We start from the raw sequence: 144,179 nt of genomic DNA, 5'->3' as shown, positions 1-144,179 counted from the left end.
GGGACGAGCATGGTGACGGCGACGACGACGGCGACGACGTCGGCGTCGAAGTGATCTGCGCGCTCCATTCGCGTCGCCCACTTTCAAGCGGAATAATAATGTAACGCCGTCCCCCGTAAAGTCGCTTTATGGTCCTTAGAATAGCCGCCAAGCCGGTATCATTGTCTAAACGAGTCTTCGCGTGAGAAAAAGATCGCCCACATTCGCGAAAGGATTCTCTGCTCCGTGATACGGAACGCTTCGCCTCTGGTGAACGCTCATCGGTCTTTTAATTCAAAATCAAGAATGTCCGAACATTTTATCTCTCGCATCCTATCGCTATTTTATTTTCTTTTTTTTAAATAAAAGTAAGTAAATAAGAAAAAAATTTTAATGAGCAATATTTTTGTAGTTGGACTTTATCATAATTAAAGAGATGTTACATCTTTTTCATATTAAAGTTCCCATTCTTTTTTGTTTTTATATCCTCGAAGTAGCTCGAGGAATTTGCGATGCACACATTGCCAGAAGAAGTCGCGGTCTTGTCACTGCAATCGCAACTTTGACATGTACCGCGCGATACGGATGGACGGAATTATGGCCGCGGCGTTGGAACGGCGCCGGCGACGGGCGCGTATTTATCACGAAGAGTAAAACTGACAGCAGTCCATTTCCCGTTCGTCCTGCCTGTCTGGCTGAACATAATATCTCCTGACGAAACAACGTGGACGCCGTTTGTTTGGGAAACAATGGACCGAAACAATGCCCGATCCCTCTCTCTCTCTTTCTCTCTCTCTCTCTCTCTTTGGACGCGCGGATGCACGAACGACTCCGCTTTCTGCTTTCCACACCCCGTTGCTCTTTGGTCTTTCTGCCTCGTCGAGATCCTTTTCAGAGATCTCTGTTTTCTACGAAGAAAAATTTCTTCGACGATTGTGCGATTGCGAATTTATTCGTCGCGATCAAAGTCGTCGTCAATGATGTAGATTGTAAAATTGAAAAGCTACATGCTAATGAAACAACACGTATTGCATGTGTACGAGAATGCAACGACAAAATAATAATTTTTTTAATAGATATTTATAGTGCAAATATTCGAATCTTGCGGAATGATTTCTCGGATAAGCTAATATCTATTCAAGGATATCTGCGTCAACGGATCCTTTGTCGTGAGAAATTCTCGACGAGAATTCTTCGCGAGAATTCTCGCACTCGGGTAAGACCGAACGTGTACTTGACAGAAATTAGTATTCCTTAATGGATGACGCGATACCTATCCCAGGCCGGTTCCCGTCCCACTGTTAGACACCGCTCTTCCTTGGTCTTAGACTTAAGGCCGGGAGCCATTCAATTAATTTCAGAAGACAATAGTAGCTCACATCCACATCGGCGAATTGTGCTTGTAGGTTCTTCGTACACAGTCATTACATCATCAAGCTCGTGCTATTCCATTGTTCGCAAAATATTCTCGATCACTTACGTAAGAAGAGCAAGATGTACACGGATCTCTATTCGCACATTTTAATCTCCTCTTTTAAAAATGAAGAAAATAAAAGGTCGTCTATTTAATCTTTAATCTTTAAGATATGACCAATATTTCAAAGTAAAAAAATTCTTTTGTTACACACACATAAAAGATTTTTTTTCTAAATATTCTAATTTAATCTTCTAATGTAATTTTCTATCTAATATTTCGCACTTAGAAAATTAATGTAATTTTAAAGCTATTTTTATGATATATGTGATTATTTTACTACATCGTTTATCGAAAAAAGTAAATAAAATAACGAAGAAAATTCTTTATCGAGGAATTAATATATTATTATTTATCATGGCAAAATTAAAGATTGTTCTCGTAAGATAAATTAAACTCTTCGTTTGAGAAGCAAATTTCTAATTTTTCCTTCTACCAGAATAGAATGCGTGCCATGTAATTGATTGTTTCATAAACGAATTAACATAATTGTGGCCTTACGTTTTTATATCTATTCGCATTTAAAAAATAAGTCAATATGAATCAATTTATAAACTCAAAAAAGTGTTTAACATAAGCGCCACAGAAAGTTTTTTTCTAAATTTTACTAATTCATTAGTTTAAATATAAATCATTTAGATTGATTAAGTGCAAAACATATGCATCATACTATTTGCTAATTATTTTTTCATTTCAGTCAATTTTTCGTATCAGAAAATTATTATAGATGCAAGATCATTTTTCTTTTAATGTAAGCACTGAGACAATTTTATATTAGTAAATTTTATTATTTAATCTAAACATCCAAAGGCAATCTTGCATTATATAAAACTTTCGACGATTTTATTCTGTCTTTTTTCGTTGATTTTAGCCGCTAAAATGACGACGACCACGGGCGACCCGTCGACTTTGAAGACTCCGGCCTCTTTATCGGGCGGAGATCTCGTTTCTCGCCTGCTGGCGGCCACTCCTCCGTATCTGTACAACGTTCCACTGACACCTCATAGCTTCTTCTTCAGCGAGATGCTGCGGTCTTTCGTGCAGGCCAAGACGGAGACAACGTCAACCAACGGCAACAGTAGCGGCGGCAGCGGATTGTCGAATGTGTCGCGACGTCGCAAACGATCCTGGCGAGACACCCGCGACCGACCACTGGAACTCACGACGAAGGAACGATCCCATCATCATCATCACCATCATTATCACCAGCATTCGGACACCAATAAGTACTATCACTCTGCGGCGCAGCAGCAGTCTACTCAGGTACCGTCGGAGACTCGTTTGGAGAACGAGACCAGTAAGCGAGCGGACGTCTATCCTGACGCGGCATCGGAGAACAAAGCTGGTTCATTCGATCAGAAGCCCAACTTTAGCGGTGATATCTTGAAGCCCATCGATGAGAACAAGACGGAGTTCTTGCCGCGGCAACACGGCAAAAGTTTCTTTGACCATGAGCGACCGCGGCAGCATTTCGATCAGCCACCGGAAAATATCTTCTCCGGTGGCGGAGAGTCGCGGAAGATCAAGCCGGAGGACTCGCAGCAGCTGGAACGCAGCAGCAGGAACTGCAATTTTGACAATGGTAGGAATTACGAGGATCGCACCAAGAGCATCACATCCAGCCAGGAGATCGTACCACCCGGTTTGCAGTTACCGGATCAGAAAAAGCTCGACTTCCCACGTGGTCCGTTTCTTCCCGGTTTACCTGGCAGAGGATGCGAGGGCGTTCTCCAGGGCGTGAAGGGCTTCGCCGCTCTACCCGGCGGCATGTCCGGCCCAGCTGAGTTTCTACCCGGACCGTTATGGTATCCACCGTATCCGATGCCGCAGTCTTATCCTGGCATCGATCCGCTGCACTTCTTCATAGATCTACGCGTCTCCGGTCATATCTGGGATCGCAAACATGCCAATGAGCGGCAATTACCCTTCAAGACCAAGCATTGCTCGGCCTTCAGCGTGCCGCAGTCCAAAGAGTACAGTAATCGGCCGTTGAATCTCACCCGTGACGAAGCTACGACGTCCAAGAATCTGGACGCGGAGAACATGCGGGGTACCAATTATATCTTGAAGCATCTCACAAAGACGTATCAGGACATACAGCAGACGAGGATCTCCAGGACAGATACGTCGATGGAGAACGAAGAGGACTCGAAAGAAGTCCACCAAGGTAAGAAACATTATGCCTTTCTTTTCCTTTCAAACTGATTTCTTAATCTTTTCATCTAATTTTGCTACGAGTCAGAATTAAACAATTTTGCTTTTTATCAGCGATTCACTATTTGAACAATGAATACTCCATTAAATTCATCGTTTTTAATTTTGAAAATTTTATAACTAAAATTTGATAAATTCTTATTCATCCTTGAAAGCTATAAGATACACCGTAATTTCATTTTTTTACGTGGTTCCAATTTTTGATCTGTCATTTAAAATTTTGAAAATTTGATAACAAATCCTTATTTAATATCATCGAAAACTATAATATGTATCATAATTTTTCAAATTTGTAACATAATTTGCACATTTTTGACCTATTTTGATGAATAAGCTCTCACACTGAAAGGATTAACAAAAAAAGCAGGCGTGCACGTTTGCGTATAATAAAATATTCGTATTGCTTTTCAAGTCGGCGAGGATATCGCGAAGGTAGAAGACGCCAGTAGTACGACGACGAATTCCGAAGAGGAGAGGAAGGATCTGCGAGCTTTAATCGGTCTCGAATTAGTAGTGGATTACGTGAAAGAGCCTAAGAGCGATCCGTCGACCGAGCAAACGTCGCAAGTAACGGAATAACTTAACTATGACAAACACGACTTGCAAAGAGAACGCGCGCGTCGGACGGTCTTGCCATTTTAATCGCTAAGATAGAATCGTAGCATCAGTTATTCGCATTTCTTCTCTTGTTACATCTTCAAAAGTGCACTTGCGATCGTCTATCCTTCGTCTAATATAGCACCTCTGTCAACGTAAGAGTCAAATTATGTACAAGACCGAATTGCACCTTTTACAATGCATGTATTTCCATACAATTATGAGAGAAAGAAAAAAGAGTTATTCGCTGCTCTTTAGATATTATTTTTGCGGAAATTTCTTTTTCGTAAGAATTTCTCACGCGCGTGTACTTTCAACCAAGATTTATTTATCAAATTTCTCATTTGTTCTTTATTTTTTTCATAAATACTTCAAATGTCATATCGACCGCACTTTAAGACAGAATTATTCGATTTGATTCTGATCTGTGCGTGCTTTTTTGATCTGAGCGATCAAAAAAGAAGTTACAGATCATTTCTCAGCGAAAACTGAAGGATCGTAAAGTATCGGAATGGAATGGCCCCGATCCGAATTCGACAATGTGATATGTAATGTAAATATTATAATAGTATATCCCGGTGTATCTATATGTATTGATAGAAAGTACTCATTGTTGTAAATTGAACGTAATAAAAGCAATGCAAGATTCAACATAACAATCTTGTTCGATCCTTATTGGCTTGCTTCTCCTAGTGAATCGGCAAAAATTTGATTTTAACGTGCGAATCATATCGTGATTAGCAATAACGCGAAGCTCCAAGATCACTTCGCCCTTGTTGCCGTTTAGTTTCATTAATTTCCGACCTCCTTGTGAAACAAAAATTACATCGTCGAAATTGTCTCTTCTGGTCGGAGCAGGTTCGGTTAATCTGTAGTACGCGATTGGTCGATTTACGTCTCTGTTTAACTCGATGTACGGCTTTTCCGGTTCGATGAAAGTGTACACCTAACGAAATACATACAGCACACTATTATTTATTTATAAATAGCAAAAAATGAAAATATATAAATTGATTTGATTTTAAATAGAATTTATTCAGTTTATAATTATCATTGACCTTTCTGTCCGGAGATACGATGTTCTCGGTCTCGAGGAGAAGGTCTAAATCACGGGAGGCTTCCTGCTCCACGATCGGATAGATCGCATCATTGTTTCGCACATCCTCTAAATTCTTCAGATAATAAATTCTGGCATCGGTATAGAGACGACGATGAAGAGAATAGAGGTCTTCATATCCGGCAGCAGTTTGTTCTCGACTCGAAGATGCAACGCGCGGACAGTTCGCGATGATAATGGAATGAAAGTTTCATTTGCCGTGGCGAATGCCGGATTTGTTAATCTGCGGTAAGACGATTATTGTGCTGTCGAAGCAATTAGTTAAACACATGTAACAAATAAAAGAGAATGACGTTCTTGCATGGATGGGATTAAAATATTCCCATTCGCACCACTTACGATCGATCTCTTTTGCAAATAATTTTAAACAAGCTTTTAAAAAAATGGTCTCGCAACTGCAACAATTATTTAGGTGTGAAAAAATAACTAAGTGCTAAATGATTAACAAATACTGATAGCTCGTGTATGTTTTGCATTTAATCAATCTAAATAAGAGACGAAATTTATATCTGAATTTATTAAATTTAGAAAGAAAATGGTCGCCTACTCATGTCAAGACTAATCGTATTTGTATATATATTGTCTATAAAGTTTGACTATGGTAAAAATATAATTTTTCACAAAATTCGTTATAATTATAGAAACTCATATTTATCTAATACGATAATTAATATTTGGCAATTGGATCTAAATTTATCAGAAGATATTATTAGAATTTGCTGCTATATATTCTACATGTATCTACATGTATATAAATAATATTCTAGCAGATATAAAAAAATAGCGGCAAATTTTTGTTGTAACATCTAGAAATCTTATCTTAAATTAGCAAAACAATTTTTCGAGTGAAGAATGTCACATGTTTTTCCGCAAACACTAATTATAAGCATCGTGCGTTCGTTACGGAGTGTATTAGAAAGAGATAGCGCTCGATCATTATGAGTAAGAGGCTTCTGATGAATTAATGTAATTAGGATTTTAAGGCTTATTGTAAGTCTCGTGAAAAATATTGTATTCGGAAATACTTTGCGTTATCATCGAATTGTAGAATTGGTGGACTGTTCTCCATAGGATTGCATAAGACTTGAGATAATATTCGTAAAAATATTGTGTATAACTATTGAAAATTTTCGGAAATTTGTGCATCTTGTCTTGATCTTGAATGAATTTTTGTAACAAAAATCTTGTCTTGCATTGTCTTGTCTCGATTGTACTAATAATTTTTATCTAGCAAATATTTAAAATAATATTTAACATAATCTCTATAATATAATTTAAATATTTGCTGTCCTTGCGAAAAGATAATTGCATGCAATGGTAATAGAATGCAGATGCAACTCACATGCAATAAAATTCAAACACATAATTAGAGAACCGCGTGTGCCGTATGCAAAGTTTTCTGTAGTTAAATAATTATATAAAATTTTATATTGTTTATTCTATTTATTATTTTATTAATTGTTTCTAAATTTGTTAATATAAATATTTTTATTTATTAAGTAATATTTTTTAAGTTCATATATAACATAGTATGTGTGATCTTTTTCTCATTTAATTTACAAGTATACATATTTTAACTTTTTTTAAATCAACAATTTTGACAATCTTAGTATTGTTTTGATAACTAATTAAAAATCTCGAATTTCGAGACAAGGCAAGACAATATCGAGACTAGGTCTTGGTATCCCGTGCAATCCTCCGTTTCTTAAAGGGTCGGAGGAGTATACATACGCGTTATTGAGGCGCGACGAGAGATTAAAAACGACTTTTTCCAAAAGGATCGCTTCCATTGCGACTGGGATAGTTGCATCGCCGGCCCGGCCATCCTGAATAATGCATGAAATTTGTTCCCCGGAATCGAATCGCGCCTCGTCAACGGCACGACGACAAGAGAGCGGGCATAAATCTAAATAATTTCAACCCTCGAATTTTTATTATTCCTATGACTACGATGGCTCACACATAAACACATACATACATACATGTACATCCCTCCCCCTTTCTCCGCGATCCTTGAATATGCATGCGTCGCGCTTTCCACACTTCACCAGGAGTGTTGGACCTTTGTGCAACTACCCCGCCGTGGCCTATGCACATATCGCGCAGCCTCCTACATGCTCGTTAGCATCATACTACATCATCGTTACATCGTACAGACATTTTACAAGAGCGTAATTCGACGGGGGTTTATCAATTTTACTATTGGTATTCTCTCCTGCGAGTTTAAAATAATGACGTTTATATAAAATGAGATACGTTTCGAATAAACAAAATATTTCTTATTAAGATACATTGAGATACGCACTGAAATGTGTGTTATTATGTGTAATATTTTACTCGGAATTTATTATAGCGAACATAAGATATATTTTGTAGATTAAGAGGATACACATCCTAATATTTTCCCCACGATTTATCAACGTGTGTGATTATCGTAACATTTTTTTTTTCAATCTTTAATACTAATACGATCGAGAAATGGCGCAACGTTATCCTATAGAAAATCTAATATCGAAATTTTTCGAGACGTTTAGTCATTACTCACCCGGCGGATCGCGATAAATCACAGAAGGAATTAACGAGCGGCGAAGATGACACTCGGTCCCCTTCCTCATCTCGTCCTTTTCCTTCGCCATTCCCAGCCCCGCCGGTGAAATATAGCCGGCAACTTTTCTCATACTTGAGAGTTTTCTTCTGCGCAGTATGTACCGTACCCGGAGAACGACGCCAGAGAGTAGGGGGAAGTTATGAAGTGCTCGCGGGATGAGTATTATAACGTAACACCGCGAGGAAGAGGGGAAAGAAGGGACGATACATTCTGTAATGTATTGGTATCAAGAGTGATCAAGAGGACTTTTCGCAAACATTATCACCTTTCTTCGCGTGATTCTCCCCCTCTATAAAATTATTATTCGTCGCTTTAGGATCTACAAGATTTTATAGTGTTTTATAAACTATGATAATAGGATAAAAATCAAAGAAAAATATATGTTGTGTGAAACTATTCTTCTAGAGATAAAAATATACTTTTTATATGATAAGAATTTTTTAAAAACAATTTGTGAATTTTTTCAATTGTATAATGGAAGAGGAAGAGGAGACGACATAGTCAATTAGTTAAGAAATAAGAACCTAGATGATTTTGCCATACAAAAAGTATATAGATATAGATTTAAATAAGTATATAGTTATAGATTTTTTTATTAGTTTGTAATACTGCGCGATTTTCGACATTTTTAACTATTTTGCTATAGAATATACGTCTCGCGTAACAATTTTATTTAAAATTATGATACAGCATTTTTACTATTTAATTTACATGGCTAATCTTTACAATCTTTACTAGGACTCTTTATCTAGGACAAATTAAATAATACACGATACACGTATACAAGAATGTTCAGTCGATGTAAACAATGATGGTGTACACGCATCTCATGAATAGAACGAAATTAAATGTCGTTCCATATTTAACAGATCATCAAGAATCAAGAAGAGATGTAACACGCCTATAACGAATTAACAGAAAACATAAGAAATCCAAGAAATAATTTTTTACATGTACATATCTACATGTACATATGTTACATGGATGCAAAAATGGGAGAATACTCAACAGTATCCGATCTATATCCGAGTCAGATTGTAGATTTACACTGAAAACGCACATACAAGACTGTGCATACAGATTAACAGATGGTAGAAAATAGCAGCCCTTTCTCGTCGCGGGCGCATGAATTCTACGAGTATTTGGCAGTTTAAATTTCGATTACGAAGTATCTGCCTTTTATTTGGTTTGAGCGATAATTTTCTTACAAATTTCATTGGTATACTCGCTGCATTTTGCGGTACCGCCTAAATCACCGGTCAGATATTTCGCTTCCTTGATGGTCTCAAAAGCAGAGTTCTCAATAATCTTTGCATGGTTATTGAGACCCATATATTTGAGCATCATTACCGCAGAGAGTAATAACGCTGTGGGATTTGCCTTATCTTGGCCGGCAATATCGGGTGCCGTTCCATGTACCTAAATAAAGAATATAATTGAAAATACAATTTCATCGTACAAGATAAAAAGTTAATGTCAAATTTATTCGCGATTTCATAATAATGGTCATACCGATTCGAATAAGGCTCCATTCAAACCGATATTCCCGCTCGGTGTGAGACCAAGACCTCCGACGAGTCCAGCGCACATATCGGACAAGATATCTCCGTACAGATTTGGCATAACGAGCACATCATATTGGCTTGGATCTTGCACCATATTTAAACAAACTGTATCCAAGTATTTCTCTTCGAATTTGATAGCCGGAAATTTCTGCGCGGCTTCCCGACAACACCTCAAGAACAAACCATCGGACATCCTCATGATATTCGCTTTATGTACAGCAGTGACCTATAAAAAGATTTTAATTAATCTGGCTAGTTTAATTTTAGTCTTTCGTACATTTTCATATAAATATATATACCTTTTTCCTATTATTGTCTGTGGCATATTTAAAAGCAAATTCCGCTACCCTTAGAGAAGCCTCTTCCGTAATTAACTTAATAGACTGTACAACGCCTTCTACGATTTCGTGCTCTATACCCGAATATTCACCTTCTGTATTCTCTCTGATAGTGACGACGTCGACATTATCATATAATGTCTTATATCCTTCTAATGATAGACATGGTCGCACATTAGCATATAAATTAAATTCCCTGCAAATATTTGCAAACAGATAAGAAGACAGATAAATAAGCTGTAAAATATTTAAAGCACATGTAATTATCAAAATATTATAATTATGTAATATGTATTATTTGCAAGGCACAGCTGTGCTAGATTCAGATAAGAATCAGATAAGATTCAGATAATATTCTTGCAGAGTTAATTTTACCCATATTTGATTGCACGAGAATCATGATGACTTACTTTCTGAGTGCAAGATTGAGAGATCTATGACCTTTTCCTACCGGAGTCATCAAGGGTCCCTTCAGACCAATTTTATTCCTATTGACAGAGTCGATGGCTGCTTGTGGTATACCAAACTTGCCATCAGGACCCTTCACTGGTGTCACATCAACTGATTCCCATTCTATCGGTACCTATTATTTTAGATACAAATTAAAAAAAAATAAGGAAATCTATTATTGAGCCTAAATGTTAATATTAATATATTAATATTAATATTTTTGATATTATGGTCCTAGATAGAAAATCAAGAGTGCATACATATATTTAAAGATATTATGAATTGAATAATTATGTTATGCAATTCAAGCTATCTGACTAATTGTTTTGTAAGTTGAATAAAATGTTGCAAAGATGTCTTTATTTATCACAAAAAATAGTTTTTCTCAATTTTTAGATTACAAGATATAAATTATTATTAATATTATGCTAATATTATTCTTCAATTTCAATAGTAAAAATTGATTCTGTTACGCTATATAAAATATACAATGCAAAAAATTCACAGACAATTTGCTAAAGGTTATAGCGAGAAGTATATTAAATTACATCTTACAATTGGATCCACTTAGAGAACTTAAATGAATACTTTAATGCAATAAATTGGATCATTTTACAGAGTGGAAGCTGCAATTTTCCCACAAGCAAACATAAAGAAGAGTTGTGGAAAACGGAATATACCTTGCCAGCATCAAAAATCTTCTGCACCGCAGCAGAGATCTCGGGTCCGATGCCGTCTCCGGGGATGAGAGTGCATTTGTGTACCTGGCTGCTGTAGAACCGCGCACCGGTGAGTTTCGAAGAGATCTATTAGCATCGACATACCGTGTGACTAAAAGCGATTAAAATACATGCGATACAAATAAAATTTCGACGAGTCCAACTTTGAGGGTCATGGAAGGAAAATAAATTTCAGGTTGATTTGAACAATCGTGAAGATCCCCTTTAAAATAAATAAACTCGAGATTACACCGATTAGAATCTCCGGTTTCGCGACGGAGGTGGAGAGGACGGTCGTGACGGAAAACGGAGGCCGTTACCGAATTAGAACTGTTGAACTATATATCGTTAAGAGGATGTTATAGAAACGAAGATAGATGTAATAGAGAGAAAAGAGAGAGAGAGAGAGAGAAATAGAGGAAATGGTGCTAAAGCAAAAGCGAGACGGAAGATCTACGAGGTACGATTCGCGAGGGGTTCTAACCTTGCTCGGAGCTGGAAGGACGTGCAGAGGCGGGCGGAATGATTATGCACGACGACAGTTCCTTGGATAATTTCGCGGGCGACTCGCCTACTTACTGCTGTGCGAATCCACTGGGCTGCCATCGCCGGCGAGTGATAGATGCGAAAAAAATATGTACGGCTCGCGATTCGCTCTCTTCGGGATCGGGATCTTTGAGGGACGAACGACTTCGGACGTGATTCTCGCGCGCATGCGTGACTTACGTCATTGACCACGTGGTCGCTCCAACAAATTCGAAATCCCATGAAGCTGAAATTACATTTGTCATATATTTGGCAAGTTTTTTAAGCGTGTTAATTAGTTAAAAAGTAGAAAATTTCGAAGCACTCGAGAAATTTTCCATCTTGTCGCCAATTAATTTGCTTAAAAAATTTGTATGAGCGTTTACATTATAGACTTAAATTGTTACTAAACGTCTTTGACCAATCACAGTCATTCTTTTGAAGACTGGTTACATTCTTCAGAGGAATGGCTGTGATTGGTCAATGACGTTTAGTAACTTACCTCAGAACAAACCTGTACTATTCGAAAACGCCAGAGATTGGATTTTTGAACGCATCTTCGGAGTCTCGGAAAAAGTGATGCTCGGCACGTGGATGATAAAAATGTATACTTCTTTCAGCTGTTTGAAAACAGAAAAATTATGAATGTCAAATTGTGAAAGAAAAAGAGTTTTTCTTTGGATGAAGAAACACGAATAACAGGGTTAAAAATTTGCTATAAAAATAAAACCATAATTCACGAAAAAAATTCCAGATTGAGTGTGAAAAATATGAGAAACAGTTTATATATAATAGCAATACGTATATTTAATATGCACATTTAATATATTAATAATTATAATAAAATAATTTTGAAATAATTTTATAATGTATATTTAAAAAATTTTTAATTATAATTTTTACATAATTTTTAAATTTTTGTTCATACATAATAATAATGTGCATATTTGTGTGAATAATTATAATATAATAATATATTAATATAATAATTTTCACCTTTGAAGGAACTGTATGGAGGGACGTTTCGCAATTGTTCAAACATGCAAATTTCGTAGTAAGTATTTATCGTCAAGTGTGGTGACATCCGGTGCGCGACCGCGACTAGCAATTTCCTGCGACGGCCATTTTATACGACGCTCGGTATACTCGATGTGCTCTTTTAACAACTAGTTTGTAAGATTGTGTTTAGAGTGTTCGCGAAAGCCGGTTTTTGACAATGATAAAGACGGAAGAGTAAGTATGATATTCCGGATTAATCGCGTAGTAAGATTTCTCGTTAATCCGCGAAATTGTGCGTGTATGTATGTGTGTGTACGTGTGCAAACGCAAGATGCAATGTATCCGCGATATAAATTTTCATGCAAGTGCTGTTACGATGAAAGTACTTTTATATTCTTAATATTTTTCACTGAAATTTATACTGCCATTGACATAAATAAATCCTAAAATTCTATTCTGGCCTTAATCTTTTATTTATGTACTTATTTTTTCTCGTGTTTCTCTCATATATGTGTCTTTTTTTCTTACATGTGTTTAGCCTCGTTTACATTTACGTATGTGCATGTATGTATGAGTTTGAATGTTAAAAAAAGATTTATTTGATTATGATAAGTTAATTTACTATATATATATATATATATATATATATATATATATATATATATTATATATATACACATGTATTACTTGTGTACACATACAATTACCTTGCCATATTTGATTGTAGCGGTCAACCACAGAATAACGATGACAGAGACAGAAGTAGAGAACGTGATCGCAATCGAAGATCAGATAGACCAAACCGTATAAATTCGGCTAGCCGCGATCGTAGCAGAGAGAGAAATGATCGCAGTGGCAGGAAAGCTTCTGACAGACGGATATATGTGTCAAACATTCCTTATGATTTTCGCTGGCAAGATCTGAAAGATTTGTTTAGAAATGAAGTTGGCAAGGTAGCACATGTAGAACTGTTCACTGATGAAAATGATAAACCTAGAGGATGTGGGATAGTAGAATTTGAAGATTCAGACTCAGTAAAAATAGCAGTAGATAAAATGCATCGATATGACATTAAAGGAAGGAAACTTGTTGTTAAGGAAGTAAGTAGATACGTTGGCTCATCTGTTAAATAAAAAGGATAGAATTTAAAATAAATTTTATGTTAATTTACCTGTTTTATCCGTAATGTTTAGCTTAATTATAATTATTGTATTGATTATATATTTTGTATATTTTGCAGGATTTTGATGTAGAACGCGATAAGTATGGTCGTTTAGCCACAGGTCGTAACAATGATAGAAATCGAGATGACAGATTCCGAGATCCTCCTAGGCCGCAAGGGGGTGGAAGGCAAAATATGTCTGCACCCAGTGGCGGTGGTGGTGGTGGTAGTAGCGGTGGAGGCGGTGGTGGCGGCGGTGGCGGAGGTGGCGGCGGTGACAATAAATTCGGAAATACCTATGGTCTTAGTACACAATTTTTAGAGTCATTAGGTATCAATGGTCCTTTGGTTACAAGAGTTTTTGTCGCTAATGTGAGTATACAAGTATATATATATATTAACAGATATAATAATAATTGTGCATTGAGGATATATGTGTTTTATGTATTTAGTTGGATTATAAAGTTGACGAGAAAAAACTACTTGAAGTTTTTAAATTGGCGGGAAAAGTATTGCATGTTGAATTAGGGAAAGACAAAGACGGTAAATCTAGAGGTTTTGGAGTCGTGGAATATGATCACCCAGTGGAATCCGTTCAAGCCATCTCTATGCTTCACAATCAACAATTATATGACCGACGTATGACCGTTAGACTTGACAGAGCTAATGAACCTGACATGCCACCCAAATTGCCAGAAGGTACTTACATTCATCAGTTTTTTAAGTAATATATGTTCAATGTTCTTATATAAATTAATTTACTTTGTAATTTAGGTTTGAAAGGAATTGGCATGGGACTCGGAGCTGGTGGTAATAGATTGTTGGATGTAGCTAGAAACATTCCCAACGTTCAAGCAAACAGTCCACCAGTAGTAAATCCGATTTCGGCGCCTGTTTTAGCGGCAGGCGCTTTTGGCGCCGGTTTAAACAATGTCGTACCTGCGCAATTAGGTGAGTTATATATCTATTTTCATAGATAAATTAAAATCTCGTTTTTGAATGCGAACAGAAGATCGGGTCTGTTCACAGCATCAGCATTGTCAAATACGAATGCCGCTGCTCTTCAGGCTAGTCTTGCCGGCGCCGGTTTGGGTGCCAATCTCACTACTAGTTCGTTATTGAATTCATCACTGACGAGTGAATTGGCGTCGAATTTAAATAATTTCGGCGGTGGTGTAGGTAGTTTGAGCGGTCTGCAGGCATCTTTGGCCGGTGGACAAGGAAACAATTCGTTTACCCCTCGTGGATTATCAAAGTTGGACAATGACATAGGCTTCGGTGGTAACAATGCCTTTGGCGGTTCCAATTTTGGTGGCAGTAGTAGAGACTTCGATGGCGGATTTAGTAGAGGAGATGGCGATCGAGTTTCCGGCGGCGGTGGCGGTGGTTTTTCCGGGAATCAAGGCCAAAGTGGTGGCGGTAATCGACAAAATTCCAATGGTTCACGTCCAATGTCAGATACCATTCTTATAGGCAATGTATGTACTTTACATATCATCATATCATTTTTCAGTTTTTTTCACGATTTAATATTTAATAATTTTTCTTGTTACATAGCTACCTCCAAATACCACATGGCAAATGCTACGTGATAAATTTCAAGATGCTGGAGAAGTAAAATTTGCAGAAATGAGAGGTGCAGACATGGGCATGGTACGATTCGCATCTGAATGGGATGCTGAGCGTGCTGTAAGTATCCTTTTTTAAAATGATGGAGATTTAGACATTTTCTTTAGGAAAGATACTTGATTGATCATTGGTTATTTCTATATTTTTTTAATTATTAACTGCGAGATCTAAAATAGAATAAGGAGAGACGGTCAATTAATACTTGTCAATATGCTAATCATATATAATTATTGAGAAAAAAAAATGTTTATACGAACGTGTTTATATGAACGAGTTTTCCTTAATAATGGTATTTAGCTATGATGAATCGATCACGCATTGATGGCAGGACGATTGATGTGCGTCTATATTAAAACGCCAAGAGATAGTCTCAGACGGATTTAAGGTAATGTTGATAAAAAAGATTATATCGCCGAACTTTCGATGCTTAACCATAACTTATTGACGCAGCGTAAGGAAGATGGGTGTTTGTGTGTCGTCTGTGAAGGATTGTTCCGCTCCTGGTGACAATACTAGAAATTCATTCTAGTTATCTGGCAGAGAACTTAGGACAGTGAATGCGAAGTATCTGTCTTCAGAAGATCAGCAAGTCGTGTTTATGTGATGGCTACTCAACGTTGAAACAGTCGTGTCGACTACTGACGATCACCCTTGCATCCCCTCTCTTTACCGTCTCAACTTTTCGATTCTACATTGTTTATCACCAAATTATCGTTCCTTTTTACAGTGGAAGTCTTTACTCTAATTGTTCACTTCTTAAATCAGTTTTTTCTAGCGATCGTGACTATAGTTGCTTAGGCTTAGGTTTCATGATGATCTTACTGTAAATCAGTAGGTTTCTTTTCAGTGTGTAGGTTATTTACAGTTACTATTTACAGGTTATTTACAGTAATTAGCGAATCTATAGTCTGTAAGTCTTTACTTCTTAGTTATCATGACGAGAGACTGATCGGTTCTCCATCGTTCCGGTCTAAAGTGACGCTTTGCTCGCTTCACAGCTGGGTCCACAAACAAGGGGTAGAAATCGAAAGGATAATCTTTCGATCGTAAAAATGCACTTTTAACGCTATAAAATCGTTATTCGCTCAAACAGTTAAGATTCCCGGCTTGCGAGATATAGGCACGCTCGTTTGCAATCTTATATTATGCAGATCGTGAATTATGTGTTGGATTTTCATCGCATTGTTCGTATTTTCTTATGCGTAATAAAAGGCATATCGTGATGATTGACAGGGAACAGCAGCGCTTCGTCGCCACGATTTCTGCGAAATCACACAATTTATTATTATTATTCTTATTATTATTATTATTATTATTATTATTATTATTTGTTTTTTTTTTGCTGTATCACATTCGTACTATTGTCGCTGTAAACAATTTAACGACCTAAGTGCAGCATACGAGAAATTTTCTATAGTCCATTTTTTTAGGAAGATCCTCTCTCGGTTCACACTCGCTTCGAGACTTCGGCGAACAAACATTGGATACCTTTATAACATTGGATGATTAAATTCGGCTAAATTGCTCAGCGTTTTATGCACCGTAGTATGTTTACCAAAAAATAAATTAAGCTTCCTGACTTGAAATATCAATTGTCGACTGTTTAATCTTCTTGTCTATTCAGTATGTATATGAAAGAGATTTAAATTGTTTCAACAATAGACAAGATTATATATTGAAATATTTCCATTATTTTTTTGGTAAACATTACTCCTTTCTCTCTCGCCATGTAGATCTCGAGGAACATTCTGTGCATTGTATAACCACTCTTGTATAACCGCAATCTCAGTGATTGAATAAAATCCAAATTCGTTTTGACTACAAAAAAAAACATACTGGTCGTTGTGTTTTATTTCTGTGCTGTTGTATGAATTTTTATTATAATTTTTTAAGTGGCGCCACACTCTCTTATGTCGATTTGTACGGATCTTGTGAAAGTGAGCCTAGCACATGTTTAAATGTAATGCGTTTAAAAAAAAAATCGACGAGTGTCCTACAAACGCATTGCATTTAAACAAACATGAGTCCATTTGTTTATTAACGCATCTTTAAATACAGATCGCTCTCCTGATTATCTTCCGCATATTGGGACGTCAATAATCTGCGCAATGGGAAAAAATGCTCGTTCAAACATCGCAGGTGAGATACTTTTTCAGAGGTACTTTTTCTCCCCCGATTTTCGAAGAGGTTCTAAGAAGAAAGAGAGAGACGGTGTGTCCCTGATTAGCAACAATTATCTGTTCTGTCAAAGTTCATTAGACAATTTAAAAACAAAGCTTGCCGGGGAAATTCATCCGTATATGTCATAAGTAATGTTCTTCGTCTCCAATAGCTTTTAAATAGTATTTTTATTGTACGGACGAAAAAATGAGCTGAATCGATGAATTTTAATAGAAAGGTGACCGAGAAAGGGATGATTAACACGGAATATAATTCTCATCGTTCTCCTAACGTGGTGCGGGTGATTCTGTGTGTAGAACTGTAGAATTATGGAGGTCGATGGCAAGATCTTCTATGTGTATCGATTTGTATCTATTCCAATGCATTAGTTTTTTATTACAATCTCTGTCGATCTGTATCACACATGCGGGACTTCGCATCTTTCCAGAGAGTTTTAAACACAATAATTCTATGGTAAGTGTGTTCCTAAACTTCTCCGACGTTTTATCTACAACTGACGGTAGAAATTGGGAAAATTTTTTTATGACTGAATCATCCTCTCCATTGGCGTTTAAATTAAATTCCCACGAGTTCGAAGAGATGTGGTATCGTCCCTTTTTTTGTTATCATTAATGTTAGTCAGGGGCTCCGATATATAATACAAGAGTTGTCCTGTATTTTCGCACTAATAGGTCCATCGATTTCAAAGGGAATATTTGTTATCTTGCCACACATTGTGTAATATATTTACGAGAAAAGCATTTTTTTTCCTCATAGAGTGACATAATATATGTACAAATTACTGTATCGTAAGGAATACTTTTATTATAGTGGGACATATAAATACAACGTGGATGTCACTAATTATTTCCACAGGTCAGATCGAGAGATATTTATTCCAACGTGACAAATCAGGTAAGTTTTAACAGCCGACAAACAGTCACCTCACGCAAATATGTTGTTCTTCCAGGAAAACTATCGCGAGCCACGTCGAATTTTGCGGGACGGTAAGTTGCATAGAATAAAAAAAAAGCGAGCAACGGAATACTTTTACATCTGTATTGTTTTACTCCGTCTATCTTTACATTATAAAATAGCTTTCGATACAGGGATTAAGTGCAAAGATACCGTCTTTGTAGAGAATTATAATGCACGTCTTAGTGTAGCATGATAATGATAGAGTTAATGATTGGTAATAATATGTCAATAATAAGATAAACAATTTGAATGCAACATGTAAAACTTATATAAAATCGCGTAACACGTATATACGGATCATTTCATGCAAATTCGTCTTTATGGTGTAAACAGTCGCGTTTGATAAAAGAGTGTAATATCGTTCACCTCGAAAGCAAAAGGCACCTTGAACATCACATACTCATTTATATGTATTGTATGCAATTTTGTAGTGACGTGTCTCTATATAGTTGATATATATGTATGAATTATGGCATCTTTTTGAAATAAAGGTGAAAAAATTCATGGCTTATTTAAATAAATTATCAATTCCGATTGCTATCATTTGCCCTGGGAATATTAATGAACGAATAAAATCTAAAATAATTTGCGCGATGTGCTTCGAGGCGTGCTGGAACGAAAGATATAAACGCAATTTTATGTCCCTTTTTTACACACAGAGTAGCATACGTAAATGTAGAATTGTATTATTATCATATTCATTGTTTATCAGAAAACTTTTATTACAAATCCATGTTTTTCTTTTTATTTATTTATACAGCAAGGTAAAAAGTCATTTCTCTAAGATTACACACTCTTGAATTCAACATATATTTATCGTTATCACTAAGCAATCATCAACGTGGTATGTATATATAATATGGCTTGCGCGGGGTTTATGTATAAGGGAGAGGCCTTTAATTAACCGACTTCGTAATAATAAAATCACAATATTCAATATCCCCACATTCAATATCACCGCGTTAAAATGTCGATGAATACTTATTCATAAAGATTTAGTCTTTCGTATCATTGCACACTCGATACCAAAGAGATCTATCCAAAGAGAAATATATCATCGACACTCATCTAATTCACTAATCTCAACAAGAATGATGGCAAACAAGAAATTGTTAAAAAAAGCCATATAGACGATCGTTCCGTTTCAATGAAAATATCGCCGTACTCTAACACACTTTTAATAACAAATCCAATAAGATATTTAGTTAATATAACTATAAAGTGCATATTGAGAAAAAGTTATGAATCAATAAATAGAAACGAGGATCAAATTATGTTTTGCATTAAGTATTTTAATTTTTTCATCCTTTTTATGAAAGTATTTCAACGTCAAATATTATAGTCGTATTAAAATGATGTATACAATATTTTTAAAAACGAAACACACATAAATACGACTTTTATTGTCTAGAAACTTTTGTACTTCGTTTTTTTTATAAAATAATTATATAAATCTTGAATAAATTAACTATAAAGTAAAATAAAAAAACATGCCAATTGTAAAATGTAAACAAAAATGCTTTAATTTCTATGAAAAAATCTTATTGCAAAACATGTTTTATACCGGAGAAAATAATTAAGAGATCTTTTTGGGATCATGTGTGCTTCATATACATATATATAGTATTCTGTTGGTTAAAAGAATTGTATTTTACGAAACAATCTTTTACCTTTATTTCGATATAAAAAGACGAGTCTCAGTGTCAGAAATAAATCGGATTCAGCAATATCCGAATTATCACTTCTCCATGAAACTCTCGTTAAATTTTCTCATAATCAGTCAATTAGGATGAGATGACTGTCGCGTAGTCACTCAGGAACGGCGGTCTCATGTCCTGCGCGCGTGCGTATTCATTTGCATCTTCTTAAAATTGCTAATGTATTTCGACAAAAGCGCGAAGGTGTTGGGGTACTCTACTAATGTTTTGCGTCTTTCTAACCACTCGCGCAGCAAGACAAGCTAATGTGGTATATCTCAGAGGATAAATCGAATCGTAAAGCTCCTTATCGCATAACAACATCTCGAATGTTTTGCCATCGTTGTTGACAGCATCGAGATGCGCGCCGGCGTCGAGCAGATCGATCGATAAGACCGGCCGCCAAGGACGCAACAGTGCAGTCAAATGAAGTGCCGTGTTCCCGTCATTATCCTTGGCAGTTACGTCCGCGCCTACTCTTAGCAGAGCTTTGGTTAAATCAGGAGATGGAAATTTGCATGTGGGATATCTACCAACTAGAGCACCGTCTTCGCTGTGACTTAATTGCAGCGCGTCACGACCCTGAAAAAAAACGTAAATCAGAGGTGTAAATATCAAAAGTTGCCTTTCTCTCGATTCTTATTCATTAATCAGTGATAGTCGCTCACCTGTTTGCCTTTGGCATTTATTCGAACTAACTTGTACAACTCCTTATGTAAGGCGATGTACTCTTCGCTACCCTTCTCTCCAGTCTCACGTGTTAACAGACACGCCAAATGCAGGGTAATTACGAGGACTCTGTTTAAGAATGTTAAATCGCGGTCGCACGCCAAATCGCTCATTTTGTCCAACATTTGCTTTCCTTTTGCCACTTCGTTAACCTGTAAATTATTTTTACAAGGTAACGATAAATGTCGATGCGTATCATCAGGCCACATTTGCAGATGACAACATCGTGTTTTCATACTTACAGCTTTCTCGAAGACTTTCAAAAGATCTTCTCTTTTTACCGGCGGTACTCTGCGACCCCTAGTTGTCTGTCTGCCTTCCTCACCCACCATAAAGCTAAAGAGTTCGGTGAAACTGAATAGAGAGCTCTGCGTCATAGGGTTTAGCGGCTCCAGCATGCTCTGCTGCATATCGAGAGCATAATTCCACAGCTCGATACAGCGACGAAATTTACCCGCGTCCGCATAAACCGCTCCGCGATATCTGATGTAGTAACTCGTATCCGGATGAGCCGGTCCTAATATTCGTTCTCTGATCACCAGTGCCTGCATGCGCATTTCGTCTGGATCCGCCAACAAATCGTCCAAAGCCTCGGGTTCGACTACCTCTCGGGCGAAATCGTAAGCAGCTACAAGATGCGGGAATTCAGGTTTTGATATCATCGGGCCGTCTCCTCGATATCTAAGGAAAGATATTGCAAAAGATATAACGTTAATTTAATTTTTCTTAAGTGAGAGAAAGAGAAATATCAAACTTATATTCGTGTTAAAGAATTTAGATAAAACAAAATTTATTCTGTACTTATAAAAATTCCTGTTATATATTTGAAAAGTATACTTAAAATTACATATAAAAATTTCTTGCAATACAAAAAATGCGATTGCTGAGATAGAATACGGAGATGTGTATAGATGTGATAGATTTGTACCTCTCGTCCATAGCTCGCTTCCAGAACTGCAGAGCGCCTATCATATCTCTTTTCTTATCCACGTATGTCGCCCCGAGCAACTCCAGCGCATCGATGCGTTCTTTCCTGCTGAAAAGTTGCGGAATGCCTATGAGGTACTCGACGATATGTGTGTGACCTGAAGAAAGGAAAGCGAAAAAATGTTTTCGATTAGCGCTCGCCATTCTCTCTCAGTTGTCTAATTATCGCGGAACAGATCGCTTCAGATGAGCAAAATAAACTATCTTAAGGGAACCTTCGAGTGGTGCGTGGAACTTTCTGCTTTAACCTGTTACTGCTGCCGCGAGAAGTGGCGTCATCCCATAAGAGTCCACGTCCATCTGAGCGCCGTGCTCGACAAGTATCTTCAGTATCTCCAGGGATCCGCTTTCGGCGCAGTCGTGTAGCGCCGTGTTGCCCTTCACGGACTTGCGATTTGCATCCGCTTTCAGAGCGAGTAGGAACTTTGTGATTTTCACGTGACCCCGGTAGCATGCAATCATCAGACATGTGTGCCCGTGTCGATTTGCCATCTCGATATCTGTAAAGTAAAAAAGGGTATTTTAAACATTTGGTGATATAAATTGTAATTTTCTCTTTGTATGTGTAGAAAAAATTATATGTGATAAAAAAATTTTTTAGGGAATATATCCCACAAATATAATTTTGTCGAAATTATATTAATTTTTACAAACATTTTATATTTTTTCAAATGAAATCTTTGCATTTTTTCTTCATTTACTCTTACTCTAAATGTAACTTTAAATATTGCTTAATATTCTGTTTAATATTCTGAATTCCTTGTTAGAATTATATTAGAAACTAAATTGACAAAAAGATACTTGAATATACTGAATCTTATGTTAGCAACTCATATTTTGTCTTTATATATATATATATATATCACGATGAAAAATTAAATAGAAATTAGTCAATTAGTAGCCGCATAGTAACAAGCGAGGAAATAGGTATATAATGTATATGTATATATCTACCGGGTGTTTCAGACCACCCGTACACCCCATTTTAAAGCAAAGGAAGTGGTTATTTTGAAAAATGTTTCAGACAAAAGTTGTTGAAGATAAAGTAATGCATTACATGGGTAAATTTGATTGATCTTGGGTGGCGTCGTGAAGGTCATGTCAAGGTCGACTTGAATTTTTTAAATGGGAACCCCTATTTTTCATTGCATATTCTTGTAGCTTATCTCGAGAGCTTTCCAAAACACTATAATTAAGTACCTTTTTATTAAGTACTTTTTGAGTTATAAGGCTTGAAATAATTTCTTAATTTTACATAAACCATAAAATATGATTAGTAAAAATCAATTGTTAAAGAAAACACATAGTGTTTCTAAGAAAAAATATGGAATTGTTAATTGCAAATTACATATTTTTTCTTAGAAACAACTATGTGTTTTCTTTACACCAATTGATTCCTCTCATTATTTTGTACATAAAAGTATGAAGGTAAGATAATCGAAAAATGAATGGTTTACTAGATATTTTATGGTTTATGTAAAATTAAGAAATTATTTCAAGCCTTATAACTCAAAAAGTACTTAATAAAAAGGTACTTAATTATAGTGTTTTGGAAAGCTCTCGAGATAAGCTACAAGAATATGCAATGAAAAATAGGGGTTCCCATTTAAAAAATTCAAGTCGACCTTGACATGACCTTCACGACGCCACCCAAGATCAATCAAATTTACCCATGTAATGCATTACTTTATCTTCAACAACTTTTGTCTGAAACATTTTTCAAAATAACCACTTCCTTTGCTTTAAAATGGGGTATACGGGTGGTCTGAAACACCCGGTATATGTATATATAAATATGTATATAACGATATAATATTACAATAATATATTTGATGTTACTATTTTTTAATATTGCAAAATAACCATATTATAGTTTTTATGTCATGTAAATTATATTATTTGTTACTATTTTGTTGTTATTTTATTCCTCGTTATATTATAACAATAATATTTATTTAAGAAAACTGCATTTCGGAATTCATTGGCAATACTCTTGTTGTTTACCGAATATTAGATAAGAATCATGACATGCTGACAGTAATTCTACAGCTGAATATTTTTAGCAGGAAAATGCATAATTTATAATATGTAAATTAATAATATGAGTTAGTAAAAGTCAATCGCATGACAATAGGCAGAAATAAAAAATCATTTGAAGAATTCAAAAGTTTTCTTATTTTAATGTTTATTTTCGTCTATTCTCGTGCGATTGATTTTTATTAGCATATATTATTAATTCATATCATATTATTTTAAGAGCCCGTGATATATTTATTGTTACATAATTTACGAATTTTATATTCCTTACCTGCGCCATGTTGTACTAGAAACTTGACGATATCATAATGTCCATCGAAACATGCAGCGCGAAGAGGCGTGGAATTTGTTTTCGTGATGGAGTTCACTTTGGCACCTCGTCTCACTAGCAGTTTAACAAGGGCCAAATGACCAGCGGCAGCCGCGCACCATAGGGGTGGTGCGCCCTCGATTGTCTCGCCTTCGAAAACCACTATTTTCGGAAAGAAATGTTGAAAAATATATATCAATTAGTAACAATTAGTAACAAAGCGGAAAATCAAATAGTGTCTTACGAAAAAAAAAATAATGACGAAAACATAACAATATCGTATAAATAAAATAATCGTATAAATAAAATTAATTGTGTAATAGTGCAATATGTGCAATGCACAAATTGTTGCAATGGATTATACCAGCGTATAGTAAATTAGAAAACACTTAATTGATGAACATCAATAAAAAGATTTTTTATTTTAAAATTTTTAATAGAAAAGATCAATTTTTACTGGTTTTTTTCCTAAATTACTAATTTTTACCACTGATATAGATTTTACCCAAAGAAAGATGGAATTTTGTCAACTCTGATTGTGTAATCGTTACGATAAATATTCTGTATTACATAATTTCTGTATTAGTATACAGAATGTCAGTAAAAATCAGTAATTTAGGAAAAATTGGTCTTTTTTATTAAAAATTTTTAAATAAAAAATCTTTTTATTGATGTTCGTCAATAAGATGTTTTCTAATATAAGCTTTATCTAAAATGAATCTGTAATTAGATTAGGAATCGACGTAGTAAATAAATTAGTATTTTGCTAGAATATGTTGAAAGATAAACGTTGAAAGATACCATTTATATTTCTAAAGTTTTTTTGTTTTAAAAATTTGACATATTAATTTAGATTAAAAAAGATTTTATTATTAAATTGATTTCATTTGTTAAATTATAGTGAGTATGAATTCATTAAAGTAGAAATATCATTTTGCATAAAGTTATATAAATATATTTTACATATTTTAATTATTTTTATAGTTTTTGCCAATTTATTTTATGAGATAAAATCTGAGATAATAAAAAACGCAATTTAGCATAGTTTTATCTCACTGGACTTTTCTGACCAATCACAATCACAATTTTTTTTATTAACATATTTGAAAAAGAATTTTAATCGTAAATTTTTATAGAAAAAAATAAAAATGAAAATTTTTAAACAAAACCATTATCCGCGCAGTTAGGCTTGAAGATTATCCCGGATAGAACGAAGCTGTTAATGAAAGGATGACTGCGGTCTTACCTGACCCGGGCTGCTCCACGTCCGCCCCGCATTTTTCAATGAGGTATTCTGCTACATCGTAATGTCCGTTCCGACATGCCATAACTAACGGTGTTGCGCCGTGGGTTTTGGCACCAACTAATTGTCCTACCTCATCTTTGCCCCGATGCTCTAGAAACACCTTCCGAGAGAAAAGAAAAAAACCACATGATACACATGTCACAAGCTTTTACGATATGATATGACACAAATTATTAATAATTGTAAAATATTTGCGTAGAAAATGATACGAAATAAAAATTGATTAAACTTGGAAATATGCATACGACATCGAGATTAAAAGATTATTTAATATTCCATTCTTGGTTTAAGTTAATTCGAGATTTATTTAATTCAGCGAGTGCAATTCTGTTGAGGAAACCTATTGAATCGAATCGAAGTTGTCGTATCAACTTACGTTAGATAGTACGGAACCCGTGTTGGACTGTTTAACGAGCTAACACGTTCGCGAACAAACGGATATGCCGTACGAGGTGTGTGCCGGCAGAGATTTCGAAGTCGACTGGTTTAAGATTTACGCGGATTATCGTTACAACGCACACATACACACACACTAAAAACCTCGAAGGTTTGTCGAATAATAAATATTTAAATTTCAAGACCTCCTTTTTTTTCTTGCTCGTATGTATCGTCCTACACTTTTGAAACTTTTCTCTTCGACTACAATAATTTCTTTCGCAACACTCTGTCATTCAGGCTCCTCGCGAACTTTATTATTCGATACTCTGTTCTTGTCTGTTTATTTTTCAATTATTCGACGAATCTAGATTTGAATGACTACGATCGTTTGTATCGAACTCAAGTTGAAGAGGATTGTACTGATGAAACAAAAGAAATTATGGAAACAAGTCCTTGTCAGATGTCGTCTGGAGATAATATTCGCGCAGTTACTCGCCTCGACGTTCACTGTCGGTCTAAACACCACGTGGCTGTGGTGCACGTTTCATTTAAATGTTGTGAGAGACAGGATTCTTGCGTCACTGACACCTAAGAGACCCCTTTATAGACTTACGAGAAGATCATGCAACGAACCGCGAAGTGACAAAAGTTTTAGCCCGTCCTTCACAGTTACACGTGAAAATGTATTTCGTCACGAGATGTTAAATAGCGCAAACGAAATGTTGAATAATTTTATAGTAATATTTGCGCATACATTCGACAATCGAATAATTATATCATTGTCGTATTATGCATAATATATTAAACACATTGGGAATGAGATTGCGCATCAGATTATTAATCAAATCAAATCGAATTACATCGAAGAGACGATCAGTCTATGTTTCTCCGATATCGTAAAAGAACCGCGATTCGAAAAAATAATCATAATTTGTTTTCCCGCAGGCTCGAATTTTTCCACGAGGCTCATTGGATGATATTCACGCTTCACCGAAACTATCAAAGAAACTCGACGACTATTGTTCTGTCGACGCAGAGAATCGGAGCGGTCCACGCGCGCACCCGCATAGAAGAAGACTGAGCAAAGTCGAACTTCAAACTCGCCGTCTTCTGGAGAAATCATCATTCTCCGGCCGTCGTGGACGTGCGAGTCCCGTTAAATGAATAATCGGAGACATTGGGACCCATGACAAGTGAACTGCTGCTTATGATGGTTCGCTACTGGAGGGGAGAAGTGGAAGCGATTCTTTTTCGCTTTGTTTTTTCTTGTTCTTTTTTGATCCTCTCCCTCTTTAATGCTCCTCCTTTTCGAAGAGAAGACCTACATACTTTTCGTGAAAGCCTTACTTTACTGTATTAAAAAAAAAATTAATTGTTTTATATGTGTGAGTCAGTTCTCTGTTTTTTCTTCACTTAGATTTTTAAAAATTATTAAATAAATAATCGTTTTAATACAAATTCACTTACGAAATGTTGATTATAAAAATTCGATACTTTAATATAAAAATATATGATATTTTTCTCCTTATAATGCAATTTACATTATAATAAAGTTTACAAATGACCTTTGATAAAACGAGAATATATATCACTATAAAAAAATTGTTATATGGTATATATTTTTTTGTTGAAAAAACGTTTCTATAGAATTTATTGCTATTCAGAAAAATAATCAGAAAAAATATGAATATAAATGTACTAATTAGTTTGAAAAAAGTTTTAAAAAAAGAAGATAGAATAAAAGAGATTTTACAGATTTTTTATTAATAAATTTTTATATACTAATAAAAATATAATCTAGCCCTCCTTTTTGTCGACTTTTTTTATTTCCTTTATGCAGAATTACATGTTTAATCAATTCTCTAACTTGTTTAATTTTCATTTCAATATAAGCGAGAAATTCGATCTTTATTAGAGACCAATAAATCTCTGTCATTTTTTAAATTCGATCTTTATTAGAGACCAATAAATCTCTCTCTCCTTCTCTTATTTCGGTCAAATACATAAAGAACCAATGCCGTTATTTGTGTGACCGATATACTTTTTTCGTGGGCTTCATTTCATTCTGTTTCGAGACTCCCCGCTCTTTCCCTTACTGTGTTCTCATTTGGTTCCTCGATAAAATGTAGGTAATGAGGTCAACCGATGCCGAAACGAGCTCTTAAAACGCTTTTATTTTTGCACTAAAGAAAATGCGCACTTTACGAGTGTCTTTCTATCAATAATTTTCCACTTTAAGAAATACGTGACAGTTGTGACAAACGCTTAACGCTAATCGTAGTAATAAATGTCGGACAATCAATAACAATGACGAAGATGAACCAGAAAGAATACGAGGAAATAGGGTTGTTCGAATTACGTGAAAATAAAACGCAACAGAGATAACAAAAATTGCAATTCCGAAGAATAATTGCGAGATGCAATTGCATGAAATTATGGTATCAAATTTTCACAATGTCAGCAATAAGATTTTCGCAATTGTTCCGAAGAAATATTACATGCGATTTCAACACGCGATAAGATGAAATAATTGTTTCAATTAATATAAAGAGAGAGAGAGAGAGAGAGAGAGAGAGAGAATCGCAAACAAATTATTCAGATTCAAATAACATATTATTCGTCATGTAATAGTACTCTTGCTATTAGGATTGCACACGATATCAATACTAATTTATCATTTTATTTCAAAATTCGAAACAATATACAGGATTCGAAACAACACTGAGACTTTTAATTAATTAATCGAGATAATATCAAGACTAAAATTGTTCCAGATTATAGATTTTTGAAAGCTAAAATATGTATATATAGTTGTAAAAATTTTAGATGAAAAAAATATCACTGTATTATATACGCTATATTATAAACTTAACAAATTTCATTTAATAAATAAAAATATTTGTATTAAATATTTATATATATGTATATATATATATATATATATATATATATATATATTATAATTTATTTAAAAATAAAAAAATTGTATACAACTATTTATACAATTATTTATTTAAATTATATTATATAAAGATTATTTTAAATATATATTATTTTAAATAATCAGTATTAGAAAAGAATTGTTAATAAGCTCGAGATAATATGAGGTTTTTGCTACAAAAATTCACTCAAGACCAAGACAAGAATATCAATACAATATTTTAAAAAATATTACCTTGAGTTTTGTGCAAACCTAATTATTATATAACATTTGCCTCTTGAAAAATGGAACCGGCTTCTCGTCGGCTTTTTTCAACGAACTATCGATCATGCCACTTCTTGATTAGAGAAGAGGATATTTTAGTACACCTTTGGAGCTCTCTTTCTTGGGCTTTCTCATGCTAACCCGCATAACAAAATCATGAAGGAAAAATGACAATGGGTGCCGTTCGTTGGTATATATTAACATTTTTGATATAGCATCATTTACGGTCTAGTCATACATTTAATGTTAAAGTCAATTAACGCTAGGTGCAACTGCGGTCAAACACCGTACGCAACGGACACGGTATACATTTGTCTCACAGTTGAATAATGCATGTGCAGTAGTTGTTGTTGCAAGCATGTAAGACATGTCCCACTTAAATTTTACATTCGCCATTTCGAAAGGTTTAGTTTGCTTACGTCGCATTACGAAAAGTAGCACAAGTCGTAAATACTTTCCCCCTTCACCCCTTTTCCAATTTACTTACATTGTATCGATTTAATAATCTGTTAAATTCCTCAATATCAAAGAGCACTTTATCAATCTCCGATGCAGAACGGGAGAAACGTTTGATCTTAGGATCTTTAAGTAGTGAGATTCGAATCAATGGAAGGAAGTTTACGAGCCGATTGATTCTATTGTTGATAAGAGGGAGAAACAATAAAATATGAATGAACAGATCAAGGATAGCACTCAACATATTCGTATAAATCATTAATGACTATTAGCAAATTAATCTCCCCCGTCAAGAATGATATATGATGAAGTAATATTTATGATATTATTAACATACTTGTTATTGCTGTAATTCTTTATATCGTATTGTATGTATAAAACTTATTAATAAGACTTGTCATAAATATTGCTCATGTATATCATCATATATCATACTTAATAAGATTAATTTAAATCATAAATTTATTTTTATCATTGATTCTATGCTTTCACATTTTATCATATATGTATATACATGTGTGTATAAAAACGTGTATCATTATCAAAATACATTAAAATACATTATATTGTAATTACATTTTTGTTTTAAGCAAAAAAATAATCTAAATATCACGGGTCGAATAAGAAAAAAATAAAGTCGCGGTCAATGAAGTTACATTTGAATTAACGACAAATGCAATTTATGTGGGAATGCTGTGAAAATCTCATCATGCTCGACCTCGACCAACTTGCTTCACATGAAGTAATTACAGTATTACAGTTGTGCGCGGATTTTCAGAGCGACGAGCAAAAAGTTACCGCGAGATAATTATTATAACAATTACGGTATTCGCATTAGAAAATTACACTCGCTCGGGTAATTTCACGGCGAAGACTTCGTTCGGACATTGTGTATGCGATTTATTACTGTAATCGTATCTTAAGACAAGGTAAGGTAAGTGTACGGCTTATATGATCGATAACGATTACAATCGACGCGCGACAACAATTACAACGATTTGGAAAATGATCGATGCCGAAATGATTATTCGCCGTTATCCTGCTGGATAATTGGATAATGTCTTTCGCGGTGCGATTTAATAATTATATTTTTTGCTTCGTTTATCGTTGCTCAAAATAATCGTTCGATAAATTGTTAATTTCCGTTACGTCGCCATGATAATTGGGACACATTGCGCTCTTAAATAAGCTTGCACGAGACTTATCTTATCTTGTTTTGAAATTCGAGACAAAATCAAAGCAAGATTTTTTATTAGTTATCAAAACAATATCAAGATTAAGATTGTCAAAATTATTGATCTTGTTAAAATTGATTAAAAAAAAAGTTAAAATATATATGTTTGTAAATTAGATGAGAAAAATCGTACTATATGATATATAAACTTTAAAAAATTTTTTACTTAATAATTACAAACATTTATATTAAAAAGTTTAGAAATAATTAATATAGAGAACAAAATAAATAATGTAAAATTTTATACAATTATTTAGCTTACACAAAATTTTACATGCAACATATGTATATACGTGATTCTCTAATTGTGTATGTGAACTGTTGTATTTAATATATAGATAACTGCCATTTTGTAAAGACAATGAATATATATATATATATATATATATATATATATACATATATGAATTTAGTAAAACTTGATTAATCAAAAATAAAAGAATCAAATAACTACTAATTTAGATGCTTTTATATGTCACTAAAAACTTTTCTTTCTTGCACTTTTTGATTTGAAGCCCAATTCGTTTTTTGAAAAATTGTTTTGCCTTGCAATATATTGAAAAATAAATTTTATATAATGCAATTAAATTAGATAGATTAAATATATAAAAACTTTGCAGTCTCGAAAGTCAGAAAATAATTGCATAAGTGAAAACAAGTAGCGTTATTATCCATTAACATTAATATATTATTACATTCTGTTGATTTTCTACTTTCTCTTTCTCTCTCTCTCTCTCTCTCTCTCTCTCTCTCTCTCTCTCTACTTCTATATAATTATAATAAATATATATATTCTATTTTATTTTTGACAGATATACATAAAAAAGGATATTTACCATCAATATATGTGCTACTTTTTATTAAATTAAATTTTTCAAGTTTATATATAATATATTTTAGCTAATATATAGTTTATTTATAATTATTTTGAAAAAGGGAAAGAGAAAGAATATAAAAATTATATTAAGATAAATTGCTCGAACAACTTTGTAGAATAATTCACGATTCAGAAGAAAAAATAGATAAGATGAAAGATAATTACAATTAGCTTTTGTAGCAATATCTTTTTTTTTGTTGCTGGAAATTATAAGCGGCAAAGATATATCGGATTACAAATTAGAGAGGAGGGGAGAAAAATTAATATCTCAAAGCAATTTATATCTTAAAGGCAACTATTTCAGGCGGTTGACCCTCAAAGAGAGATCTGAAAGAATTATAATTTTAAAACAGATTTCTGTTATTTAAAATTGATTGGATTGTTCTTGAGTTAGTCACTCGAAAAAGAGCGTTGCTGCATTAGAATCGAGCGTTTCATGTAAGAACAATGAACTATCAGTCGGACGAAAATAGACTTTGGAGACTCTTTCTCCTCTCTCTGCGAAGAGGAAATTATTCCGCATCATCACTATAGCTGCAGTTGTCGGGATTTCCAACTGTTGTCGGGGTTGTTGTACCGATATATCATCAAGGACAAAGAAATCATCGCTCACGCATGAAGGTAAATCCAAACTAAACGGCTGCAGAAAAATCCTTGACATTCTCTCGTGAAGATATTCTCTTTCATGATAATTCTGAATTATTTACATGATAATTTTGACTTATTTAACTGAGAATATTAAAGAACCACAGAAAGTCGTTTAGCAATGAAAAAGAATTTCCAACTTATGAATAAAGACACAATATGATGAAACAGATGTTCATAATTCTTATAATTTTGTCTTCAATTACGAAATTATTGCCTTCCTATTTTATCAATATAAAATATAAATTATAAACCTGCAAAAGGGCTAAGATTTGCAAAAAATGTTAATATTTGTAATAACTTCTAATTTTTTAATTTATTTATAAAATAATTACGCACATTGATATATTAATATACTCTATAAATAAATAAAAAAATGAAAAATAATTACGAATATTAATATTACAAATCTTGATATTTGTAAAAGTTTATATAATTTATATTTCACCTTAATAAAGAGAGCTAAATGTTTTACGATACACATATATGCATTTAGGATAAAGCTACAATTACATATTTTATTATATGTATTTATAAAAGTGCAGAAATATAAAAATATAAACATAAAGATCCAATTTTATAAAAAATATGTTTGCTAGCTATTTTTACAATTATTGTAAGAATATAATAGTGCTTGGTATTACAAATACAAGCAAATTTGCGCAAATTATTTATTTATAATAATCAAGAATCTGTCAAATCTTTATTTTATTCTTTTTTAAATACTTTTTGAGTCTAAACAATTGTCTATAAATTATGCATTTAAACTTACCCGCGTGAATGTTTCATCATCATTAGATACGTGCTCCATTAGTCCTAATTAAATATATAGACCGGTTCAGACGTTAGCGAATAATTGAAATAACGTAATAAGAATTCGAGTTATAAACAGTGCAAGCAAGAAAATTGTATTTAATTGTAATTTAATTTTAACGAATTGGTTATTACTATAATTAACAATGTTGGAAGAAATATTCGCTTATTATTACTTTGATGATCGGAACATAAACTTGAAATCTTATCGCATAAATTAACGAGCATTTATGAGATGCAAATGCTTGAATTAATTTACGATATGCACATACATCTGAGATATGCACATATCTACCTAAGAATTAGAAAATACTTATTCAATATGAAAACAAACCAATTCGAATCTTAAAAATCAAGTTTATAGGATTTATTTAAAAAAGAAAAAATTTATTTTTATGTTTATATATTATTATCGAAAAAGAAAGCAAGCATTTCCCGTTTAAACAATCTTTTCTAATACCGATTACATTTGCTTGAAAAAAAAATCACTTTACAAGTCAATTCAATAGATAACTGATAAACTGAATCAGCTGCTCGCAATCACACGAGGAAATAAAAAAGATTAAAGATTGTGATTTAATCACCGAGCGAAGAAAAAAACGTGCGTTTAATTAAAAAAATGAAACAAGGACGACGAACAGGCTAAACCTAAGCTCAAATTATCACTGAAGTAACTTCCTCAAAGTGAGTAAGGATTTAGCGCGATTTCATAAGGAAGAAGGTAGGAGGTGAGCGAAGTTCAATCACTAGCATAACGTTGGAGGTGGTTGTCGAAGTCAGGGATGTATTGAGATTGAGAAAGTCGCCGGTCCAGACAGATTCGATATTCAAGGTGGTACTGATATTTTCGTAAGAGATATCGCGTACCAGAAATAAGATAACATTATTGATAATTTATAATATAATTTCTATATATTCTATTTTTGAACAAGTTGAGATAATTTCCATATTTTTTCTCTTAATAATTTCGTTTATTGATAATTGGAAATCGATGGTCACTGTCCTGTCGCAAAAAATATCACGCATAGTATTAATAAAACCGAATTTTGCACATTAGTGTCATCATTTTGTAATAATAATATGATGCTTTACAATTATTATTTTATAATTTTATAATAAAGTAATATTATTCGTCGTAAAATTTAAAATTTTATAAGAATTATTTTTGCAATAAAAAAATATATAACGGTAATAATCGAGTTTAAACGAGAAAATTTTTCAATTTATTTATTTTTCGGAAAATTGCAAAGTCTAAGAGCCATCACCAGCAAGTGGGCGATTAACCGAATCGTACAAACGGTCATGCGGCCAAACACCTCCGTGTAGCTTTCTAATTGTTCTTCCTGATCGGCTCTTACTAGCGCGCGATTATATAACAAATTATGCCGGAGAAAAGTCAGATAATATTATTCGAACGATTACGTGGCACGCGCGTCTGTTACACGAGATGATTGAGATGAGAAAATCATACACGAATCTCGCATAGTCCCATGGAAAAACTATGGTCCTTTCAAAGAATCTCACATATTTCGAACATAATTTACTTGACGTCCATCGTTTATAAAAAAACAATTTTTTAAAACGTCGCAAAGCTATAGATTTTCTTATTTTTCTATATATTTTCCTATGAAAAATATTCTTCAAAAATCTCAAGAGAATCTAGCAAAAAAATACAGAAAATTTCCGGCATAATTAAGATGAGAATTTTGAACAAGTAACAAAGCAAAACTAATATCGTCAAAATAAAAATAAAACTAATATCGTCAAAATAATATTTACAAGTGTGTAAATATCAACACGAGTTTTTTCAATGCTGTATGATGTCAGCGCTATCGCATGCAAAATGATATTAAATAATGTTGATATACATAATGTATTTACATATTGCATAATACAAAGCACATCGAGGAGATGCAATTGCAATATGCTAACATGCATTTTTAATATTAATTCATATGAACTATGTATTTACATAGTTCAAAAAATGTGTAATCATTATGGTAGAAAAATATCATTCGTATGATATTTTATCAAACTTTAACATCAAACTTCTTATTTTAATTGTTACATATGTTATTTAATTAGCAAAATTAGCATCAAAAGTTATAAAAGTAAAATTACGCCTCTTAAATTAAGTAAATTATTACGAAATTAAATAAAATTGCATCACTTCAAATTAAATTAAAAATAAGCTTTCTCTCTCTTTCTCTCTCTCTTTATATAATAGAAATTGAATTACCTAAATTAAATTAAAATACAAGATGTTCTTAAAAAATGACCATCTATTTTGTGAAATAATAGCAATTATAAAAAATACTTTAAAAATATACTTTTAAGATACGAATGAAATATGTATATATACATATAATATACTTTATGAACCTAATTTAATTATTAGTTTCTAACTCTAGTGGAGAAACTAACTCTCTATCAATAACTCTCTATTAATATCTCTATAGATTTCAACTGTTTCGTAAACATAAGCACAATTACATTTTTACATAAATACATAAATATAACAATAAATATACTATTAAATCAGTATCACAATTTTTTTAAATGTCTCTAATTTCACCATCAAAAAAGATGGTCACTTGAGAGAAATATTCTTGTATTATAACGAAAAAAATTTAATTTACTTTATAACTTAAACAAATTAAAGCAAGATGTTATCATAATAATCATAATCAAAATCATCGTGAATATATCAGATGTCACAATTAAAAATAATTATTAAAAATTTTAAACGATGTTTCATCGAGAAGATGAGAAACGATGCAAAACGATGCATCGAGCATATGCAAATGAAGTGTAAAGAAGAGATCGACTGGCGGAAGAAGTGAAATAAGACGCGAAATTGATGGCGTCAGGCACACATAAGGCCGAGTTATGTCAAGTTACACAGCGCGTTTACTTTCTAACCAGTATCGTTACGTGGACTTTCGATGAAAGTATTATGATTACAGTTATAATAAGTAGTGTCATTATCGATTACAAGAATATCGCGCAGCTGACATCTGTTAAGAATTGATTTGATACTTGTGTGCCAACATGATTGGCACATAAATCAACGTATTTTATTAACTAGATTAATATATTCTAATGCACACATATTTTTTAATTGTTTACTTTATAAATAAAATCATAATAATCATAATTCTTTATAAATTTTCTGAAACTACGAAAAAAAAAGAGAAAATCTAAAATGTGACAAGCAATTTTCGGTCATGTTCAGAATCGCATAAAAAGCCAATAACAATCTTTATTAAGAATGTCTTTTTTTATACACCCTTTTACTTTTTAATTGTCATTTTTAAAAGCAGAAAGCAAAGAAAGTTTGGCACGTTTATATTTACAAACAGGATTTACGTATATTTTAATTCAAATAAGTAATATAAGAATGATTATGAAGCCACATAATCTACTTAAAATTACATTTAAATTCAAACATAAATGATCATTGGGATTTTAAAAACATTTGCATTATTGTACAACATAAAATTCAACATAAAATTTATCTTTGTCATTGTTATTTCCATATTTTCAAATATTATTATAATCTTGAATCATGATTTTATGCCGTATCATATAGCAATGCGAATGAGTGATGGTGCAAAGTTCATTCGATTCATTAAACTTATTGATTGGGCCTCGTCAGCGTGCCACGTAGTTGCTAATTATCTGCTCAATCACTGTTCTAATTGGAGACACCGTATTTCGTATTCGGAATATGTTTATATGCCACGAATTCGCGATATCAAAAATTAATGACTTTATAAAATAGGTGTTTTTATATGTGCGAATACATTTTTTCCAATGATATGTCTCGGTAAGATATTTAAGGTCGCTTAATAATCTTTAAAAAAAGCGAATTTTAAAGTAATATTTTATAATTAACATATTATACAATATATTACATTTACATATTGTATAATTTAATTGATTTTAATAAATTACTAAATTTCAGAAAAATTTGTCTTGGCGGTTTATTGCGAAGGTTAAATAATTTAAATTGTTGTAAGCAATATATGATTCTCATGTGTTCCTTCTCATGCGATATATCACAATTGCAAATGAAGAAATACAAAATGTACTCAAATACATTTCTGAGTGATTGACATGAAAAGTTGATGTTCTACGTATGAATCCGGTTCTATGAATCATCGATGATTACTTGTGCCGAGATTTTCCGTATTTTATGATTAAACAAAAATCTAATGGATGGAATTTTTCGTGTCATGCGAGGAAGAAAATGTTAAGAGATGTGTAATCAGTTTTCTTCATAACATGTTTACATCTCAAAAAGTAATCAATGCACGTTCTCCGTATTATTTATGAATAAAACATACTTCCGAATGATTGACATGACGTTGATATTCTACATATGTATCTGATTCTATGAATTATTGATAATTATCTCATGACGAGATTTTCCGCGTTTCGCGATTCAACAACAATCCAGTGAATGTTTCGCGTCGTGTGAAGAGAAAAATGTTAAAAAGGGTGTAGTCAGTTTTTTTCATAACTTGTTTACATCTAAAAAAGCAATTAAAGTACGTTCTCTGCACTTATGAATATGAAGTACTTATAAAACATGTTAAACATCAATAAGAATACTAAAGACAAGAATACAAAATGAGTAATGCGCTTGATGACGATCAACATTCGATTTTATGTCACAACGAAAGATCACGAAACATCACGTATTATTGCATTAAACGGCATAGCATGCAAATTTTTTACATCAATAAGATGAGACAAAGATTCTCTCATAACTTCTTTCTTTTTAAAATAATTCTTTTGAAATTTAAGTATAAATATTTTAGGCATAAATATGTATAAAATTCTTCTACGATCTTATTGAAAAGAATACGATTAATTTAATAAACAGATTTATAATTTCCGACGCGTAATTAAAAATAAAAAAATTGTGCGAATGCATTTTAAGAAATGTTTGTTCAAAGTTTGCGTGTGAAGAAATTAATTAATTAAATATTGCAAACGCAATCGTGTTTGCAACTCTTCTCATACTCACGTTATATGTTGAATTCATTCTTGCGACTGACCTGCTTTTCGTGAACTTCCGGTCTAGCTACAACTATTGCAAGTCTATATGCGATATATAACGAATACAATCGCACGATTTCGCAAACGGCAGGAAGCATTGCAAACTATACTATTGATGCATTATTGTTAATTATACTTTAGCTATCGGTTAATCGAATTGTAGCAATTGCGCTGTCATCATATTATCTTGGAATAGTTTCTTTCTTTTGTTTTTTACTCATAAGAATTCTATATATTTGATACATTGTTTAAAATCTTCACATTCTAGTTTAACCTGCCGCAATTTATTAATAATTATTGACAATTAATTTTTTATTAGATTATAAAACTTTATATTATTTAACGTTATGAATGTTAACATTATGAAAAAACTTGAAGTCAAAAATTTAAAAAATTAAAAAATTTGCTGATTATTAATCAGATTTAATATCTTATATATGCTTACATAATATCTTATATATGTTTGTAAAAATGATAATGATGTATAATACCCCTATTCTGTAACTTCTAACTCTTGCGTTATGTATGTTGCATAATTATTATATGATATAAAAATCCTACACAGTATATATAACGCAAGCGTTGGATGTTACAGAATAAGGGTGCTGATTTTGTATAAATAAATCGGTATAATGAAAGATAAGTATAATAATATGTAGTATGATTATATAATTATATAATTATAATTATAATTATGATTATATAATTATAATCTTAACCAATATTTTTGGAAAAGGTTTTTGATAAAAGTTATTCCATTTATACATACAATAAGAAGCGCAAATATATATATATGTTTAAAGTGTGCTGTCGACGACTTTTCGATCCTGCTCTGGGTCCTATTCAAAGTCAAATAAGAAAAACATAATATTATTTGATTTTGAAAAAGATCCAGAGTAGGATCGAAACGTCGTCTACAGCACACTTTAAACATATATATTTCCGCTTTTTATTGTATGTATAAATGTAATAACTTTATAAAGTGTCTATCATAACATTACATATTATTATTACTCTCTATCACGCATCATTACCTGTGTTTTTGGTTTCCCTAGTCTTCTTTTAATTCAATTACAATTCTCTAAAAATTTCATACATCAAACAATAGCTTTTTATATATTATTATGGTCTTGTCTATATAATTCGTAAGAGAAACGAAACAAAATATTGTCAGAATGAAAACACAGGAAAAATGAGTATGTTAATAAATATGTGTTATGTAATGATTACTGAGCACTGTGCTAAATTTGCATAATTTATAGAATATTAATCTTTAATTTGAATCTTTTAATGTGGAAAATGTGATATTTATCTCATCATTTGTCTCATATTTTTTTACGCATCTGTTTCATGCAAAATTATATCTCAGTCTCTGACTCATCACATATTTTACCAGTATACGAGTAATATTAGAACGCAGTATAGAGAACTCAGTACAATTTGCTTCTAGAATGTTAACGCGCAAGATCGTGAAGCAATATTTGAATTTGGCGAAATGTCATTTTATATTTTCACTTATTTATTTTTTAAAAATATATTTAAAAAATGCCAAGAATGATACACACACATACACCAGAGATGACAATTTTAACATATTTATATTTTAGTAATAAATATAACATTATGAAAATATATTATAATTTAATCTCATATATTATTTTAATGTTAATCAATTAAGCAATAAAGTATCAATATTAAATTTTTTAATAATCGTAATTAATATTATGATTTTTACTTCTAAGCTATTTGATTCTGATTAATATTTCATCCAGTTGGAATATATATCAATTTTATTAAACAAATTTCTCTTAAAATACAGTACTGAATTATTCATTATTTTTATACTTTGTGTACGGCTCTTCCGGTTTTTCCTTATCCCAATACAAGCGTATTTATACATTTCTTTAAAAAGGCTGCCAAAAGTCCGACCGCTGTTTTTCCAAGACAAAAGTATATATCGAAAGACAATAACTTTCTCGACTTGTAGAGAGAGAAATAATAAAGTACGAGATGGTCGAATTTCGGGAATTGCGCCTCTCCGAAGTTAAATAATAAATATTCAGTTCAGAAATCCTGAACTCTTGACGCACGCTGAATGTTTTTGAACCCGATCCGAATACAGAGCTGCGTCGCGTCTGCTGCATGGATTTTATTCAGGAACAAAGGCATCATAAACTTTGATGATTCAAAGCTAAGTCCGAGGAAGTAGTGAATTTTCGGACAAAACTCTGATTCAAAAGGATTAATTGAATTATTTGGAAGCCATTTATAAGTCCAAATGTGAAAAATTCGAAAAAATCATAAATTTGACGAATACAAATGTAATATTGTAGATAATGCGATGAATGTATATCAATCTAATTTTAAGTCAATGAGCGGATAATCGACATGATCGAAAAATATATTTTTATTATTATCGCTATTTTGCTCGTCTATTTTTTCTCGATTTATGTTTGTAAGGTGAAATTATGGGAGCTAAATGTCAATTGCTAATGAAATGATTATGATAAAGTCACGTCACGCGAAACGAAACGTGAAAGTATGTGATTACATGCTAATAGAGCAAATGACGAGAGGTAGCGCACGTGAAAGATGCAAGTCGAATGAAAAAACGCATAATGCGGAAAAGCATGGTCGTCAGCGCAAAACGTGAGCGATGGCTTATCAGCTGCAATGCCAAGGTGAAATATTGTTGCCAATATAGCCATAGTCAATATTGGCGATCTAGATTACGCGTTAATTGAGAATTGTTGCGAGAAAAGAGTCCTCAAGGATAGAAAGATAACGAAAATCCTTATCGATTTTTCCACGCCTTAGAAGCTTCAATATAGCTTCAACTTTTCTGGTCTCATCGTCAGAAACTCTCGAAATCATATAAACGCAGAATCTAAATTTTCTGCGAAATCGGATCTGCATCTGCATGATTCAGGGATGATTATAATAATTGCCATTGTTCCCGTGCAACAATCAAAGTTTCGAATTGATTATGCATGTATCTAAAAGATTCTATCTTAACATGTTTTTTTATAAAGAAAAAACATAGAGCCTCTTAAGTTTCAAGTGCAAGATTTCTAAATGTACTGAAAAAAACTGAATAAATTTCATAAGATAAGCATCTTTCATTTACATATCATTTTAATTTTTTTTCACTAAAAACTTCTTATCACTAAAAACTACAATAAAGAATATATGCTGCATTTAATATTTTGTTAAAATTAAATTGAATATATACTGAATATAAACTGAATTGAATAGATATATATTTATAATATATTTTAAACATATACACATAATTCACTTGGCTTGTTGCTTGTTTACAATATAAGAGCCAAATTATCAAAGAGAGGATTATTCTTTAAATTCTCTGAGTTTTAATAAAATTCCTTAAAAATTTCCTGATTTTTTCACGTACAAAAATTCTGGAGAATATCAGATTTTCCAGACAATATCAGATTTTCCAGGCACCCTGATCAAGTATGTTTTCGAATTGATTCGAGAAACGAGAAACGTTCTACTAATCACGAAACGAGAGCAAAACGAGATATCTCCTTTCGATGATTCACCTTGCGTGAAATCAGTAGTGCGTTATCGGTATTTATTTTCGTCATTAAAGTTTAATTTTTTTGTTTCATTTTTTTATAATTTTTCAGTCTAAAAAATATATATGTATATTTATTGTCTTATGTACAAAATAAAATGTATAAAAATGTATATAAAATAAAACAAAATAATTAAAAAAAAATTGATAACAATTTCTCAGCTATATCTTACAAATTTTAATTTTAATTTTGAAAGATTTCGTGGAAACGCATAGTCGAGATCTCTGACATCGGAAACGGAGTCAAGTTGTAAATTGGTGCCAACCTTGGAGCTGTCATCAGTGCATTACGTAATTGTACATATATGTATACGTACGTTAAACGCACTGTTGGTAGTTCGACAACTGTATTATCTTGCGTAATAACACTATGTCACGCCGGATTGATTTAAAAAAATATGCTTTACGATGTGACCAATTTCAACGTCGATCAGTTTTGATTGCGTTAATTATACTAATCATACAATATTAAACGTGATCACATTCGAGCAATGGAATAATCGAATAATTGCGAGCGCGCATGTTTCTCTTCTCGACAAGAGAATCATATGAATCATACGGTGACCAGAATTGAAATGTTATTGTGAATTATAAAATATCATAATCTTTCTGACTTAATGTGAACCTAACAGAATAAACTAACGTAACTAACGACCGAAGTAACAGAATCGATTTCTTTCGGCGTATCGAATGATCAGCTCATGTCGATTCTAATCTGCGTGACGCTGATGACGCTCCTTCATCGACGCTCCTCAATCCCGTTAAAAGGTCAGGGGTCTACGGGATCGTTTCTTTGCCGATTGAGCGGTTCATTTCAGGTTACACCTATGTGAAGCTATTTTAATCATTCTGCATGTACACCGTGCTCGTGATCGCCTGTTGACTAACTTTATAAATAGACTTTGGTAGGTGGATCGATTCTAGCGTCTCGTTTATGTAAAGTCTTTAACAAATATTACGCTTTTTACATCGTGGACCAAGTATAATATTCATTTGGAATGTTTGCGAGATATGTCACGATTCATTTTTTAATTATATTAATTATATTGTTGGATATTTATAATATATATTAATGTTGGATAATATATATTAAACTGTCAGTGCGACAAGTAATTACCAATTAATCGAAAATAATGATATATTTTTAACAAAAAAATATATTCTTATCAGATCAAATTCATGAATTAAATTACATATACATGAGGGAATTATTTTATAATTAAAGACCTTTGTTTGACTCGATCTGGCTCGATATTCGATAACCCTTGTGCGATTAAATAGATTGCCTGCCTACCGTGAAAACTAGTAAACATTTCTGCTCAACATTGTGTTTGAGTGAAATGATAATTGCAAAGACATAATATGCACTTTCTATTCGTCGAAAGACACTCTATGTAGGTCTACATTATTGTGCATCTGAAATTAGTACTCATTACCTCGATATTTAGTTTATTTTGTGTGGGTCACGAATAATCATAATTTCATCTCTAATTCTTCGTTTCACCTACATTTGTAATTTTTAAAAAGATTCATAATTCTCAAATAATTTTCGATTCACACGAGACATTCGCCGATTACAAATTCACGAGTGATAGATTCGATGTTGTTTATTTGCCTAAAGCATGTAAATGAAAGTGCAAATAAAAATTTTCTTCATAAAACATAAAAATTTTTGTAGAAAAAGCCTCAGTTGTTGCAAATTTTTTATCAGATGTTCAACATCTTTGTAGTTTGATTATTGTAAAGTTGATTTTTCATTATTTTCGATTTTTTCAGATATTTTTTAGATAATAATTTGAACTACGATTTTAAATGTGGATCGCAATTGGCTATATAGTCATGCAATTACTATTTTTAATTCGATAAATTCTCAAAAGACCAAACTTCAAAATTGAAATTGAATGAATTGTCCTTATTATAAATATGTATAAAAACATGACTTGTAATTTTTAAAAATGTATTTTTTAATCATTATTTTAATATAATAAGAATAGGAGAAAATCAAAAAATTGTTACGTTTCTAATTTTCTCTTAAAAATAATGGATTAATGAGATTTTTACGATTATAATAATACTAAACATAATATAATTTGAGTAATTTTTAATTAAATGCATAATAAAAATTTGTGTTATGCGTCGAACTGAAAATCATATCGTGATGTAATTTGTCGCAAAAATCTCATTAAAATTTTTGAAACAAAAATAAATTAAAAATATAAGGATTTTAATTTTGTTTCACATTATATTAACAAAAAAATAATAATATAATTTTAAGAATAATGAAAAAAAAAGTTTTTCAACAAAAAACATTTTTTAAATATTTGCTTTTTATCTATAAAAAAAAATTTTTTTACCTCTCAAAACTTGTGTAAACTTTCGTTCGCGAACAATCGATCAAGTTCAATAATAAAATATCACCCGATAGATACTTTTACTTTTTTCTTTTTCGCTTTCTTCTCTCTTTAAAGCATGCATGTATATACGGTCACGTACAATGATCTCAAGTGCAATAGCATCAAATGCGCGATACCAGTTAAATAAACTTACGGATGAGTAAATATATCCTATCATCCGCGAAGTCGACTCTCGAATTAGATTTCTCGAACGCGAGCGATCGCCGCGTCGTGCCCCCCCCCCCCCCGCGCAGCGGTTCGACGATCGATTCCGCAATTTATATGATGGGAGTTACCTCGCAAATTCTCGTTAAGTATCACGCGCGCGCGCGCGCGCGGCAACGTCTCGCCAATTTATTAACGGATATTAATAGTCACCCCAGAGCTGGCACTCTCTTAAAGCTACAAATACGTACGGCACAAGAAAAACGTTAAATTTCATTAATTTATCCGCCGTTGTTTTGTGATTGCGATAAATATTTACAAACCAATTATATACGCAGGAGCGTATCTCTAAAGTATTCATTGCCACGAATAAATACATTTTTATTGCGTCATAAGTACGCAATAAAACGCGAACAATTCGAAAACAACCTAGAGGTTAATGAGATAATTAATTATTCTTATTTCTTATTACGCCTTATCAATTTTATTTAAGTTGGCAAAAAGTTTAAATAAAAGCTGATATATTAACTAAATTTACAACATTACGCGAATAATATAAAGATAAGATTATTCTGATCAGACGAAAAAAAAATCCAATAAGCAATAATTTTTCCAAAAGTTAATTTTTGAAAATATATTCCAATTAAAAAAAAATAGATATGCAAGTATGATTTTCCTTTATATAAGAGACTTTTATACTTTTGGAATGCTGTTAATGGAAAATATTTATTTGCGATGATAAATTGGAAAAGATCTGTAAGTATAATTGATGTATAAAGTCTAGACTTTAAAACACATTTTAATTGCAAAAAAAGAGAGAAAATTATAAATTTAAATAATATAAAGCAGAGTCTCGTCTCTATACATCGCCAAGTATTTAAAATGTGAAAAAAATTTTCAAAGTGCGAAAATTAAAAGTATGAAAACATCGTTACATCGACAGTTCTAATAAAATTTACGTTCGCTGTATAATTTTACGTTGCCATAATTTTAAAATATCGGTATCATCATTTTTGACGTCAATAAGACGTCATTTGCATATCTCATCGAAAACATTTTCGCATGTGAATGTATTAACAAAAAGTATCAAAACAAAATGCCTCGATGTCTCTGAGTAATTAGAAAATACATTGTGAGCGACCAAGTAAGCAAATGATGTAAGAAAAAGATAAGTGATTGATTATAATTTAGGTTTATTTCAATCACTATGTCTGTATAATAAATCGACACGATTATCAATTGCAATGAAGAATTTATACGATTATCGATCGCTTCTTTTTCTTTGTCCGTTTCATACCAATCGATTAACTGAATGTAACATTGACAAGAATACATCGTGGTCATTGCTACTCTGTTAACGGTTTATTTTCGTCACAAGATTGTAATGTGAGTTCAGAAAACGCGTAAAACTGCAATCAAAGATTAATTATTATCTTTTTGCGTATGCATCCTACGTAAGCATAATTGATTACATGACTGTTGACTCATGTGGAATATTCTGCATTTCTTTCATTTGTGATTTTATGAATTTGCAATTAATTTTTTTTATCATGGAAACAAAGACGCAATCTTTTTCGATAATCGTCACAACTATAATATGGACGTCGTTTGTAAATTGCCGACTAGATACTAGGCCAACCATGTGGAAGATATCTCTTTGAAACACAGTGTTTATTCAAATGTTGCAGAAAAGTTTTCTAATCTGCTAGGTATTTTGTTTAAAATTTCAGATAAAGAAAATATCTCTAACTATCTAAAATATGTTTTTCTTTATTTTATAAGCTCTTTAATGCCTTGCATTTATATAAAGAAAAAGACAGAGCTCACCTCTTTAAATTCAAATATTAGATTTACAAATGTACTAAAAAAAATTGAATTAAATTTTGTAGATAAATTCATTCTTTTCACTTTCATAAAATTTTCATTTTTTTCTCACTAAAAAAATTACAATAAAGAACATGTATTGCAATATTTTAATTAATAATTTTATTAAAACATAAATATACATTCATAATATATTTTAAACAAATAATCTACTCGACTTATCGACAATGTAAGAACAAAATTATCAAAGAGATTTCCTGAATCCCAGTAAAATTTCACGAAAATTGCTCGATTTTTCTAGATATAAAAAATCTCTGAGAATTCCATGTTTTCATGTTTTTCCAGGGAGGATAGGCACCCGACACACAAATCGCTCGTGTTTACGCAGCGTTTAACGTGTCGCAGTATCGAACGTGTCTGCCACATCGAGAGATGCAATCGATTTCATCGATAAGCCACGCAACACCGCGATTTCATGTTGGTCAATCAATGTGCCAGGGCGATCGCCACATTGCGTTTTCAACTCGCTCCATGTTATTTCTAAAGCTTTTCGTGCTTTACACGTGCGCATGATGCGTGCCAAGCCGAGAAGCGAACGTATACACATATACGAAGAGTCGCGCGACCAGGCAGATTCAACACACGAGCACGTCTATGAACGTCCCGCTACTAAATATAACTGCTGTTTGCTGCGGCTATTTCCTACTCGAGAGATAAACGCGAGTCAAGAGGAAAGAGAAGCACGCGTGTCCCTTGCTTTCGTCGCACACCTTCGCCGAAGGAACTGGATCTCTCTTTGGGATTTTTATTACGACGTCGTTATCAGAGCTTATCGAGACGATAAACCATATCTCAAACGATAAATCATATCTCACGTGAATAAATTCTCGCAAGTCTGCAGGTGATTAAGCGTGGTCTTGATAAAGGATAAACAGATGATTATTATTTAGTTCAAACAAAATCGAAATTGCGACTTGATGTCGAATAAAATCGGAATTAAATTTTCACGTAATTTCACAAATGTCGAAATATTTATAGCTTCCACTGGGAAAATCTACGTCATGAATAGTAACGAATAATAACTGCTACACCGGCTGGTTGATGAGTTTCAACTTCAAAAACTGATATAAAAAGTCATTGTAAATAGAAAGTTGAAAATAATGAATTTGTACGATACGAATCTCTTGTAATTAATTGTGGAATTATGTCCGATGATTCTCAGAAATGCAATTATTTCTAGATAATTTATATAGATAATTTTCTGAGTTCATAAAAATCACTATCTTCTATTTATATCTACCTTTATCAATATCGTAGATATTATCTTCGCTGAAAAATTGACTCTTGAATTAATAATAGATTTTGTCATTAAAAATAAATAAGAAAAATAAGTAGAAATAAATATTAATAAAATATACGGATATATATGTTAAATATATTTATTTAATTCCGAAAAATTCTATGCAATATTTCTCTATTGGAATTTATCATATTGCGTGCTCGCCGATATTTCGAGTTCGTCATAGATTGTTACAGGATTAACCGTGCCAAACATTTCGAAATCACGCACACAAACGGAATACCGTTAAAGATAATTTTTTAACACGGTCTGTTAATGCGCGCGCGAGAAAACGAACGAAATATCGGTAAGAAAATGCTCAGACAGCGAGAGAACTTTCGATACTTCTTCTCGCCAAGTTATTTTACAAAGGAGAGTTGGCAGTATTTAAATATGTGGATAAAATCATCGGAGAAAACCGGAAAGTAACAACCTTGCGAATATTCAAGGTCTTGGGTATTACCAAGCTTGGAAATTACACAAGATACTCGATAAGTATGCAGCAGTAGAATCTCGTACACATTGTGTAAAGAAAAGTCTCGGCAGAAAATTGATTTTTGTGTTTGCATTAGTGTCGCATTGCCACGATATATGATAAAGGATCAAGAATGAATGAGCTTGGAAATAAATAACAAACGCTTTACTTTCGTATGTATTTTGCGAATAAATTTTTTAGCTTAATAAAATATGAATTTGTGATTAAAGGTGAAACGGATAAAAATTTGAAAAAAAATTGATAAATATTCGACAAGTCAAAGAAATTAAAATTCCGATTTATCCATGTGCCGAGATGGTGTATCTGCGATCACTTTTTTAATTAATAAACAATCTTAGTAAATGCCGAATTTAAGTAGATCGATTGAATTTTGGCCCGAGTACCGAAAACTTTCTCGGGCTATTTCCATTCATTCCCATGGCAACGAGCTAACGATCAGGCGGCGAAATTTCGAAATTACGCTCGACAAGCCTGCGCATTCGCCATTTCTGTTTCATAAGCTGCGCGACGCGTTTACAACGTTGCTGTGAGCTGCAAATATTTACCCTAAATTCGTGCGCCACGCAGAAGTGTAGTCACACACTATTCCAATAGTAATTTTAGTCTGTCTTTGCTTATTCAACATAGTACCCTAATTATATTACTTTGTTTGCGCGGTTAAACGCACAGATCATGACAAAATCTACACTTTTTATCGTTTTTGTTTACTTTATATTATTTTCAATTTTTTAACTGTTTTTAATATACTTCATATCATTAATATTGCTCTCGTAACGATTAATACGGTGCAAATAAATAATTTATATATCTTATGCAGTAAAATCACAAGTACAAATTTTCAGTTTTTTCTATTAATACCATTCTCTCTTATCCACACAATTTTAGATAATAGATAATATAGATAATATAACATAAAATGTAAATATTATGCATAGTGTTTGAATAAAATTGCAAGAAGACGAGAATTTAATTTTTTCAAGTAGATTAAATTTTTAAATTGCAATAACTTAGAATTAAATAAAAATTGCACATTCTCAATTTTAGCATAAAAGCGATGATATAAATTTCTCACTTTCGTTAATTTATCTATACTGAAATTATTATAAAAAATATTGGCTCAGACACTTTGGAATTACATTTTTAAATTTATGTTATATTTAGATAAATAGTGCAACATATTTAACAAAAGAATATTAATAAAAATCCTGAAATAATTCAGAGACGTAAGTGCAGTTGCACTCGATCAAAAGTTCGATCTTCAATCCGTGCCAATAAATTTTTCTCGATTGCATGCTGCAAGTAGAAAAATACCGCCAATACGAATACACGATTATCTGTGAAATAAGCTTCAAGTGGGCTGAAAGCGTTCTATGCGAGCACTGTTATGTGTTGCAACCTTTAAAAGGTCAGAGCTCGTCTACCGTTCCGGTAAAGCAAAACAGAATAGAGTTTGAAATATACAATAAAGTAGTTTCGTCATAAACACGTATCATATAAGCGAGATAAAACTTAATAATCGAGAGACAAAGCACCCCACGCAATGCTTCTTCTTGAAAATATTCACGCAATTGTCAATGGAAATATGAATATATACATGCATAAATAATATGTATATATTCGTTTAATAAAAATATTCAAGTGATATGAACGATATTTTATGCACAATAATTGTGTGATTCGACCTTTGGCGAAACAACCAGGCAAAATATGTACTTTCAATTCCATCTCGGTCGAACAAAAAAAAAATCACGCTCCGTACAAAGGAAATTTGCAGCTCACATGGTAGTTCCCGATGTAGAAAATCGAATTATGAGTCATTTAATTTACGTAGCGGTCTCATGGAAACATCGAAAATCGATTTGCTCGGCGCGTTCAAAAAACGACATCCCGAAGCGACTTCGCGAACAAAGCGTCGAAAAGCACATTGGCAACAATATTAGAGAAGCTTCTAGTTCTTTTCCTTCTATAATTCTTATCGAGCGCGAAACTTCCAGTAGTGGTGAAAGTTCCTCGGGCAACTCCAATTCCGCTTCTCGGCCGGGCATCGGGAAAACCGGGAGCGAGTCGCATTTTTCGCATCGAAGATAAAAGCAATTGTGCAAATGTCAATGGAAAGCTTTTCGCGGATCAAAAATAACGAAGTTATCTCTTTACGCGTTTGTGACATCGGCTTATCTAGATTGTACCGGTTTTGTAGATTTGTTTGGCAAAACTCCACATTTTTTTGGATAAAATCCATGTCAGTGATAAAAACCGGGAAAAAACTGGCAAGAACTGGTCTTTTCTATTTTAAAAATGCTAAAATGAATAAAAAAATCTTTTTATCGATATTCATTAATTGAGAGAATATTTTCTAATTTAAATTTTATCCAAAATAAAATTTATAATAAATTAAGAATCGATGTGACGCGAATTGTTTTTGTTAAATGTGTGTATAGTTTATTGAAAAAATAATATTTAGATCCCCAAAGTTTCCATCTTAATAATTTCACATATTAATTTGAATTAAAAAAAGGCTTTATTATTATATTGACTTTTTAAATTATAGAATTGGTATAACTACTAATCAAAGCAAAAATATATTTCGTTTAACATTATAAATATATTTTTTAACGTTACGTATAAATTATTTTTATAGCTTTTGCCAGTTTATTCCATCGGATAAGCAAAAATCGGAAGTAACGTAATTTTCTCCGTTCACCGAATTTCGGTCAACTCTGGTCTAATAGACGCGCCGAAATATCAGTATCGCAACGAAGTAGATCCAGAACCATTACGTGCCAACAAAGTGCAGAATACTCACCTTGAGACGTTTAAGCTTGCCGTCCCTCGCAGCGCTGTACACCACGCTCTTAAAATCCATTTTCACATACTCCGACCCACGTCACGTCGATTGGGCTGTCTCCCCTTCGTCGCACGTAGATCGTACCACGTATTCTCGTCGTCCAAGTTGACGTCGTTGATGTCGTCGACACCCCGGAGAACTGAAGCGGCGCTTCCTCCGTCTCCCCCTCCTCCACTTACTGTAAGGCGATACGTTGAAAAACGAAAAAAAACCGCGTTAGCGGGATCGCGTCACCCTTCGCTCGTGAAGAGGCTCGTTTCGTACGCGAGAGATCGGAAAATTGAGAGAACGATCGTCCGCGTGCACAAAAAGTCGGTCTAAACAAGCGAGAGGACGAAACAGTCGCGCTCGATCCGTGTTTCCGTTCACTCGTCAGGTGGCGGTAGCAACAGTCCGCTTGACGGCTCGTAAACGACTGAGCTCGCGCTGCCAATCGCCTGTCGATACCAACTGCGCGTTCTTGACCGTTCCCGACGCATGCGCCGCGACGCTGCCGACGCATGCGCCGCGACGACGAGCGCACTCGATCCCCGGCGTCGCGTTCGTGCGCATTTCGTTTCTTCCCTCCGAAAAGAGGAATCTCGTCCTTTCGAACGATTCTTTTCGCGCTTGCGGCGTTGCACCGAAAGGAACCTGCAACGACCCCAGACTGTTTGCGTCTCGTTACCGACAGAGTGCGCAGGCTCGACGTATCGCGTTCTGACGCCAATAGAATGCGCCATCCGACGATTTCGAAGCGATGGCAGAAAGTTTCGAGAAAGCAGGTAAGATTCAATATTTCTTCTTGATTTTAATTTTTTAATCATTTAATGATCATATTAATCAGTCTATTATAACATATTTGTTTCGAGACGTCTCGAAAGAAGATGTTAAATATGCCGAGAATATTATTGACGCCAATCTTTTCATATACAGTACCGATTAAAAGTGTTGCAACACTTCCAAAAAAGTGTAAAAGTAAATGAATACATTTTTATTTCTTTTTTCCCCTAACTCGTTTTGCTAATATACATAAAATTGTTGAGGCATAAAATGACAATAATATAATATAATGTGGTAATATTTACATGTTTTAGTTCAAGTAACGACTTCTTATTTTTATAAGTGAGCAATACTTTTGACCGGTACTATATCATTTAACCTTCTCTCTCTCTCTCCGAATATATTTAGTCTGGTCTTATATACAAAGTATTTATTTTTAGAAAAACGTTATAACCGAGAAACGTTTAAACTTTCCCTCACCATCGATAAAGTAAGACTTCGAAATAAAATATAAATTCTGTCAAAAATGAAACGTAATAATTTCTAATAAAAATTCCAATAAAATGAAACGTAATCTAAGTTCCTAATAATAATAATTCTAATTTTTGAAAATTTCAATCTACGAGAATATCGTAAAGAAAACTTAATCTTCTCTTTTCGATAATTTTTAATCGAAATACGTATTCGTCACGCGAGATGACGAATTGTTATAAAATTTGTCAAAAAATCAATCGATTATTTGTAGCAACAGATCGGTAGTTCTTTTTATCTTTTCCTACTTTTCCTACTTTGATACAATCTGTGTGCTTCCTGTAAAAAGTGAGTTATCGCTTCGAACTATCGCGAAACAGTTGGACGATAATTCGCGATATCGCGTAAAACGTATTCCAAGCCGGACGAGAGGTGGTTAACGGGCTGAATATTCCGCGTACTTTCGAGATAAGACGGACCTATTAGCCCCTCTTTATCTTTCACGTAGCTCGACAGCCAACTTTTCCGTCAGAGCGACGATTATCCGAGGACGGTTCGCGTGTTTCACCGGTTTACCGAGTTTCATAGGGATAGTTGCAATCTTTTTACGATGGATTATTTTCTTCTCGGATATGTCTCGGCCTAGGCGAACACGTGACGAGAAAGTTCGTGTTAACAAATGCTTGTAAACGAATCACTTCCGGTTCACTCGAAAAAAAAATGCTTTGCTGATATAAGTAAATTTTTATCGTAACAAAAATTTACCGCTATTTTTGTATCAGTTAGAACATTGTAATAAACCGTGAAAAATATAGATCGAAAATACGTCTATTATAGATGCCTATTAGACGTCTATAGACGTCTAATAATAGTCATTTTCCATTTTTTAGCCTATCATTTCTCATTGACTAGAATTTATAGCAGCAAATTCTAGTAATACCTTTTTTATACACAAAAATTTATGTACTAATGCGAAATATTAATTACTGCATTGGATAAATATGATAAATATTTCGATACTACAGCTGTAGAGTGATTTTTGGGAGAAATGAGTTTTTTTGTAAAAAACTTATTACAAGTATGATTAACTTTAACATAGAACAAATGCTACAGAAAATAATTTTTATATAATTTTTTTATTTTTCTAAATTTCTCATTAATAGTTTGAACAAAATTTTGTCATTTAAATTGATTAAGTGCAAAACATTAAATGCAATGTCACAGTATTTGCTAATTATTTATTTACCTCAGCTACTTTTTCGCACTTTGAAAATTGTTGCTGCAATTGCAAGACTATTTTTTTAATACACGCGATTATTTCATCGTGTCATTTATCGAAGGCACAATAACGAAAAAAAAAAAATTCTTTGTCGAGGAGTTAATATAGTCAAATTGGAGGCTTTTGTAAGACAAATTAAATTTTGTTTGTGAGAAGTAAAGTTTTAAATTGTTCTTCCTCCAAAATAAAACGCTGATATGTAAATGATAATTTTAACTTATAGACGAATTAACATAATGATGTTTTTACATCTGTTTGCATAAAAAAAAAGTTAATGTTAATCAATCCATACATTCAAACAAATGTTTTGCTGATTTTGTAAATAGATTTTTAGGTATCACAACTTTTAAAAATTTATCGTTATTTTTTTGTATCTAGGGTATTGATTTTAACATGTAAAATTTGTAGTAGCAAATTTTAATAATATCTTCTGGCAAATATAGATACCATTGCCAAAATTATTATTAATCATTGTATTGGATAAAATATGAGTTTCGATATAACTATTAGAATGATCTTTGTAAGAAATGTTTTTTCTGTGTATCACAATCAGACTTTATAACTAGTATGATTAGCTTTAACATTAATAGGCAGAAAAGCTTTCTTTCTAAATTTTATTAATAGTTTAGATATAAATTCATTTACATTGATCAAGTGCAAAATATATGCGATGTCACATATTTGCTAATTATTTATCCATCTCATTAATTTTTCGCATCTAGAAAATTGCACTTACAGGACTATTTTTTGAAATGTTTACGTACAAACACACCTCCCATAAAATAAATAAATAAAGTTTCTTCATCATCTCGTTTATTGGCTTTATTAAAGATGACGCGTGCAACTTCATAAGTATAGTTGATTGTATTTGCATGTATGTAAATCAATAAGATATGTCCGTATGATTTCTCAATGACCTCGCATGTACTCTGTATAAATATCGATTTTCTTGACAATGCACAGTCTGCGAAAGAGCCGTGTAATACGTATCGCTCGCTATAATTACCGACCAAATTGTTACGGACGAACTCGAAGAGCGGCTTGTTATTAGTCACGCGACAAGAAAATGCGGAAACGACGTTGTACGGCTTTTGCTTTCGTGCGAAAATCATGCAAATTGCGAGCGAATCGTCATGCGCGTCACCGCGGAAGGAAATGTCACTCCGATGAGTCAATTAATTCCCGAGCTTTTCTCGATCAAATTCGCAAATAATTAGCTGATTTTTTTTCAGTTTAAAATCACAAGTTTCAGACTTTGAAAATCTCGAAATAATATTGTGATGTATTATAAGTAGATTATTTTTTACGCAATTATATATAATACATAATTCACGAACCTTGCTGCGAGAGTGTACAAAAATGAATTAAATATAATTGCATAAAAATAATTTATTTATAATGCATCACACATACATATATGTTATTTATTTAGATGAAAAGGGAATCTTTGAATCTTTTTTTTATTTTTCTCGTCATTGCTGCGATACAATTGTTACCGTTCGTGACCTGCATACAATACGAAAAGTCAGCATATTTTTTAACACTCACATGTTTCTCGGGGGATAAAAATTCCCACGACAAAACAAATTATCTCCCGCTTATACCCTCGCTCCCGTAACTCTTTTCCGTATATATATATCTCTTAGCGAACATCGACCGCAGGAGTGTATTTATGAAAGATTTCCAATTGTGTATACGGCTGTTTTCCCTCCAAGTAACTCCCCCACATTCGCAAGGTTCTCTTTCACACGCGCGCGTACACGCACACACGTATACCCGCGCGTATTCACGGGTCGAGTGGTCAATGCGTGATGTTGGATCGACACAGTGTGCGTGTAATAAACGTGCGTGTGATCAAAAGTGCTGTGGCTTGCGGCTGTCCCGCGACGGGGGGGGGGACGGGAGGTGAAAGAGACGAACGGACGTCGATCCAATCCACGCTACGCTATCGGGCGACCACATTCTCGCAAATTGCGACACCGAACTGAGGCCGAATGACAATAAGTCGACGGGGCAAGCAGACGTGTTCGCATCGCGATCACGTACGCGTAGATTAGCAATCGTTTGTCCGGTCCACGACGCGTGATGACAGACTGCAAACTCCGTCGCGATCGTCGGCTGCTTGCTTATTGCGAATTAGCTCTCGCTGCGTCTCCAACAATAAACTTGCGTTAGACAATAATAAATAAGCGATAATGTAATCGATGTTTTTTTTCTCTCAATTCTCACCGTCTTTGGTTCATTCATATTCCGTTCTTATATTTAAGATCGTCTTAAGTAAAGTCTGAAAATGTTATACGGTCATTTCATTGGTGAATGAAATCTTAAGATCTCTGAATGTAAGACTGTACTTACAGGGTGATCTTAAATATAAGAACGCGCTATGAATACGTCGGTAAGAGTGTTTAAACGCGTTGCAAATTTTACACATTTTTCTGCGTTTTCAGTAAAAATGTATCTAAAATTTTTAAAAAGAGGATATACAATTGTCGTGTTAATGGATATGTCAAATGTGTACGAACTTGATGTTGCGTGTAATATGCATGTATGTTGTAATGAGACTAATTTTCCATACTCGTGTATGTATATAAACAGTCAATTGCGGTTGAAATACAATGAGTAGTTCTCTCACACGGTAGAAATTCTGTGCAAATCGTAATGATAAATCGCGATGCGTGGGTAGCTTGAAAACGGCGCATCCGATACATTGGAATACTTGCCAATAAACACACACGCACACATTTATTTTCTAATGACGCGTTTTTTGGCACCATTAATATCTAATTTGCCATCTCATGAACCGCGTTTAGTTGTATCTCATTGCGTAATTTTTTTACGAGTTACGTTTTTGCACGATATCAAATTTTTCGTCCGCAATTTACAGTCTCTGACATTTTAATGTTAAAAGTTAAAACGCATAAAAAAAAGAGCAGAAATGACGCGGCGCTTACGTGTATATTTTTTCAAACTTTGATTCTTATACGAATTTCAATATCTCCGATTCCATTATCTTGTCTCGGTACGAAACACGATGCGGCAACGTATCCCGTCCCGATTTCTATTCATGATCGATCACGCCAGCGAGGAAGACATACATCTCGCGACGAGATGCCGCAGGAAAACGCATCGGTGCAATAGTCGCCGTCGCTCTCTCGTCCCGTCCCAACATTCTCTCTCTCTCTCTCTCTCTCTTTCTCTCTCGCTCGTTCGGCGAGTAGTATTGGAATTTCGAAAAGCCGGGCTGCTCAGGTAGACAGCCCTGATTTAGAGCATCCCCTTCCCCCTGCCCCGGGTTGGCGGGCGTTTAACCGAATCGAGGATTCATCTCTCCTCTCGCGCGCGCCCTCAAAGCAACGCGCGGACGCGATGCATGAGCGGTGTGTAATATGATGAGCATCACACATACACTTATCCCGGCAACTTTACACGCGCGCGTGTATACGCGCGCTCGCGTTCCCTCGTACTTCCATCCCGTCCCCATCCCCCTCCCTCCTCATCCACAAGCTCGCGGCGGTTACACCCACGCCGAGCTCTCTACTTACGTTGCCGGTTGACTCGTGTTGTCCGGCGCTCTCCGCCACTTTGACTCGCTCCGTCTCTGTCGCAGTCGTAGCAAACACACATACGTACGTACGTGCCGTACGTATATACATATGTACAGGGTGTTTCGGTAAAGATGGGCGGCAATTGTAAAATAATCCCACATTTTCTACAATGCATCTTGAGATCGAGATATTTATCTTTAAAGTTTGAGAAACATTTTTCTCAAATAATCTCCTTACATCATAGTAATTATTTTTAATTAAAAGTCTCTCAAATATATATATCTCTCGATAGATCGCGTCGGAAAGCAAGGGCAAACCGTTATAAGAGCCTTCTAACTTGTACAATTTTGCAATTAATAAATTTCAATTACATACATGTATTATACAATATATGTATTTTTAATATATGTATTTTTAAATATGTTTGTAGATATATCCTCCACATTTTTTTCCAAAAAAAGGGGCACTCTTGTTTCACTTCGTCAAAGCTAACTGTTTTCGAGAAAAATACATTTGATCGATAGAAAGTAAATGATGATGAAAGATGCGTTGTAGAGGGAAATTTTATAGGAATTTATGGGGTTAATTTTCCGTGGCCTCGAGAGGTCGTCCATCTTTAGCGAAACACCCTGTATATCTACATACAGCCCGACACATTCGGCATTCCCCGTTGCACCTCCGCGTCTGTGGATTGCGGGGGCGCGAGCGGGCGAGAGAGGGGGAAGATTAAGAAACGCGGCGGCGCGACAGAGAGCGACGATAACGACGACGACGACGACGACGGCGACGGCGACGGCGACGGGTGGCGGCAACGAGCGCCCCGCGGAGCACGAGGTATATATCCGTTGCACGAGAATGGCGAGGAGAGAGGAAGATGCTGTTGGCGGCGCGAGCGAACGCGCCGCGTAAAGCAGGGGTGTCGATAAAGAGTTTTTGAAACTTTTCGCACGCGGCCGCGCGAATGGTGAATATATTTAATGCGCCGCTGATTGCGAGAGTCGCGTTGATTCCTCGTGTGATTCAAGTTGCCGACAAGCGGTCGCGATTTTCAAACGAGTGATTTGTTTATATCGACAGTTATATAACGCAAATGAAAACTATATTGACAATTAATGCGATGCAAATTTAAAAAATATATAGACATTTAAATCCCACTTTCAATGATATTAACGTTATATTTTTAGTATGTCTTGTCATCTTGAAATTTAAGGAGGAACTGCACAGATCAGATAAAGTTAATTAATACATTTTCTAATACGTTACGAGATTTACGAATTCGATATTGCGCAAAGTACTTTAGGCTTTTAAATAATATGTGAAATTAATAATTAACCTGCGAGTAAAGATTTATCCTATAGAATTGAAATTTTCATTTTATGAATTTTTGTGCACAGTTACTATAAAATGTTCGTGATTACGAACTGCTATGAAAAAGTTAATTCAATGTGGGGTAATATTTATAATCTTGCCAAATTTAACTCGAATCTTGATCACATATTTATTATTACTTTGACGTAGCTGATCCGTCTAGCTCCTCCTTAAAGTTTTAATGCCCGTTGAATTTATAAATCGAAATAGAAACGATTTGATCGGCGCCGATTACAAATGATAGAGACTCGAGTGGGAAATTTGACAGAGAGATATAATATATCGATATCTCGCAAACTGCGATCAAAATTCGTCGCGACGAACGACACGAGAAAGAAAGAAGGAAAGAAAGAAAAAAGGAGAACGTTTGACGTAAAGATAGCTACGACTAGTATGTAGATTGAATTTTTTAACGGCCTTTGCGGGAAGAGCAAAGTCACAGAGGGAAAGAAGGATACGGGAGTCTCTTATTCGTAACCCACAAACTCCGAAAAGACGACGGAGAGCTCTCTCGCCCCCGTCGGTCGACGCCCTTGACTCGCGCGGCGCGAGAGTGGGGGGAGCGCCACGGGTGGGGATAGGACAGCTTGCGGTGGAAACGAGACGGAGCGTGGCTGCCAGTGCTGCTTCTCCGTCTGTGTGGTGTGCGCGCGCGCTCGCTCCCATTGATGCGTCGGTGTGGGACTCGTCGCGGCGGCTTAGCGCGTAGGTCGTCGCTCATCGGTGTGTTCGTGGCGCGGCGACGGCGACGGCGGCAAGCGGCGTTCACACGTTCCCGTCATCCACTACCACTCGGCTCGCGTCGCGAGGCTCGCAGTCGAGCGTCGTACGTTGCGCGACGCGGACGCGGTGTTCGCTCGTTCCCGTTCCCGTTCCCGTATCGTCCGGTCGCGGCCGCCGTCGTACACGCACACATTCGACGTGGACGTGTGTGTTGACTTTGTGCACGCATCCTCCTACGAAAGTGTCAGTGTGCCAGACGAGAAAGAGGAAGATACGCGCGCAAGAGGAGAGAGAAGCGCAGCGAGAGAGTGTGCGGCAGGAAACGCGAGTGCTTTTTCACCGCAGTGCCAAGACAGATTAACGACGGATTTCATCGTGCCTACGTTTCTTCCACGGCCAGGATCTAGAATCGCAAACTCGTGACGGATATTCTCAAGGTATGCGCGTGTATCAAAACCCTCGAGTCTCTCTTTCTCGGTATCGTAATTAATGATTTTTTTTGCCGCGGCACGAAAATCTCGATTAAAAACGTCGAGCCGCGCTCGGGAAAGTACTGTTCGTTGTAATAGTTAGCTGCGCGCAAAGTCACGTGTCCTCGTTATGCGGCCAACTTCGCGAACGTGACGCGACATATCGGTGGAGCGCGAATAATATGCATGGATGACGGATTTTTTCCCCGACAACTTTCTCGTTTCGTATCACGCGACGCGATGCGTCTCGCTCTCGAGTTTGCCGGTTCGGGGCTAATAATTACGACGTTCGACCACCTATCGCGAAACCGAAGCGAGCCGAAGATCGCGGCGGCGAGCCATCCGCAAAAACTAATATCTCCCCCTCCTCCTCCCCCTCTCTCTCATTCCCACCGATCGAAGCTTAATTCCCGGCGCTCCGCTTCTTGATCGATAAGGCACGCGTTCTCTTCCGAGAAAACGTTGCTCCGAGCCGAACTCCGGCCTGGTTAATTGAGTTTCAAACAACCGGCCCTGGATCCGCTTCGAATCTCTGTTTCTCGTTTAACGATCCTTGGCGTAAGATCGCGTTCCACTCGCGACACGCTTAATAGATTATCGAGCAGATGGACACAAATGATTAATCTCGGTAACGATTCCATGTCACAACAATGTGAACATGAATGCGCGACTTGTACGACTTACAATTTGATCAAAGTGACAGTGCTCCAAGAATTTTCTCTTAACGATGTGAGATAATTAATATCTTCATATTTTATTTTAACGCAAAATATTTAATAGCTTGTAGGAAAGACAATAGCCTCGTACTGCAAATACGATGCATTATCGTAATGTAAAACTAAATAGTGTCTCAAGTTAGCTTTCAAACGAACATACTTTGATCAACTTGTAGTCGATTTTCTCTCTCATCGATCCTCTCTTATCAGTTCCCAATTTTTAATACAAAGTATATAAAATTAATTCTTGATGCAATTAAATATAAATTATTAAATTTAAAACATTTTTATTACACTATCAATATTAAAGGACTCTATTAAATAATTGAATACGTCGAAAAGTTCTAAAAATATTTTTCTATGAAGAAATAACGAATTTTATATGCAACGATAACAACTCCATTTATATCTCTCGATATTGGTACCACTTTTGGATTTGGAGCATTGAGCAAGTAATTAAATTAATTAAACCGTTGCTGTTGCTTATATTATTGGTAAGAATCGATGGTGAAAATAGAGTTGAGAGATAATGAGGAGGAAGAACGGATTAATGATGTTTCGATGAGAAGTAATCGACGTACACGTCTCGTAAAATCGTGGAGATTGACAGTTGGGTTTCTTTATCTTGCATGATTTGCAAAATTTGTACGTACATAAATCCCGTAAATTACATACTGTATTTGTACGAGCTTTTCGTGCCGGGATTGTCAGTATTGTGCCATTTGAATGTGAACTTTGGAAAACTGTCGTACGTTAAAAAAAAAGAAGAGGAACCTCTAATTTTTATCAGAAGCATATTTCGAATATTTGTCATATTAATTGATCGTAATTCAGATTGACGGAACGATACGATTAATCCGTTGTCTAAACAAAATTTTGCAATCATTGTTTAAATAGAATTTTAATAGTTATCGACTCCTCCGTTTATGCGAAAATTCGCAATTAATAATCCTGTTGTTCAAACAGAATTTTTACACGTGCATTCTTAACTACATGTGCAAGCCGTTTAAGTTCTTTCTCTCGCCGTATAATTATCGTGCTTTGCGAGATAAGGCTCTTTACGATGCCATGCATTTTACGAAGCTCACGTCGTCGTCGCGCTGCTAATAGAGGCACGATCGGCCGTATCATAAGTATGCGGAATATTAGGACATACTGTCGCGTAAGAGTTATTAGCTCGAAGTTGTTAGCTTTATCGCCAACACAATGGAATTTTTATTTTCGTGCCGGTCGCGAACGAACGTTCCGTCTCGCAGTTTGAAATTTTAAAATTGACGATTTAATTACATACGCATGTAAAAATATGTAATCGCTAACAAAAGTATATTTCAGTAGATATATATATTTCTTCGTCAACCGAAATACAGTTGTCGTAATACATAAATTTAATATTAAATATTATTTTTATTTAATAACATTTATATTTAATAATTATTCGTATTTAAATATTATTTATTCGCGTTAACATTATTATTTTAAATTACAATATGTTAATTTTACAATCACAATTTTATTTAAAGAAACATGCGCAACTTGAAACTTATATTTTTTTTTATTCGAGATGTAGATTTGCGTTAAAATTACTCGAATTTCTAGGACAATGCGAAACAGAATCCACATGTCTCTGTCGTAGAACGACTATTTCGCACATTCATGGCGCGCATAACGAAATCGGCGGGACTCGTAAACGGCGCGCGCGGTATCACCCGCGCGGTGCCCGATAATTAAAGCGCGGAACCGGCGTGTCTGGTGTGGAGAATCCTTTAATCCGCGGCGGCATTGTGCGCCGCCGTTCGGCCATGTCGCGATAACGATCGAGAGGGTAAAGAAATCACTGGACGATCGCGCGGTGGTTTAAGGATCCGAGGCCGAAGGCCGATTACGCCGAGAGATTCGTGATAACTTCCTCCACGGCTCGTTCATTCGTTACGAACTTCCCTCCCTCTCCCCCTCCCCTTCATTCCTTCCGCCGGCTCCTTTCTTCTCCGCAACGCGAACAAGCTCGGCGAAAGCTCTTTCGGGAATAGGATTTTTCGAATTTTCCAAATCGCATTTTTTTTTCTTTAATACTTGAGCGTGAAAAAACAAAAAAATGGAAATTACTCGTTATCGTTTCGCGGAATTATTTACACGAAATTTTATCGCGTCGTTTATCAAAGGCACAATAATGAAACAAAATTCTTTATCAAGAAATTAATACGATTAAATTGAATGCTTCCCGCGTAAGACAAATAACAATTAAATGTTTCACAAAAGCGAATTCTAAATTTCTAAATTTTCTTTTTCCAGAATAGAACGCATGATACGTAATTGAATATTTTATAGAGTTGCACGAGATACCAAGACTAATCTTGATATTATTTTGTCTTGTCTCGAAATTCAAAACAAGATTAAGACACGATTTTTAGTTTTCAAGATTAAAATTGTCAAGATTATTGAATTTTTCTAAAAAAATTAAACGACGAAAATCATATATTATATATAAACTTAAAAAATTTTATTTAGCAAATAAAAATATTTATATTAACAAATTTAAAAACAATTAATGGAATAAATAAAATAAATAATACAATAAAAATCTTACACATTTAACAATACAAAATTTTGCGTACAGCACATGCATGCGTTTTCTAATTGTGTTTGAACCGCATCTGCATTGTATGCAACCACTATATACCTTTTTCTAAAGACAATGAATATATATGATATTTTGGAAAATAAATGAATAACAAACAATTTTATATTTTAAATTATAATATAAAAGTTATTTATATTCAATATTTTTGTATAGACATTTAGTATTAAATAAAAATTGTTAATGTTAAAATCGAGACAAGACGATAAAAGACGAGATTTTTGCTGCAAAGATTCACTCAAGACAAGATTTAAGATTTCTTTAAAAAATTTCAATATCAGTACAATATTTTTATGAATATTGTCTCATGCAAGCCTATTATCTTAGCTCATAGGCTATTTAATATAATCGATAGGATATTTAATATAATCGCTTTACGCTTTTACATTTATTTAAGCCACAACGCTTCTCATTCTTTGAATGATAAGTATCTCACACAAGAGGAGATTTATCGATCGCAAATTATTAATGCGCATTCATTGCGTCGAAATCTAAAATCACCAAAATTATTGCGCGAGTAGATCGCCCATCGTTTCATTCTGCACTCCATTGCCTCGCAAGACAATAGAGCGTGGGAAAACTTTTCAACGTTTGTGTAAATACAGGGGGGTGGGAGGTGGGATGAATTTAATTTTGCTCGGCGGCGATGGTGGTGTTTGCCGACGGGACGAGACGCGTTGCGACGTCACACGTCGGGCGTATATACATATATGTGTATACATGTATGTGTGCGTATATATAATACATACATACACACACATATATATATATATATATATATATATATCAAAACTTTTTATCGTCCCGCCGAACGCATTTGCTGTAAATTGATGGAAATAATGGCTCAAATTCGGTCCTGGGTGAGTTTTTCACGCTGACGCACGCGCGCATTATACACATATGTTTATAAATATAAATATATACATATATATATGTATATAATATATATATATATATATATATATACACATACACACGCCTGTTATGCCTTATATATATATATATATATATATATATATATATATATATATTCATTCGCGAAATACATTATCCGCGGAGAATGGACTGTTAACGCGGTTATATGACTCCATTTTGTGCGTTACACGAAACATCATCCCGCGTTACAAAGAGCCCGTAATGACGCGTCATGTATATGCGATCGCGCGCGGCGCGGCGCGGTAAAAGCGTGAAAATAATAGACAACGTTATTCGCCCGGCCACGATGGCGAACGTTGGTTTTCGGACGCGGACCGGACCCCTCTCTTTGGCGGAGCGTACAAATCGCAAAAATGTTTTCCGTAATTCGCGGGTGCGACACGCCCCTACGGCGCGCGATGTGGCTAAAATAAACGGCGCTGAAATCGCGCACGGCAATCTACGGGTAAGCTAGAGAGAGAGAGAGAGAGAATGAAGGAGGGAGCGCGAAGGGGAGCACCGCAAATTATCCGTCCGCGCGCCCTCGCCGTTGTTGAATGGCCAATTCTCTACTTGGAAATTAAGCTATGGCCTAAACTAACCTAGCATAACGTCGCTGGCACGACCGGTGCATCCATCGCTCGAGTGTTTGCACGGTTGCTTCAGCCTGCGCTTCCCTATCGTCCTTGTCGTCGTCGTCGTCATTGCATGTGCAACGAAACAGCGTTGCGATATACAGATTGATTCATATTTTGCTTTATTTTAATGCGAAAATAGATGATGTAAGAAGATATAAGGCGATCGTTAATTCGTCCATAAAATAATAGAGTTGCACAATATTGTATCGATATTGAAAATTTTCGGAAACTTAAATCTTGTCTTGATCTTGAATGAATCTGGTAAAAACCTTGTTTTCTATTGTTTTGAATTTATTAATTTTTTATCCAATACTAAACGATTATTTTTACATGAGATATCAACTATATTTTATTTAACTATATATGTAAAATTTTATATTATTTTGTTTATATTGTATTAATTGTTTTTAAATGTATTAATACAAATGTTTTTATTTATTAAAAAATTTTTTTTAGATTCGTATATAATGTAGTGATTTTTTTCTAACTTAATTTACAAATATATATATATATTTTTTAAAAAATTTTTTTTAATCAATAATCTTGACAAGACCAATAATCTTATCTTTTTGATATTGTCTTAATAATTATTTAAAAATCTTGAATTTCGAACAAAACAAGATGATATCAAGACTTGATATCTCGTGCAACTCTATAAAATATTCAATTACGTATTATGCGTTCTATTCTGGAGGAAGAAAAATTTAGAAATTCGTTTCTCAGACATTTAATTTGTCTTGCGGAGAAAGCGTTCAATTTAGCCGCGTTAATTCCTCGACAAAGAATTTTTTTCTGTGATTGTGCCTTCGGTAAACGACGCGGTAAAGTCTGACGGTGAAAATAATTCCGCGAAGCGATAATGAGCAATTTTCATTTTGATTTTCCACGCTCAAGTTAGAATCGCGCGCTATCATTTCGCGCTTGGTTTTTTCCTACGATGTTTTATTGCGGGATTTATTCGACATGTTTGACACGTTTGCGATAATGGTCGCAGCGCCGAGCCTTCGCTCGTAATGCACCGTGCGGCCGTCGCCGTGGTCCATTGAAAATTGCATTGTAATCAATGCGTCGTAGATCCTGGAACGTGACGTTGCGCTCTGCCGGCAGCTTTGCACCCGGGATACAAAACATATACATACACACACATACACACATATACACATACATTGGGCGCGCTTTCTTTTCCTTTTCTATCCGACTTCGTTGTGTCGCGTCGCATCTCTTTCTCCCTCTTCTTTCTCTTTCTCTCTCTTGCTTCTTTTTTCTCGCTCTTTGTCCCCGGGTTCGAAACACGCCTCGAAGATTAGGATAAATGCTTCTGGAGCAGCGACGGAGGGTGCAGTTTACGTTCCTAGTAAATCGAACGATAAATTGATCGCTCGCGCCATCGTAAAGCTTTGCTCACACGAAATGAGAACGCATGGACCCCGCGAGATCAGCGCGGTTAATAGAGAATACTTTTTTTTCACCACTATTTCTAGAGAGAGAGAGAGAGAGAGAGAGAGAAATTTAAATGGCAACTGGCGAATGCAAATATATTTCGATATCTCAGAGTCTTGAATAGAGAACACTATCAGAAATCGCACGAATAAAAATTTAATACAACGATTTATTAAGTTTAATATATAATTATTAACAACTATTTTTCTTTTCAACAGGAATGACGATATTCCACGACATATGAAGGATGAACGGCGCCCGAGAAATTACGAAGATATTCTAAAAGTGTCTGTGAAAACGTAACTCGAACGTAAACGAGATCGCTTTTCCGCGTACAGATTAATCGATGAGAAAGTGTCGTACTCGGGCTCGCGATAAAGTAATCGGCGCGATGAATCGCGTTGTGCTGTGAGCAGTGCCCGAAGAGAAGATCGATTTAAAACTGCGACCGTCGTCAAATGGAGTCCCTTCCGGATCACGAGGATGCGTTCGTGTCTACGAACACATGGTGAAATGATCGTGTGCGTAATGTATCGTGGATGCTGCAACGATTTCTAAGAAGCAATTGCCCAAGACTAAGATGTACCCCGCGCCGGCGAGACATCCCGCCGCTCCCGTAAGTACACTCGCATCTTTCCTTTCTTTCTTTTTCTTCGGCGAGCAAAGAAATCAATAGTGCCATTCATGACGTGAGCGTCAAGTATATAAGAACAGTTTAATGTATATCAATAAGAAAAATGAAAGCTCGAGAGATCCAAATTTCACGGTTCGCTTAATTAAAGCGAGCTCCAATCCGACGAATCTTAACGTACAGTTCAATTAACGCGATAATTGATTTTTTTCAGAGTTGCAAAATTTTCAAAGCACTACTGTATTTCTTTGTTTACGCTGTTATTCTCATCATTTTCATTTAGCGTTATTTATTATGACGAAGCGTCAAAGGATAATATAGTGTAATTACCGGGCACGAGAGCGAAAGAGGGAGAGAGAAGCGAAAGAGCACGTGGGAGTCGAGCCGACCGTTCTCGCACTTTGCGTTACTAATTCGAAGAATGTTTGATTGTTCTTCCCCTCCCTCCCGTGTACGTCCCTCCGCCGCCACCTCCGCTCGTGCCACTCTTTTTACTGCCATAATTTCACGCGGCGCACAAGCTCAAAGTTCCTTACGACGAAACGAGACCACCGGCGAATTTGCTGATATGCAGACGTAGCGGGAAAGAGAAAGAGCTCGAGAGAGAGAGAGAGAAAGAGAGGGAGGGAGAAACAGACAGAGGCGGTTAGAAATTGTGGGGATTATTTATAGAGCCCGCAAGTCAACGTACAACAATTGCCGTTCATAGAAGTGGCCAATGGGCGATATGTGGGCACTCGTTTGCTTATTGACGCTGATGTGGCGCCGCTTTGCTCAAGGGGCACAAAGTGACTCGATCGTTTCTCGGATGAGTATACCCGAAGCGCGCTGTAATATTCGTCTTAACACCGCGCGAAACTACCGATAATTATCGCGATGACTAATAATACAACGACGTAATTGACCTAGGAGGAAGAATCACAAAAGTTAAATAAGCTCGATAATTTCTACGCAAACACTCGTCTCGAGAAGATGGAGAGACGATGATTGTACTCCTTTTGACGCTCACGCGAAACTGCTGATAATTATCGCGGTGATTAATAGAATGACATAATTGACCCGAGAAAGGAGAACCATAAAAAAAGTTATTTATAATGTTTTTCCCCCGGCATTTCTTTACGAGCACTCTCGAGATGTACTACCAATAACGAGAGATGAGCGTCGTAATGAACGTACGATATACTGTCTCTTTAGAGCGCGCGTAACGTCTGACAATATATTATCGCAATTGACTATTAGACATAATCTATTGATCCAAGAAAAACAGGGTTGGTCAGAAAAGTACAGCGAGTGGAAAGAAACCATAATAAATTCTGGATTTTATTGTTTCTTTCCCTTGATTTTATTCAGTGAAACTAATAAAAAAAATTATAAAAATAACTAATACACTAAAATATATTTATGTAAAAAGATACTTGTCTTTCAATTAATAAATCGTACAAATATTAATTTCTCTTAGTTTAATGAGAAAAATGTAACAATAACAGAATTAACAATTTCAATTTTAATCCACGTTTATCGCATATTTGTATATTCAACATCTAACGAGAGACTAATCGATTTGCCTACTTCGATTTCTAATTTATTATGGATTTTATTTTGGATAAAGTTTGAATTAGAAAACATTTTTCAATTGACTGATAGATGAAAAGATTTTTTATTCGTTGTAACATTTTTAGTAGAAAAGACTGATTTTTCCGAGAAATTTTCGGTTTTTCGGTTTTAACTTTGGTTTATCACTTGCAAGAATTATTAAAAAAAAATGTGGAATTTTGCCAACTCAAAGTTAGACATTGTTACAAACGTTATTATTTAATCCAGGACTCTAATTGAGAGATGCATTGCGTGCCGCTAAAGAAATTTAAGTTAGCCTTGCATTACGATTAAATATAGCGTCTTTTGCTTCCGCTCCGTTCTCGAAGGGCGTCTTGTTTCTGCCGGTAAATAATGGCGCATTATTAGGGAGCTTTTAATGGAAATTAACTGTGATATAGATTACGCGTAATAACGTTGCGAAGAAAGCGGTAACACTATCGCGATTAATAGCGGACGCATAATCAAGCGTAATCGTCGCGGCACATGATCGACTATTTACGCGCGGTCATTTGGCGGTTATTTATTACTCTCTTCTTCTCTCTCGCGGTCGGGAGATGCGGCCGACAAATGTCTCGGATGGAAGTTCGTGCTTTATTAATGTACGACGTAAGGCGAATTTGTCATAAATGGATGACTCGGCGTAAAAATGAATGTAAACGTCATATTTTTATAATTACTACTTCGTCGAAAAAGGTTTGATATATCGCGCGCAATATCGTAAGGAGCTATATTTAGAATAAAGATGCCATTTCAGATATTCGCGACGCGGAGAATTTTTTTTCCATCTAGTTAGTAATGTCAATTATTCGAAAGAGAAAGAACTTTTATAGATGTAATTTTTAAAGTATAATCACACGCTCCTTTTTTATCTGCTTTTGAGATATTTTGCCTCTCACTTATTCCATCTGACAGCTTATCGTCGGTAAAGCAAGAAAAGTAGACGCGTCACGTACATACGTACAAGTCCTTGCCAAGCAAATAAACGAATGAATGCATGCTGGCGAACGTTACGCTCGTAATTCTGTAACCCGATCCTTCGTGGGAAGGATAATAAAAGGTGAACGTGAAATAGTTATTCGCGAGAGTCTGTTGTTTTAAGACGCGCGTCTAGGAAACTGTAAAAAGCGAGAAGTCGGGGAACATTGGGAAGAAAGATCGGGAAGAGCATCGGGGGGAAAAGACTGGGGAACAGCTTTCGCAATTCCCCGTTGCGATAGATGGAAAAAAGGCGGAGAATTACTTAGTTGTGTTACAGAGTATACATGTTTCAATAACAAATAGTAAAACAAATAACGACTGTTTTTTTTTTATACGTATGCGCTCTCCGGTTGTTCTACATTCCTTTGATTTATTATTCAATTTTCATACGATAAGAATAAATTTCAATCTCGTAGAAAAAAAAATAGTCTCCGCACGAGAAATCCTCTCCCCCTTCCTCTATCCTCGGCGACGTTTATAATCCGATCGAATGGCGACGCTTCCGCTCTGAAATAAAAGAGGACGTTTCACGACCGTGTCAGCTGTCACTCGCGCGAGCGTATTCGGAACTATTCTCTCAGTCATCTGTCGCTTTTGCCAAGAATTAAAAAAAAAAAGAAGGGGAGAAAAGACAAAATTTGCGGTGGAGGATCGCAATTAATAACGCGATGGCGTAACTAGGTGAATGCCCCCCCTACCTGCTCCCATGTTTCTCCGTCCCCTGCTTACGTCTTTGATTAATAGTTATCTCTCGTGTCGCGGGCGTGCATTAGAAGTTGAGCGAACAAAAGTGCGAGAGGACGAGCGCCAACAGCAGCAGCAGCAGCAGCAGTACCTCCGTCGTGACGATATAGTTTGCGCAAATGTAGGAAGCAATATCGTGGGACAACAAGAGAAAGAGAGAGAGAGAGAGAGAGAGAGAGAGAGAGAGAGAGAGAGAGAGAGAGAGAGAGAGAGAGAGAGAGAGTGAGTTCTCGCGACGCGCTCTTTGCAAAATGCGCCTGGCTGAGCGCGCGAACGCGGGGGCGACGCGACCTGCACCGAGCGCGGGACAAAGGGACGCCGCTTTGTTTCGTCGTCTCTTTCTTCTCCCTTCCCTTTCCCCCGTCCTATCCTTCTGCTTCGCCGACCTGCTCCGCGCCCTTTCGCGTCGGCTCGCCGTGTCGTTTCGTGCTCCAGATTCCGCGGATTCTACGCGCCTCGCCCTCTCGCAGGGAGATCGCCCGCACTGGATTTCATATCAAAAATCTCGCCGCTTATATTGCTTTATTGTCTCCCCCGTGTAAAGGCAAGATGGAAATTGTGTTTTCAAATTACGCGTTTGATTTTGTAGTTTGTGATTGTTATATACACCAGCCAAGTTTTCCTCATTTTATATTCTTATCTACATATAATCATACACACTTATTTATTTGTATATGTTTACGAGAGAAAAAGAAAGAGATAGATAATATAGATAGCATTTAATAGCTGCAAAATGTGTTGAATCTTGCTCGCACATTATTGAAGAGAATTGTTTATAAATGCTATATAAAACATATAACAGATATGAGTGATGAACTTTTTTAATAGTCAACAGAGTAAACGATGTATTGGTTGCAAGATTGGTTTTGTGAATGCCTGTAACAGAAAAATATCGAAGGAGGAATATTCGGGAAGAGGAAGAATTAACTGAAAAAAAAATTACTCGGATACGACACGGCCCCCGAATATTGTTTGGAGGGACTCTGCTGCATTCGCGCGGCGATTGAAGAATTACGTTGTAATTGGTCGAATAAAAAATTGGGATTGCCACATGAAAATGATCTGCCCGTCGGTCGGTCGTGAGCTTTTTCCGCGTATCGGGGGACGGAAAAAAAAATTTGTCGATGACAATCGCTAATCAAATCGTTCGGCGACTAATTGTTCGCCGAATGGCTCGTCCGAATTGGTACGAAGAGCGAAAATTGAAAATGTTCGCCGGAGGCTTCGTTGTGCTTTGAAAGGGAGAAAAGTCAGGCTAGACGGAACTATGCGCAGGAACAAATTGCATGGACGGAATAAAAAAAAGAGGCAAACGTAAGGAAACTCCTTTCAAAGAGAAAAAGAGTTTTTTTTTTTTGCGAAATTTAATAAAGTTGACTAAAAATATATGTATATATAATTGTCGCTCGAGCATAATATGATGAAAAATAATCTCTCTTGACGTTACAAGATTAATTTTTTTTCATACTTTACATAATTACATCTCCCGTTTGCATCATTCTGTATTAATTAGTAAACAAAAAACGGGATATAAACGCGATATTAAGGAAACGCATATATTTAATGTTATTTCACGTTAAACTTACTTCCTAAAATTTAAGAGGATACACGATGCGAGAGATAGAAAAGAGAGCGTTATAAAAATATATTCTCATTTTCGTATCAACCTTTCGCGATTTATGTAACAAGCTCGTGCCAACGTTGAAAACCCTCTAAAACTCCACGGTCTTTCTCGGCGCGTTTTACTTCCTCTCTCGGAATAATGGAAACGCTCCAAAGTTTTTATGGCCACTCTCGCTTCTTTCTTGTCGCCCGAAATTCTCTCCTTTTTACGGTTCCTGGATCATAATTCGGTCCTCACGCGTACCGGTAGCAAAGCGTAGAAAAGACATTGACCGATTTTAAGGTGTTACCGTAAAATACTAACTCGCGACTAACTCTGCTTGCGGGTATTAAACGCACTTTGCTACGTAATGTTGTTCGTCAACTTTGTTGGAATACGACTATGGAATTTATTCACAATGCATTTGTCGCTCGTACGCGTGCTCGATCGTACCTTGGAAAGTGTATTTCCATAAAAGTCCGTCCGACTTTTTTTCACGTGTAAAAAGACGTTCGTAATTAGAATAATTAAAAAATTTCGATAAATTAAATTGCAATATTAATGCGTCGATCTTTCATTCTTTATTCTCTTTTTTTTTCTTGTTCGTGACGGGTTGCCTCTAGTAAGAACGATTCGCCGTCCGATGAAAAGTGGCGGGAGTGATTAATCGTGGGGATTAATTAATAGCGGAGAAGGCAAGAAACGACGCGCGGTTTCCCCTGATTAATCCGTCACGTGGATGTGCGCGGGATTTCGCGAAATCGTAATCAGACGAATGGTCCTTTTCAGCACTGCGGATAATGGACTATGATACATCGAAAGGGATTCTGTTCATCTCGTCCTCTCGATGCTATTGTTTGACCCCGGCCGTAAATACACGTTATATCGCTGACGCCCGACTGTGGAGAATAACCGCTTCTTCCAACATTTCGAATTGCACGATCTCGCGATTGCACGATCTCTCGTATTTGAAAAGAACGCGCCGTTTTTTTACCTTACGTTTTATAAGAGGTCCATCTTGTCGTTTGATCAGTTGAGTCACGAATCGATAAAATCCCAGGTAATCAAAATTATATCGCATTCTTTATTTATATTAAATTTTATATTTTCTCTCTTTATTAAAACAAAAAAGATTATGAAAAAATTATATTTAAAATATTTACCTACTTTTATTATAAAGTTAACGATTGACGAATTAATTAACATTTAAAATTATGTGAAAAATTAAAAATATAAATTTCTCTGATGAAGATAATGAGAGGGATCAACTGCTATAAAAGAAATAATGTAAAGAAAAAGAAATTGGTGTAAAGGAACATAGTTATTAAAAAAAAGTATATATATATATATATATATAGCTACTCCTTGCAAATTTTGTCAATTTTGAAAAATGACAGTCAAAATTCAAGAATAATTTTGTCGGCAACATTTTTTTGTTCTTGGTGGCAACACCAAGTTTCGGAGAAAACTTGTAACATTTTATGTGAAACAGAATGTGTGTGTGTGTGTGTGTGTGTGTGTGTGTGTGTGTGTGTGTGTGTGTGTGTGTGTGTGTGTGTGTGTGTGTGTGTGTGTGTGTGTGTGTGTGTGTGTGTGTGTGTGTGTGTGTGTGTGTGTGTGTGTGTGTGTGTGTGTGTGTGTGTGTGTGTGTGTGTGTGTGTGTGTGTGTGTGCGTGCGTGTCGATATATTTGTAAAACTTATTTTTTTCAAACACTTTATAGAAATGTTAAATATCGCTAATAATGAAGTACAGCGTTCGTATCAATGGTTTTGTGAATTCGAAAACCCGTCGGAAACTAATTACTCATTTCCCTCCGCGTATTTGGAGAAGATACTTGGTGTGTTTAAGATTAAAGGAAGGTCGCGAACGAGAGAGGAAGCAAGCCGTTCGGGTCTCGTAATTGGTGAGTTTTAGCGGCATAATTCCCATCCATCCGCAGGGGCGTATCGCTCCGGCCTATGGCTTTTTAAGCGTCGGTCCACGGTGTCCATTGGGGTAGAGTCGAGTCCGCTTTCCACTACGCGCGCATATATACATACAAACATACACGTACACAATCCTCTTTCCCGTTGTGTATACGGGGGTGCGGGGTACGAGCTTTACTCGGCTGTTGGGATCCGTTAGGCTCCAGAGTTTGAGGGTAAGAACGGTATGACAAGCATTTGATGAGGGGACCAACGCCGCCCACTGAAATCCCAAGCGGTTCTCATCCTCGTTTCCGGAAATTACCCTACGCCACTAAACTTGCCAGACGCGCTCTCGTATTTAACACATGCAAAATGCCGAGCGATTTTCCATCACGCGAAACATGACTCATACTTACCGTTAGCATTTCAATCGATCGACAATTAGCGTTATATCGCGGCGCGATGCTTGTATTATTACGTAATATAAAGATTGTTTAGCAATTGCGATAGAGTGAACATTATATCGAAAGTAAATATTTCATTATCGCCTTTGGTTACTTGATTTAGTCGCTTACTTTTTTAATCGCAATTGAAGAAAAAGTTTATTATCGCCTCGACATTCTGGAGAAAATCTCCTCGATTCTAAATTTATTGGGAATTGATCAAATTAATATTAAAATTAGATTACATCGGAAAATTGCATTATTAAAATTAACACCGATAGCATTTATCTAATATAAAAATAACTAGCAGTTTTCGCCATTCAAATAGTACGGAAGCTTTACGAAAAGTAACAATCGATAGTGAATCAACTCTCAAAGCCGCGTTATCGTAACGCGCGTTCAAGGTGGCCGCGTTATCGTTGGCTAAGGCTTTTTATTGCTCGGCTTTTATTGTTCCCTCGCATGAGAGGAGAGGTGGACGGCCGCGCTTGGAATGTGTCTTTGGTCTCTGGAGTAAGATTGATCACCACTGCCAACTGTGTCGGAGATGGTCGCAACACTCTTGCCACACATCGAGGAAGGGGAGAGGAGTTACCGAGTGTCCCCAACGCGAGTGGCTCTCAGAGACTGCTCTCTCTCTCTCTCTCTCTTTCTCCCCTCATCTCTCTTTCTCTCTCCAGCTAACAGCGCATTAGTTCGTTGACGCGCCCTGTGTTCGAGGTTGGGAAACCCTGGCGGGATCTTGTTCAACATTTACATTTACATTTACATGTCGAACGGGGATCGACCCTCGGCCAGCCTCGTTAAAGGACAAGAGAGAGAGAGAGAGAGTATGTGTGTGAGAGGGGTATACGGAGCGCGGGGACCAGAAACATATAGACGTACAGAATGACTATCACTGCCGTCGCTCTCGCACGTCGAATCGTCGTCGTATATCGCGAATCATACCGATCGATCGAAAGAACGAACGGCCGAACGCTGTGTATCGGAATGCTAGCGGCTGCCTCATAGCGGTTTCAATTAGCCGGAAATTTCGTTAGCTGCTTATTCGATCAGGTAGTTGCTGTAGGGTGAACGGTCAATCGGTAATTAACCGCTCGAATCGCAAACTTTGACTTTATACATTGTAATATCGAGCAAGCTTTATCAGCATGGTTATCTCTAAAACGTCTCTAAAACGAGATATAAATAATCGGAAAGAAAAACGTGGCATTATTTTGCCTCGCAATCTCGTGATGTATAACAGACAAATTTGTCATTTGAAACAATTAAAAAAATTGGATGAAATTTATTTATTGATAAATATAAAAACTGATTTTTATAAAATAAAGTATAAATTAATTTATTCGCATGTGTTTTCAATTTATTCATCATTGCGAGATGCTGTTGATCGAGGGAAAGGATCATTTTCTCGTAATGAGTAAAATGCGCGTTTGTCGTGATCGACATCTATCGAGATTCGTTTTGCTTTGATCGCGATTTCTCGACTTTTCATAGTAAAAATAGAGAATAGAGATACACGATTGTGGCTTTATTATCGATTTGTATACATGTACTTTTGTTGCGTCTCGCGAGTTTATGTACATACAAACTTAATTCAAAACTATACTTTAAGAACAGGAATTTGCTCTTTGCCAGTTGCGTCATTCTTCTTCTTTATCAATGAAAACTGTTTTCTTTAATTATCGAAAGAACTTTTTATTTTATTTTCTCATCTAATCTAACACGGTGGCTAAACAACACCTTGTGCGTTTTCTCGACATTTCTCGATATTAATATCTTATTTAATCCTCAACCATTATTACTCTATTCGGGAGGAAAAAAAGTTAATACTTGGAAAACATACAGAGAACTCGAATATCTACTCGACTCTACGAAAGTTGAGTTTTTCGCCAGGAAGGGCGAGCGATCACTTCCGAGCGAAGGTTTGAGAAAACGAACAGGTGATACACGTCCCGTTGCTCTCATGTGGATAAAACGATTATCGTTCTCACGACGGCAGCGTATAAGACCGAGAAAGGAGGAAAGGTTGCGATGCGCAAGAGCTGGCTGGCGAGCGAGCCAAGCTACCCCCTCTCGGTGGGGCCGCCTCGGGGGACGCAAGGGCCGCAGGGGGATGCGCGCGCGCGCGCGCGCGGCGGAGGAAAAAGGAGAGAGAAGGAGAAAAAGACCGACTTCCTTGTAGACTATAAACGGTTTCACCCCTCGCGTGACGAAGGCATTTACCAAAGGCGGTATCGTCCACGTGGAAAAGGACGATCGAAGCCACTCTCTCTCGTGGCTCTGGCTGGTACAAGCGAGTTCTTAACCACCCCGTGAGATGGCCACTCCGAGGACCACCGATCTCGCTAGCTTTTTAGGCTTTTCTCCTCCCCTCTGTCTGTACGTATTCCTTCTTTGGCGTACTTTATTCGTCCGCGAAAGTCTGCGAACAAAGCGTCAATTTTATTACCCAAGACGTTTTCCACCCCCTGAGAGAGATTCCTTCGCGAGAGATCGATCGCGACCTCGCGATGAACAGACGAGAATTCTGTCCTCCGGACAATACTCGCGCGCGAATCGATCTTGGGTAAATTACGTTCTTATAAATATTCTGTATTGTGTTTTACCAAATATTTCGTTGGAATTCATCTCGCCACGAAAGCTCATGAATTATTTAACCGACGACATTCCCTTCCATCGAGTAGACGATGGAAGCCCGAGATCGTCGAGGATTTTCCGAGAAAGCCGCGACTTTTGGCACCAATTTCTATCCCCGTTATACATCCTTTCGTCCTTTCTCTCTCTCTCTCTCGCTCTTCCTCTCTTTACTCGAGCGCTGACAAATGCTCTTTCTCGGAGAACGAGTCTTGTTTTAGTGGTGCGCAGATTAAGGAGGAAGAAGCAAAAACTCCAAGGATGACGTCCATTGTATTGTACAATAGCACGTATATTTGAAATACGTACACATTTACACAACGATATCGAAAATGACACATCTCTCACGTGTCCGCTAGAAAAGATAAATAAAAGATTTTTCGAGATTGCAAAATTCCAAATCAATTTTTTCTCCAACAAAACTTTAATCAAAACTATATTTTTCATAATTATTTTAAATATATTTATTATATTATCCATTAAAAATAAATCTATTTAAAGATCTATTTTTAAAATACGGGAAATATAAGTGTTAAATTTTATTTTCGATTAAATTTAACACTTTTTCATTGGCAGCAGTTTTCCTTTGGCGTCGCTAATCGATTCAATTAGCTCGAGTTTTCGATTGTTGAGACTCACCGAGGTCGGAAAATATTACTAGGGCGAATTTCTTTCTCCCTCGCGTTGTTTTTTTCTTTAGCTACTACTCATTATCGTAACGAAGGATCGGCATCTATTCAAAGTGCACGCTTTTGCGCGCACCAAGAATTTCACCACGTGATTTTGCTCTCTGCACCCTATCCCGTGTATGTCCCTTCTGTTAATTCACCCCTCGATGTGTGCTCGTCCCGTTTTCTGCTCTCCCCTACTGATGGCAAAGGACATTTGTTAACGCTCTAAAATCTCCAACGTGCCTATCCTGAACAGATTTTATGAAAACTTAGCAGACGAATACTTTTGCCTTTGTCGATTTATCGTTATTCTGGTCTATGATCATTGAAGAAATTTCTCTAAATATGTCGAACATTTAAATTTAAATGAGAGCAATTTTTTTGAATTGGATTTGGAAGGAAATTTTAACCGCACGCTTCTATCGGGTATTAATACAACTCTGTCATTATTATTTCAAGTTGTGTCATTTCGCGCATACAATACATTACATTTGCAATACATATATAAAATGAATTTTACAGTATCAGAGAATTTTTACAGTATCAAAGTATATTGACATTATGAGATATGCAAGTAATTTATACGTATTTTTAAAATATTTCTGAATTATTATGGATATAAATTTATTGATTTCTTTATCTAATATTGCCTCTTGAAATATAGATATTTGACTAATTTAACGAGGCTAAAATTAATATCGATTATATTAATATCGGCGTCAAACATCGATATGCTCGGATATTATCTAGATATTCTAAACATTTCTCTCTCTCTCTCTCTCTCTCTCTCTCTCTCTCTCTCTCTTTCTTTCTGCGAATCTCGCGCAATCCGGTTAGTCCTACGATGCACGCAGAATCGCGCGTTTGCAAGAGGATCGATCGTGATTCTATTAATTAATAATGGTGATTAATGAAATGAATGCTGCCGACACACACTTGGCAATAATATCGAACGCATCTAGTCGCTTCAAGCGAGCGCGATTAGCTACGATTCCACGCTTCATAGAATAGCGATTATCTATTATTCTCCTATAACTCCAGGGTTAATAAGTTCTCTCCTGCTTCGGATTTAATTTTATCCAAGTGGAATCAGCTGTGCTTTTTCAACCGATTGTCTAGGTTTAGTCCAAGTCTACGAGACCAGGCTGACCTTGTAACAACGAGAACACTCGCCGTTCTTTCCTCGACATCTTCCAATTACATTTGATACGTGACGATTTTATTCTAGCGAGGATACAATCTTTTTTTTGAGCCAACCAATCGAGACTTAATTACATTATGACAGCGGCGGCACGGAACGCATGAAATAATTACACTGCTATCTTTCGTAAAGATCCTCTTTCTTCTCCTCGCGAAAAATTAAGATTGCACAAGATATCAAGATTAGTCCTGATGTTGTCTCACAAGAATTCGAGAGATCAAGATAAGATTTTTTATTAGTTATCAAGACAATATTAAGACTAATTTTATCAAGAGAGATTATTGAATCGTGTTAAGATTACTGATATTTAAAAAAAAATAAAATATATTATAAAGTAGAAATGAAAAAAAATCACACTATATTATACACGAATTTATAAAATTTTAATTAATAAATTGGAATTTAGACATTTTATTATTATTATGTTATCTTAAAGTATATTATAAAGATTACATTAAATATTATTTTAAGTAATCGTTCATTGGGTAAAAATTGTTAATAATATCAAAACGAGATTATTTCTATAAAGATTGATTGAGGATCAAGACAAGATTTAAATTTTCGAAACTTTTCAATACCAATTTAATATTTTTGCGAATATTGTTTCGTCTTGAGCTTTGTGCGATCTTACGAAAAACTTGTTCCCTCTTAAGACGCGTACAAACCGTCATCCCAAATTCGCGTTCGCTTCGCCAAACGATCGCCCCCTCGTTTCTTTCGCTCGCGGATACTGTATCCACTTTTTGTATCATAACGAACGATTACTTTTCGCCCATCCTTCTCCTTCCTCGTCGCTTTTAATGGCCGTTCATGCGCGTAATCGGCAGATCCGCACTCGCACGTTCCCGATGATGCTCGCTCTCTTATTATTTACACAGGATGCGTCGTCGCGCGTGCGAGTGTGTACTACATACGCGTCGTCATCTCCTCCTCTCCCTCACATGAGTTTCCTTCATCCGCTCATTGTTTGATGCACGCGCACCCGCCGATGTTTATTCAACTGCAGCTGCGTCAGCGAGCTCGGCGTCTGACTTCGAACTGTATCGCCTAAGTGCATTAAAGCACAAGATTTCATCTATGCGAAAGGAATCCTATACCTTGAGTGTTCCTTTATTAGACATTTGTATAAAATTTATAAATAATAATTAGCCAAACTTGTAGAAATAATTTGCAAATAATTGTGGAATGAAATATAAAAAATGTTGTGGTGAAAGAACGCAAAAATAATAAGAAAAGACATAGGAAAGCTTTATATGTAATAAAATATAACTTTCAAATAATTTGATAAAGAAGGACATAATAAAACATGTAGGCAATTGCAAAACGCAAAATATCAAAAATAATTGTAAGTCGAGTAAAAGGGATCTCTTAATCGGAGCGCGATTATAATATCGATCGAACATAATACGATTAGAAAACGTTAAAGTAAACGATACGATACAACGCTATGTGAGAGAAGGTTTATCCAAAAACCGTTCTTGTTTTCGACGTATTTACAACTACCGATGAGGACTGGATCGGGAGGACGATTTATATCCAATGCGTGTTCGCTTCTCGTAAAAGCGCGCAGGACGCTTTAAGAGGTTCCCGCTTACGTCATGCGATCTTTGGGTCTCGCACCGACGCGCGGACGAGAGGGAGGAGAGGGTGCCCTCCAAAGACCTATTACCTTATTTACGATTCGCACGGCCATTATCTCCTGGCAACAAAGTGAACCAGCCGGTTTTTCGATACTATCCGCGCGTGTATACTCGGTGTGAAAGAAAAAGGGGGGAACCCCTTTCGGACAAGAGACGAACACAAAAGACACGCACAACACCGTCGTGGCGGAGTTTTGCGGTCGAGAATATGGAGGAGGACTTTTGTCTCTTCGCTCCTTAATAACACGCGTATCCTAACATGGAAGACACGTGGTGACCATGGTAGAGGTACAAATGCTTATATTATTATGTTATCGAGGATGGTACGTTAGGATGGGAGGAATGCTTACTATATTCGTGGAATTTCTTATTAATATTGCAATTTTTTAATCTTTTAATCCATGAGCACAACGTGAATAATATTTTAATTATATGTAATAATAATAAATTTTGAACATTCGATTTAAGAAAGATTTGTAACGTTTCATGCTATTTCGATAAAAGTTTATTGTATTTTCATAATACAATAGTAAGAAATAGAAATAATAGTAGCAATTTCATTTACGCATAAATTATTGCATCAGGAAATGATGATAATTATGGATAATTTCCAATTTGAAAGAAAGTATATTATTTAAATTTTTATCAAGCACTCATAAGCCGATATTTATGTCAGACGTACTAATGCACGATGGAATCGATCCTCTTTATTATTTTCAAATCTCTTTATGCGATACACGTATGTTTTTTTATTACTCATGTCTGTATATTAAAACATAAAGACAACAGATCATTAAACTCGAATAAATCAAATGTGAATTAAATAGCAAATAGCAGAAATATATTAAACAAAATAACATATACAATAATAATATATAATTATAATAAACTAATATTATAATTATATATAATAATATATAATTATAATATGAACAATAAATGCAATATTTGATGAGTAGAATAATTTAAATAGATACATGTGTGGAAAACATCTTGTGTTTTTTTTATTTACTTTATTTTCAAAGTTTACTCGTTTGTTTCGGAAAAAAACTTATTCGAGATAACTTTAATAGACTGTCATTTTTGTCGAAAAATGTTTGGATGGAAACATCGCGATGGGAATATCTGCGCGGGAATGAGTGTCGGTGTCTGATCAAATCGCGGAGGTATAGTACGTTAATTTTAACCGATGGATCGCCGTGCTCGTTGCCGTTATGGGAGAGTTGGGGAAAGGGAGGACCTCGATGAAAACGAATTTGTCGATGCGACACGACGCGCCGCGGCGCAACAACCTGTTCGATGACTTTTCCGTTTGATGATTGCAACAAGTGAGGCCCACCGCCGCCACCGCCGCCGCCGCCACCGCCGCCGCCGCCGCCGCCGTCGCCGCCGCCGCCGCCGCCGTGCTCTCCCAAACCATTTTACCACCGACAGCCACTCCCCGTTTCGCATTCAACAAGTGGCCAAATCATTCAGCGCGGGGTCGCGCGATCCGTCGAAAAAAAAAAATGGGAATTTTGAGCGCGACGTGACTTGGTTGGTCATTGATCGACTCATCAAAAGCGATAGATAGAAATTCTTTGCGGCAGCGTCGGGATGCACATGACGAGACGCGAAACGCGGGGTATCCCAAGCCGAGATCATTAACGTTCCCGATCGAGATTGCAATCCTTTTTTCTATAGAGTTTACTTTTACCGCGGCTAATTTCTGTGCTCGAAAATCCACACAAGCACGAATCGATGTAATGACAGTATTCAGCGGTTCGCTTTTAAGAGACGCGCGTCCTTTCGAAATTCGATTGACGCCCTTTCACCGCAACGTAATCATTACTGTCATCGGAAAGCGCCGATCCTTTCCACCGTAATTTCAGTCGGCACGCCGACTGCCATCGGTATGTGCGTGTGTGTGTATGTGTGTTTTGTACGTGTTGTGCGTATGTGTGCGCGCGGGCGTGTACATATATTCTCGAGGTTCCCTCTCTGAGAAGAGTCCGTAGTGGTGGACTCGAACAAATCTCGTGGTATCTGGTGGGATGGGTCTCATTAAGGACGCCTTCACAGCCCTTCATCCTTGGCTCTTCAGGCCCGCGCCTTTGCCTCTGCCCTCTCCTCGTCGTCCTCTCTGCCCCCGCGCTCGAGACGTTTCGTCTTTTATACCTGGCTGCCCCCTGCTCGCATTTCTGGGCTCGGTCTCGTGCGTTTGCGTGCGCCTTACGTGCCCGAAGGCCATTCGACGCTGCTGGTTCCTCGTCATTTTCGACTTTAAGCACCTCGCAGCTCGCAGCTTAAATGTGTTTCCAAAGGTATTCGACGAAACGAGAAACTCTCGCACGCTTTTTGGCCAACAATCTACCGCAAATATTTCCAATCATTCGGTGTGAATACCACGGTTACTGAATTGAAAATCTTCTTCGTGGAAAGGAGTATTTTGAGAAACAAGATTAAGAAAAATTTAAGAAATAATAAAAAGAGAGGAAAAGATTGCATATTAATATCTCGAGCTGTTAGCATACATGTTTGAAATTATACGAAACACTGTATAAATGGAAATTCATTTACACCAAAACTATTAATCTAAACTTAAGTTTTCATGTATAAAAATGATTGCTATATTTTTGTGTTGTGCACGAGAACGAATATTTCTTCGCGTTCCACGACGCAAGTAATCCATATACGTAACATAAATGTAAAGTTACGCTCTATTCGCATAAAGGAAGAATTAGGACAGATTAGTTATGTCAAAAGTTAATAAAAATCTAATACGTTTAAAGATTCATCAACTTGACATTGCGCGCAGAGCACTTTTAGCCTTTTAAAATTAATAATTAATTTATGTTAATTCAAATAAAGATTTGCCTTGTAGAATTAAAATTTTTTGTGAATTTTTGTGTCGCGCAGTTAAAATCATGGTACAGTCATGATAAAAGAGTTAGTCCGATATAAGATAGCATACACACGCACATTTACGATTTTGAGATCAAATTATATTCTACAGAACGATTCTTTACTTTATAAATTTCTTTACGATTCTTTCCTCTCGCATACTTAATTGTATTAATTTTATATTTTAAAAGGCTAAAAGGAGTGTTTTGCGCAATATCAAATTCAGGAATCTCGAAATTTATTAGATTTTCAAGTTTTGACACAATTGTTTCGTGCAGCTTCCTCCTTAATAGCGACAAATACGCACGTGGACGACTGGGTCTTTTGCTCTGGAGTTAGAAAGATTAAACACAATGCCACAAAGTGATGACCAGGTTGCTTGTTGGTGGATGCGACTTATTCGTTACGAGTGCGTTTCGCGTACGGTACGGTTGTAACGTTCGTGTATGCGCAAGCATGTATATTCTCCGTCGTGTTTCCATTGTCGTGTGTGTATACATAGCTAATCGAATCCGTTCGTTTTCTCTCCCCTTTTTCTTGCAGGGTGGCGGTGGTAGCGGCGGGGCTGCTGGCGGGCTGAAATTCACGGTGGCGGACACTTGCGAGAGGATCAAAGAGGAATTCAATTTCATCCAACAGCAGTACCATTCGTGAGTATCTTTGTCTCTTTCCTTGCTCGTGTTCTCTCTATCTTTTCCTTCCTTGCCATTCTCTCGTTCCTCATTTTTTTAATTTTCTTTTATTCTGTTTTTTTTTCTTCGCTTTTTTTCTATTTGTTCCATTGTGTGTGTTTCTACGAGTCTTCTTGCGATTATTCGAGACGACGATTTTTCGCGTTCACATTTTTTCTCGTTTTTCCAATCGCAACGAATTTTTTACGCGATGCCACGATTATCAATCGATTCTCGTTTCTTTTTTATTTTCTTATGCACTTTACATTTCTATTTTCGATCGCGAGACTTTGCGTCTCGTTTTATAATTGGTATGTATCTTATCTGTTTAATAATAATTTCGACACATACATTTTATTGTAATATTTATTTATCTATTTAATCTTTTTGAACTCTAGCCCAAAATAAATAATACAAGATACACGTCACATTGATATGTGTCAGACAAAAGAATGTCAATCAAAAATAATAACTTGAGTGTAATAACAGTTTAAATACGATAATAGCACATTCATATACATACATACATATAATAATTTAATTAAATGACGAGGTAAAATTCTTTTAATTGAATTTGGACCTACCTGAAAGAAATTTATGTGCGAATGTAATGTTGAAAAGTCATTTGCCAGCGAGCACGTACAGTTGAGTAGCTCATATTTTCCATAGGTACGATGAGGTTCGACAAAGAATAATTGATTGTATCTAAACGATTTATCAGCAACACATAGATCGATGTGCTCCAGCAAGTCAGGACAATCGATATAATCGTTTCCTAGTTTACACACAAATTCAACGGAGCTCTGTAAACTCTTTTGAAGAGTTGACAAATTAATTTAATTTCTTTAAAATAATCATAATCGTGATCAAAAAAAGTCTATCGGTTTATGCAAGATAAAATTAAAACAAAGAAAATAGTATTGAATAATCCCTTCAAGTGGAATACATTGATTTACATGAAAAAGGAGTCTAGACGATTGAGACAAGTTCTAATTGCAGTCTCACAGAGTATAAAATACAACATGATTCCAAATAATTTAGCTAATCGAATTCCATCTAATTGTTTTTGGTTTTTTATTTTACAGACTGAAGCTTGAGTGCGAGAAGTTGGCCAGCGAGAAGACCGAGATGCAGAGGCACTACGTTATGGTAAGGCACTTTGTAAGTTTCTCTTTGTGTCTTTCCTCTCTACAAGATCGAATCTCGTTATCTCTTTCTTTTCTCGCGAGTCGAGAGCGGTTCCGAATCCGAAAGCAACAATTTAGATTTCTAACCGCGGAAAGTATCGCGGAAATAGTCTATCGATGTTTGACGATTTTTTTATGCGCGAAATATGCAACAAGACAGAAATAGAATTTCGTAAGAAACTATACATGAAAAATAAACGAGTACCGTTGTCTCACGTTTTCTTACGAATATTTAATTCAATTTATTTCTCCGCAAAATGCACGAGATTCGTTAAAAATAAAAACGAAATTCGATTATCGGCTTCGCGTGCGCCTCACGAAGGAAAGCTTCGAGGAGCCTCTCTCGACTTGCATTTGTATTGGCACGCGAGAATATACGCCAAGCGTAGGGTATTTATCGATAATGCATGAAGGAACAGGATATTATATAAACGAGAGAATTGTGCGCGCGGGTGCAAATTAATGCGAGCCATTTTCTTCGATTAGGGAAAAACGATCAATATTATTCTCGTTTCATATTGCCGGGTTCTCTTCGATTTAGTTCCATCAGCGCGAAGGTAATTAGTCCAGCCAACCGTACTAATCGTATCGTCATCGATAAGGAGCTTAACTTGGACTTACCTATATTAAAGTGCAGTACTAACATGGCCCAAAGTATTCGCCGCGAGTATCCGTTTCGCCTTGCTTTTCTCTTCTTCCTTCCGAGACGAGTCTTGGATGTTATTATTATCATTACTACGATAGATTTTCCCTCTTTACAAGGATATAAAATTATATAACTTGCGGTGAGATGTCTGAAGTTGAGAGGTCTCTCGTTGAGACAGTTTGTTTAGAAATTATGACAGCACGCTTCTATTTTTTTTTACTTGTGCGAGAAAGAAAGCTGTCATCTTTCAGATAATTTTTTTTATCTTTCTATATTTATTATTTAATATTTTAAATAAAAATAAGCATTTTATATACTGCTCGTACTAGTTTGGTTGTACATTTTGTTGCAAATGTATCGATGCCGAGAATTGAATGTTCTGAAGAAAATATTGGCTCATCCGTTTGATCGCGAATAAATATTAAAAGAAAGTCACGCATCAGATTGTCATCAAATATTTTATTACAATTCGCGTATAAAGCGCAATGTAAAATTGTCGAAGTAAACTTTAACATGTAATCTTTCCCTAAACACTTTACCGTAAAAATATCTACCGTGTAGATGTCATTTGAAAAATTGCGTAGAAATTTCCGAGTATTCCGTACGATGTTGCACGTCTCGTCTCCCACGGCAAATCAAACTCTGGAGAGACACGGTGGCTGGATGGAAAAATGGAAGCAGAGAAATCAAGGGGAACCTCGCTTTTGTCCCGATACAAAATCAGCGCCGCACGAGAATGCGCTCTCGCAGGCACTGGACGATTATGCGTTTCTGCAAATCGCTCTCGAGATGCGAAAGCGAACGGCATGGATTGGAGGGTCAATAACTCCGTTATGCTCAATAGATGCAAATTTCACGGAGTTGAAGGCGAATGTTTATTCGGTTGCTGCACTAAATTTTGAAAAATCGATTGTAAAAATCGAAAATTAAAACTGCTATATAATTTTTCGGCGAGGTTGTAGTTGCGATTAAATGTCAAGATTTAAAATTTGAACTTGAAATTGTATTGAAATTACGGTGACTTTCAACATTTAACATAACGTAACGCAATACTTTGCTAATTATTAAAATCTGCTTTAAATAGTTTGTATTTGTTTTATTCGTTTGGCAAAGTATTTAGTTATTAATTTGACCTTATTACCTGTCAATTACGGAATACAAATATTTGTTAAAATTTTTGAAATTGATTCTCCATTTTTTAATTCACGAAGTGTAAGTTTGAAAAAAAATATCTTTAAATATAGTAGATAGCCCGGAATGTATTCCAAAGAAATTCAAATTTGCACAAATGCAATGAATCGACGTTTTGCATGCGAAAATTATGCTCATTTTACGCGAACTTTGTTTACGTTAAATCGTTAATAAAGAATTATTCCGGAAAATAAAACATAAGTTTTTACGAATTGATGTCGGCGTCAACATCATCCGCATCTTTGGATTTCGAGGTCCTACACCACTGCCTTCCGTACGTTCGATCGTAATTGTCGCGAACTATACTGTCTCTGTAAACTGCTACACCGATGTGACACCGTGCAAGCAACCAAGCAGCAAGCTGGGCCGAGTGGAAGGGAGTCGGGGGTGCCAGAGGGAATGGATAAGGGGGGTCGGAGGTGACAGAGGGGTTGATGGGGGTTGGGAGTTGAGCCGGTAATCGATATCTCCAAAGTAAACGAAGAGAGAGATGGAGAAGGGGGGTAGCAGCAGAGAGGAGGAGTAGTTGGGGGGAGGGTGGTGGACGATAGAAATAGCGGGGAAGAGAGAGGCAAGACTCGTCGAGGGAAAAGGAGAGAGAGAGAGGGAGCGGAAAAGGGAGAGATAGAGAAAGACAGAGAGAGAGAGAGAGAGTGAGACGCGGGGTAGAGGGAGAGAGAATTACAGAGACAGAGAGAGAAATTGATGTCGAGGGTTTGTCAACCACCGACAAGTATTATATACGTGCAAGCCCTGAGAGGACGCGCGAACGAAGGCGATGGGATGGATGTTGGTGTGCGCGTCGCGCACAAGTACACACACCACGCTCTATGCCAGCCGTATCTCTGATATTCTAATTCCACCCTCGTGTATTCCTGAGCGTTTCCTACCACCTCTTTTCGCCGTCGCCACCGCCGCCACCGCCGCCGCCGCCGCCGCCGCCGCCGTCGCCACCGCCATCGCCGCCGCCGCCGCCATCGCCGCCGCCGCCACCGCCTCCGCCGCCGCCGCCGCCGCCACGCGCGCGCAACTTTATCCTTCGCGATTTTCATTAGGGTAACGCGCCGCGTAAATCCGCGCGCCGCCGCTTCAATTTTTGCCCCTTCCATCCCCTACACACACACACACACACACACACACACACACACACTCTCTCTCTCTCTCTCTCTCTCTCTCTCTCTCTCTCTCTTCCTCACTTCATTCTTTTGTCTGCTCCGTCTTACGGATCATCGCCTTTCCACGTCGTTACGGAGAGAATATCTTTCCTTTCCCTCTCGAGATACCGCCAACCATGTCGTGCTCTCCGAGAATTTGATTGATATACTTGATTTATTTGGGGATGATTAATGCGTTCTAGATTTTACGTTTGTATAGATTTTACTATAGCTGTAAATTTAGTTATACTTTGTATATTGGAAAATAATATAACGCTTGCGACTTTGAGAATGCATGAACTTTGACGCTCTAAAAATTCTATGTTTCATTAAAAGATCTTTTTTTTTTCTTCTCTCTCATCTCTTCATTTGTCATTTGTTCCTTCTTTATTTATGGTTCATATTCTTGTCCTGCAAATTTGAAAAGTATATTTTTGAAAAAATAATATTTTAATAATAAAATATTATATAAAATATTTTGTATTTTCAATAATACATAGAGCAAAAAGAACGATGTCATTAAACTGTCTGTCCGAATAATTTTTAAATCATCTTATCATATCTTTTTAAGATGCGTTTATCTCGTTTTGATTTATGTATTTCAATATTTTTTTTATACTTACTTAGCGCATTGAGAGAAAGAGAGAGAGAGAGAGAGAGAGAGATGAGAAAAATTTATAAAAAAATTTCTAAAGTGCCACTATCAATTCAGAAATTAAATGACTTCGTCGACGCATATCTGATTTGCTCCAATAATCGTGCACAAAGTTGCATTCCTCGAATTACGAGTCGCTTGTCGCTCGATTGCTCACAGGAGCTTCATATTTTTATCACGACAGGTTGCGGGCGCATCGTCGGGGGGGGGGGGGGGAATTAATTTTCCTAGCTTGAACAAAGTGACCACCGAGACTTGTCCCTTCAACGTATTGTCGAAAACAGGCGAAACAAAATCCGAAAAAATTCCGAATCCCCGGGCTGTCCAAAAATTGATTTAATTTTCAATATGTAATGATCGAACGAGAAAGAGAAAATCCGATGGCACGGATGAAGGATGAGAAAAGAGGGTGGGCGAAAAAAACCTTCGAAACTATCGAAAACGGGCCCGGGGATCGTTGCGCATCTCCGGTCTGCCGCGCGAACGGGAAGACTTTCCAATTATCTATGTTTTTTCTCCGCCGCGTTTTTTCGCGCTGCAACAAATTAAATGTAACCCACATCCCTGGGGCACGCTTCTCGATTACTCTTTGTTTTTCTCCCGTTTTCACGGTTCGCCGTTTGCTTTCCGCCCTCCCCGCGCGAGGTGCGCGCGCGGGTATGCCTGGCAGATTGCATTTCTATCCTGCGCTCTATACGTTGTCCTCTACTCTCGGGAAAAAAAAAATTTTTTTTCATCAACACTCGCGAAATTTTGCGTCGTAACGCTTGGACCGTGACGGTTATTCGGTTGGCGATGTCGCGATATTGTTCTTTTATCCGTAGAAAATATCTTTGCAGAGACCTCGAACTCTGGATAAACTATTATTTTTGTCATTTTCTTATTTTATATTTTGAATCAATATTATTTTATATAGATAACACTTGGACTAAAAAAAATGAGTATTATTTTATACAAGTGTGCCCAATAAATTTTTGTATTGTTTCAAGACTTATTAATTTATTATGGTGTTAACTAAAATATTGAGAGAGTTCTCAAATGTATTGTCAGGCTAATGCATTTTGCTTATTATATTCAGTTTCATTTCTGAAAGACAAATTTGTAGCATCTTTTTTGCAAAAAATAATACAGAAAACCGATGGAGAAAATTTATGATACGATTTGCGGCTGTACTATGATAAATTTTTTTTCATTAACACAAAATTGTGCGTTGTGACGTGATAGATATTCGATTGGCGTTGCAATAAATTTTTGTGTAGTTTCAAGATTTATTATTAATTTGTTAAGATGTAAACTAAAATATTTAAAGTTTTCAAGTATATAATTGTGCTAATATATATTACTTATTATTCAATTTTCTTTCCGAGAGAGAAATTTGTAGTTTCTTTTTCAAAAAAAAAAAAGGAAAATGATACAGAAAGTCAATGAAGAAAATTTCGCGGTACGATTCACGGATGCACCGGTTCGCACTCGGCGTGATTCACACCGGCTTATTAATTATCCGTTAATTATCCGTGGGCGCGACGTGTAAATTTCCGCGAGGCGAGTCAAGAGAGCGAATGCGAGCGAAAAAGGAAAATGGAAATGGGAAGAGAGGTGAGAGAACAGCACCGAATCGAAGTACGGTGTAACCAGAAAGAAGAATCGAAAGAGAAGGAGATAGGGAAAGAAAGAGGGGAAAACGGAAAAGAGAGGCGAAACGAGGGAAAATGTCGAGAGAGCGACGAACGAGGTCGTCCAATCATCCTATCAAAGGCTTGCTACTAAAAGATCCATATCGAGTAATCGGAGGGGACGAAATTATCCGTACAACTCCTATTATTGGGTTCCGAGGCACGTGAAAATAGAAAATGAGAGGCGGGTAGATGAGATCGATATCCATGGAACTTCTGCCGTCGTTGAGAGTTTTCTCGTTATTTGATTACCGACTTACGCCGATATCTTTCCTTCGGCCATTTAAATCAAACTTTACAGCGCGTGCAAAGACATCGCCGACAAATAAATGATGACAAAATTACTGTATCTGTCATCTTACTTAAATTAATTTAAAAAAATTTGGTTAATCAACTTGATTGTCACAATTGCTATTTTAAAATAATCGATATGTGTGTGTATTGCAAATACAAAATTTTAAAATAAACTTTGCAGTATTTATAACATATTTATATTGCAATTAAAATTTCGTAGAAACAAAGTATTTGGGCAAAGTAGATATACATATTCTGACGTTCAATTATGTTATAAATATGACAAATTTATTATAAAATTTTTAAATTTACAGTTATAATATAATCTATATATAGCGTATATATTATTTTTTCTTCTAGACTTAGAAATACAATAAAAACTCAAAATCTATTGTCTGACAATGTGCACTTGGATAAAATTGCTGGTCACTTATAGCGTGGCAGTGCTGATCACGCGTGCTTTTTCGTGGGCGATGAGAGCCCTTCGAGGAAACGAATTATCGAGTCGCCGTTTGTTTCTTGCGCGATACGATCGTCAAGTTAAACTGACATGCACAGGCATAGACAAGGTTTCCCAAGAAGGAAGGAAGGAAGGAAGGAAGGCTTCGCGCCAAGTTCACCTGGGCGTAGTTATCGACTGCATTATTAAGTCGGTATATTTCCGTGGCCGATGCTATCGATCTCCGAGCCGAGTATCTCTCGGGCCTGACCTGACATGTGTATTGCCTCCCTCTCTCTCTCTCTCTCTCTCTTTCTTTTTCACGGCAAACTGCCTACCCCGAGGCCATTTGTCTCCGAACGAGAGACTAAAGGCGGACGCTAAGCGACAGCCGCTAACCAATTTACGATCGCGCAAGCGTATCCATCGAGCTGCATCGCTCGGATGCAGTTTATCGAGACGTAATGTACTCGCTGGATCGAACCCTTCTCGCTCCCCCTCTCATCCGCAGAATTTCGCCCACGAGAATGCCGACAGTGCGAGAAGATCGCGCCGACCGATCCATCGATCGTTCTCCGCGCGATTCGATACGTCTCGGGAATTTCGCACTTTGGTGCGCGAGCTATTTTAAGTTTGGCAAAAAATGCCATTTCTCGAAGATACTTTTAGTGTTAAAAGAAAAAATTACATTCTTTTTTTTAACGAGAATATAAAAAGGAGGAGATACCGATGAATATGATTCAAAAATTAAAAAATTATGTTTATAAGTGCGTAATCTCTTTTTCTTTGTTTTTAGCTTTGTGATTCTTTGCGAAGCTTATTTTGCAAATAATATTTCAGAGAGAGAAATTTATATATATATATATATATATATATATATATATTTATTTATTTATTTATTACAGTCTACTATTTTAATCTTGCTTTGATAACTAATACAAAAGCTCTTGACTTGATTTTATCTTAAATTTCGAAGACAAGATTAATTTTGTGACTTTTTGCAACCCTAATAGTTTGATATACTCTCGGCTACAGATAATCAATTTAAGATTGTACACACATGTGTCCGAATCACATAGAGTCGTCAATCTAATTTGAACGTTGAAGATTCTTATGACAATGCACTTGGAAATGCAATAATCTTCAGAGACTCTTTACTTGAATTTATTATTACATGTGCCATTTAGTATTTTAGTTAATACAGTACTTTATAATTACAATTATTTATAATTGCTATACTAGATTAATAAAAAAAATCTCAGCGAATGTAAACTAAAAATTGTGTTTTTTTTTGTTACAGTACTACGAAATGTCATACGGCCTCAACGTTGAAATGCACAAGCAGGTAAGTCTATCACGCTGATGTGTCATTTTTTTGTAGAATTAATTTTTTTCTAATCGATTAAACGTACAAGGTGGTTCATTGTTCTCGTTTGTTAATAAAACATAGATTAAACCAGATAATGTTTAATTATAAATTATAAGTTTGAAATTAACATTAAGTTAAAATATTTTAGTTACAATTTTTTGCAAGAGGATTCTTGGATATCAGGAAGTCCTTTAAGTATTGTATTTTTCAAAAATATACCTAGATCGTAAGATGGAACGCGTAATATTTAACTAGCTCTGCACAGAGTTAATCAAGATCGTATTCAACAGCGTTAAGGATTTGAGTAATCCACCGTTAATTGAGCCCGGGGGAGTATGTCGGGTGAATCGTCTCCGGAAGTGGTCGCAAATGAGGCATATGGATGGCGAACTCGCGTAGGCCGGGAAATCGTGTAATTTCGGCTAATCAGGGGAAACAGCAGCGGGGCGGTCCCCCTCTGTCAGCAATTTTCTTAAAAGCGACCACGCGGTGGCCATGTTCAAAAGTGGGGCTCCCAAACTGCAAACAACCCTCCTTGCCGTCCCGGTACAACGAGCTGATATTCATTAGCATTAGCGGCCGATCATTTCTCACCCTCGTACCCCGAGGCGGCGCTTAATGGGCCGAGACGCGGAGAAGGGGAAGGGAAGAGAACTACCCTCTCTCGGGTAGTTATAGGGCGTAGCACGGCACCGAGATCACCGCGGAATTGTTTCCGGCGAATAATGCACGAGAAATCAGGGCGTCCCTCAAAAAACGGCGCTATTTTAATCGGCGTCGCGGATTTCGCGACGCGAACTTAAAAGGACGTCTTTTAAAATTAGAACGAGGTTATTGTACTTTCTCGATTAGAAACGGAAATTGGCAATATTCACGCGTCTCACACCTTAAATTTAAATTAACTTAAACGTTATACTTAATTAAATCTTAATTATTTCAAAAATACGTTAATATACGTCGTATAGATAAAAATAAATTTCTTTTTAAAATAACGCAAATTTCTTCTAAATCTTTAAATAGTATATAATAGTATATATGTGTGTGTATTTATTAAGAGAGATCTGAGAATATATTTTTAAATATATTTTTCAATATATTTTTAAATAAATGTAATTTATAGATTTCTTTCGTTTCAACGAGATTACGATAAAAATTCTGGGAAATTTATTTTGTATTCGTAACTTATAGGCTAATAATAATCGTTGAATATATTGTTAAAAAGAAAAAAAAAACAAAATTATTTGTCGGAAAGTCTGAGAGTCAAAAAACATTGCGACTTTACAAATTGTAGCGGAGGTAAGATGACGCGCAGATTCGCTTCTTTAATGTTAATTGGAAGAGAAATGAAAAGTTATCGATTCTTCGCGACCCTCTAATTAACCGTGATAATAATCGCGCTCTTTGCCAGCTTATTTACATTAATTGCCATCTTCCAGGCGCATTAGAGACAACGAGACGATGTACAAAATCAGATAGTATGATACATGCTTTTTTTTACAACTTAATTTGATAAATTTCTGAAGGAAATTTACCGCGTGATAAAAATAATACTGTATATCTTTATTTGTTAAATAAAGAGAATCTCATAAGGCTATTAATTTAAATTACAAATAGAGAATCTCTCGCATAAAGTTATTAATTTAAATTACAAATAGAAATTTTATAAAATTACAATTAGAAAATATTTTATTCATGTTTAAAGTAAGTAAAGTTTATTACTTTGTAATTTCATAATTACGCGATTATGACCTGCATGTTTCAGTAAACATTGATCAAGAAAAATTTAACTTTAAATCGTTCAAAGAATTTTGTCGTGAATATAATATAATTGGCGTCTAATTGTTTTACATGTAATTACAAGATTACGTTTTATTGGCTGATATCTTGGTCTCTTTCATTCAGCTATTAATAGGCATCCCGAAAATACTATACATATATTTATTATTTTCATTCAGGATGCCGCGAATCGCGTCAGTCTCGAAACGTCCCTCGGCAAAAAAAGAATAAATAAATCAAGCTCTCTTTAATCGATCCCCGCCACTTAGCAGGCTTTCGAGTCGCGGTTTTCTCGCTCCTTTTCAATTTGAACCCTCGAATGAAAACAATCTTCCCCTACGAGGTTAGAACCTTCTGTATCTCTGTCTCGTCTCTTTCTCCTGTTTCGCCACCCCTTTCGTTTTCACCCTTTTCACTCTCCCTCGCTCCTCTCTGCCCTCGTTTTTCTCGCTCTCTCTTTCTCTCCCGTTGATTTCTCATAGCATCTCGCCGTTGTGTTCTTGCGACCCCTCCCCGCGCTCCTCGCCAGAACGCTCGGCCATCCCTCGCATCTGCGCGACCCTCGTATCTCCTGCCGCAGCTCGAAGTCGACATTTGCCTCTCACCCATCCTACCGCAGCCACCACTTTACCACTCTCTACTCGACTAACTCGAATTTGTTGGCAATGTCCCAGTTCTTGTAGGTACGATTACTTCTCTCACTCCATCCGCGTCTCTCACCCTCAACAGGAGTCTTGAATTTTCTCCCTCGGTCACCCTCGTTCGCGAACATTGGCTCGCTTGTTCGATTTAATTGCACGATATAGACACGATTACTCGCTGGGATTTTCAACTCTTGACGTTATACGCGTCGAAGAAATGGACGCCTGAAAAATCATCAACATTTCTATATCAACATTGTTTGATAGATATATGGATATTTCTTACGAAGAAGAATCTCGGATAGTTTTCTCGATCACTCGAAAGTTAGAAAGGCTCGTCAAAATTTTATCGCTTTTAATCCTCGGGTTAATGCGAGGATATCGTTCAATAATATCGGTAATAAAACCTTTTTATCAATCGCTCTATTGGATTCTCCGGAGTCCGTTGGATTCCATCATGCGATCTTCACGGGAAATGAGATTTGCAGCAGTGGAGAAAAATGGACGGCTTGCAAAAAACGTCCGCGATTACGCAAAAGAAAAGCGCGGAAGAGAAAGAGCGGGATAAACTATGGGCGAATCTATGGGGATAGAGGCGAGGGGAGCTAAAAAACACATCGCGCCCCGCCGTTACGTTTTCGTCCTATTTATCCATCGAATCGTACGTACATTCGGCCGCCGGCGTATCTGTTCGATAGCGCTTATCGCTTAATTGAAAGGGTCGTCCTTCGGCGCGACTGCTGCCTGCTCGTTGTCCCGCTCGATTAAGCCGCGATCCACGGCAATATGTCGCGGATGCATTACGCGATCGCGAAACCGGATTATTATATAAGTCTTTGGAGGCCAAAGAAATTAGAATGAAGAAACTAATATCTGGAAAGGGAAGTAAGGTAAAACATTAATTGCAATGTCTCATTATTATGCCGGATAAAGCGTTTGATAAAGGAATGAGATAGGGGTAAATTAGGAAAGCGAAGAGCAACTTTCATTTTGTTTTATTCGTGTCAATCTTTAATACAGAGAAAATAGTATAATACGTTTCATATTTGCTTAAATCGATATAAAATATAATTACGTCGATCAGATTTTATCGATAATTAAAATTTATAAGGATACTAATAATTAATAATTGCACTAATTAATTGAAATATTCCAATTGCGAGATCAACTTTTTGCAAATACAGCAAAAGGGTGTTTTCTTCCTTTTAAGGCGAAAATGCCTTAAAAATAACTACAAAAATAATTTTTTTCTAATTATGAAATTCGACGGAATACAAATCATGGTTTGACTTGATAAAAATATTGATTGAATATTTAGAATTGCATCTTTCTCTATTTCTTCTAAAAAAAAAATACCCATTTGCAGTGCTTTAATTTTCTCTATTGCTTTTAGAAGTGCTTTTTTGCTCTATTTCATTCTTATAGGTTTTTTTTATACGTTTTGTCCATAGTTTGCCAGGAAAAATGATAAAAAAAATGCTATAATAGAGTAAAGACATTAACTCTACGTGAAGCATTTTTGCTTTTGTAAAGAAAAAGTAGATTCTCGAACGTATCGAATAAAAAAAACATTTGTACACGGTTGTTACTGGTTATAATTTATAAGTTGTACATTTATAAGTTGTACATTTTTAGAAATATAACGGGAACACGTATAAACATAATAATTATTTTTATTGAATGAAAAATAATTAAAAATACTTATTAATAAACTTTACAACAATAGATTTATGCCATCTATTTTTTTAATTTTTCGATTTGTCATAATATATAAAACGAAAATTTTTTTTCTTCTCGAGTAAACGATTAAATGTTTGTTGTATCCTAGAACAGAAAATCGAGATTGAAAAATTGTTACGCGCGCGCGCGAGAGAGAGATAGAGGGGGGGGGAGGAGAGAGAGAGAGAGAGAGAGAGAGAGAGAGGCAGAGAGAGAGAGAGAGAGAATTGCATCATCCCTAACGTGGAGGAATCAGCCAAGCTAAAATTTCGAGTCAACGACGGCATTCTATCGAAAAAGCGCGTATTCTCTTTGAAAGAATATTGCCACGGCGTTGTTGCTGGCGTTGTTCGTCGATACGAGAGTAACTACCATTTCCCATCGCGGGTACGCCCGGCGCCCGATAAAAAATGTGCAGGCTGACCAATTGCATATAACTCACCCTGCCTTTCCAGTTCTTCCTGCCTTCATGCATATATATGTCTATCTATCCGGGCGTTCTGTCTTCTACCCTCTTTCTCTCCGGCCCTCTCTCTTTCTCCCTTTTTCTCTCTTCTTTTTTTTTTATCATTCTCCCACTCTCTTTCCCTCTCGCTCCGTCTCTCACGTGCTCTCTTTCGGCGGTCGGGGGTCGCTTTTCCAGCGCTCTCTCGTCCGTACACACGTGTCGGAGCGTACGAGCGAGCGAGAGAGCGCGGGTGTACACACTCGCTTGCGCTTGCTCGCACGGACACCTATGCCGCGCGCGCATATACCCTCCTAGGGGTCGTGTATTCGAGTTCTTTTATTTTGCCCTGTGGAGGTAGCAGAGGGTTGAGTCGGACGAGAGCACAGAGAGCGCGAGGGCTGGGGGCGATGACATCGATTTTTTACCCGTTGCTAATCTCAATGTTACCTCCTCCTCCTCTACCTCCACATCCAGCGCTTCCTCCTTCTCCGCCTCTCGTTCGGTCATCTCTATATCCCTCCTCGTCCCCCGCCCCCCTCGTCGACTCGCTTCGTTCTCCCGCCCGCCCGCCGCTTCCGCACCTCCGCGCCCCCGCACCCCGGCCATCCGTTTTGCGGGAAAACGTGCATGTGCATCGGACACATTCGAGAAGGAATAACCATTTTTTCGTGCCGGACAACACTCGCTCCGCGTCGCCCGCGTCCTGCAAATTCTCCTCGTCTCCCGACCGCCGCCGCCGCCTCCAACCATCTCCCGCAACCCCCGACACCATCGCATCCTCTCTCCATTTTTTCGTCGAACCTTTTTTCGTCGCCCGCCCTTCTTCTACACCCACTCACCTATCCGTCCCGACTCCCTCCCACTCGTCGCCCCCTTTGCCACCTACTGTCGAACAGGGCGAAATCGAACTGACGTGGACGCGGCAGTTTTCCATCTTTCTGTTCCCCGTGGGAACGATGACATTTTTTTTCGGTCTCTCAACTTTTAGATCTACGCGCCCGATTCGCTTGACGTGAAAATATCGCGCCGAGCGATATCGGCGAAATACCAATGCCAAATAATTATATGCGCTATCTTACCCTCGCTAATTTCCCACCGTCCGTTGTCGTCGGGGGAATGCGTCAAATAATTGGATCGATTAAATCGAACCACGCTACGTGAGAGAGAGCGTTCTCGATCGCAACATTTTTTTATTCGGAAAAGGGAGGATATTTTTACTTGGATTGATTATACGTAGTCGAGTGAACGATATATCCTTTATGCTTTACGATTATTTCAACGTCACGTGGCGATCGTGCGAGCTTAATCACCAATCGATTCGATCGGCGCGCATTAATGAGTAGTCGTCCCGTTATACAAGAGTGGGTTGAATCGAGCTCGCTCTATGTATGTTTGTCGAGCAGTCGTCGTCCTGCGACATGTGATTACACTACGATGTAAGCCTGAACATCGAGATACGCGTGTCCCGCGCGTTATGTACATATACACACAACGATCGCTCTTCAGCCCTGTGTACCGCCCTCGATTTTTCAATTAATCCCCGAATTATTTAAAGCTTAAATATGCGATGTTAAACCCCTACCCCTCCGCGTGCGACATTAAGTTTCTCGAGTAAATTTTCGGATTTACTTGCGCCCAATAATTTTACAAATGGTCGGTCATTCTGGAATTGACACGTCTTGTTCCGTAATCTTGAAAAATGGAGCCAGCTAATTGAATCTGTAAAAAAAAATGCACACACATTTATACCGAATGTGTGTAAAAAGAACGTTCGTGTCGCGTCTGTTGTTTAGATGTTATATATTCTCTGTGAAAGAAAAATATTACATTTAAAAAAAATATATAACGTACGTTTTATCTAAAAATTGCAATTATTTTTACTTACACGTTATTCTCAAAATAAATGTATAAAACAAATTTTGCTCGAATAATTAACTATCGGCAGAGAAGACAGGATTAACGTTTATCCGCTTATCCGTCATGTGTGTTTGCAGACAGAAATCGCAAAGAGGCTGAACGCGATAATCGCGCAACTGCTTCCGTTTCTGGCGCAAGAGGTGAGTTTTTGACTTTCTGTCTGGCACGCGTGCCGTGCGATCTCACAATCGAGTGTGACGACGACGCGATAATGATAGCATGGCATTGCAGCATCAGCAGCAGGTGGCCAACGCTGTGGAGAGGGCGAAGCAAGTCACCATGTCCGAACTGAACGCCATTATCGGGGTAAGTAGCCGTCAAGTTTTTGCCATTAAACTTCAACGTCATCGATTTTAACGAGCGAGATCGTAAAAGCGTATCTCGAGAGATTGCTTTATAAAAATGGGTAGTTTGCGCGAGCTTTTGATTCAAACTTAATTTTATAATCGAATAATTGTGTTATTTGCGAATTTCTCTCTAATTTTTGCAGCAGCAGCAACAGCAGGGCCTCCAGCAGCTTTTGGTGAGTATTTTACATCATGTTTGATATATAACGTAACAAATGTCTATATTCATAATATTTTATTATTCTCTAAATAACAATTTGGAACTTATTATTTGAAAATTTTCGCAATGCATTTTGTCGACGAAAGTTTAATAAGAAAATACGCGCTATTGATAAGAAAAAGAATATCTTTACAAATTAATGTTAGATTCTAGGAAAACCTATTTAACAATCGTATGTCTGTGACAATGAAAGAGTTGTTTAATCAGCTCGTCGGTAGTCCGCAATTTTTTAAACGTTATGTGAGTTTGATGCGACAAGTCGGAATTTTAATAACGCCGATTATCCGGCATTCTATGCTAATAAATGGAAATAAACATAAATTTAATCAGAGAATTTTGTAAAAAATGTATATAACGAAGGAAAAAAAAGAAATGGAGTCTATTGTCAATAGATGTGTTAAAAAATCGTTTTTTCTAACAGAAAACAAACGTTGAAAAAAACAAACTTGCTCTTTTTCATCATTATTTTTTTAAATATATTTTTCTTCATATCTTTTTGTTATATGATAAAAACTCTTTAAAGTTTTTACATTTTCAATTTATATTATTTCAAAGATAATTTTAATAAATTAATGAAACTTTTATGGCTTTTACACGACTAGGATAATTTTCAGTTGGATACATACAAATCTTTATTGTGCATCTAGTCGAAAATTATCCGATTATTATATCGTGATATCATTTTAATCGCAAAAATCTCATTAATCCATTAAAATTATTTTTGAAAAAAAAAATTAAAATAAAATATGAACACTTTAGTTTTTTTAAAATAGTGATTCAAGTATACATTTTTTATTATTATTTAAAATTGCAAACTATTTTTCAATTTGGAACGCGATCTGCGTTTAAAACAGCGATGGTTAATTCACAAATCTATTATCTAAAAATGAAAAGTAGTAAAAAATTAATTGACAATGTAAAGATTAAAATGTAAAGATGTTAAATATTTAGAAAAAATTTGTGATCAACGTCCTTTTATCTTGATCGTCACAGCAACAGATCCATGCGCAGCAACTGCCCCATGGCGCGGTGGTCGGCGGTCTTCCGCCGGGCGGTCTGCTGGGCTTCGCAGGTGCGGCCGCGGCGGCCGCAGCCGCGGGTGTGCCGCCGCACTTGGCGCCGCCGCCGCATCCCGCGGCCGCAGCTGCGGTCCAGGCACAGGCGCAGGCGCTGCTGAAGCCTGCCGATCTCCAGCAGCATCGCGCGGCCGCGGAGACGCCCGAGGATCGTAAGCCGATCGCTTTGCCGGACGAGAGACTCGGTCATCGCTCGGTCTCGCCACCCGAGAAATTTCGCAGCCGCACACCCGACCTCGAGGGCGACCCCAAGAGGCGGAAGGAGGAGAAGCTAGGACACGTGAGTATACCATTACTCGTACCGGTACTCGGTACCTATCCCCGCGTTCGGATCGATCGACGATTCGATCGAGCTCCAAATCGAGTACAAAGTAGATGCTTATAACGATATTACTCTCGGACAGATGTTTAGGTTGATTATAATTACTTTCAACAATAATCGACGCTCAAATTCGAGATGATTTATCTTATTTATAATTTTACGTGTCAAATATATAATAAAGTTAAGTGCACACATATACGACACATATAGGACACATGTGCGGCGTATAAACATACCTTCTTTATCTTCAATTTTGCCATTTGTGCCTTACATGTGATTTAAAGTGAACTATATAGTATTACCATAAAAATTGTTTTTATAACATGGTAACAAATTCTAAATTAAGAACGAGATTTTTATTTAGATAGACGTATAAAATTATATTCTGAATTGTCGAGAGAGGAGACATTTCGTATCTATAGCTTTACAAAAGTATTCTTTTTCTTTGAGACATCAGAAATTTAGGTAAAGGGAATTTATTCATCGATAATAGATACGTACTGTTGCATTGAATATTGTCGGTTGGTCAATGCACACTTAACTCCGGAGAGAGACTCATTGTCAGCGTAGGAAGAGTAGCGCATCATGACGGACGGCGCGTTAGCCGAGAATTAAAATGCTAATTGCAGCGACGTCGAAAGCCGATAAAACGGCCGACACTCTCGGCGAGCGAAGCGAGGGAGGAGAGTAAAGAGGCACGAGTGAGCGCGCGCGTTATATCGGCGGAAAGTAAACGCAAGAGTAATAAAAGGGCCGAGTTTAGAGTTGGAGCCGCGCAAAAAGGGATAGGAGCATCGGATGCTAACTTCCACTTAACCATCGAATTCATCGTGAAAAAAAGGAGGGAGGAAAAGGGAAAATGTGGATGGAAAGTATATCCTCCGGATAGTCTCGCGTGCCTATCCATCTATCGGTTTCTCGTCGGCGAGAGCGAGCGTCCCAAATGCAATCGTGCGTTACCCAAGTTTCCGTTGAAATTGGATTACCCTCGTTGGCCGCAAAGGCGAAAAAAAGGACCTGACCTGACCTCCGATTTTTCCTATCTGATTCAGGAATTGTAACGTTCCGCGCCAAGTCGAACACGGTCGTCTATTTTGTTTAATGTCTACCTGAAGTGAAATTCCGCGTCTCTTTGTCCGGAATCGCGAGGACAAAGCGCGCGATCTTTTCACGAGAGGACGGGACGCGAAAGAAGGGGCGAGAGAAGGGGCGTATAATTAAAAAGCGTGAAAACAGGCGAACAGTTAGCCGGGTCGCGCACAGACTAAATTGGATTATTTTTCTCAGCTGTTCCCTTACCTGTGCAAGCGCCTCGCTTACTCTCTCTTTATCTCTCTTCATTTTGCCCTGTCGGTTTTCTTCCCTCGGTGCATCTTTCGCGACGATTAGGACGTAAATCCTTCAACTAATATAAAATAATAAAAAATCTTATCTTTATCAAATTTCTTGGTCAATTTTCACTAGCAATGAAACGAGAGAAAGAAATATGAGAAAAAGCATAATTTCAAAACTTATTTTAATTATAATATTCCATATATTTTCAATGTATTAATTACAATAAACAGAAGGATCTTGTATTATATTAAATTTTTCCGCTAACTTTTACCAAATTAATTTTACTAAATTAAGTATTTTGTTAAAAGAGTTGAATATATATTATTTCTCAAAATTTACAACTAATAAAAATATGACACCATATAATTTAGCGGAAAAATTTAATATAATACAAGATCCTTCTTTTTATTGTAATTAATACATTGAAAATATATGGAATATTATAATTAAAATAAGTTTTGAAATTGTGCTTTTTCTCAAGACATATATATATATATTAAATGTTTCGATTCTAATGTGGATGGAAAATATTCACTTGAGCGTTTTTGTTTTTCATTTGTATTCTACTCTAAGTTATCACTTATCATGTGAATATTTTTCTAAATCCTAAAAAAGCTACATCATAAAAATTGAAACTAAGACAAATGTCATATTCTTTTTCTCTTATCAAAATTAATAATTATTTCATAGACAAAAATATTTTTTGTTTATCAATATTATGTTACTCTCTCTTTTTCGCGCAATTAGATTTGAGTTAATCACCTATTTAGTGTACGTTATAATATCGTTGAAAAATGTGTGGCGGCCATCTATTATACAGGATGAGTCATGCAAGTCAGACGAGTTATATCTCTTTCACGTTTGATGATAGGAAAAAGTGGCGGAGAAAAAAAAATTGAACGGTTTAATGATGCCTAACTTTTTATGACGTTACTTTTTTTGCAAATTCGAATTGCATGACTCATCTTGTACATGCGCGGATGCAGGAGAAAAGAAACTAAATTATCGATAAAAAATATAGGTACTAAATAATAAATTAGTTTATGCGAAGTACATTGCAATATTCTTATAACATCGAATTAATAAATAATTATTTACATAATTCGAAAAACGCGCGCGATTTATTTTGTTCGTCCGTTTGCCTTTTAATTTTCGGGAAATGAATTTCTCTTCAATCATTTCTTGGTCATTCGCCGCGTTCTAATGATCTCGAGTCAACAAAAATTGTTTTGTTAAAATTGTTTTTTACTTTTGGACTTGTGTAGTTGTCGCGGTCAATTGTCGCTATCAAACCGGTAGAAACCGCGGGAGCCCCAACATTTTCCCTCTTTCCAACCACGCTCTCGTATTATCGTTCCTTCTTTCTCGACGCACTAACAACGCGTCGTTTACACGGGCAATCTCTTTGGTCCCAAGAGTGCCAAGAGGGAAGTTTGTTTGAAGTTGAGGAATCGAGCGGACCTGTTCATCAACCGCATTTTCTCGCAATCGTATTGAAGTCACGATAAATGATAAACAATTTTGTGATGTCTTTCAATTAAACTGTCGGAATTAATATAAAGAATTCTACTTATATTTTGTCTATATTTATCATAATATGGAATATATATATATATATATATTATTTGTCAGTATTATATCACGGACATCTGGAAATTGAAATAAAATATTTTGATCACTAAAAGCTAGAAACTAAAATAAAATATTTTTATACAAAAATATATTTTTCAATCCTTGTAGATTACATATTTTTTTCCTATTTCTGATTATATATGAGTCATGTTTTGTCGCAGTTTTTGCTATTTCAAAAAGTGCTTGAAAAGTTCAGAAAAATTTACGTTTCTTTAATATCTGTAGAAAATAATCGTGTACGGCAAAAATTACAAAATAAATTTGAAACATTTTTTTAATAGAAGAAGGACTTTGGGATATTGTATTGTTAAAATATCGATGAGATCAAAATGACCAATATTTATGATCTTCTATTTATTTTCCTAATAATTCATTTGTCCTGGTCGGAAAAATCCTCGAAATCACGGAGCTTCAAACATATGTTTATTAAGAAATTCGCTATTGTCGTCGACGCGCGTTGATGGATACCGAGTAGCCTGGTCGAGAACGCGGACGCGATGTCGTGTTTCAGTCGTGTGTAATTCAGGGAAGCAACAAAGACGAAGGGAGCAAGAGAGAGATATATATATATTGGCGCATCCGGAAATGAGTTCTCGCTCGTGTCCACATTCGGGTTCTTAGGTCTGCCGTACGAGTTCCGTATATACGCGCACGTCGAGAGAGAGGATTAGTCGTAGCTCTCAGCACACCACCATCTTCCCTGTATATCCCCTCGCTTCATCCCCGAGAAAGCATTAATCAAAGGAGCAACCGTACGCCCTGTTTCCGTCGCGATGAAAGCTGCTGCCGGTTCCCCACATGAAATCGCTATATCACGGCAAAGGGTCTATTTCTCGTCTTATACTATTATAATCGATTCGTCCTTGGAGAAAATAAAGTCCTGTAAAATTCAAAAATTTTTATCTACCTTTACTAACAAGGAAATTAGAAAATTTTTATTTTAATGAAATTTTATGCACATATGGAAGAGGGGAGGTAAATAGATGAATGTAGAAATTTTCAGCTGCGGTCCAAGAACAATTCTAAGAAACCACTCCTCGTATATAGAGTAACGTTTTGCTACCCTTGATATATCTCGAAAATCATTTGAGATATTAAAAAAATTTTGAGAAAATTTTCAAAGATTTCTGAAAAAATTTGTTTAAAAAATTATTTCTTCGAAATTTCACTAATGTAATTAGTGTTATACGTAATTGTGTAGCGGTATTCTTATCATGAAACTTTTGTATAAAATCTTTTGATAAAAATAATTTTCTCAAATAATTTTGGAGATATATCGCAGAAAGTAAATAAGCGTTCTACATATGAGAGGTAATTTCAACCCTTAGAATCGCTTTTAGACGGTAATTGAAAATTTCAAAATTCACCTCTCTATCCTCTCCCATTCCCCAAATCTGTGAAAAGTTTCATCAAAATCAAAATTTTCCAATTGGCGAGATTCCCTTGTAAGAAGACATCTCAACAATTCATTTTAAATCGGTGACAAATTTTAAAATATACAATATATATATTTTTTTAAGTACAAAAACGCAAACTTATCTGTGCGAGTGAATCAATTTATAATATTTACGTGGCAACACACTTGGACTCGACGGTGGTGATCTTTTTTCGCTCGCATCTTTTTATTTAGCGCAACTATACTCGTACCGTGTATAAATGAAGAGATGTCTGATTGTGTCCGATGGTGACCTCATTTTCCCTTAATCGTCATCCCGGCGTTGTCACCCGGCGCTACTACGTTGCGAAGGGTGGAGAGGTAAAAAAGATTCCCGATAAAATCCTGGGATCTACCTCGCGCGCCCGCGGCGGTCTCGGTAATGCGACGGAGGATAGTGCTCGTTGTGAAATAACGTTTCAAAAGCGTGTCGGATGGCAAAGTGCATTTTTTATAGCGGCCGGAATGAAATTGAAGACGGAAAGTCTCAAACGTGTTAAATGGCAAAATTACAAAAATTTTCACTACGGCGTAAGATAAACGACATATTATTGCACGATAAAGTGACGTTAGCTAAAAATGCGAGAGAGGGAGAGAGAACAATCTAATATCTAATTAATTGTTTTAATTAAAATTTGAATCGATAATCGGAGGGGGAGGGGATAAATTTAGAATTTTTTAAACCCTAGCTATATTCTTTTCGAAAATTATTGCTATCTCTTAAAGTTGAGTTTACTCTCAACTTCTTACGATATTTTACGAACAAGGTTTGTTATTTTTGCTTTGTTTATTCGAAAAAAAAAAAGAGCTGCATTCATCTAGTATACCGTTAAATATACAAGTTTTCAATTTTCACGAATTTAATCGAAATTCGAGCAGCGCTATTTTTAGACTAATGAATGGTAGTAGCTGGATTCAAGGCGGAATCGATGCTGGGTGTTTACGAAGACGGCGGTTTAACTTTGTCTCCTCGTCCTGATCCATAGAAACGTGCAGACATCGGGATGCGCGTAGATGTGCGGTAGATTCATCTGGTGGGAATCCGGGCGGCGAGAAAGGGTGGAACGTTACGAATAGCGCGAGAAACGGAGAAAGATAGCGCGAAGAGGAGGTAGAGATGGTCCAGAAGAGGAGGAGGAGGAGGAGGAGAAGGAGGAAGAGAAAGAGCGTTGGAACGGGTTAGGATGGGTGGGTGGTTGAATTTTTCATCTGACCACGTCGAACCAATTAAAGCGGACCACGGTACCCAACCTCCACCTCCAACCTCTTCCACTTTTTTCGTTCTCTCTTTATTTCCGCCCCGCGTGCTGGCCTTTATCCACCCTCTCTCTTCGCTTCCTCTGCGAGGGAGAAAGAGAGCTAGCGGCTCTCTTTCTCGGATCTGCTCTTTTCCCTCTCACTTCCATCCGTACAACCCATCCAGCCCCTTCGTCCCGGCGTCCGTGCGTTCTCCTCTTTCCACCCCGTCTTCCTCCACTCACTCACTCTCTGGCAACTCGTTGGATTTTTTCGCGTCACGAGGCGGTGTAATTTATTTGGCCGAGGTAGAGAGGCGCCCGCGGAGGTGGTCGACAAAGCGAGCGGGGGGTTGGATCGGCGGTACGAGGACTACGAGGGGAATATCGCGAGAGAATAGGCGGAGGCGGTGGAGGTGAGGCGGCACGGAGGTGACGCGGCTAGAATGAGAGCACGAGGAATAGCGCGGACCAGCGCGGACCAGCGCGGGAGGAGAATAGGAAGGGAGGGCTGGTTTCAGTTTATTTTGTGGGTCCTACCTACCTACCTACCTACCTACCTACCTACCTACCTACCTACCTACCTACCCGCTCGTCACTGTCCAACCCCGTTGGTCAGTCGGTACGTTGTTCCCGTTCTCTATCTCGCTCTTCTTCTTCCCCAACGCCGCTTCGTTTCCTCTTTCCGTTTTTGTATTCGCACCCCTTCTCCCGCATGCATTCCCATCCGTCCGCCACGCTCTTATACGTATCCCTTTTTTTCTCTCTTTTTTTCTCTTCTCCCCCTCCCCCCCTTCTCTCTCTCTCTCTCTCTCTCTCTCTCTCTCTCTGCGCGACCATATATAATATAGTCCACTCGTTCGCTCCACGAACAGCAACGCCGATATAATATTAAAAAAAACTCGGGACTTCCTGATGGATCCGCTCCTGTATTTTTCGATTACTTCGCGAGCACAGTTTTTTTCCCGGTGCAATCCGACCCCTCCGCTCCGCCCTTCACCTGTTCCACCTGTCAACTCACGGAGAGAGGGCTGCGCCTTCTGTTGGAAATTGAAAAGATCGTCGCTGTGATTTGTCGTCGCTCTACGAGCGCCTACGATTGTCTTTGTCGAATGCGAACGACGCAAAACTATCTCGTATCCCTTGATCTTTCGCGCAATAACTCTTTCGCGAAATAAATATATGATTGTTCTTTTTGTCAATTGTAATTTGTTACTTCTCAAAGTACAAAGAAGTACAAGAAACTTGTATTTCTCGTTCTCTCGTTCTCATGTTTAATATTTTTCTATGTTTATGCCTATTATTTCACGCATTATAATGTAATATTAAAAAGGTTGATTTAAACTATAACAATTTGGAAAATTTTTAAAAATATTTCTGAGAGATTTGTATAAATCAATTTTTTGCTCTCGGAAAATTTGATGACATTTTTCGATGAAAAATCTTTTCGCAGTCTTTTTCAAGTTACATGCATCTTTAATAGAAGGCTTAATGATGGGATTCGTTACGTTTTGAGCGATCGAATCGATTCCGCAGCTGACGGATCATAGTTTTCTGCTGACTGCGGGTGCGTCATGTCGTTTTAAATCGCGACTATCGATTCATGTCCGCGAATTAACGGCGTCGATTAGATAACAATAATACGCTCGCGAGTATTACACGAGGCCAGCTGCGCACTTCTTGGTCGATTATCGTCCACGTCGTCGGACTCCTAACTAGTTGCGCGTCGTGATACTAATGAGAAGCTCGGCCCGTCCACGAGAATCTCTCATCCATCATCCTTTCGCGCTATTTTCGATTCGCGCCGCGCACATTTGCCGGCTATTCCTCGCACTCGATAATTCGCACGTGATATTGTAAGTGTTCGCACTTTTGTTGCTTTATTGACTACTTGAAATTCTTTAGTATTTAAAGCTGTATCGATAGAAAGAAAATATCTCTGTAATGTAATATTAGAAGGTTGATCGTGTTGTACGAATTCTTGGATTAGATCAGAATCAGTTTTTTCGCGTATAGTGTAACATTTTACCCTGTATATTTTGTTTCAATATTGTATTAGCTGTAATTAAATTTGTTAATATAAATTATAGATATTTTTACTTTTGAAATACAATTTTTAAAGTTTGTATGCAACGTATATGATTTTTTCTAGTCTAATTTACAAATGTACGTATTTTCTTTCTTAAACGATAATTTTGATAAGATTACAAGAATCTTGACAATCTTATTACGTTTGGCATTGTCTTGAGAACTAAAATCTTGATTTTGTCTCGAATTTCCAGACAAGACAATATCAAGATTGATACTTTGCGTAACCCTGTTTTCGTTAGATGTACTCTTTAGTTGTTTATGTGAATTTGCGCATTTTCGTAAAGTTGGATTTATTTGTGATCCAAACGTTGCTTCTCGCTGGCCAATTTCCTGGTCACCATTCATCGAGTAAACTACTAAGCGGTAAACAACTTGGTTACCGATTGCGAAAAGATGGCCTCCTCCCTGGTCTTAAGGGATTTCCGTCAGCCTCGAAGCCAAGTCTATCAATTCGGGTTGGCGCAACAAATTTTATATCCGTCTTTGCACCTTATTACTTTTTCAGGCACGAGCTCTTGGAACAGTCGATATCTCCGACGGGCGGGTTCTTGTTACAAAACGCTCTGTCGACCTCTCACAATCGCTCGTGAGAGACGTCGGTGGACCTGTCTTCCTCTCGCCAAAGCGAGATGCCGACCGTCTTTCTCTGTTTCATTCACCCCCATCTCCTCGTCTGTGTGTCTCTTCCTTATTCTCCGCTTCGTCCTACTTCTCCACCTCCTCCTCTCCTTTCCTTCTTCTCCGCCCGCCGCCTCTTCTTACTGCATCCCTCGATGCCGCTTCCACCAGCTCTCTTCAGCCAGGAATATAAAGATCTCGACGATCCCGGTTGTAGCGGCCGACCCAGTGGCGTAACTACGACTTTGAAAGCTCTTGTCGCTTTTCTATTTTACGACGCAATGTTTCTCGTGCCGAAAATCCCATCACGCTATATCTTGTTTCGGTTCTCATTGATGATGATACGATAAGTTCATCGCGTTGAATATATTGTAGCGGTTTACACGAAACGTATAGATGAAATTTTCTCAAAAAATTCAAAAGTCGGTCTTTTTCGAATAAAGTTTCTGTTAAAGATAAAATTATTTGGTATAAAAGTAATAATTGCAAAAAATTGATTTTTTTAGAGATATAATTAATGGAAAAATTCATCGAAAATACAATGTAAATATGTTGACCCAATCAATACATTAAACCATATTATCAATCAATCGTAATGTGTGTAATTGAAAATAATAGTAAAATTCAAATCTGATAATTCTCACTCTTTCCTTCGATAAAACGGGGAAAGGAGACGCGTCTGTGTTGTTATTAAAGCATTTAATAGGAATGTTTTTGCAGTAGTTTTTTATCAAAACTAAAGTCTGTCTTACACGAAGTAACGAGCTGTAAGATGTGATAATAATATTAACGTTAATGAATATTTATTTCTAATTATCTGAAATTTTAAGATGATATACATTTTTTTTCTACTTTATCTATTTATCGCATGGGTAATGTAATTGTAGTATTAAAATTGTAACGTTAAAATAATTTAACTTTTAACGTATTTAGAAACTGATTTCTTTTTCGCTTATCGATTTGTTTTCACATCGGCATAGGAAATTATTCTCTGGCAATTCGTATTAAAGCGAAATATCTTTAATCTTATCGCTCGTTACAAAATGTAAGCGAAAGTATAAATCGTAACAATTACATTCTCAATTCTCTCAGTCGAAAATTATAAAGGCGTATTTTGCACAATGGGAATTATGTGTCGTAACGTGTGGCGAAAAAGAAAAAAAATATCGTCAACGTTGAATCAAAGAAATGTTTGCGAATCGACACGCGCGTGCAAGTGTGCACTTTAGCGCGTGCATCATGCGCTTTGGCGCCTTCCTGCATCGTCACACGCATATTCGCGCGTATTCGCGCACGCACAGGCGTCGAAATGAGGCCCCCTCGACGACGAAACGCATACGTACACGTGCACAAGGAGCACTTGGGATACCTAAAGCGGAAATTCGAGGTGTGTACGTGGTTGCTGCGAGTGTATCTGCCGCGACGCCTTGGGGCAAAGAGGGACGAAGGGGAGGGAGTGCGGGAAGAGGATGCTAGGAGACTGGGGTGGCTGCTCGGGAAGTTGAGCGGGGGGAGGGAAGGACGGCGTGTGGGGTGGTATGATGACAAAACATTCGCTCTGAGCTTCCGCGGAGAATCGGGACGCGGGGGGGAGGAGGTGGCTCGATGTACAGCCATAGGGGGTAAGAGAGGTAAGGAAGGGGAGGGGAACGGAGGAGAGCTAGGTTAGGTTCGCGGCTGCTCTCGGGGGCCAGGGGTGACCGCGCGGGGGTGTGGGAAAACGTGAGCGCCGGGCGGAAAGAGACCCCCATCCACCATGCCTCCTCCTCCTCCTCCTCCTCCTCCTCCTCCTCCTCCTCCTCCTCCTCCTCCTCCTCCTCCTCCTCCTCTTTCTCCTCTGTAAGCGAGGTGAGGTTGTACGGTCGGCTCCCGTCGTTCGTGTGAAACGCGCATGTACGTGTGTATCTCGCGCACGGACGCGTATGGTGTGTACACGAGTGTTACTACTCCGTGTACCACCCTTTGGCGAGCATGTAGAGACCGGGCGAAGGGTGAGTGAGTGAGTGAATGAGAGAGAGAGAGAGAGAGAGAGAGAGAGAGAGAGATGCATATATATATATATATATATATATATATATATATATGTATATGTATATGTATATGTATATGTATATGTATATACATACACACGTGTCTGTGTATGAGAGAGCAAGAAAAGAGAGACAGGAGACAGATAGATGGATAGATGAAACGAGAAAGGGAGAGGGAGGAAGGGAGCGCAGCGACGTGGCGAGGAGGTTTATATCTATCATTTTGTATTTCTCGCAGACATAAAAATCTATACCATCGCTAACCTTCGTCCGCCCACCGGCAGCAGCGGCAGCGGCAGCAGCAACACACCACCACATCACACTACGCCACGTCGTTTCGCGTCCCTTCGCCGCGACCGACCAACGCTTTCACCACCCATCCGAGCACCTTCTCCCCCTCTCCCTCTTCTCGCGACCTGCTCACCCTCGTCCCTTTTCCGATCCCCCTTTTCGCCGTTCGTGCCCTATGTCGGAACCGAAACCTGGCTGTGAACCGAAAGAGAGAGCGAGAGAGAGAAACAGAGAGAGTAAAACTACCGTCTCTCTCTCATTCTCTTCCGTTGCCCTCCCGCACCGCGGGATGACTGGATGGATGGATGGATGGACGGATAGATGGATGGATGGATGGATGGAGTTGAGTCGCGGGGGTGGGATAGAGGGTAGAACGGGAGTGCAAATATCGTATTTATTGTATGACGAGTCCACGTATCCCGAGCTAACGCCTCCTGTCGGTCCACCTCCTTCTCCCGCTCCTCTTTCTCCTCAACCTCCCGACGTATCGAGAGAGCGAACGCGTCCCTTTTCCCGACTTGCCATCTCACTTTGTCGCTCCCTAGCTTCCTCTCCCCCTCCCCCTCTCTCTTTCTCTCTCTCTCTCTCGCGATACTCTGTATACGTGCGCGCGCGCTCGTTTCGCACCTTTCGAGAATGCTTCTTTCGCTCTTTATAATGTCCGGGACAGACTCGGACCACCCTCAGGTCGGGGCCCTTTACCGAGAGTGACTCGCTAAAAGAACGAGAAGGGAACGACATTGTTGTCGTCGTTGTCGTCGTCGTCGTGATTCTTTGTAGTACGATCGTTTGACGAGGATCGAGTTATCATTGGTACTCTTCTTTACCTCCTCTTTCTCCTCCTCCTCCTCCACCTTCTGTCGTCTCTCACTCGCCGGAGGTAATTATGAATACTGTTCAAAGCGAGGCGGGCAATAAGGACGCGCTGATTGAACGTTTAATAGGAAGTTTAATATCGCGCGTTCGCGCTGCTTGGCATAACAACAAGTGGATTTACGACTACTCGGCTCGCCGCACTACGGAAGCACGAATATTCGTTGTTGGTGGTCGCGGTCGCGCGAGCATACTTGAACGATCTCGTCGCGTTTTGTTATACAAACTGACTGTAATTCGCTTTTATCGAATGACAAGGACGGCCCTCTCACGCGCCGCATATGAAATAATTATCGGATAAATGTATCAGGGTGTCTTGGATATGGAGTTTGCCTCGATATATTGTTGAAAGCGTGTAATACTCAAAAGAAATGTTTTACTTCCGTAGTCGAAATCTCTTTGCGTCGAAATTATAGTACGAGATTATTTTCTAAGTGATTGAAAGAGAGGAGAGAAACTTGTAATATAATTGATGCGATAAGATTAAAATAAAATCGCTAGGTATATGTAACACGGCGCAATATCTGTCACCGAGCACGCCTCGTGTCAGGGAAACGACTCTCGTCGCAAGACACGGCGCTTATAGTAAAACGCCAACGCCCCATACATGCGCGCGAAACGGGGTGTTAGGCGAGGGGGGTGGTAAGAGCGGAGGCAGAGGGGTGGTCTGTTGTGGATGTCAGAAGCAAATGTGCTTTCGGCGCGGAAGGAGCTTAAGGAGCCCGTAAATTTCCACACCGTGGAAAAACGACATGCACGAGCCTGTTGAAATCCTCTCGCCGAGCAGAAGGTGTCCTACCTCCCTTTCTACCCTCTTTCAAACTTTGTTTCTCTTTTTTTTCTCTTTTCTTCTTTTCCATTTTTATTTTGCTCGTCCTGCCTTTTATTCCTCTTTTTGCCGCCGCGGGTCTCCCCCTTCTCCCTCCCCCTGCCACCCTTTACTCTCGCGGCGCGAAGCTATTGGTCACTTTCGAATTTAATTTTCGCACACAGCGGCGACGCCGAAAAACATTTACGAGCTATAAAGGATCGGGTCGATGGAAAGGTGCAAACTGCGATCTAAAAAAGGAAAGGGAGAAAAAGAGAAAAAGCTCGCTGGAGAAGCGAGAAACAGAGAGGAGGAACGCGTATGCATCTGACCGCAAAACGAGCGAGAGACGGTAAATGTCACTGCCAAACGATTTTTCTAAGATTATGATGCGATGGATATTGATGTCGAAATTGTCTAATCTGTTCTGTATTAACATGTGAATCATGAGAAAAAATGGTACAAATGGTACAAATCGTGCACTTTTTAAGATATAAAAGCACTTGAAAGCATCCAACAGAAAATTCACGGTTTTTTATAGTACCTCTCTTTATATAAGTATTTAACGTAATACTTTATTCTAATGGGGCACAAATATAAATATATGGATAAATAGTAATGTATATATTGCCACTTTATTCTACAACATTTCACTTTAGATTGATTTTTTTATTCTTTAAAAGAAAAATGAATGTCGGATCATAATTGACTTGTACTACTTATCCATTCAATAGCTAGTTTGTTGATAATTATCGAAAACTCGTAATAAATTTGAAAGCTGTTCAAGAAAAATGAGTGCGAACTGAGAAAGAGATAAACACGATCGCGATAGTTATATCGTAAAATTTCGTCGAGTCGATAAATGTCACCATCGGCGCGCATGCTGCGATTAATGAATTATAATTGGTAACAACGAGCGCGAATTTCGCGGAGGTGAGAGTAGAAGGAAGATCGGAGATAATGCGAGAAACGGAAATGCAAGAGAAAGAGAAAAGGAGAAGGAGAAACTGGAGGAAGCGAGAAAAGGTAGCGGAATAAAAGGGTGGAGGCCGCAATGAGCTGAGCTTTTCCACGCTTCCCCTAATTACATTTTCATACGAACCGTTTCCCCTTTATTTTCTTCTTCGCCCTACGACCATTTTTCCCGGAGCTAAACCCCCTTCTCCGTCGACGGTCCTGCTACCCTTTTCTTCCATTTCTTCGCTCTCGTCTGTGCTCTCGCCTCCTTTTCTCTCATCTCTTCTTTTTCTCCTCCTCCTAGTGACCCTTTCACCCACTCGCGCCTTTCCGTACTGGAAAAAACGCTTTAATACGTTCTCGCCACGTTGCCGAGCGAAGAAAAAAAGAAAAGTATGAGGACGAAAACAAGAGAAATATCATCCTCAGATCACAGTCTTCTCGAAATGCGTCAATTTTCGACCCGCGTACAAATCCCGCATTAAGAGCGCATTAAGGAGCGTATTCTGCAAAGCGCGGCTTCTATGACAGGACTGCCTACGAGATGGATTCTGAGTTCTAAAGTCTCGTAGCCGAGATTATTGCACTAAGAAGAAATGTGTATTTGCCAGAGTCCAGCGTTAGTTTAGAGCTCGTTCAAAATCAATTTACCGAATAAAACATCATCATTATCGATAATCGCGCGCGTGTCACCTCTTTAGATTTATTAGATTCCCATATGAACTTGCGATAGTTTTCACATGTCGCAATAATATCGCGACAATTTTAAATATAAAAAGATATTTCGTAATTTTAATATTCTCGCAAAATGTTGTGTGCGATTTGTAGGCTCTTGAAGTAGAAAGAAAGGTGTTATTTACTATTACTTTTTATTTATTTATTTATTTATTTTCATTATAACGGAGCCACCTTTTTGACCCCCCGCCATTCTCGGCGATTTTTGTTGTCGGCGAGCGAGTTTATTCTTCGTACGTCGTCTCTCGTCTCCTCGTGTATATCCTCCGTGCGTGCGACATAATCGCTTTAATACATTTCCGCTGCGTCCTCGCTTCGAAACATAAAAGCGGTCGCTCCCGTAAAAGTTATGGGACAATGCTTACTATCGCGTCGTCGCCTTGAACCGAATAACATAAATATATATAGTATTCCGTCGGACATATTTTGTATCCCCGAGATTGACGTTAAAAAAATCGTGGGACGCGTCATACAATTTTCAACTTATTAAAAAATATTGTTATATAAAGTATCATAATATTGCTTTTTCGAATGTGATATATGTCGCGGAAAAATCAAGCGTTACGTCGTGCCGCTAAGAAATGTCTCTACATGATTGTTATATCGTGCGCAGAGCGCTGTTGGATATATTAAAGACTTACAAAGTAAAGTGTAAAATGTAAAAAGGTATGGTTGAATTTGCATGAGAATTTTATGGAAGTTTGCGCCTCTCGCGAAAGAATGAAACGCCGATGTGCAAATGATATTCCTGCAATCAGCGACGGATTTTGCATGCGACGCAACAGCCGAGCTCTTGCATGGTCGGATAATTCCATTCCCGTCCGTGAGTGGACACGCCGCTTTTCCCATCGTAGCCACTCGCTTAACTTTGCGAAAGTCAGCAGTGCAGTCGGAGACGAGACTAGGAAGAGAAAGAATAAGAAAAAGAAGTATGGGACGAGGAGACAAGGAGGCAAAGACCTTCGATTCTTCTTTCGTTCTCGTGCGTTTGTTTACAGAGGACCTCGATGGAAGACGGCTGGCGCGGAACGAGGATACAGGACCCTGAGAGAAAAAGGGAAGGGAGAATAGAGGAGCCGAGACGGAGAGACTGTAACAGAAAAGTACCAAGGACGCGCGAGGCGAGGGGATTCGGAGGAAGGGACAAGCCGAGGTGGTGGAGAAGGAAGAGGATGAGGAAGCAAAAAAAAGAAAAAAAAAAAAGGATTCGAGGATTCTCGAGGCGAAGAGTCGAGTGGTTGGGTGGTCGAATAATAGAGCTGCCCTTAATACCGTCATCCCCGCGCTATCCCCGGGTTAAACGAGGAAAGAGGTCGGCGGAGGAAACAGTGCACCGCGAGAGAGCGAGAGAAAGAGAAAGAGACAGACAGTGGCGGTGGCACGGAAGCGTAGGACGGGACCGGGACGAGGAGAACGAGGGGGATCAGGATGGTCGCTCGTGGTTCGTGTGCCGGCGCCGCCGTCGGGTGGGAACCAGGAGAACGGAATAGAAGGGATGATAACATTTGTATCATATTTAACGCTAGAACGAGCGGGTTAAGGGGTGGAAGACAGCCTCCGCCCGCCGACCTTCTCCTTCTTCCTCATCTTTGCCTCCTTTGGTCTTCTCTCGCGCTCTCTTGGTCACCCTCCAACCCTCTGCCCCCTCCTATGGCCTCTCTTACGACCGCGTTTCTCCGTCGCTACCCTCTAACGCCACTTCGCATCCCCTTTCCCCGCTACTCGCTCACCACTCCGAGTAATATACCACTGAAATCAATACCACCACACTGCCTTCTCTATTTACCCAAGCTCATCATTCGTACACAAATTTATTGCATGTCCCTAGCAGCTCGGGACATCTCTCCCGAACTGCTAGGAATATATTGCGCGATCGGATTGCTACGATTTCGTAATAGCCTGGCTAATGTCACGCGGCCCATTTAACGCGCCGATGATTATTTCTTCTCATCCGGCTATCTTGAGCAGAAACTATATTCCGATTATCTTTTCGGGCTGTCTGCTCTATTATTCTGTCGTGTAATAAGATATAGATGTCCTCTCAAAAGCATCGATCCTGTGATGATCGAATGAAATGTAAAGTGTTCTTCACTGAGATTTCTACTTTAAATACGTACTTTGTCGTCAATTCGATGTAACACGTATATATTTTTTATTTTTATTATTCATCGTATAATTTCTTAGTTGTTATTTTTATTATTTCTAGATGCATGTAGCACTAACATATATCTAGGCACAATTTAATAATTGTATATATAAAACTAGTAAAATCTCAAAATTTTTGAAAGAGCTGTATACGCAGTGTACGCATATAATATACACACGCACACGCACACACACACACACACACACACACAATATATACATGCACTGCTCTCTCAAAAATTTATCCAAAAAAAAGGATTTATACTACGCGGACGTCACTTTTAATTATCCTCAGTTTATATTAGTCTACGATCTCAATTCTGCTTTCCCGTGCGAACAATTTTCTCTCGCGGAGCACAGCCGAATGTAATTTATGCACACGCTGGGACGTCGGGTAGGATCGCATTAGACGGCACGTGGTAGCTGGAGAGAAAATTTTTTTAAATACTCGCTCGCGCTGAATTATTTAAAACGCCGCGACGCGCACAGGTGGTTTTACGCGTTCATGTACGACGTATCCGCATACAACCTCACGTGTGCATCTTGGTGTACGTACATGTGTACGTACGATGCGTATTGCGTCTATGTGAACCGTTATGTGTTGCGATATTACGTTATTAGGCGGGCAACCCTACTATCGCATGCCCTGCTTTGAGCTCGTTATACGCCACGTCCTGAGGAAACGGAGCGGTAGCGAAGTGAGGGTCCTGTTCTTGTACGGGTGAAAGATAACCGATAAGTAGTGCTACCAGATAAATGCCGTACCAGATAAATTAACCGTACGCGATATACATGCATTTATATGTATTACGTCGTATCACGTGAATGCAAAATTGTGGAAATATAACAGCGGCTTGTTACAGATATAATCTATAAGATAAACGTTATACACGATAGTCACAAATTGTTTCGCGAATAATTATTAACCGTATAGATTAAGCAATTGCAGCAACTTTTAATTACTTTTAATTACGCGTTGTACGCGCTGTCGAGTTGAACTTGACTGTAAGAAACTAAAAATTTAGACATATTTTTGCCCGAATTTTCAAATCAGAGTGTCTGAAAGTAATTTTAGACAATATGTCTTAATCACAAACCTTGTTTTTTCTGAAAGTCAGAAGAGTTACTGCAAATTTAGTTAGCGTATCTGTAAAAAAAACTCCAGATACCTCTATCTGAATTTTCAATCAGCTATTTCTTAGTGTTTGAATACGTTACAAGAATTGTCGATAACATTCAAGGCGAGTTAGAAATATAGTTTTTTGCATTCAAAATATTTAAGCGTCTATTTATAATTGATACTCATAAACCTCTTGTGAAACCTCTCGCGAATTGGATTACATATTCATGAGCTCATGTTGATACTGTAGTACTGGAGCTCATTAGTCGTCTATCTAATGACGTTCACCGTTAACTTATTGTTAGAGCACAATCGGGGAGTTGTGCGAGTGCACGAGATATCAAGATTAATAATGCATCTTTGAGGCTGCATCCGCTAGTAGGACACGCGCAAATATGGGTCGAGCTGTTCGGACGGAGGTGCGTCAAAAGCTCATTGATGTACCGAGTAGTTGCTCGGCCACCAACCCCGACATTCATATAACATGTCTCTATCATCGTCTTATATTTCTTTTTCAATTTTTCAGGAGAGCGATGCTGAAAAAAGCGATCAGGATCTGGTTGTCGATGTGGCGAACGAGGTAAGAGACTGCTTAGTTAAAAAAGTATAATTTTTTTCATTTTTGTACGAATATACATCTTATTATCTACAAATAACTTTTAATCATTGATCACTTTACATACAAGTCTATCACAATTTTTACACTTATTTAACATATTAAAATTATCTATCTAGTGTTGAGAAAAATTTAAGTTCTTTTTATTAAGTACATTGTTATTTTGAACTTTATATTTATATAAAGTTAGAAAATTATATTACCAGATTTAAAGTTAGATAAATGTAATTTGTGTGTAGGCGAGAAAAAGATACGATTTAAAGCATTTCATTTATCGTGTATCTACAATTAAACCTCTTTGAACATATCGATTGGCTATTAAAAGATATATACAGAGTTATATACAAGAAATTTTTAAAAGCTTAGAAATTCTATATCGATTCTTTAATCGATATAATGGACTTATATATTGGATGTAAATATCATATTTATGTTAAAATTAGATGACGTTTAGATTCGGTGGATTCGACATGAAACTGTTTTTATTATTTATCGTTTATTTTTTACATATTAAAAAAAAATAATTTCTTTATGTAAATAGGTTTTTAGATATCACAACTTTTAAAAAATTGATGACTACTTATGTGTTAGAACATATTTGTAACATGTAGAATTTATGGCAATAAGTTCTAATAGTTTATCTTTCACTAAATTTAGATTCCATTACCAAATATTATTCAGTGGATAAATATGAGTTTCAATACTATAGCTGGAATGATCTTTATAAGAAACGATTTTCCTATACTATAATCAAACTTTATAACAAGAGTGATTAGCCTTAGTGAATAGACGCTATAGAAAAATTTTCTTTCTAATTTCACTAATAGTTCAGATGTAAATTCTGTCTTGTTATTCGGATTGATAAAACATATGCGACATATTACATTATTTGCTGTCATTCATCTATTCGCTAATTATTTATCTCAATTAAGTTTTCACATCTAGAAAATTATTGCTACAAATGCAAGACCATTCGTTTTAAGAGCATTAGATTATATTGTGGCGAAATGGAGGGGAAGATGGAACGTGGCTCGCAAATCACACGTTTGAGAGCCCTATTTGTCAAGCTCGATATGGTGTACGCATTTGTCTAAAATAAGAAAAAAATGTGCGTGTGCGATAGGAGGCATCATCCCCGCACGCGAACGGCGAGCATTCGGATCCACGCGAAAACGGTACCTTGGAGAAGCTGGGCGCACCAGGTCACGTTGGCGGACCGGCATCAGGGACGGGCTCGGCATCCGTTAAGGACAGGCCACCGTCGCGCAGCGGCAGCTCATCCGCCCGTAGTACACCGTCTCTGAAAAGTAAAGATGTAAGATCTCGCGGAGAGTAAGTTTATTCGGCGCTGCGACCCGGCCCAGTCGTGAGCTTTTGTCGCCTGAATGTATCGAAAATTCCATCTCGCGATCCATCAAAAATGAATATAAAGTCAATCTTTTCGCGAATCGCCAGATGTTTCTTTTCTCTTCGAATTACACGTATCTTACTTCGAAGCGTAAATAAGAAGGTAAAAGGTACATTAAAAATTGCACATGAAATAATATAGTTGTAAGAAAAAAAAAATTGAATTGAAATCTGTGACATCTGGCGATTTTAACATCTCCGCGACAATGGAGCAAATGAATGAAATTTTGGCGACTCAAGGCACGGAACGTATTCATTCATTCGATCGATCGTGTTGAAGCAGCGGCTCTCTGCCGTCGCGCGTGCGAAAGAAAAAAGGAATTGCCAGGGATTGACGCGGTCGAGCTTAGTACGATTGCGATGTAATGTGCGTCTGCAAAAGTGGGTGCAAAAACACGGTACGTTCGCCAGGTCGACAAGCCGGGTACACCTGTGGCGGCGGCGAGGGGCTCGCGCAGTTGTACGCCAACTATGGGCGGCATCCCTGGGCCCTTGGCATCGCGGGTCTATCATCCGCCATCGTCGCAGCAAACGCCACCGCAGGGTTATCAGGGCTTGCCATCCCGCGGCAATGAGCCGCCGCAGTCGCCCTCGCCATACAGCAACTTGCCATACGCGAGGCCCTCTTTGGTGATTCACGACCCCGTAACTCCTTACGTTATCACGCTTTCATTAATCAATCAATTAGCATCATATCATTTTATACGCGAATCAGTATCGTATATATGCGAATATAATCGTTGTGCACATGCGTTGTGTTATCATTTATTTAACTCTAGAAGGTGATAATATTAGTTTTCTTCTAGTCTCGTTCACAATTGTCTCGTATAAATATTACAAGTCTATATAATTTTAACGTAAAATTAAAAATTGCTAGGAATATCAAATGATCTCCATCTTGCGCAAAAGTCCTCCTAGAGTTAAACCGCAATCAATCTCGTTGCAAATTCATGCAAACATCACAGAGATTGACGTTTCTTAAAAGCCATTTGTTTCGCAAATCATTTACAAATCAAATAAACGCATATACATGTATACATATAGAGTAAAATAGTGTAATATGCCTCGCGACACATTTTTGTCTAAATCAACATAAGAACATACAACGTATGTAAACATTATGACGATTACTTATTATTTTATGGAATGAAAAATGAAAAATTGCGTAACGGAACAATTCGTGCGATTTTCCGGTTGATTGTAGTACCGCCGTACTATCGACTCCCGTTTCAATATCGATTTCTTATCGTTAAACTCGTTATATCTGAGCAATTAATGAGGCATTTTACACGTCGTGGCGTATTACATTGTTTTACTCTTACATATATATATATATCCTGTTTATCATGATACTGAACGAATCTCTCTTTTTTCGCAGCTTGGTTTTGACAGTCACATGAGGATATCCGCGAGTAACGGGCTGAGCAACATCGCGGGCGGCAAACCGTACGTAATTTGACAATTTACGACACATGCACGAAGCCCTCTTAGATCCTCTCTTCCCTTCCGCCTCTGTCTCCAGCGCTTTATTGTAATAAGAGCCGCTAGTTAAGCATACTACGCATACGTTTCGCAGAGCGTACTCTTATCACATGAACGGCGAGGGCCAGCTACAGCCCGTACCATTCCCCTCAGACGCTCTAATCGGACCGGGCATTCCGCGTCACGCGCGTCAAATTAATACCCTGACTCACGGCGAGGTGGTCTGCGCCGTCACGATCTCGAATCCGACCAAGTACGTTTACACCGGCGGTAAAGGTTGCGTCAAGGTTTGGGATATCGGCCAGAGTGTCGGCAGTGCCAGCGTGAAACCAGTTTCGCAGCTGGACTGTTTGCAACGTGACAATTACATTAGGTAAGAATACCTCGCTATGTATTATATTATTATATATTGAAATATCCCGTTTCATCTTTGGTTACTTTCAATTTTTCCAAAAGAAAAACATGTAATCAAACGGAATAAGCAGGGTGTAACAAATGACCAAGCACGATTAATCATGTCGATTAGTCATATTGCTGTCATGTTGCCAACAATTATATTATTGTCAACATTTCTTGATAACGTGACAGCAATTTCACAGACAGCTGGCTATCTGGGAAACTTATACTAGGATACGTCAGAAAAGAAAAAAAAAATCTTCTTGTTTCCCCAAACAGGTGAATATGCCGAATTGTCAATTCTGACTCTTCTATGATTTATCACTTATCTTTCAAGTGTATTTGTATGTGGTATTTTTTCTTGTATAGCTTTTCTTCATTGTGATTTTATGTCAATTTGAAATGAGTGCTCCGTTATTTAACTGTATTATCGGAGAAAAAAATACAAGCAGGGGATACGTTTTCTCCACTCAGAGAGGAGATGAAGCCTGCAGAGATTATTTACGAAATGCAACAGCAACACGGTGAGACTTAATCTAAATCGCAGCAGGATCTATGAATGGCTAGATCGTTTTAAAAATAGTTGGATTTTTGTCTGCGATGAAGAGCGTTCAGATTGAAATCCGATCATTTTTAAAACGATCTATCCATAAATCTTGCTGTAGACAACTCTCACCATACTGCTGCTGTATTCTACGAATAATCTCTGCAGGTTTCATCTCCTCTCTGAGTGAAAAAACGTATCAATGCTCACATTTCTTCTGGATTCGTGGACAATAGAGTATTCATTTTAAATTGACATCAAATGAAAGAGAGCTACGCAACAAACCATCACTTTGAACATACAAATACACTTTGAAGTTATGATAAATCATAGAGGAATCAATATTGCCAGCTATTTGTTTAGGAAAACAAAAATTTCTTTGTTTTTTTTACTTACCCTAGAATTTCTCTCGAGTAATCGATGATGGTAGAGATAAAAAAAAAAGCGAAAATATTTTTTTTCTCGCATCATAATTTAAATCGAAATTAAAACGATTATATTTAATTTTAATAGCAAAATTAAGGGAGAGGAAGGAATTTGGTGAGACATATCTTCTACCTCTCAGGTCCGTGAAACTTTTGCCCGACGGAAGGACTCTGATAGTCGGCGGGGAGGCCAGCCAACTGAGCATCTGGGACCTAGCGAGTCCCACGCCGAGAATCAAGGCGGAATTGACTTCGTCAGCGCCCGCCTGCTACGCCCTAGCGATCTCGCCGGACTCCAAGGTCTGCTTCAGTTGCTGCAGCGATGGCAACATCGCTGTTTGGGACTTGCAGAACCAGACGTTGGTCAGGCAGTTCCAGGGCCATACAGACGGGGCGTCCTGCATCGATATCTCCGCCGATGGGTCCAAATTGTGGACCGGCGGCCTCGACAACACCGTGCGCTCGTGGGACCTTCGCGAAGGCAGACAATTGCAGCAGCATGATTTTACCTCGCAGATATTTTCTCTCGGTTATTGTCCAACCGGGGAGTGGTTGGCCGTTGGAATGGAGAACTCGAACGTGGAAGTGCTCCACGCCACCAAGTCTGACAAATACCAACTGCATCTGCACGACTCTTGCGTGCTCTCGCTGCGTTTTGCCTCCTGCGGAAAGTGGTTTGTCTCTACCGGCAAGGACAACTTGCTGAATGCTTGGCGTACGCCATACGGTGCTTCAATCTTTCAGGCAAGCATTTTAATATGAGCTTATCTTAGTGTAGGTAATGTATACATTTTCTCTGGATTTTATATTGGAACCTCTCAAGAGTAAAACGCGAAATATATTGTTTCTACGCGCTAAGTCACTCTCTCGAATAATATGAATACGGATAACGGTCAACCCGCGTAACAATGCACAGAACTGCGGGCGCAATACCCTTTCCCGTAGAAAGAACATGTTCATAGACATGTTAAGTCTTGCGAGTAACTATCATATGAAACAATATCTTGTCGTAAACGTGACGGGATGACAGATATATCAGATCCCCTTGTGGTCTATTCTTGAAAGGTTTCAATGTACTTTGATTTTTTTTTCATTTCCGATTAACATTGGACATGAGTTGCATCGTAAAATTTAATATATTACGGGAGCATTTGTATGACGCAAGATATATCTATATACGTAGGATATATATATATATATATATATATATATATATATATATATACATATATATATATATATATATATATATATGTATTCATTTCTTGTATTTATCAAATTTTTTCAATTCGTTGAACAAGATCAATCTAAAAGCAAATAAATTTCCTGTTTCTCCAAAATATTTCGTAAATCGTCAATTTGTAAATTGAGTAACAACGTTTATATTTAGCGTATGTATGGATATACAAGCTATATTTTGGACGAATTTTGTTAAATTTTGCAGTCTAAGGAATCATCGTCGGTGCTGAGTTGCGACATTTCCGCAGACGACAAGTACATTGTGACTGGATCCGGCGATAAAAAGGCCACTGTATACGAAGTGATTTACTAAGCCTATCCGTTAACGAAAAGAAAGACCTGTCTTTCCTCCTTAATAGTGTTAAAATCAATCGAGAACTTTATTAATCTCCCGTATATCTTCCCTTCGCAAGGAGGGGAGCGCAAAAAGTTCCCGAAAGTGGGATTCTTAGCAGCCTTAGGACCCTTTAAGACCATTCGACTGGTAATTGTGTACATATATGCATATGCGAATCTATAACGGAATTACAATAGAAGAATGTGTGAAAAATCAGTGTATGCGTGCATGTACGAGTGCGTGCGTGCGTGTGTGCGTGCGGAGCGGTTCGCACGCCTACTAAAGTAAACGAGAGGAGCCTTCGCAAACGGTGATGTTAGACATATAATATGATTTTGTAGCTACGTAAATGTAGGATTATAACGCGCCTAAAGCGGCCTGGTATCATCGAGATTAGGCGTCGCAAGATTAGTCTCGCCTATCGGCGAGAAATTGCATTATGCTTTTCAGCGAACGGAACACGGGCGTTCGTCGAGACGTCACTTCGAACACTTTTGCAATCGCTATATCTTCAAACAGAATCGAATCCCTTCTGCTGTCCCTTCTCGAGTAACACAAAAAAACCGTCTAAGAGAAAAAACGCATTTGAAAAATGTCCGAAATCTTCTTTTATGATATTTGTGCGACATTGTTTTATTTCTAGAAGCTTAATTGTATTGCGTTGGCGGACTTTTATTAATGAGATGTACATTCATAGATGCATATATGCAATATATGTAATAATCTGTTATGAATAATCAATATTGTTAAACTCGGTTCGATAATTTCTAATCGGGATAAAAAAGCTATATCTCTCGAGTAATTTGTCGAGCGTATTAAGCAAGAGGACGGCACATGCTTTGAACTGTCAGATTCTATCGGTGTCAATTTCACTGTCACGACTCCTATTGCCATTTGACACATAGCAAACTTGATTACAAGCAAATACTTTTTTTGCATCGTAAGCATAAAGAATGATACCTTATTGTGTAATAATTGAATTTGTACGTGATATGCGTGATGACGGCGAATGGCAGATACGAATCCCTGTACAGAATCCTTGTACATATTCGACGTTTGTGATTATAATGATTATAAAACGAGTGCGCATATACAGTGTACTCGGAATCTTTAAATATACCTATGTAAAGTACAACCCCGTGCACAATCGAAACAAAACTATTTCTCTACTTTAATTAGGTGATACAATGCGCGGAGATCAATAGAGGCGGATGACTTGCTGCAGTTTTTAAATATCGAGTTTTATAATATTGATGAAAAAAATATTGACATTGCACGAAAAAAAAAAAAAACCAAAAGATCACAAATATCTTATGTTGAAAAATATTTGAGCAATAATATTATAATTGGGGTTTTATATCCGATCGTATAAAATACGATAAGGAGCATCTTCTCCTCGTAAGTGCTTTCGCGAATGATTTCTGCTTTCGATTGATCTTCGTCTTGCGAAAATTAGCTGGATGAAATTCTCGACAGACAGACGAGCGCGAATTATAATGTATCATCGAAATGATTAAATTTGTGAAATTATACGGTCCTTTATTCTGTGTCCTTAACGTGAAGTAATAAAACCAAGTAAACCTTAAGAAAAACGGATAGAGTTACTTTATTATAGTTCTCGCAGTTCTCGTCTTGCTGGCGAATATATGGCAAATTGAGAGGTTTGATTATATATGTATAACGCGCGCACGCGCGTATCACTTATGTAGGGAAAGATATGTCATATAATTAATGATGACGTATCCGCAAATTTCTTGAGGAAAAATAAATACGAATCTATTTCACTTCTTCCTCACATTTTTAGTAATAATATATGACAATTGATATATTATTACACACACGCGCGTATACACACACACATAAATATATATATATATATATATATATATATATATATATATATATATGATTTCATTTATTGTCTCGTATCAAGTTGGATTTTCCCAGTTTCTCTCTCTCTCTCTCTCTCTCTCTCTCAGTGTGTAATTAAAGTCACATGTGTGTGGCAGAAGAAAATAAAATTGTTTTTACAACGAGAGTTTTTTACGCGCTTTCTTCAAACACACTATTGCGTGTTAGAATCCATATGACGAATCGATGACTCGCATATTGTACAATATGACATACATATAATATGTAAACAGCGATTATATCCGACGAATTAGTAGTCATCGCGAATGAAACATTATTCATTGGTAAATATAGATAATCGTCGCGTTTCTCTATCTAATAAAAATTATCTGATAAAATGAGTATCGCGAAAAAAAATTACTACTTACTGATTATATAGCTTTATCTTCAAAAGAGATAAAGAGAAAAAAATATTCGTGTATATTTCTGATATCATTTGCTAATTGCAATGAATTTTTTCTTAAAATTCCGCGATATGAATAAGATACATGAGTAAGATAAATTTTCAAAGGAAGGAAATGTGAATCGAGAGAAGGAGAAAGTAAGTACCACAAAAGATATCGCAAATTTGTTTCCGATAATCTTCGATGTATTTACATTTTACGTGTGTACAAGATCGTTAAAAACATTAAATGTTTATGCTCGCGTTATACGATATAATCTGTCCATATATTTACATATTTTTCCGTGTGTACAAGATTGTTAGAAACATTAGGTGTTTACAGGTTGCTTTTTTTTCCTTTCTTTCTTTTTCTCACATACCATCTCGCGCATGCTTTAATAAATTCCGCTCGCTCTCTCTCTCTCTCTTTCTTTCGTCGGATCATCGTTTTTAAATACCCTCTGACGAATAGTCGTTGCTTATATACAAGTAGAAAAATTCTAGTAACGTCACGCGTTATTACAAACGGAAGGAGGGAGGAGGGAGAATACTACACATACGCATCCATCCTTCATACAAATCGTTCGTACAAATGTTTACAGACATGTTTCGAAACTTTTTCTTAATCTGATTATCGTGACACAATTATACGTTCGTAGTTTCGAGATAAAATCAAGGGAAGATGAAAACGAAAGTGGGGGATATGTAGAGAGTGCTGAGAAATATATATAAAAATTCATGAAAACGTGTTTCGCAATTTTACTGATCGCATCACGATACAATGCAATATCTCACATATATACATGTATATTCTCTCATTGTGTTTTATCTCATGTGTATACGTGTGCGCGTATTGTACAGTAGACGTCAATAATACCAAAATTAACATATAAAATTTGCCTTTGAGATCAATAATACTAAACACATTAAGTTATTTTTCTGCACGATTGTTAGCTCGAAAAGGAATATTGTTTTGGATATTGTTTTGGAATTATGTACAGACATCTTTTTAATAACTCTAAATGTAAAAGATTATGTCGTAAAATGTTTAAAAGATAAAAAGTTATACGCTACTAAAGTTATAAGCTATATATTATATAAATATAAGTATAAAATTAAAAAAATATAAAGATAAGCAATATAAATATAATACACACATGCGCGCGCGCGTACACACACACACACACACACACACACACACACACACACTCATATATAATTATATTCATATTACTTATCTTTATATTATTTTGATCTATTTAATATTTATAGTAATATTATTTTAATATTAATAATAATATTAATAATTTATATTTTATAATATACAAATTTATAGTATAACTTATTTATCTTCAACTATACGAATAATAATCTTTTTCTTAAACTGCATTTAAAGCTGACAGACTTGTATATGGCCACAATCCCAAAACAATATTTCTTTTTACTAACAGTTATGATGCACGAATAGTTTGATGCAATGCGTTTAGTTATTACTGGTCCCAAATGTGTGATCAATTTTATATGTTAAAGCATCATTGACGCTTACTGTTTCATAATCTAGAAGATGCATAACGCAATCCGACTTTTAAATTAGTTAATTTTACAGGAAATTTTTCATTACAAATGAATAATAATCTTTCCGCACTCCTTGCCTTTAGGATTTAGGTTTCCAGTTCACTTAGTTTCCCAGAACACTAGATCCAATGGCGGAGAGGGAGAAACAGAGAGGAGAAAACTAAATTTTTTCCCTTTCTTCTACTTCTTTTGAAAGGTGTCGCGGTAGTCTGAGTTTTTTAAACATTAAACAGAGAACAGTGTGATAATAAAAGAAATGATGTATGGTAAATAGTATGGGAAATCACTCGAATACTTTTAAGAGAGAATTGAATACTTGTACAATGATGAGAGACCGACTTACCGTGCCTAATAGTCGATCGTTATCTTTGCGAATCAATTTTTCCTTACACGTCTATATCTATCTACAAATATGAGGGATGTAAAAACATATACAAAAGTACAGTACAATTCATGTTATGTCGCAATTCACAATCGCAACGAATCATTAAATCACTCTAGTAAAATTTGTATAACAAAAAGAAGAAAAAAAAAAAGAAAATTTATTTGAACCGCTCGGATTACTTTAACGCTAACAATCTTCGTCATGCAGAACATATTTAAAAAGATATCCCTGCGTTTCTCGAGGATAATTGTGCTCAATAAGCGCAGACGCAAACTGTATATATTTGGTCGTAAAACTGTACGCCTCTTGCCGGAATTCGATGCGCCAATTTACGTTTCGACATTCTGGCAGAAGGTCCTATTCTAGAAAAGGAAAAGCTAACAACTCTTATATGAATTGCGTTCGGAGATATGGCAACGAATATGTCCAATTGCAGCGATTATTTTGAAAAAAAAAAAAAAAAAAAAAAGAAAAAGAAAGAAAGTCTTGTAAAGAAAAATAAGATATGACAATGTGTAAAACTCATAATTGTAAAACTTATAATTAAAAAAAATAGGATAAAGTGCAAAAGGGATATATTGTGTTGCTGTTACCCCTCGCAATGTTGCCAGATTCTGCGCTTTGTAAAAAAAATAATCATCAAGTGATTTCAGATACGTTTAGTCCTGCTGTTTGGTAACTTTATTTGACAGATGTGAGCGATGGCTCAATATTCCGCGCGCGAATATTTCGAGAGGAAAACACAGGGAAGTAAAATAATTGACGTATCGCTTTGTAAGATATCTATATCTGTCATACGAGTTACCGGAAAAAAGCAATAATCAGTATTAACGTGTAAAAACATGTTCGGAATGAGAGATCATACTTAAAAATACGATTAAGTAGTTCTCACACACCGATCTTCATTTTTTTTTTAATAAAACGATTCAACAATAACAATCAGAGTCTCTGGCAATTTTGCTGTTGCTCTGAGCAACATTTACGAAACATATTAAAGGTTTTTTTTTCTGAATATATGTATAACCTCTCCGCGTTTTTTTCATCCTTAACGTACATTATATTTACAAGTCGCGCTAAATAGATCTCTATTTATGTATATCATATTATCTTACTATTCTTAAGGCTAGTTTAGCTTGCTGCACACACGTGACATGGTCCATGTGACATATGAAGACACTGGGTGGTCAGTCGCTGTCCGAGCCCACTGGATTGATCTTTTTCCTTTTTTTCGCTTGCTTTGTATTCACGATCATCTCCTCATCCTGTAAGCGATAAGAAAAAAAGATCTCTCATCGTCAAAATTTTTCTATATTTTACATATACACGTGCAGAATAAAAAAAAAGTATAGTAAAAGAACTTACTTCACTACTAGTGCTACTATCAATGTGATATCGAACTGATCTCTTCAAATTGGATCTTTCTCGCGTGTTAGCACCGGTTTTCCTATGACCACCTTTACCACTGCCACCGGTTCCGGAGGAAACATTGTGTTTTCTCGCAGAACTACTCGGCGGCGGTGGCGGCGGTTCGTTCTCCTCGTTGACTTCGGCAAGCGCGAAAAGATCGCCGTAGCTTTTTCTCAACGAGTCGTTGCTTGCCGCTTGCGCCTGTTGCAACGCTCTCTGCATACCTTCCGAATGGTACAGTTGTAATTCCGTAGAAGACACGCAGTGCTGACGTAATTGGTCCAAATGGCCGAGAACTTGTTCACCGGTCGGTGGACCGGACTGTTGATTCTGTTTAGCGCCAGAACGTTTCCGTTTATTTGGACTGGTCGCGGGATAACGAGTGCTGAGCAAGTTTGCAAGCAGTTCGCCAAGCTTCTCCTCGTAATCGCGACACCAATAGCGTAGCACAGCCACGACGAACATGTCACCATCAACACTCTGCCGCGCAAGCAGTTGTCGTAGAAGATCCAACGTTGGCCTATACAATATAACATACGAATTGTATATTAAATTGTTTGATAATTTATACCAAAGATTTCGATATGTATATAAACTGTAGCTATAATTACTCACTTTTCTTGCTTAAGCATCAACAAAACCGAAGTAAGCGCCTCTGCGTGATTGCGAAACTGTAGTTTCGGCAAAACCGGCAATACGTAATCAATCGGAAAATCGTGCGCGAATATCAGCTGCCAGAAACAGTACTGCTCGAAAGTTTCCCAGTTTAAGCTAGCTGTTAATAACGCGGTGAATGATTCTTTCTTTAGCATCTTCAAATGGCCCTGCATTATTTGACAAACTAGATCCTGCAACTGGCACGAATCCACAGTAGAGACAACCAGATGTAACAGTTGGACATTCCCGAGGGCAACGTTTTGAAATCCCATGTACACGTCGGGCACGAGATAACATAACATGAATATGTTATCTTCATGGCAGAGCTACGATAAAGGCAAAGGTAATGAATGTTGCAAAGCTGTCCCTGAATATATGTATACATACAAAATATCTATTTGTAGCCAGCCATAAAACTATATACACGTACCTTTAAGTCCGATACCAGGCATACGTCCAATTTTTTTTCTCGTTGCGCACAAAAGTCCTTGTACACCGATGCTTTAACGTCATTCAAAACATTGCTGAAATCAAATAGAATAGACGTCAAAAATGTTTTTTTTTTACTGATTTTTTTTTTTTTAACAATTTATTTCATTTTTAGACCAACCTAGGCTCGCCTTCTCGTTTCTCTTCTTCTCTGCCCCAGACTTTCAAGAAATAAAGAAGAAGATAACCTATTCGCGGCTGAACTGATTGCATTTCTGCCAGTACTCTAGCCAATAGCTTCCGTCTATTATCCTCCTCTTTGCACAATTGAAATTGATTTCGAAACATAACGAACAACGGGGTGCTTATACTATCGGCTAGCGCTTCCTCATTCAAGTTATCCGACGGAAAGATCTGCGCCGTGATCTGCGACGATAAGATGGTTGATATACAGGACGCTAGCGCAGGTATCGTTTCGGCGTCTATTTCGTCCTCCACGACCATTTGTACTATCCTCTCCATCGTTTGACACCTCGCTTCATTGTCGATCTCCGTGTGCAATGTCTCTATGCTGGTTCTCAACTCCTCCGGTTCCAATATGAGACGCAAATGCGACGTAATGTCCTCCTTCTTCACAACACAATTTGCATTCTTCTGATCATTTTTCAGTTTTACTGTAGACAACGGTATATCCTCCTCATCATCTTCATCTTCCACCTTGGTTACTATCCTAAAATATATATACAAATTCGCAAAACTGATTTTATATCTAAGATATAACATATAATCTTTTTGACTAGACATTGATAGTTATGAGAGTGTCTGTATATCATTGTTCATACAAAATCGAAGAATGATTATAATTGAAATTATTTTATTGCTATCGTTTCTCGGCTATAGAAAGAGTATTAAAAAAGGTAATAGTAATACTATTAATAATTTAACTTGTTCGCGCGTTTATCATTCAATATCTTTTACGAAAAAACTAATTTTTTTGTTATGATTCCTAATCTATATATTTACGGTTTTTATTTTACATAAAGCTTAGAAAACACTTTCTTAATTGACGAATATTGATAAAAATATTTCTATTTATTTTAGAATTTTTAATAGAAAAGTTGGTTTTTTCCGGAAAACGTTGGTTTTTATCGGCATGGATTTTATCCCAAAAGTGTGGATTTTTGCCAACCCTGAACACATATACTATAGAATAAATATAATAGATAATAAACCTGAGAGGAGATTCCTCCTCTTCATCACTAAATGCTGGCTCTGGATCCTGTGCTACATGATTATTCTCCATGGTAGAATTTGTGGTATTCTCTACTACAGTCCCTGGATTGTGCTCCTTGTTGAGCTCTTCCATTTTACCTGAATATTTCATAACCTTATTACCTGCTTAAAGACATGATGTAAAAAGTTAGTAAGCGATAAATGTGCTGAAAGCTAAAAAGGAGTGAATCGTCAGATTTGACGCAAAGAAAGTTTTTGCGAAGAAACACACTCGGTATCACATACATGTGGCATTTCCAGATGTCTAATGTACTTCTGGGAACTTGGCAAGACTTTAACTTTGTTAGTATCTTCTCACATTTTTCGAATATCTAAATGTGCCAATTTCAAAACCATTTACACTAAATTTTTATCCAATTAAAAAATGCCATATTGCATATGGAGCCAAGCATAAATTTTCTTCAATTTGACAAATTCTTATCGAGATTTTACATTATAAATTTTAACAAATACATATTCTACCAGACACACACAGAATTTGATAAGCATTATTATACATGAAATTATACGATACACAAAAAATATTAATATTGTTTAAATTTCACACATTATTCAATATATGTGCATATTTTTTTTTTAATATGCAAGGACACAAAGCATATGATTGATCACAATAGTTGAGATATTTTTTTCAATGTTTTTTTCATCTATCACATAAGAGAATTTGTTTTCTAATATTCCAAAATGAGAATCCAAACTGCCAAATGCATTTATATCAGGATATTTATTCAAATCTTGTAAAAAAATTTCCTGAAAATTTCTTGATTCTTCAAATATTTTTATTCAAAATTTTAGATAAAGAGAATATTTTAAAGAGACTTTTTTGGTATAATTTTCTAAAATATTTTTTTATTATATGCGTTTTCACTCACATGAAAAGAAAAATAAAGTGACTTAAGTGACAGATTTGCAAATATACTGAAAAATAAAAAAACTTAATAACTTTTGTAACATTTTTTTTCATTCGCATAACATTTTCATTTTTCAACACTAAAAATTGTGATAAAAAGAAATATGCACCGTATATTAAATATTTTAAATCATTAAATATATATGCGAATATAAATAGGTATATCTTTTTATGATATATTTTAAACACACATAATGTGTAATCTAGTTTTGCTTACAAGAAAGCTTAAGAGAAAAATTATCAAAGAAAATTTCGAAAAATTCCCTGAATCTTTCAAATATAGAAAATATATCCTTGAGAAATTCAAGTTTTCTATGTTTTTCCAGGGAGAGTGGACACCCTATTTATATATTCGAATATTTAGAATAAATGTAATAACTAGAAAGTGATTAAATTAGGAATGAGAGATGTTAATAATCGTCGATAAGTTTTGAATATTTAATAAAAAAAACACTTTCCTAATGTGACAATTATTCGGATTTGTCAAATTCGACTCCAAGTTGTTTGAACGCCAGAAACTCAAGAAAATTTGGATAATCCTATCTTATTTTGTATGCAAGATGCGAGATTGTGTTAAGAAAAGATTTGCATGCAGCAATAAAAATTTTACCAGGATCTGTATTTGGTGGTAGGCAAAATTCCTTAAAAGTTTCCCGTATCTTGCTCCGCAATTCTCGGTCCAGTTTCGGGCTATCGAATAATGGATATAGACTTGGCAAAACGCGTTTCTCCAAAATTTGTCGCAACGATGAAAATATCCCGTTTCTCACTTTGTCCGTTAGTGCAGGGTAAAAATTTGGAATTATCTATAAACGAATCGTATTCTCGTGTTATAAACGAGGAATTTCATCAAACATGACAATAATAAAATAATATATATATATATATATATATATATGTATATATATATATATATATATATATATATATATATATATATATATATAAATAATAAAAAATATACAAGCCAAATATATTTGTGCAACTTTACCCTGCATAAAAAATCTAGAAGTGTGGCAGTGACGGGTGGATGAGACCTCATCGAATTGTGCATGACGAGGATCGCCGGCTCGATATTCATGATGTTGTCCTTGTCGGGTTCGAAGAATAGCCAATCGTAGAACAGGGCCAGTTTTGCGTTGCTGGCAGCCACGGTGGAGGTACACGTTGTGAATAACCAACCTATTACCGCCCATCGCGGTATGATGTCAGAGCACAGCAGCTCGTTTGTGGGATGTATAACACCGACGATGAAACGAATAAGGTCGCATCTCAACGACTGAGATTCAGGCGTTGCCAAGTACTGCCTTTGGAACCAGTCCTGATAACGCTTGTGATTACCAAAACGAACGTTACTGGTGAGAAACACGAGTTTCCTCTCCATATCCGGCGTCAAGCGAGATTGTAAAAATCTTCTCGAGGTTCTGGTTTGCAGCAACTGTAGAACACCATTAAAATTTGGACAAAGACTTTTCGAATTGAGCAGGATATCTTTCCACAATGCCTCGAATTCCGGTATTCTCGCAACATTCTGCAATAAACGAACCAAATCCCTGCAAAAGAAAAAAATATATAAAATGTGTATATATGTGTGCGTGCGCGCGCGTGCGTGTACACACTCACAAACACGTACATAATTTTGATATATTAGTTTGATAATTTGTTATCTAGAGAGCATTATAGTTGCATTATAATCGCGGGTATATTTACCTTCCAATAGCTAGGCAGTCTGCCATTCGTTCTCTTATCAGAGATATTGTAAAGGTCACTTCCTTTTGCCGTAAACCAGCCAAGTGAGGCGCATTATGGTCTTCTATTAACCGCAAATACGTGTATACAATTGATGCTACTAAAAAAGGGAACTTGTCCAACCACGCTCGATTCTCTTGAAAAATATCTAAGAGAGCGTCAACAAGGAATAAATTTCTCGGGGAGATATCCCCACCCGCAGCATGCCTCAACAAACTTAAACAAAGATTATCCACATTAGTTACACTAGTCCTTATCATTTCCCTCAGCAACCACAACAGCTGACTTCTAGTGACGTCATTTAATCTCAAATATTTCTCCAATACTAATTGATTGAGATGAAGTAGCACAATGGCAAGGCCATCTCGCGTGATTAACGTTAAGTCTCTGTAACTCTTTGCAGCATTCTGCGAGTCTGTCAGGATCATCACTAATAAACCCAATGAAACTTCTTCGTGCGTCTTGTCCTTGCAGACAGCATTGTTCAACGTATCGTGAACTTCCTTTTCCGAAAGCCCTGCAGTCAAATTTTGCAGCGTCGAGTGGCATCTCTCCAATTTCTGAAATACCATATTACATCGTTTGATTCTCCTGATGAAGGAAAAAGAAGATATGATATAAAGATAATATTATATAAATGTAATGTAATTTTCATTTGATCTCGCGCTAAATCTCCCTTGGGAGGAAAACATACGATACCAAATAATTGAGAAAAAGTATGAATCGAATAGATGAAAAAGATAAAATCGAATTTGAAGAAAATCGGATAGAGCTTTTTCCTGCGAAATACAAAGCGCAGGAAGATACAAAACTGGACTGGAAGGTGGTGGAAATACGAGGTACGTCTTCTCACTTCGCCAGGGTGTAGAATTGAAATTTGGCGGGGAAACGTGCGTTTTTACATGTGGCGCCGCCCGTCACCAACGTGCGCGACCATCGCAACAATGGCGGAGGCCCTCGGCACCCGATACGTATCCAGTGACTATTTCAAATATTTATGCTACCTCTTCCAGCTCGTCCTTGTTCTCGATGCAGCTCGTGACGAGTAGCCGGGACGCCGGAGTCTTCGGCTGCTCCATTGCTCGTTGGCTACGCCGCGGCCAGCCCGTGAACGTTACTCGAGGCCCCGTCGAGCCCTCAGCCCTCAGCCCTGTGCCCCTGGCCGCTTGTGCTCGCCTCCGTGCATCGTGATCGTCTCGCTGGCCCGTTCTCTCTCTCTCTCTCTCTCTCTCTCTATCTTTCTCTCTCTCTCTCTCTCCCTCTCTCGCTCGCTCCAGCTGGCTTCTCCCTCCTCGCTCTCTCCCACTACGTGTCCTTTCTCTCTCTCTCTCTTGCTCCCTCTGCGCCGCCCACTCCTCGCCGTTGCCCGTGCCGTGCGCGGACTATCCACTGTGTTTATTCCTCGCTTCGCCACAGGCCTCCCCGACTTCGAGCACAGTTCCGATGCGATTGCGCATTGATAGATGCGCCCAGTCGTCGAGAGGGCCCCGCTTCGTGTCGCGGTGCCCCCACTAGCCCCTAGCACCCCTCTCCTCCTAGTGATCGCCGTTCGCCAATCAGCTCTCACCAGCCGGTGTACTACGATGGGCTGGGTGAGGATGCGATAGAAAAGTAGCGCGACTCGCGCAGGGTCGGTTTCCGGCAGGGCGCTTTAAGGTGACAGGAGCCAACGTGTGACACGTGATAAACTTGACCGCTCCGACTGGCCTCGCAGTTTTCGAGGACGAACGAACGAGGAGAGAGAGTCTTGATTTTTCCTTTTTTTTTTCCTTTCCGTCAGCCCGTTTAATAGAATTTATCGGCGAATTTTATATTATTTTTAGAAAAGAAATTAAACTTGACAATCCTTTTTCCTTGAAATGCGGCGCGAGAGGACACCGGGACATTTAGGAAGGATAGGACGAGCGTCAAGTAAATTAAGGAGGCGAATACTCGTCTAACCCCTAAGAATTTTTTACCGGTTAATCATCCGACGAACAATGGAGCGGATAACGGAAAGCATCTTCATGGTGGATTACGTTTTGCCTCTTTGCGCCACAGTAAGCGGACGAGCTTTGTGCAATTACTACGGGGTGTACGAGTCGTAAACTTCGTTCGCCACGCGCGTTATTAATAAGTACGTTGTAATGAGACGCGCGAACTTTGGTGATTCCGACAGAGTCACGGTTACAAACTCCGTATAATGAAGAGGCGGGAAATGATTATAACATAGTTAAAACTCGCAGATCATTGTTATTACGAAATGTTTGGAAAATTGCGGGTGAGGAAGGTATACACGGCGTTTAAATTAAACTTTCATACTAATAGACACACAAAAACTCGTTGCAATGAAAAGGACTAGAGAAATTGTGTTGCGCTCGACAAGATTGTCGTATCTCAATAAAATTTGCAGTAAAGTGTAATTATTTAAGGAGACTTTTAAAAATATTACTTTTTACAATACTAAGAGCCATTTTTCTATATTTGAAGGAAAGGACATTTTTGCAGAGTTAACAAAAAGAAATATATATGCGTTTTAACTAACTTAATTGATAGGAGCGATATTTAAAATAGGAATATCTTTCTATATTATTTGCTATAGATATCATAAGATACATTAATTTATTTACGGAATAAATTTTCCTCCACGTATGTGATGTGTGTATATATGAAATTATAAAACAATGTAGGTATTTTCGATATTTTTTTAAGAATTTTTAAATTAATCCCAAAGAATGTATTTAATATATAATTTTTATAATATTTAAATATGTTCTTAAAAAGATTTATCGATCCATGAATTCAAGTTTAATTGAAGTAGAAACGAATTTCGAAAAAAAACATTAACTGATAAAGGTATATTATGAAATTGTGGTGAAAAGATCCCATTTCGTGAGTTTCATAGAGCCGAGGGTGCGTCATGCGAAACTGCGCATCCGCGCGCGCCTGCGCGGACGCGCCGCGACGAGTACCAAGCGAGATCAGCCGCCTTTTAATCGCAAATCGCACTGGGCGTCCCGGCCACGCACGCTCCTCTCGTTTCTTCGTTTCGTGCGCGTCTCGCCGAGATATATCCCGCGACGCAACGCGTTCCAGCTGCTTGCCGAGAAGAAGTACAAACACCTCAGTTTTCAGCCCTCGAACTCCGCTTCGTCGACTCTGTATCGGCGGAAACGAGCTCCAGGAACTGCGCGACCGACACCTAACCCCGTCGTAAATTTCGTCTCGCGACTCCAGATTTCTTCCTTCGAAAATATTCGCGTTTCAGGGAACAAGATCTCGAGAGACCGAGATCTTGTCGCCATTTTTTCGCGCGACGTAACGGGAATGAGTGTTGGACGGCGGACGACGCCGCGTGCTGTTGATGCTGCTGCTTTTACATAATGGCCATGTTTGAAGTTTATATTGCCGTCGTGGCGCTTCTCTTTACGCGACGTAAGCTCTGCGCTTGATCACGTACGCACGATTCACTTCGCGAGCCTGAGAGAATATCCACGGCAGCTGTGTGACGTCAACGATTTCGGAGCAGCGTATGACGAAAAGGCGATATCGTCGCAATTTCCAATTTTCCCGAATCCCTCCGTAAACTCTTCACTTCTTTCTTGTCTCTCAGGCGTTAAATTATTCGAGTTCGTTTCCCGAGTTCAAATTTCGCGTAAATCGAGAGCCGAAATCATCTCCGCTCTCGAAAATGGAAATTGGAATACTTTGCAAAAATTCAACTCGTCATCATTTTATATGAATTTCAGTCTATGATTTTTCTACAAATTGTTAACGTATCGTAATGTCTCTTAATTGTAAATGATATCGCAATCTAAATGTGCACATATATAATATTCGCAAATCTATTTCTGTCGGCTGCATTACTATTAGCCGATTCGCATCATCGCTTACAATAAAGAATCTCTTGGATGCACAGATAACGGACGCATGACATTTCAAAGTTCCGAGAGAAATAATCAGCCAGCTCAGATCGCAATATACGCTTATTACGAACCGTGGATGTAAGAAATAACAGGATTGACTATGTGTATGTGTAATCCGTGTACGAAATAGAAAACAAGTATTTAGGGAGAGAAAGAAGGAGAGAGGGGGGGGGGGGACAGACGTTAAGGATACATCGTTTTATTGTTACGAAAAACGCGCGAAGTCTGTAGTTTAATGCGACGCATTTAAAGTACTCCTAAAAATGAAAATCAAAAATGAACGAGAAACATCGCTTCATCACTTCGTGAAATTGCCTGGGGACCATCGAGTGTTGTAAAAACATCGAGACGCAAGGAAGCATTTGCGAAAAACGAAGTCAAAAGTCAATGGCCGATTTATCTCACTTTTTATCTCTCTTTTTCAGAACACAACTCGTATGCGTTATTGCTTTTGTAGTTGTAAAACGATCATTTGTAAAAATGAAATTCGATAGTGATAGTAGGTTCTCTTATCATAATATCGCAGTTTTATAAGTCTTACAAGATATTCTTTTCGTCATTTCGAGTAAATTTGACAATACACTTACATACGCAAACACACGTACGCATATGTACGTAAAAAGTAACTCGATCATTTATAAAATGTCTATTTATGAACACAAAAAATTGACGATGTAATAAAACGCAAACTGATTGGCTAGCCAATGTTATTGATGTGACTTGTGATGCATCAAATATGCGTTATATATTTGGTAACAAATAAAATTAAATTCGCATAAACAAAGAAAGGTAATTAATTATATTTTTATACTAATAAGAAATACATTTTTATTAAAATATATTCATAAAATGCCCATACATTACACTATTGTCGAATATAAAAATATATTGCTTATAATTTTTGACAGTTTCGAAAAAAATATTTAGCGTTTGCTACTAAATATTAAATTGCGCACGTTTTTTGTATTTGACAATATACCTCATTTTAATATGTGATGTTTGTGCTACAAATATGCGCGTTAAATCAGTTATTATTACCAATTATTTCTTATATTCATGCTGCAAACCTCAATGAAACGCATGCGCTAGATAATGTCATGAGTAATTTTACGTCAGGATTGTATATATGAAATGGGAAAGAAAAGAGAGCATTTGGAAAAAAATACTTTCGTAAAAATCTTGCAAACGCATTACATTAATTTCGTAAAAGTCTTGCAAACACATTACATTAATTAATGATTTTTAACAAAAAGTAGCTTCACTGATCGTTGCGTACAAAATAAGTTTTTTTTTTAATTTTGTTGAGGCAAAAATTAAATTTATGGAAGAGGAAAAAATTAATTAATGCACATATATGCCATTTTATGAATTAGAAAGGACAGTTTCTTTTATATATTATTTTTCAATATGTATATAGTTATTGCGTATGATTATATTAGTTCTAAACTATTTATATCACGCACTATAAAAAAATTTGTTAATTTTTAATACTTGATATCAATTTTTCTTGACAAAATTTATTCCTTTTTATATTATTCATATTTTAATATCGCTATAATTATTTACTCTTTGGATTCTTATCAACTATTTAGCTATTTAATTCATTCTGTCCGATAACTGTCCTCGTTTCTTGTTCTATAACTTTCTACTTTTAATTTACGGGAATTTAAGTTGTAATTTCGGAAATAAATCAAATGTTCAAAATTAAAAACTTGTTTGCATTTTTCTTTTATTTATTTCTCGCATCGCGAGAATATATTTTTTCCATGTGTTGCTTTCTCATACTGTATATAACTCGGATATATATATATACTAAAAAAAATGATCTTGTAATCATAGCAACAATTTTCTAAATGTAAAAATTAATTAAAGTAGATAAAGAATTATGCAAATATTATGATATTACATGTGTTTTGCAGTTAATTAATAGAAATGAAAGGCAAAATTCATATTTTAATTGCTAGTGAAATTTAGAAAGTCTCTATGGTACCTTTTTAGTCATATTAAGGCTAATTGCACTTGTTATAAAGTATGATAGCACACAGAAAAATCGTTTCTCAAAAACTATAGTATCCAAACTTATATTTATTCAATGCAGTGATTTGATAACGAGACCTAAATTTGCCAGAAGTCATTAATAAAACCTGCTATAAATTCCATATGTTACAATCTTTTAACAGATACAAAATAGTGATGAATATTTGTTGTAATATCGAAAAATTTACTTACATCAGAAAATTTTTTTGAGTATGAGATATAAAGCGACAAGTTTGAAAGGACAATGTTTCGGGGATCAGGTATTATCTATCGATAGGCGCTGTTCTGTAATCTCTTTATTTGCGTAATTTGTATGGTGTCGTAAATCGCGATTTGCAGGACACGTATGTGACAACTAACGGCTGATACATTCGAATCGTATGGACGAATACTTAATAAATTATAAACTGGTGATTATCAAGTTACAAGTAAAATTTCTATTAGCCTTTTTCAGCTCAATGGGAAGATACTTCCCAGCCGAGAAAAGACTTTAGTATACATGTTCAGATATATTTCAATCGAGATCTATAAAGATGTGCTATGCACATCTCTGATGTATTTATATAGTGTGCAAAAAGTAGAGAAAAGTGCAACATTATCTTATAATACTAGATTGGCATGCTTATACTTCGTTATTCGTTGTATAAGAATCACAAGGGCGAGTGCGAATTTCAAAGACACTGTTTCTTGCTAAGTGAGTTGTAAGAAATACGAATTCTTTAAAATAGGATATTCTTATTAGTTTTGGATAAACTAAGAAAATACATTCATACTCTCGTTGCTCACAATTCATACAATAATTAAATGTACTGGCAATGTATATAATAAATCATTACTACATGTTCTTCTAAAATTGTCTCTTGCATTTTATACTATTAACTATTAAAATTATTTACCACATGTATTAATTGCGACTCTTAAAAAAAGAGTAGATTCAAGAAAGAATTAATTCATTTTTCAGTGTAAGTATCATTTTACAATGATTTGTATATAAAATTGAAAATGACAATATATTAAAAATGTAAGAAAAATATCAAATTTTTCAATAAAGGATAATAGTAGCATTTAACAAAATAGACAATGATCTGATCATAGCCAGCTATATTATTTTTATATGTTTGGCATCGGGACTTTATTGCATCTCTTAACTTAAACTATTCAAGAATTCAATATCCTGAATCAATTATCAATACTTACTACGATTTTCCTTTACGGAATCGCTGTCGCGCTTGTGCTTTGCTGTACTTTGGGTGTTTTTCCTTCTCGTTATTTTTCTCTATATCGATATTTTCCAAATCTTCCTTTTCCTCAGGGAAGAGATCGACAGGTGGTTCTAATAATGATTTTCTTTGGCATTTTACAAAATAACGAAATCCTTTTGCAATGCCAAAACCAAGCATGGCTATAGATATCGTTAATAACGCCATCAGTAAAGGATGCTGCAACAGAATACAGAATGATATTTCCAACAAAAATAATTTAATGTTGATCATTTATTCTTGCATAATAATGGTTTCAAAATACAAATTATGAATAAGAAAGTACCGTTAGAGTGGGCTTGTTTGTAAAAACATAATCGGCAATCACAACTATAACTCCTAATATAATGCCGACACCAGCTCCAAGCCACGGGATTTGTTGATCAGCTGTGAAACAATATTTTATTATGTTTCATATTTTTATAATTCCAATAAATGTGCATTATGTACCTCTTCTATCCTTAATTAATGATCTAGATGCTCTATTCATTGCTTCTAAAATTTTAGGTTCGTTTGGTTGCAAGGACAGGGCTTTGTTGTAAGATTGAAGTGCCTCACTAAAACGGAATGTTCTTAGTTCGACCTCACCCTTTCTGAAATAACCCTAAGGAACATAGAAATATATTTTGATAATTTCAATGTGTTTTCCCTCCGCTGTAAAGATAAATTTAAAGAAGTTAAATCAGATTTTAGATTTTTAAGTAATTGATCTCTTATTTGTTATATCGAGTTTAATTTATTATAGAATATGCATTTTATGTACTTTAGACCAGTCAGACTTCAATTGGATAGTCATCAGGGCATCCTCCATAGCATAGTGATATTGTCTCATCATTAGAAAGGCAAAGGATCTGTTACTGTGGAGAGAATAATTCTGCGGATCCAATTTGATGGCGTGTGTATAATGAAACATTGCCTCCTCATATTTCTGTTCCTTGACACATGCATTTCCCTGTTGCTTGAGATTGTCAACCTAAATGAATAGAAAAATGCTCTATAAATTTTCCTCTTATAAATTACATCAGTATTTAGAGGTTAAAATGGGATTAATTTGTTCTCGTTTTGCGAAATATATAACTAATATAGAGGACATTATGTAATAATGCGTTCGATTTCTCACAAAGTCTTATCTATCTAATGCAATGTTAAAATACGATTGTAAAAATTTCAATACAAACTCACCTCTATTTCTCGCGCGTTCATCGTTTTCGTTTTCCGCGTATCTGTTTGAGAAATAACTCTCTCTTATGGAGAAATAACGATGAATCGTTTGATCATTCTTCTTTAAATCATTGTCGCAATATTTTCTCGGATTGAATATAATCGACAATGAAACGCAGATGAACACCTGTCATGTCCACCAACCGGTGCGGCAAGCGCGCGCGCGCGTGCACGCTGCATGTGTTTTCTATTCGCACGATATGTATCATTGTAGGAGATGATCATATCATATATATAGCAGAGAGAAACCTGAGAGCGGCCACCAGCCTCGACGGGTACATTTCTCGATGCTTGACGCACCGTCTGACAAAGTGGACGTGAACTATGTCCATTACGCTCGGTAACGAAACATGGTTTGTGTCTATGATATGGGTTCATGTCCGAACTATTCAGAGATGGACAGTCGGATAAGAATCGATAATTCATCGTTCTGTTTTTGTCTCATCAATGACAGACCACGCGACTGCCACGCGACGAGCTTACGATTTTGCTTTTCTCTTTCACTCGTCGCGCTTTCACGTTCTTCGTTATGATGTAATAACGAAATGATCTTCACATAATCCTAATTTTTTAAGGGTATTGGCAGACAAGTTTTCCAACTTTGTATGTCCTGTAACAAAAATACAACACATTATGAAAATTACGATTACATGCTTACTTCAAGCTGCCATAGCAATTGGTATACCGAATGTTTGGTAAAAAAAAATTTTTTTATGTCAGGCGTGTTGGTTATGATCAATTCGATAAAGT

The 144,179-nt window shown here is 36.7% G+C and overlaps 7 protein-coding genes and 1 pseudogene across 15 annotated transcripts in view; 3 read left to right on the top strand and 5 right to left on the bottom strand.

Annotated features, from left to right (window-relative positions):
- The window catches only part of LOC105258095, a 25,641-nt gene extending 20,778 nt beyond the window's left edge, over nt 1–4,863 (top strand). For both annotated transcript variants that reach the window (XM_025407442.1, XM_020029632.2), the window contains 2 exons: nt 2,325–3,620; nt 4,080–4,863. In XM_025407442.1, coding sequence (XP_025263227.1) covers nt 2,333–3,620; nt 4,080–4,246 — 1,455 coding nt within the window. In that variant the 5' untranslated portion in view covers nt 2,325–2,332 and the 3' untranslated portion in view covers nt 4,247–4,863. The remainder of the gene's footprint in view (nt 1–2,324; nt 3,621–4,079) is intronic.
- On the bottom strand, nt 4,837–5,776 carry LOC112637535 (annotated as a pseudogene).
- Nucleotides 5,777–8,624: 2,848 nt separating this feature from the next.
- Nucleotides 8,625–11,788, bottom strand: LOC105258098 (probable isocitrate dehydrogenase [NAD] subunit alpha, mitochondrial). The gene is made up of 6 exons (XM_011269166.3): nt 11,641–11,788; nt 11,023–11,148; nt 10,303–10,475; nt 9,854–10,088; nt 9,502–9,780; nt 8,625–9,408 (listed from the first exon to the last, which is right to left on the bottom strand). Exons 1-6 carry the CDS (start codon nt 11,665–11,667, stop codon nt 9,169–9,171), a joined length of 1,080 nt encoding a protein of 359 aa, XP_011267468.1. The 5' UTR covers nt 11,668–11,788; the 3' UTR covers nt 8,625–9,168.
- An 877-nt stretch (nt 11,789–12,665) lies between these two features.
- Nucleotides 12,666–19,016, top strand: LOC105258099 (myelin expression factor 2). Of its 4 annotated transcripts, none has more exons than XM_011269170.3 (9): nt 12,666–12,819; nt 13,313–13,685; nt 13,826–14,119; nt 14,200–14,446; nt 14,522–14,698; nt 14,927–15,225; nt 15,305–15,440; nt 15,674–15,761; nt 15,827–19,016. In XM_011269170.3, the coding sequence occupies exons 1-8, from the start codon at nt 12,803–12,805 to the stop codon at nt 15,727–15,729; spliced, it is 1,599 nt and encodes a 532-aa protein (XP_011267472.1). In that variant the 5' UTR covers nt 12,666–12,802; the 3' UTR covers nt 15,730–15,761; nt 15,827–19,016. The 4 variants fall into 4 exon arrangements, with proteins under 4 accessions (XP_011267472.1, XP_025263230.1, XP_011267470.1 ...); XM_025407445.1 differs by having other exon boundaries at nt 14,777–15,225; nt 16,811–19,016; XM_011269168.3 differs by having other exon boundaries at nt 14,777–15,225; nt 16,807–19,016.
- Nucleotides 19,017–19,995: 979 nt separating this feature from the next.
- Nucleotides 19,996–51,343, bottom strand: LOC105258100 (protein fem-1 homolog CG6966). 3 transcript variants are annotated; one of them, XM_011269171.3, is made up of 8 exons: nt 50,874–51,343; nt 25,521–25,680; nt 24,236–24,436; nt 22,176–22,427; nt 21,869–22,025; nt 21,183–21,621; nt 20,880–21,092; nt 19,996–20,793 (listed from the first exon to the last, which is right to left on the bottom strand). In XM_011269171.3, the coding sequence occupies exons 1-8, from the start codon at nt 50,931–50,933 to the stop codon at nt 20,389–20,391; spliced, it is 1,887 nt and encodes a 628-aa protein (XP_011267473.1). In that variant the 5' UTR covers nt 50,934–51,343; the 3' UTR covers nt 19,996–20,388. The 3 variants fall into 3 exon arrangements, with proteins under 3 accessions (XP_011267473.1, XP_011267474.1, XP_019885193.1); XM_011269172.3 differs by lacking the exon at nt 50,874–51,343 and adding an exon at nt 33,148–33,201; XM_020029634.2 differs by lacking the exon at nt 50,874–51,343 and adding an exon at nt 25,957–25,974.
- Nucleotides 51,344–58,958: 7,615 nt separating this feature from the next.
- On the top strand, nt 58,959–126,160 carry LOC105258105 (protein groucho-like). Its single transcript, XM_025407441.1, is given in 17 exon segments — nt 58,959–59,500; nt 66,096–66,493; nt 83,357–83,463; nt 84,570–84,645; nt 92,024–92,068; nt 98,671–98,733; nt 98,812–98,817; nt 98,819–98,899; nt 99,084–99,116; nt 100,154–100,516; nt 118,390–118,443; nt 119,603–119,794; nt 120,298–120,516; nt 121,265–121,332; nt 121,463–121,741; nt 122,874–123,477; nt 124,178–126,160. Coding segments are annotated over 16 exon segments (2,334 nt in total). The 5' UTR covers nt 58,959–59,500; nt 66,096–66,457; the 3' UTR covers nt 124,286–126,160.
- A 2,923-nt stretch (nt 126,161–129,083) lies between these two features.
- LOC105258102 (integrator complex subunit 3) lies at nt 129,084–136,479 on the bottom strand. Of its 3 annotated transcripts, none has more exons than XM_011269173.3 (10): nt 136,012–136,479; nt 134,969–135,567; nt 134,250–134,811; nt 133,869–134,064; nt 132,288–132,453; nt 131,237–131,785; nt 131,057–131,150; nt 130,585–130,952; nt 129,925–130,489; nt 129,084–129,824 (listed from the first exon to the last, which is right to left on the bottom strand). In XM_011269173.3, exons 1-10 carry the CDS (start codon nt 136,084–136,086, stop codon nt 129,747–129,749), a joined length of 3,252 nt encoding a protein of 1,083 aa, XP_011267475.1. In that variant the 5' UTR covers nt 136,087–136,479; the 3' UTR covers nt 129,084–129,746. The 3 variants fall into 3 exon arrangements, with proteins under 3 accessions (XP_011267475.1, XP_019885194.1, XP_011267476.1); XM_020029635.2 differs by having other exon boundaries at nt 132,288–132,450; XM_011269174.3 differs by having other exon boundaries at nt 132,288–132,426.
- Nucleotides 136,480–141,230: 4,751 nt separating this feature from the next.
- Nucleotides 141,231–143,624, bottom strand: LOC105258103 (serine/threonine-protein phosphatase 5). The gene is made up of 5 exons (XM_011269175.3): nt 143,391–143,624; nt 142,972–143,181; nt 142,659–142,812; nt 142,495–142,595; nt 141,231–142,388 (listed from the first exon to the last, which is right to left on the bottom strand). Exons 1-5 carry the CDS (start codon nt 143,409–143,411, stop codon nt 142,146–142,148), a joined length of 729 nt encoding a protein of 242 aa, XP_011267477.1. The 5' UTR covers nt 143,412–143,624; the 3' UTR covers nt 141,231–142,145.
- Nucleotides 143,625–144,179: the final 555 nt, after the last annotated feature.

The sequence above is a fragment of the Camponotus floridanus genome, unplaced genomic scaffold (assembly GCF_003227725.1).
Source record: "Camponotus floridanus strain SB8 unplaced genomic scaffold, Cflo_v7.5 scaffold177, whole genome shotgun sequence".
Taxonomy (NCBI): domain Eukaryota; kingdom Metazoa; phylum Arthropoda; class Insecta; order Hymenoptera; family Formicidae; genus Camponotus; species Camponotus floridanus.
Note: the sequence above shows the minus strand (reverse complement) of the source record. Positions and strands in the feature narration are given on the sequence as shown.

Bases quoted from the DNA above. Each gene is read 5' to 3' on its own strand.
- LOC105258102 (XM_011269173.3), bottom strand. From the start codon at position 136,086: ATGGAGCAGCCGAAGACTCCGGCGTCCCGGCTACTCGTCACGAGCTGC. The intron at 134,065-134,249 runs GTAAAGTTGCAC...ATTCGTTTATAG, and splicing joins TTCTAGATTTTTTATGCAGG to ATAATTCCAAATTTTTACCC. The intron at 131,151-131,236 runs GTTGGTCTAAAA...ATTTGATTTCAG, and splicing joins AAACGAGAAGGCGAGCCTAG to CAATGTTTTGAATGACGTTA.
- LOC105258099 (XM_025407445.1), top strand. The intron at 13,686-13,825 runs GTAAGTAGATAC...TATATTTTGCAG, and splicing joins GGAAACTTGTTGTTAAGGAA to GATTTTGATGTAGAACGCGA. The intron at 15,226-15,304 runs GTATGTACTTTA...CTTGTTACATAG, and splicing joins ATACCATTCTTATAGGCAAT to CTACCTCCAAATACCACATG.
- LOC105258103 (XM_011269175.3), bottom strand. From the start codon at position 143,411: ATGAACGCGCGAGAAATAGAG. The intron at 143,182-143,390 runs GTGAGTTTGTAT...CTATTCATTTAG, and splicing joins TGAACGCGCGAGAAATAGAG to GTTGACAATCTCAAGCAACA. The intron at 142,389-142,494 runs GTACTTTCTTAT...ATTCTGTTGCAG, and splicing joins CAAACAAGCCCACTCTAACG to CATCCTTTACTGATGGCGTT.
- LOC105258100 (XM_011269171.3), bottom strand. From the start codon at position 50,933: ATGGATTTTAAGAGCGTGGTGTACAGCGCTGCGAGGGACGGCAAGCTT. The intron at 22,026-22,175 runs GTTAAAGCAGAA...TCCTTTCTTCAG, and splicing joins TCTCGCGGCAGCAGTAACAG to GTCACACACATATCGTCGAG. The intron at 20,794-20,879 runs GTGAGCGACTAT...GTTTTTTTTCAG, and splicing joins TAAATGCCAAAGGCAAACAG to GGTCGTGACGCGCTGCAATT.
- LOC105258098 (XM_011269166.3), bottom strand. From the start codon at position 11,667: ATGGCAGCCCAGTGGATTCGCACAGCA. The intron at 11,149-11,640 runs GTAAGTAGGCGA...CGATGCTAATAG, and splicing joins CCCAGTGGATTCGCACAGCA to ATCTCTTCGAAACTCACCGG. The intron at 9,781-9,853 runs GTATATATATTT...ATCTTTTTATAG, and splicing joins CAGACAATAATAGGAAAAAG to GTCACTGCTGTACATAAAGC.